Source organism: Cynocephalus volans, chromosome 3, assembly GCF_027409185.1.
Source record: "Cynocephalus volans isolate mCynVol1 chromosome 3, mCynVol1.pri, whole genome shotgun sequence".
Taxonomy (NCBI): domain Eukaryota; kingdom Metazoa; phylum Chordata; class Mammalia; order Dermoptera; family Cynocephalidae; genus Cynocephalus; species Cynocephalus volans.
In genome coordinates, this window is record NC_084462.1 from 123,861,717 (window position 1) to 124,005,895 (window position 144,179).

Sequence of the window (144,179 nt, forward strand, 5' to 3'; positions counted from 1 at the left end):
GTTGCTGGATGAATTTGTATATTTCCTTAGAGATTTTGATTCGGATGGCTTGAAGTGGAGGTACATGAATTTGCATTTTAAAAAGCAATTTTTTAAAATTCTTCCACAGAACGTGTTTCAAAGAACACTAGCATATTGTAATATCTCCAGGCTGTAGTTTCTTTATTTGTAAAATTAGGATGACAGTTACCTTAAATTTTGTAAAATTAGGACAATAAGATAATTACCATAAAATGTAGTTGTGATTATTAAATGAAACTACTTCAGTGAATCTCTTAGCCCAGAACCTAGCACATTGTAAATACTCAATATATGCTATTTTAATAAAATTATACTAAAAGTGAGGCAATCCTTAAGCAGTAACTTTAAATAAAAAAGTTATAAAACTGGACATAAAGCACAATCAATTACATAAATGTAATAATTACGTATATTCTACAATAATGACATATATTCTACATTCTTTGTACTATGGTCCTTATCTCTCTACGTATAATTTTTATGATCTTAAGTAGCTCTGAATAAGGTTGATTACTGCAGTGGATTGGATTGTGTGCCCCCAAAGTTTTATGTATTGGAAACTTAATCCCCACTGTGCCAGTGTTAAGAGGATGGAAAATCCAGAGTAATTAAATGGTAGGGACTTGAAGAGGTGATTGGATTGTAAGGACTGTACCCTTGGGAATGGATTGATTTACTCTTGGCATAATGGGAGTGGTTCTGGTGGCTTTAAAAGGAGAGTGACTGGGGCCAGCCCCGTGGCTCACTCTGGAGAGTGCAGCGCTGGTAGTGCCGAGGCTGCGGGTTCAGATCCTATATAGGGATGGCTGGTGCACTCACTGGCTGAGTGTGGTGCAGACAACACTAAGCTGAGGGTTGCAATCCCCTTAGAGGTCAGAAAAAAAAAAAAAAAAAAAAAGGACAGTGAATGAGGGGGTTAATCTTTCTGTCTGCTCCTGTCTTTCTTGCAATGTGATACCCTGTGTCACTGAAGTCTCCACCAAAGAAGATCTTTACCAGATGTGTTCCCTGGACTTTGGACTTCCCAGTCCCTGAAACTGTAAGCAATAAATATTGTTTCTTTGCAAATTACCCAGTTCCAGGTATTTTGTTATAAGTAACAGAAACTGACTCATACAATTACGATATTACTAACTGTCAAAGAACATTTCTGAGTCTTGAAAATGTTGAATATTTTATTTTTAACTATAAACCCTAATGTAAGGAGAGCCAGATTCAGAGTAGTGAGCACTTTGAAGACAATGAAATCTGTAAATTTTTATATATTTTATTTTTATTCCTTTTGAAAAATGAAAAAAGTCCCACCCTTTAGAAAAGATTAATTTGAGAGAACCTTTACACAAAAGGAGCCCATTTCCTATAGAAGAAATGTGTGCTGTTTGCCTGAAGGCTTGTATCACACTCTGGTTTCTCTTCAGATCGTATAAATCTTTCGCCTTTTACTGAAGGCTTGTATCACTTGCTACCATGAGAGATGCAAGTAGTTGGAAGAGTGCGAGCAGTAAATTATCCAAGACTTTGAAAGTAATAAAAAAAAAACTATGGTGTGAGGAAAAAAAAAGATGTTCTAGACATGATTCACAGATTTATTGTAATCATTTTGGAAGCACTGAAATGGACCAAATGTGTGGAGAAATTATTTCTGATTGCATACTGAAATTTTAAAGGCACTCAGATGGCTGAGGTTTGTGTTCCATGTAGAAATTCACTTTGAATATTAGGTTAGGGAATTGGATAGAAAAAGAAGATTTACATTTTGAACAAGATTGAGAGGCAGAAAGGTGGGAGAAACTTAAAAGAAGAAGGGGAAAACCTAAAGAGCTTAAAGAGAGAATTGGCGTGGATAGCACCATGAAATAGAGAAGGAATGAAAAAGGTCTTTCTGGGAATAGAAAGGGCTCAAAGAACATTCATCGCAATGTAGGTAAATTCTAAGTGATTATTTTCTAAAACTAAAAGAATATTATGGCTTAGTGTATTGAAGTAGGAGGCAGTCATAGAGATTTAGTAGGATACTAAAGATCTTAGTTCTATTTCCTATACTAATTTGTTCACTAGGAACTTTGGGAGTCACATATTTGCTGAGTTTTCTGTAAAATGTGGACAATAATACCTTACCTATATATCACATAGTGTTGTTCTGTATGGATATATGAGTAAAGCCTTTTAGATTGGTTTCCATAATTCATGTCTTGCTTGTTTCAGAGAACAAGGTAGTTTTCTAAACTTGATGACAGCAGTGGTGGTAGGTGATAAATAAATAATAAATAATAAATAATAAATAAATGAATGCACTGCAGTTCCAAATACTGTACCCCACTTCCCAATAGAACCCCATGAAAAGAAGAGTTGAAATAGAGTTTAGAAGTTATCTTCCCGTTCACTGAAATCTCTCAATACATTTCCAAAAGATGGCCCTCTGACCCCAGTTTGAATTAAGATATACTGTGTTTATGTCATCAACCCTGATTTTACCATTTTATAAGTTCTGTCAAAAATGAATGAAAGGTTAATTGAGTATAAGATAATCTTAGAGAATTTTAATAGTCTTCTAGAATTTTGGGGGGAGGATTAGTATTGTACTTGCAGATTGTAATTTGTAAATTCTATTTTTTTCCATTAAAAGTTAGGGATCTTTTCATAGCTCCCAATTCTCTGTTATTTGGCAAAGACAGCCAGTAGAAACTCTGCCATTCGGGTCTTTTCTTCTCTACAGTTGCAACTCTAGGCTTGTTCCCCTCTGACCCCTGTCACATTGCTGCCAGAATAATTTTTCCAAAAACAAAACTGTTCATAAACGTCTCTTGCTAAGGACTCTTCATTAGCTTCAATACAGAAATTCAAACTCTGTAGCATGGCATATAATATAATCCATAACCTGGATATTTTTGTATTAGTTATATATTGATGCATGAATGCTGCAACACAACCCCCAAACCCAGTGGCTTAAACCACAAGAATTTTTTTCCTTTGTTCATCTACAGGTCAGCTGAGGAGTTTTGCTGACTTCATCTTGGCCCTCTGGTGTATCTGTGATAGCTGGCAGGTGTCTGGGGCTGGCTTCTGGCTGTGGTGATAGAGTGACTAGGTTACAAGTCTCCTCATCCAGCAGCCCAGCTGAGGCTTGATCGAGGTTCCAGGAGAAGGAGTGGAGGTTTACAGGCCTCTTGAGACCTAGGCTTGGTCCCATCACACTACTACTTCTGCTGGAGTCCACTGGAAGTTAGCCCACGTACAAAGTGCAGGGAAACAGACTTTTGAAGGGAGGAAATACAAAGCCACAGAGCGAAAGGGCATGGATATAGGGAAGGGTGAAAACTCAGAGTTTTTGCTGCCAGTCTACTACACCTGTCCACTTGCCTACCTCTTCATCTTCAATTCTTGCTAAGCCCCAACTTATTTGTTATGCTTAGAAATAGTGAACTCTGTGTAGTTCCCTCAAAATTGTATGTCATTGCTTCCTTTTATTTTTGCACCTGCTACTCATTTTGCTTGGAATTACTTTCTATACTTGACTAACTTCTATACTCCTTCAAGAAAAATGTAATAATAACCACAATAAAGGTAGCTAAAGTATTAAGTGCTTACTATATAACAGGAACCACTCTAAGCTCTTCACATATAGGAACCCATTCAATTCCCATTTTGAGATAAGTACTATTATTTCTTGAATTTTCCAGATGAGAAAACTGAGGCACAGTGAGGTTTTGTAACTTGTTCAAAGGCACAGCTGGTTTGTGTGGAAGTCAGAACTTGAACCCAGAAGGTCTGAGTCCATCAGTCATTCCCACCATCCTTGCCACTGGCTAATGCTGGCTGGGTGTGCCCTCCTGTTGGAAGCCTCCCTTCGACTTCCTGGCAAGCTTTGGCATTGCTTCTCCTGTTTTACATCTCTGATCAGCCCTAGCCTGGTTCTTACCATCTTGTACCATCCTTTGTGGTTTGCTTCATTGCACTTGCTTGTGGATGGTAATTCTGCAGGACAGAGAGGACAGAATGTTTCTTTCATTTCTGGGTTCCCAGGACCTAGCAGACTCTAGTGGCACAGAATCTGGGCTTTGGCTCATATTTCTTGAATGAATGAATCAAGGATTTTTAGCCATGGCACTGTTGACAGTTTTGTCCTGATAATTCTTTGTGCTGGTGGCTGTCCTGTGCATTTAGAATGTTTACCAGCATTTCTGGCCTCTACCCAATAGATGCCAGCATTATTTCCCTAGTTATGACAACCAAAGATGTCTCCAGCCATTGCCAGATGTCCCCTGGGGGCAAAATCACCCCCAGTTCAGAATGACTGAAATAAATGAAGAACCTAGAGCAATTGTTGTTAAAGTTGTCTGAATAGTAAAATAACCCAGGGAAGTTTAAAAATTCCCAGACCTCTAAGCCAATTAATCAGGATTTCTGGGCCTGGGCCCAGGCCTCAGTATTTTGGGTAGCTCTGCAAATGATTCCAACGTACAGCCGTATTTGAGAACCTCTGGCCCAAAGGCTTAAATTCTTGAAGAGTTTTACTAGTTCCTTACTTGTGAAGCCTTCCCTCAGAGGCTCAGTTGTATGTAAAACCTCTTTCCTATTATTAACCTTTTTGAAGTCAGGGACTATATTTGCTATTTCTTTGGATTTTTCCTAAGAGGCTATAATAATGTTTTATATAGTTGGATTTTTTTTTTTTACCTTTCAGGTGAGATTGAATTTGTATTAGATTTAAAAAGAAATCAAAATTAAGCCATTTCCAAAGCCAGGGAAAGAGAGGGTAAAGCGGGCTGTTTCAAGGGCATTTTTATCTTTGGCGGTTGTTTGGCTAATAGTCCCTACTCAAATTCCTGAGTTTATATTCACTGAACTAATGGAGAGCTCTGTGCAGAGTGCCTCTGTCCCCACGTGCTGTTTGCATGGTATATTGTGTAGGAATATTGCTATTGCCTGCATTTACATTGCTCAGTGCTCTAAATATTTCTCTTAGGTTAAAGGCGTCCATGTTGCAGATGGCACTTTGAAGGCAGTGTGAAAATTTTCTGCATCTCAAATGGACCCAGACATAGAAGTCTGTACACAGGCCATTTTATACTTCTTTGGGCCTTAGCATAATTTAAGCCCTTTTCACTATGCTAAAAATTCTTTTATTTTCAAGCAGCTTTCTAAATACATTTATCATTGTTTTATAAACTGCATAATTACATCCTGAGAAGTGGGGCTCTGTACTTGATTCTTTATACCATGGGATATTGGTTAGTACCAAACTATAAAACAGCTTTCAAGGTAAACCACTGTATACAGTATAAGAAATACAATTCCTGCAGGAAATTTATCATCATCTGATTTTATTATGATGACTCAATGACTACCACTCTTAAAAGGAACATAAAATAAGTAAAATGTAATAAATTGAAATAAGTCTTTTTTTATTGCGTACAAAGAAAAAGAAAGCAGTACAGTTGCAAGTGCTGACCATCCATAACATTATATGAAGGCAACAGATTAAACAAACCACTGAAATATGCTTAGTACTACTTCAGTCTCACATACTGCTTTAGGTTTGGTTTAATTAAAAATTTCTATTCTTTATTGGATAATATCTAAAAACACTAAAATATTATGCTACTGCCTGCATATAATAAAACATGTTTTAATATTGATAATTATGTCTCAAAATGAAGGGTTTGACATGCCGTGACATTCTGTATTACTTATGTTAAGGCATCTTGAACTTTTCTACCTTGACAAATTGTGTTTCTGACTTTATGTAACTCAATGATAAGAATACCCTCCCTATATGTCTTGGTCCATTTGAGCTGCTATAACAAAATACCATAGACTAGGTAGCTTATAAACATCAAACATTTATTTCTCACAGTTCTGGAAGTCCATGATCAAGGCACCCACAGATCTGGAGTCTGGTGAGGGCCCTTTCCTCATAAATAGTGACTTCTCGTTGTGTCCTCACATGATGAAAGGAGCCAGCTAGTGCTGTGGGGCCTCTTTTGTTAGGGCACTAATCCCATTCATGAGGGCTCTCTTCCTGTGATTTTGATCACCTTCCAAAAGGCCCCAATTCTTAATATCATCGTCTTGCGGGTTAGGATTTCAACATATGAATTTGGGGGAAGCAAAAACATTCAGACCATAGTACTGTAGAAATTTAAAATTTATGTTTCTGGCAGGAAGATATACCTGTGATCATAGTGAGCCTTTAAGTCACTAGTGAGACTTCTTTTATTGCTGTAAGTGATTATGCTATGATTAGGCTACATAACTGCAGATTTCTATTGAATGTTAACTGTTCTACTTTCCTCAGTTATGTTTGATAACTATTTTGGCCTGTGGTTTTATTGGGAACTGTATTACTCTATATGCTCAATTTTCATTGAAACCTATTATAAGAAAATTATTTACCTGGAAAATGTAGGCCCCCTTTTATATTAATAAAGATAGATATATTCCAGTAAATCAGATCTTATTTTTGTCATGCTAGTGTGAAATTTATTGGCAGTGTGGCTCCTCAGCCTGATGAAGACTTTTTAATCTGAAGCTAATGAAAAGATTAATGAGATGATCAGAAATATAGCATTGCTTGCTCAGGGGACAATTAGAGTACATGCAACTACATAAAATCTGATACAGCTCTGGAGAATGGTTAGAAGTTGCTTGCTGTCCATAAATCAACCTACGGCAGAAAGGTGACTTGATTGATGCATAGATGGTTAGTTCTCAAAGTTTTGAAGCCCACTGGGCAGTCACTTCTGGAATCCTTTTAGCACTGTGGTAGATATCTATCAACTTCAAAAGAAAAGCTTGTCTTGTATTTTAACAAGATGTTCTCCTTCCTTAGAAATAGTACATAGTATTTGTTCAGTTACGTAGGAGCAACTCAAGCTCTGAAACAATCACTATCTAGCAAAAACATATAAATAGAAAGAAATGCCCAACTCTTAAATGGTCAACAATACTTTTGTCATGTCATTTTGACTCTTCTTTCCCAATAACAACCTTTATCTGGACAGCACAAATTGGGCCAGAGTGTACCATACAGAACATGCCATCACCACATCCCTAGCACTTTAGCAAATATTTAAAAATGTCTTATAGGGAATTAATTATTTACATGGGCAATAATTATATTTTTATAAACAGATGGAAACTTTTTAGAGCAATTTTGTTTATAAATGCGTCCAGTAAGACTTCAGAATAAATAATCCTTTAAATCTCATAAACAGGAAAACCACAGTAGATGAACTATCCCCAAATGTCGGGCTTTAAAAACTAATGCCACCTTAAGTGACATTACAAGTGGATTAACGTGGCAGCTTAAGACGGCGCAGGGAGGAAGTAGGGTGGGAGTGTCTGCGGGAACCTTGCCTTAGCCCTTATTGGCCAAATACACGCTTCCGCGCTCGTGAACACTGCGTGAGTGCAATAGATAGGCATTGAGACAGGATGCATGCTCTTGTAACCCTTAAGCTGATTGGAGGATGTAAAAAACCTGCCTTCCCCATTTGCCTTTAAAAGGAAGTGCTTGTGTGATAATAAACGGAACTGCTCGACAGAACCCCCACCGCATCTGAGTGTCTTTTAACTGGGCTGGTTGGGGCCGGCGGTGTGCTCACCTCTCTTCACGGCTCTCTTCCCCCGTCTCCTTCCAAAGGGGACAGGAGGGAAAGAGGAATCCCGGGCCATTTGCTCGCCCACCAAAAGGAACAAGGCTAGGGCTGTTTGGGTCGGCCAGCGGTGGACCCGATACCCAAAGTTATCATTACCCATAAACCTTTATTCTTAAGCTTTAAAAAAGATGCAAATATGGCACAGTCCACGCCATAGCAGGATCCTAAAGGAATCAGCATGGGCTGCCCTCTCTGAGTTGGCAAGGCTGCTGGAGGGAGAGCTGCTGGCAAGGCCGCAGCTATGAGCACTTGCTACAACCATAAGGGTTCCTGCCTTGGCTTCATGGCTTTTGCCTTCTCTTTTGATATTTTGGTTAGCGTGGCAGTTCTTTGAATTCCCAAAAGATTATAAAAATAACACAAATAATTATGCGGTCATTGAACTAAACATTCCCACAGAGGATCTGAGTAAATTGGACAATTTAAAATTATCCCCTTATGATAAATTGACCACACCAACATATGTTCCAAAAGCACCGCTCATGACTAAATATGAGCTGCAGCGTAATGGAAGTTGGCAAACATCATTTACTGGAGATTATATTAATGGCAAGAGAATGGTTGGCATTAATGAGAAATTATATGATTGGGACAAGTTAAGTATATGGGAACGAAACTGTAGAACCCCCTTTACTTGCTGGTGTCCAGTTTTAAATAAATCATTAAGAATCAGGTGTTGGGATAAAAATATATGCTGTAAAATTATTAAACCTACAAAATTAGATCTTAGAAAAATAAGAGAGTGTAACTGGTTTTGTGAGGGATGGTGCTGTGCACAAGGACACTTTAACATTTAGGTCAAGATTACAGGGCCACAGCAAATGCATAACCTCAAAATGTGCATAATAATGCTGCTCAAATATCCACTGTTCTTTTTCCATATGAACAGTAGGTTCATTCCATTAGAACATAAAATCATTACACCCCCATTAGAATTTAAATGTTAGCATTGTTCCTTTTAGCAAATTTGTACTTACATTTAGCAATAGACATAGGTCATACAGTACTGTCTATCACTTTGCAACTGCAATAGTCCCACCCTGTTAATAGGGTAGATATTAACCACAGCTTGCCACTGAAAAAGGTCACAGGTTAACTTCAAGACAATGAGAAGATGGTTTCGATCTGATAACCTGATACAAAAAGGAGGAAGCATGAGCTAATCACCTGAGACTTGCTAACAAAGGAAAAAAACTAGCTTCCTCTGTCCTTTTTAAATTATTAATTCAAGCTTGCTGATGTAATAAAAATGATACCCAAAAACCCCCTGCAGAGAAAAATCTAAATAAAAGGCATTGTCTCATGCTCTACTGCACTCCAGCTGCAACATGCTGACAGCCTGCAGAGAGAGAACGTGCATACTGATGCATTGAGGTCTCTGTGTTTTTTATTTTTGCCAGTTTCCTCATCCCTCTTTCAAGGACCCACAACTCGACTGGAGCTGGTCTCCGGCACAAATAATTTATTTTGACTTTTATTAACAAAAGATCAGAAGTAGCTAAAATAGAAATATTCGTAGAAAGATCCAGATCTCTACTATAGTTCTGCTACAGAACAGAGTATTACAAGTGCTCCTGCACCTGTTCAAATTGCCTGATCCTCAGCTTGCCTTTCCATTGTTTAACAATTGCTGAGTATTTGGGCATGCCCAAACTTGCTTTTTCAGTGTAGACTTACCCTCAAATTGATCTTAAATTACTCTGAAAGATCTGGTAAAATTTTGAAGGTGTCACAGTTTGGTATAAAATGAGATATAAGAAGGAATCAAGATGGTGGAATAGATGGTGCCCAGCATCACTCTCTCCCACAATCAACCAATTGATAACTATTAAAAAGCAAAGACTCCCAACCTGGGGCTGCTAGAGCTCAGGGGAAGAGGAGGAGAGACCTATGGAGTTCATGAGGCAGGAAAAGCCATGATGAGAAAAAGAAGGGACCTCTCTGATGGTTTTGAACCCTGACCATTTCAAGGTTGGCCCTGGTGAACACATGGAGCAAGAACTTCCAAAAACCTCAGCTGTGCTCTTTGTGTGAAGGTGCTTGGAGACTGCAGGGGAGAAGAGAGCCTTGGTGGCCTCCAGGCCAGCAAGACCACTGACAGGGTTCCCGTGGACCCACATAGGAGAGAGGAACCACGGACAACTGAAAAAAGGAGCAACTCGAAAGCCGGTGCGTCCTTGCAAGGGACTGGTGCATGGCCTGCCCCAGCGGAAGTGTTTGGAGTGCAGGGGGTGGGGGAGATGGGCCCACTGGGGGAACACTGGGGCACAGCATGGACAGCTGATCTGCCCTCCAATCAGCACAGGCTCACTCAGTGGAGACTGGTCAGGAGTACAGATCTGCAGGGGGTGCAGTTTGCTGAAATGACTCAGGCCCAGAACAGAGTTTCCACACAGCTCAGGTGTATCAGACCTAACAAGATCCAGGAGTGCTTAAAAGTTCAACCATTAAAACCCAAGCTGCACAAAAAGCCTTCCCCAGAGAATCAGCAGCAAAGCAGCAATTTAGCTCAACCACAGGGCTCAAGTGCTGGTCCCCACAGGAAGTTCCCGCGTTTTAGAAGCAACCAAAGGAAAACAAATTAGTTCCAGTGCAGAGTTTAAATGGTGGGAGTAGCTAATAATCCAACACAGAACTGAAAGAAAAACAAAAAACCCACAGATCATAGAAAAAGTTCTGATATTAACCTTTTAACCAGTAAAGGTCTAGCACCATCAAAGAACACCTATAGAACCTAGAAGCCGGAATCCTGTGGACTCCTGAGCTGGGGTGTGGGGAGTCCGAGGGCCTTAGCCACATCCCTCTGACATCCACATCCACCCAGTTATGACCATGCCACTGCCAGAAGCCCCCCAGGTTCCTGAGCTGGGGTGGTGGTGGGGTGCTGAGGGCCTCATCCACGACCCCCTGACATACACATCCAGCCTGATGAAGACCAACCCACCGTCAGAAGCCCCCCAGGCCTCCAAGCTGGGGTTGGGGGGCCAAGGGCCTCAGCCACACCCTTGATGTTTGCATCCAGCCCAATGACAACTGAACTGCTGCCAGAAATCCCCTGGGCTCCTGAGCCAGAGTTGGGGTGGGGGTACTATGGGCCTCAGGGTATCATCAGGACCCCTGATGGAGTTTGCATATGTTGTCCCCTCCAAGACTCATGTGGAAATTTGATCTCCAATGTGGCAGTGTTGAAAACTGATTGAGTCATGGGGGCAGATCCCTCATGAATGGATTAATGCTCTCCCTGGGGGAGGGGAGATTAATGACTGAGTTCTTGCTCTATTAGTTCCCCAGGAGCTCATTGCTTAAAAAGACCCTGGCACCTCCTCTCTCTCTCTAGCTTCCTCTCGCCATGTGATCTGCTTGTACCCTCTGGCTGCCTGCCACTTTCCACCATGAGTAGAAGCAGCCTGAGGCCCGTGCCAGATGCAGCTGTCCCAGAATCGTAAGCCAAATAAAGCTCTTTCCTTTATAAATTACCCAATCTCAGGTATTTCTGTTATAGCAACACAAAACGGACTAATACACCCCGTGCCCTCTGCAACCAGGCTAGTGAAGGAGCCATCCGTGGGCCAGTCCCACCCCACCAATCCCCACCTCCATCACCCTACCCCCACCCCTCCCACTGTTCCACAACATCTTAGAATGTAAAAAAATAATAATTATAATAAATAAATTTAAAAAAATAAAATGAGATAGAAGTTACCTTCAAATTCTTAGTCCAACAGAATCAATGAATAGGGTAATAACAAAACAAATGAGCTATGCAGGAATTCTGAGTTCATCAGCAACCTTGATTAATTGCTAAAAGACTGCATTTTCACAGTGCAACTGGCTGCTGCAAGTAAGAGGGCACCCAGAAACAAGACATTTTTCCAAGCCTTATACTTTCAGGAAATATGCAGATAACCCAGCTGAAATGACATTTAATTTATGATGTAAATCAAAAGCACTCAACAGAATTTTTTCATACCACAGCACTTTTGGTGCCTCCAGATATCAAATAATATCATCCCAAGGAAATCCCCATCTTTTTCAAAAGATTCTTTCTCTATGGGAGAGGTATATAGAAGAGAAATAAAATGGCTTGCAATTGTTTGAATTGTCTAGTATACTTGTTTTAGTATGAAAGAATGTATTTTTCTTCAATTATTTTGAGCTGTACATTTATTTACCAGTTTTCCAACATTTAATTACTTTTACAACATTTAATTGTACTGAATTGTGTCCTTCAAAATTCATATGTTGAAGCCCTAACCACCAACGTGACTGTATTTGGAGGTAGGGCTTTTAGGAGGTAAATAAAGTTAAATGAGTTATTTCCTCATTTCTTCCTTAAGGGTAGGATTCTAATCCACTAGGATTGGTGATTTTATAAGGAGAGAAAGAAAGATCTCTCTTACTGCCGTGCGAGGACATAGTAAGTAGTCAGACGTCTGCAAGCCAGGAAGAGGGCCCTTCTTGGAAACCCACCATGCTGGCACACTGGTCTTGGGTTTTCCAGTCTCCACAGCTTGGAGAAAAAAAATTCTGGTTAAGCCACCCAGTCTGTGGTCTTTTGTTATGGCAGCCTGAGAAAACTAAGACATCCTATTAATGGTTAGAATCTTCTTCTTTTTAAATATCCCCCTCCTGTCTGTTGACTTACTGATTGTAGTCCTTTGTTCCCACATCACAGGAGAATAATGAGGTGGGCCATTTCTCTAATTGTGAGTAGCTTAGCTGTGTCAGGATGAAATAATCCATCCCGCCACTGCTGTTTATTAAATGCTAATCTTCACCAGGCAACGTGCTAGTTAGTATAGATCTGTTGTCTCTAATCTCTACAGAGATCCCTACAAAGTAGTTACTAGTACATTAAAAAAAACAAAAAAACAAAAAAAACATTAAAAGAGAAAACAACCGAACACCAGAAAGTTTATGTAATTTGTCCAATGCCCACAGCTGGTAAGTGGCAAACCCAGGCCGGACTAGTTCTAAAGCCCTCACTTTTCCCAGTATGGTACATTGTGTTTTGAGTATAGTTAGAGTTGTCTGTATCATGGAATTTACTCATTGGAATTAAATTGGACTAGGAGGACAGCATGGCACAGAGGCTTTGAAGTTAAATAACTGGGTTTAAATCTCAGAACCTTATTTGATATTTCTGAGCTTCAATTTCCCAGTCTGTAGAGATGTAACTTCTAACTTTACAGGGTTGTTATAAGAATTAAAGGGGGTAAAATTTGTAGTACTTGACACAGATTTGGCATTCAATAAAGTTTTTGGTCTGATGGGTCTCTTTGGCTACTCTAGCTCCCTCCGCCTTTATCCTTCACAGGTGTTTCACCCCAAAACCTCTTGCACCTCTAATATCAATGTGGCATCTGCTTTTTGGAAGACCCAAACTGGTATAAGGAGCATTTGAATATGGATGGGATGAAAGGGATGAAACACAACAGCAACAGAAATACTGTTTGATGTGACAGAGAGAATTCTGCATGGAAATGTTCTGTAGACAGTGGGATAAAGAAGTTGGAAAATTAAAAATAGAAAAGGCCTTGACATACAGATTCGGGAATCTTCAGCGTGCAGTAGGTAATCAAAATCTTTGAGTGTGGATAGATCACTCAAGAAATAGGAGTTAATGTGAAAAAAGTAGAAATTTTGATATTCACGTACTACGGTCTGAATGTTTGTGTCCCCCTAAAATTTATAAGTTGAAATCCTAACCCCCCAAGGTGCTGGTATTAGGAAGTGGGACCTTTGGGGATGAGATTCATACCCTTATGAAGGAGAGCCCAAGAGGGATCCTCATCTCTTCTGCCAAGTGAGGACACAGAGCGTCTGCAACCTGGAAGACGGCCCTCCCCAGAACCTGACCATGCTGGCACCCTGATCGTGGACTTCTAGCTCCCAGAACTGTGAGAAATAAATTCCTATTGTTTATAAGCCACCCCATCTATGGTAACTCGTTATAACAGCCCTTGTGGACTAAGACACATGAAAATTAAGATGCATACACAGACAACCTGTGACGTCCGTTTCCCATCTCCACTCCCGTCATCTTGTCTGTGCCCCCTCTCCTCTTGCTGGTTGTGCTGCCTTGAGCCAATCAGCTCCTATGAATACTTAGCATATTTAATGCTCTTTGATGTCAGGATTAGCACTCATTCCTGTGTTGGTTGTGCCTTATATCTCCATCTTTCCAGAAAAGTGATAATTCTTAGTTGTCCTCCTGAGGTCACTAGTAGCTCTAGGGCTCCAGTTCTAGGCCATTTGTGGTCTGATGCCCTTACCCTCTCAGCCATTTGAAGGCCCAGTTCATTGCCCCAGAGCAGTGGGTGTGTCCTGTGAATTTTTTCGTTTTATTCCTTACTTCTTGGTTTGATTCTGTAGATTTCCAGAATTTCTAGCTTTGTTTATACCTGATGTGTTAAGGATTTCCATTGGTTCACTTCTGGTGATTACTCTAGCTTTAGAATCAGTCTTGGTTTCTGGTGGGGTTAGGCCCTGTATCTTCAGAGCAATAACTCTAGTCTGAGGTTCCTGATGGAGAGCTTATGTGTCACAGACTGTTTGATATGCTCAGTACTTTTCCAGGAAGAAGCCACAGCTCTCTTCTAGTCTTACATGGGGAACCTCTTATAGTTCTTTCAGCCAGAGGACACTGCTTTGTGGCTCTCCATAAGATCAGAATGCTCTGGCATGCCACAGGGTCTTGTCTCTCCCAAGCAGCAGTAAATGTGAAGTGAATCCTGTAGTCCTATTGGTGGTAGTATTATAGGCATTCAGCAAGACACATGTCTGCATCCGTTTGTCTTTTGCCTTCGCCTCATTTTCTTGGCATATTTTACAGCATAACTGAGGTGTGGCTAAGGATTCCCCAGTGGTGGGTGGGGTAAAAACTCATACTGTATCATTCTTTATGAACTTGGGTAACTTGCTTTCAAAATTTCACCATGAATAAGGTGGATTCTGGCAGTCGTTAAAGCAAATAAGCAGGAGGCCATTAGCCTGAGTCTGTCTCTGTACTTTGAGTTCCTATGTCATGAACCACAACCTAATTTAGTGTGTAAATTAATTAAAACCGAACTTAAGAGCATATTCTGTAGCAAACAGCTGATACCAGTTAATCACATGCAGTAGAGCTTCAGTCAGTCACAGGCAGACAACTGATCAGACCATGCCCAAATAAGGCAGACTCCTAGCTGTAGCCAGTCAGGTGATTTCTCTAGTTCGCTTCCATGTTCAGCTTGCTGAATGGAGATCTCTGAACCTCTTCTGGTTCTGAGTGCTGCCCAATTTGTGAATCATCCTTTGCTCAAATAAATTCTGTTAAATTTAATTTGTCTAAAATTTTCTTTTAACACTAGGAATAAATAAACTAGAGATAACATCCCCACTAATATTCTTGATGTGGTGGCTTCCTTCTAAGTGAGTGAAACTTGGAAACAGCATAATAATTATTCATTACCTAATAAAATATTATATATGTGTTTTTGATGCTCAGGGAGAGAAGGAACATGCATACCAATTCCAGAGATTTATTTCTTGCCACTTTCTTCAGATGAACTGATTTAATTTGTAATATATTCAGTTGTACACATCTGGCACCAATCTCAATTTTGCTTACATGTCTGCTTTCATTTTAGGCTGGTAGAATCTGTTTCACAAGTCTTATGTCAAAGTCACAGTATGTGCAATCCCTCCAAATGCAGTGCATCTAAACTTGTGAAATTTTACAAACTCCTCCATATAATCAATTTCATGGAACATTGACACGTTCACTATTTATCATTACAAGCACTTCTGACAATATTTGAAATACAAAGTAAGGACTCATACCACAATGTTGTATTGAGAAGACTAGTTAATATAGAAAGCTATATCATATTATGACATGCTACCTGGGTAATGGGAAGCCAGTGAAGAATTTGAACAAAAGGTGACCAGATTAGTTTAGAGTGAGTAGGATGAACTGGAGAAAGCAAAAACCATAGGATTGTTTTGACTGAAAATCAGCTAAAATAGTTTGAAGAGACTGAAGCTTTAAACAGTGTGATATGAATGCAATTTGGAAACAAGTCACAGGCGAACAACTGACAATCATGAATGGTGTAACACAGGCGGCCTCAGGCACAATACAGTTTCACAAACAATAATATATTTTACAAATGTTGGCAAAAATATGGGGCTCTAGATTTTTAATGTATCTATATGTGTAAGTAATGATTATGATAAATAGTGTTATTTCTGAAGCTAAGTAGAAATTCTAGACCTCTCTAGGCTAAACTTTACTACTATCAAAATTTTGCAAAAATTTAGGGCCGGCCCATGGCTCACTCGGGAGAGCGTGGTGCTGACAACACTAAGCCAAGGGTTGAGATCCCCTTACCGGTCATCTTTAAAAAAAAAAAAAAAAATTTGCAAAGATTTTACCTGTGCTGATAGTTATGTTTTAATCATAATTGTTTATTTATTTAACTGATGACAACTGTTCTTAGGTCTCTGTTAGTATATTAGAATATTATGTCAATATAAAAAATTGTTCTTGATTTTACTTTCCATTTGACTGCTTCTCTTCCCTTTCCTGCTTCCTCTAAACACAATTGCTAGGTTTTTAAATACCCCACTGATGGAATAATATTAACCAATGGGAATAGTTAAGTAGAACTTCAGGTTAAGAAAAGAAATGTTAGCATATGCATAATCTAATAATTTGTTCACTATTGATGGTCGTTATTCAGATTATCAACTTTATATTGTAATTAAGTAACTGTATACTAAGTATACAGTTACTTAATTTTATTTATTTAATTAGTTATCTATCTAGTTATTTATTTAATTATTTAGTTATTTAAAAATTATCTAAATGTTCACTCATTTTCAAATTTTTCTTTGTGAGAATGAGGCTCTATGACTCATAATTAGATCACTTTATTTCTTCCTGGATTAGTTTGATTATCTCTTTGTCACACATCACTTTGTGGTAATTTAAACTAATGGAAAATAACATAGAGAATTGGAAAGAATGTGAATTTAGCCATGAGAGGTAAAAGGATTAGATACACATCTGTTTCTACTGGCCCTTTTAAACATTTTTTGTAATTGTCATAGTAGCTTTGGCTTAAGCGACTGTGAACCTGCGCGAAACTGTTGTGAGAGTATGAAAAATGAGACAGCATTTGAGTTCTGAGACATTTAGCTGTGACCTTGGGCTTAAACCTTTGGGTATCTGTTTCCTCATAAACAAGATGAGTATTAGCATAGGGGTGTGTAGGTATCTCCCTTGCAACTCTGAGCATCTATGGTATTAGGAATGGAGAGTCTTTTGCAGATACTTCGATTTAGTCATTTAAACATATGTGCACATAGAATCTTTACTACTTCATTCTCATCTCTTGCCTCAGGGAAAACAGAGACATCTTTGTTTAAGATTATCTCCTTTATATCCCCAGTTCTGGAAATGTAGATCAAAGACAAGTCCTTTGGTCCAGTGCAGCTATAATTGCTGAGAGGTAACATGGTGGTTTAGCTTGATACTTGCTCTGCTGAAGCAATCTTGTTGATCAGCCTTTATTCTTGTACTTCATGCCTGCAAGTCAGGTATTTCTGACTTAATAAGCAACATATCTTGTTAAGCTCTACAGCCAAGTGTCATCTGTCTGCTCCATGGACAACTAGAATATAAAATAAATCTAGATACTACCATTTTTTATCAATGCCATTCATTGAAAATGATCTAGAAAAGGGATTCTTAACAACCATCCTTAAAATTATATGAAACAATGTAGTATGTATGTATACAAGTAGGTAAAGTTTGTTTTGATGAGACTGTGAGCTAGTTTTAAACTCAAAGCATTTTAAGGGGAAATACAAGAAAGTGACTCCTGAGACACTGAAAAAGCTAAAAAGCTATAAAATTTTGTGATTAGTGTGTTAGATAATATAAGCCAGTAGGTTTATGTTCTATTGAAAACTTTACTAAGTATGTGCTGTTTTCTAAAATACTGTCACAATTTAAATAAATGGATATTACTGCTTAAGAGTTCAAACATTTAGCACTTACTGTTTATCAGGTAGAACACTGTGCACTTTATACACATTAACTGATTAACTTATTTAAAATACTTTTAACAACCCTAAGAGTTAGATACTATTACTGTTGCCAGTTTAGAGATGAGGAGGCTGAGGCACAGAGAGTTCTGGTAACACGGACATTGCCATATACTTAATGGGTAGTATAGCCAGATTTTGAATCCAGGTAGCCTTGCTGCAGAGCTTATACTATTCGGCACTAAGTCCACTGTCTCATAGGTTACCTATTTTGTTTGTACATTAGACATTTTATCTTACATCAATATGGTTATTGTTGTTAAGTACTGTAGTCACATTAAAAAGAGCTTTTCTCTTTTCTTCTGTGAAATAGTTCAAGAAAAAGCTGGTAGGTTAATTTCTTACTTGTATTTGGCTTTCAAGCAACAGGTAAGAGGATTAGGAAATAGCTATGCCATTTAACTGGAAACCCCAAATCCAATTTTGTTGCTCTAAGAGAGTTGACTAGTTTCTGTGCCATAAGTTATTTTGGAAAATAGTTTGAATTATTATTAGTTTATGGATTATTATTTAGGAAAATAGTTTGGCAAGAAGTATATAGTGGCTGAACTTGGAAACTCTAGGACACATTGTTAATGGGGTAGGGAGAAGGAAAATTTTGAGTAGTTCTTGGTCAGAATATGGCATTTAGAAAGGATATACAAGAAACAGTGGAAGTACTCATCCACTCAGCCATACATTTAAGACCTATCAGCCTGGGGATAGAAGCCCTGGATTCAAGTCTCATCACTTAATAGGTATTTTATGTTATTTAAAGGAGAGAGGAGAGAACTTTCCTCATAGAACCTGGTTATGCCATGTATTAATTGTTTTTCTTTTGCTTATAACAGAATACCTGAAACTGGAAAATGGATAAAGAAAAGAAATTTATTTCTTATAGTTTTGGAGGCTGGGAAATCCATGGTCTAGGGGGCACTTCTGATGAGCTCCTTCTTCTTGGTGGGGGCTCTGTACAGAGTCCTGTGGCAATGCAGGGTATCATATGGCAAGAATGGCAAGAGCTGTCTCATGTGCTTTCCTTATAAAGCCACCACTCTGTGCCCATGACAATCCATCAAAACATCAACCCTGTTACTCCATGAATGGATCAATACATTCACAAGGGTGCAGTTTTCACTATCCAATCACTTCTCAAAGGCCCTGTCTTTCAAATACTGTAATCAGATTTCCCTCCCTCTTAACACTGTTAACAATGGGGATCAAGTTTCTAACACATGAACTTTTGGGGGACACACAGAGCACTCTAAGTGTGGTCCAGCAGTATTGGTATCACCAGGGAAATAATTAGAAGTGTAGAATCTCAGGCCCCAGCTAGACTTACAAAATGAGAACCTGCACTTTAACAAGATTCCTGGGTGATTTTTTGCACGTTAGAGTTTGATAAACATTGTATTAGATGACAGGATAAAATTTTCAGGTTTCTGTTTTGGGTTGAAAGACAAGATGACCTCAAGAACCTTTTAGCATAAATATCATGTCTCTTTAAGAACCTTCTGTCAGGATGGCTGATTTCATTTTTATGCAAAAGTTTTCCCCTTTTTTTACCCCAAAAGATAATGATGCTAATGATGATGATGATAGCAATAATAGCTAAGATTTATAGTTCATATATGCCATCCATTGTTATAACTGCTTTATGATTGTTATCTCTTTTAATCTTCACTGTTAACCAGTGACAGCAATATTTTTACTTATCTCTACTTAACAGATGAGGAAACTGAGGCACAGAAGGTTGAATAACTTGCTCACGGTCATACAACTAGCGGAATCTGAACACAAATCTGAGTCGAGACCCAGGTGGTGCCTTTTGCAATCTGCACTGTCTCTCAGTTAGTGAGATCTCCTCTACTTTTCCTGCAGTGATTTAATTTCTTATCTGATCCTCCCATTAAAAAGGAAAATGTAGAGCGATTCTGTAAGACATCTATCCATGATAAACCGGAGGCAGCAGTTAGAGTTCTCCAAAGCTTCTGAATAGTATAAGAATGTTTACAACCAAACTCTTCAAAAGATGTCTCATTGATAAGTAGCATATTTGCTCATCATAGATATAGGCACACATCTGTATTATAGAACATATTTCAGAAGAAGAAAAAGAGTGGAGTTTTACACCTAACACCAAACATTAACTTTTTTTCAGCATTAGAAGGTAATAAACTTTAAAAAATTTCTTTGATGTAATTTGGACCATTTGAATTATGGCAGCACCATCCTGATGTGCTGCTGGAAGCTTCCGGGGGGAGTATGCCAAGAGCTCAACTGGTAACAGAAGAATCACTTTGAATAAAACATATAATACTTCCTGCTAGCAGGTCTCGCCTGTTAATCTCAGAGTATGATTCTGTTGAACCTTTGATGATGGCACCTGATTTATGCCTGGTAGGCTAAGATGGAAAATATTTCCCAGATGGCTTTCTGTATATGCTTTGACCTGAAGCTTCAATTGTGAATGAGTGATTGTTTTCCAAATTGTTGCTTCAGAACATTTCTAATGTTCTTCAAATAGTGGGATTTTTTTTTTTTCTCAAAACGAAAGACAAGGGCCACAATTCTTTAGCAGCTACACTCTTTCTCTTATTTAATTACAGTTTTTCTCTATATTAAGTATTTCATTGTATGTTTTTTACTTATAAGATCCCAACTCGATTAAAGCATAGAAGTGCTTCAGCCTTGTATCCTGAAGACTACCATCAATAAATTTAAGCGGGGTTAACCTTGGACTGACATTTTCATTTCTATGATAATATATAGTCTGTGAATATTTTCATATCATTGGGCACAGTGTGAGCATACTGTCATATGTAAAGACCTTGGAACTTTAAATAAGTTACTTCTTCATCTTTAGCCAGTTGGATTAATTTATTTATAAATGGTTATTTCAGGTTTTTTTCATTTGGCTCAAGCTGTTGATTGATGTTTCATGGGACCATTTTCCCTTTCCAAAAAAAGGAAGACAGCTAAGACATAACTTCTCAATAGCCTTTTAATATGAAAGCCTCTTTTGTGTGTGGCTGTCTGTGATCATTTGTGCATGACTGAGCTTAAATGGTTACCAGACCTTGTTGATGGATTACAGAACACGTAATGAACTGGCAATTCTTTCTAAAGGGATTATATGACTTTGCACTGTAGTGAGTTGTGTATATTGCCCTTCATTTCACTCCTGCTTAAGTGCTGTTTGGAATATATTAATTTTATGGAATACAATGAGAAATCCTCTAGAAGAGCTATACAGGCAGATGGTACCTTCTGGAAAAAATATCATTCTTGTGCAGTAGTGATAGGCATGGGAGAGAAGATGATGGTCTGTTTGTATGTATTTCCAAAAGGAAGTCTGAAGAACTCAGGAAAGGAAGAAGTCATTTCAGGCCTTTTAAGCCTTTAACTATTCCACTTGCAGGTACATGGAATTACATGGAGATCCTCAGGCTGCCATTGATGCCCACCAGCCAAGCTATGGCAAGCCCTCAGCAGCAAGTACCATTTGTCTCACTGATTTGTCCTTTTTACAGTATTTTTTGCTTTGTGCTTGTTGGCTGATCTATTAGGGCAAAAGTACTGTTAGAAATTTGTCTAGCAAAAGAATTGATCATAGTTGATCATAATTTGAGTTAGTTAGTGGAGGACTCCTATGTTTCTCTTGGGCACAGACACAAACCTGCAGCACCAATGAGCCAGCCCAGGGCTGCCTAGCCCAGAGGGATCTTGCATCTCTCTTGGGGGAACATCAGCTCACCCACAGCCTCAGCAACCTCCTGTGGGACAACCTACTCCAGAGTGTTCCAGCAATGCTCTTAGAGTCACAGGGGCCTGGCCATAACTGCAGAAGCCTTGACTAGAGTGGCCACTACAGCTGGACAGCTATAGAGGACCCCAGCATCCCTCTTGGGCGCAAAGGCTCCCACCTAAAACTGCTAATACCTCTTACAGAGTATCCAATTCAACAATGGTGTGCAGACCATCCCAGTCCTTCCTGAGAGTATAGAGCCCCACACACAAATCTAGTGACCCCACTCAATATTGCTCACTTCAACAGCAAATCTACAGAGTAACCCAATTCCTCCCCTGGGGGCTAAAGGGCTCTAACTAGAGACCCAGTGACACCATTGAGTCACCCAGTATAGCTGAGGAGCTGCTGAGCATACCATTATACCTCTCAAAGCCTAAAGTCATAATCCCAGTGGCCAAGAACCCCACCCAGAGTCATCCATTTAAGCTGATGAACTTCAGATCTTCCCAGAGCACTTATGAGGGTCATGAGACACTAGCGGGGGTATCTGAAAGGCCTCTCAGGGTCATCCACCTTGGTCAAAGAGGGACAGGGAATCCAGGTACTTCTTCCAAGGACCCAGGAGTTTGCCCATGGCCTTGATGATCCAACCCAGTGTCCCCCTCTTCAGCAAGGAACTACTTAGTGACCCAGTACCTAGGACATGGAGGCATTCACAGACATCTCCAATGTTGAATATGATTTAACTAACCACACAGAGTCTATACTACTTTTTCTACCTGGAACAAAAACTGAAACACTCTACCCAATGACCAATATAAAACACAACTGCAGGATGGAGTCTCTCTCCTCAAAAGCCACCTCTGAGTATTAGAAGAAACAACTGCTCAACCAGATGCTCAGACATCAATGTAGGAATACTAGAAATATATTTATATATATTTTATATATATAAATACCAGGATACTTATGAAATGACTGCAAAGGAATTTCAAACAACAATCTTAAAACAACTTAAGGAGAGACAAGAAACTTCAGATAGATGACATGATGAAATGAAAAAAAAAAAAATCCTGGGTCTGAAGGAGGAACTTTAAAAAGAGATAAATACCTTGAGAAAGAATATAGCAGAACTCAAGGTACTGAAGGATTTATTCAACAAAATAAAAAATATGACTGAGAGCTTAGGCAACAGACTAGAGCAAGCAGAAGAATTTCTGATCTTAAAGACAGGTTTTAAAAAATAACTCAGGTGGACAAAAAAGAAAAAGAAAAAAGAATTAAAAAACACAAAGAAAACCTATGAGAGCTGTCAGACAACCTTAAGCATATAAGTGTCTGAATTATGCGTGTTCTGGAAGGGGAGGATAAAGAAAAAGGCATTGAATATCTATTCAGCAAAATAATATCAGAAAATTTTCCAGGTATTGGGAGAGATATGGACTTCCAGATCCAAGACAGTAAAAGATCCTCAGTCAGATTCAATCCAAAATGGTCCTCTCTGAGACACATTGTAGTAAAAATGTCAAAAGTCAAAGACAAAGAAAGAATCCTAAAAACAGCAAAAGAAAAGCATCAAGTCACCTACCTATAAGGGTGTACCCATCTAACAGCAGATTTCTCAGCAGAAACCTTACAGCCAGGAGAAAATGGGATGATATATTCGAAGTACTAAAAGAAATAAATACCAGCCAAGAATACTATACCCAGCAAGGCTATTCTTCTGAAATGAAGCAGAAATAATGTATTTCCTAGTTGAACAAAGAGTATGGAAGTTCACCACCGTATGACCAACCCTACAAGAAATCATCAAGGGAGTCCTGCATTTGGAATCCAAAAAATGATAATCACCACCATGAATACATGAGAAAGAACAAAATTTGCAGGTAGAGCAAATATGCAAATGAGAAAGAGAAAGAAACTATATCTTAGCACTTCAAAAAACCAACAAACACTAAAGACAACAAAAAGAAAAAAGAAAAAAAAAAGAAAGGAACAGAAGATATTAAAATAACATTACAAAAATCCATAAAATGCCAGAAATAGTACCTGTTAATAACAACCTTAAAATGTAAATGAATTAAATTACCCATTCAAAAGACATAGACAGACTGAAAGGATTAAAAAACTAGACCCAACTATATGCTGCCTAAAAGAAACTCACCTTACCGGTGAAGACTCACACAGACCGATAGTGAAGAGATGAAAAAATGATATATCATGCAAATGGAAACCCAAAATGAGCAGGAGTAGCTATTCTAATAGAGGATAAAATATACTTTAAATTAAAAAAAATTACAAGACAAAGAAGGTCACTATATAATGATAAAGGGATCTATCCAGTGAGAGGATATAACAATCATAAATATGTATGCACCCACCATCAGAGCACACAGATATATAAAATGAACATTATTAGACCTAAAGATAGAGATAGATCCCAATACTGTTTTAGTTGGGGACCTCAACATCCCCCTCTCAACACTGGACATATCATCTAGGCAACAAATCAACAGAGAAATGAAGAATTTAAACTAAACTTTAGTCTAGTCCGATTGGACTTGGCAGACATCTACAGAACATTTCATCCAACAGCTACAAAATATACGTTCTTCTCACCAGCACATGGAATATTCTCCAGGGAAGACTTCATGTTAGGTCACATATCAAGTATCAACAAATTTTAACAAATTGAAATCATTTCAAGTATCTTTTCAGACCACAATGGATTAAAACTAAAAATCAATAACAGGCAAAACTTTGAAAACTCTACAAATACGTGGAAATTAAACAACATGCTCTTGAACTACCTATAGGTCAAAGAAAAAAATCAAACAGGAACTCAAAAAATTTGTTAAAATTAGTGAAAATAAAGACACATCATAGCAAAACCTATGGGATACTACAAAAGCAGTGTTAAGAGGGAAGTTTATGCAATAAATACTTACATGAAAATAATAGAAAGACTTCAAATAAATAACCTAACCTCAAAGAATTAGGAAAACAAGAACAATCTAACCCCAAAATCAATAGATGGAAAGAAATAATTAAGGTCAGAACAATACTAAAAGAGAAACCTAAAAAGATACAAAAGATCAACAAAACAAAAAGTTAGCTTTTTGTGAAGATAAACAAAATAGATAAATTATTAGCTAGACTAATTTTAAAAAAAGAGGGAAGACCCAAATAAAAAAATCAGAAATGAAAAAAGAGACATTACAACTGGTACCACAGAAATACAAAGAATCATTTGAGACTATTATGAACAACTATACACCAACAAATATGAAAATCTTTAGGAAATGAATAAATTTTTGGTCACATGCAAACTGCCAAGACTGAACCAAGAAGAAACAGAAAACCTGGATAGAGAAATAAAGAACAATAAGATTGAAGCAGTAATCAGCAGTCTCCCATGAAGAAAAGCTGAGGACAAGATGTTTCACTGCTGAATTCTACCAAACCTTTAAAGAAGAAATAATACAAATCCTTTTCAAACCATTCCAAAAAATTAAAAAGACCATTCTCCCAGACTCATTCTATGAGGCCAACATCACCCTGACACCAATATTAGATAAAGATATGACAAAAATGCAAATTATAGGCCAATTTCCTTGATGAACATAGATGTACAAATCCTCAACAGAATATTATCAAACAGCATACAACAGCACATCAAATAGATTATACAACATGGTCAAGTGGGATTCATCTCAGGGATGAAAGAATTGTTCACCATATGCAAATCAATAAAGGTTGTACATCACATCAACAAAATCAAGGACAAAAATCAAATGGTTATCTCAATAGACAGAGAAAGCATTTGACAAAATTGAACATCACTTTGTGATAAAGACTCTCAAAAAAATAGATACAGAGGGAAAGTATCTCAACACAATAAAAGCTATATATGACAAACTAATACCATCCCGAATGGGCAACAACAGTACCATCCTGACTGAGGAAAAGCTGAAAGCTTTTCCTTTAAGAACAGGAACAAGAAAAGTATGCCCACTCTTACCACTGTTATTTAACATAGTATTGGAAGTATTTGCCAGAGCAATCATACAAGAGAAAGAAATAAAGAGCATCCAAATTAGAAAAGACAAAGTCAAATTGTCCCTGTTTGCAGGTGAAATGATCCTATATATAGAAAAATCTAAAGATGTTGCAGAAAAACCTCTTAGAGTTAATAAATAAATTCAGTAAAGTTGCAGCATACAAAATTAATATAGAAAAATCAGTAGCATTTTTACACTCTGACAAAGTATAAAAGTGGAAAAAGGAATTAAGAAAACAAGCCCATTTACAATAGCTACTAAAAAATAAAATAACTAGGTATAAATTTAAGCAAGGAAGTGAAAGATCTATACAATGATGACTACAAATCACTGTTGAAAGAAATTAAAGAGGACACAAGAATATGGAAAGACATGTCATATTCAGGGATTGGAAGAATTAATGTTGTGAACATTTTCATGCTTCCCAGAGTCTAGTATAGATTCAATGCAATCCCTATCAAAATACCAATGACATTCTTCACAGAAATAGGAAAAACAATCCTAACATTCATATAAAACAACAAAATACCCCAAATAGCCAAAGCAATCATGAGCAAAAAATTTAGATGGAGATATAACACTACCCAACTTCAAATTATATTACAAAGCTACAGTCAACAAAACAGCATGGTACTGACATAAAAACAGACATACGGACCAATGGAACAGAATAGAGAACTCAGAAATCAATCCACTTACTTATAGCCAACTGATCTTTGACAAAGGTACCAGGAACATACAATGGGGAAAGGACAGCCTCTTCAGTAAACAGTCCTGGGAAAATTGGATATCCATGTGTAGAAGAATGAAACTAGATACATACTTCTTGCCATATACCAAAATCACCTCAAAATGAATTAAAGAGTTAAATATAAGACCTGAAACTATAAAACTCAAAAAAAACATGGGGGAAACACTTCAAGATGCAGGACTGGGCAAAGACTTTATGAATAAGACCCCAAAAGCACAGGCAACAAAAGAAAAAATTAACAAATGGGATTTCATCAAAATAAAAACTTCTGCACAGCAAAGGAACCAATCAACACAGTGAAAATACAACCTACTGAATGGCAGAAAATATTTGCAAACTATACATCTGATGAGGGATTAGTATCCAGAATATACAAAGAGCTCAAACATATGAACAGTAAAAAAGCAAAGAATCTGATTAAAAATTGGGCAAAGGAGCTGAATGAACATCTCTCAAAAGAAGACATACAAATGGTCAAAAGGTACTTTAAAAAATGCTAAATATCACTAATCATCAAGGAAATGAAAATCAAAATGACATTGAGATATCATCTCACTCCAATTAGGCTGGCTATTATCAAAAAGACAGAGAATAACAAATGCTGGCAAGGGTGCAGAGAAAGGGGAACACTTCAGCACTGTTAGTAGGACTATAAATTAGTGCAGCCATTATGGAAAAAGAGTATGGAGTTTTCTCAAACAGCTGTAGATAGAACTACCATATGGTCCCGGAACGCCACTATTGAGTATATATACAAAAAAATGAAAAATGTGTTGAAAAGATACTTCTAGTTCCATGTTTATTGCACATCTGTTTACATCTTATAGGCAAGTTATGACTAGATGTGGAAAATATAGTATATATACATGGTGGAATACTACTCAGTCATAAAAATGAATGCAATTCTGCCATTCACAGCCACATGGATGAGCTTGGAGAAAATTATGTTGAGTGAAATAAGCCAGGCACAGAAAGAGAAATACCACATGTCCTCACTCATAACTGGGAGACAGAAAAGAGAGAAAGAGAGAAATAGAGAAAGAAACAACAGTCACATTTATACAATGAACTTTCAGAAGGAGAGAACAGAGCTATGGTTACTAGAAGTGGGAAAGGTGGAGGCGGTGGTTAGTGAGAAATTGGTTAATGGACAAAATGATTACATTTTGTAATGATGAACATGCTAATTATCCTGATTTTCTCATCACATATTGTATAACAGTATTGATAGTGGACTGTGTACCCCACAAATATGTATAATCAATTATGTTTTAATAAAAAAATACTAATGTGATACTACTACTCAATTACCAGATTAGCTACGGTAGCTACAACTGAAAAGCCTGACAATACCAAATGCTGGAAAGGAGATGGAGTAATCAGAACTCCTGTATTTTCTTGGAATGGAAATGCCACAACCACTTCGGGAAAATTTCTGACAATTTGCTTTAAAACTAAGCATACATCTCCCCTATGATAGGCAATTCCACTCCTAGGTATTTACCCAAGAGAAATGAAAACTTATGTACACGAAAAGACTTTATGAAAATATTCATGGCAGCTTTATTTATAATGGCCAAAAACTGGAAAAAAATATGGATGTCCATCAATCAAGAGAATACGTAAAAAAACCGAGGTATAGTTATAAGATGGGATACTACTGAACAATAAAAAGGAACCAGCTACTGGTATATGTGGCAACATGGATGAATCTCAAAAACATAGTGAGTGGAAGAAGTCTTATATAAATAGAATGCATACCCTTTGATTACATTATATGTCGGTTTAGGACAAATAAAATTAACCTATGGTGGTGCTTCCCTCCCCAGAACCAGTGACCTGCTTCTTAGGGATGGTAATAAGAAATCTACAAGTGTTTAAGGAAACTTCTGTGGCTCATGTAACTCTCAGACAACTGTGGAGGTCTCTCTTAAATGCAACTACCCTTGGTTATTGTAGAGAGCTTTGTGGAGGAATAATTAACACAATTTATGTCCGCCTGCAGGAAGTTTTCCCTGCAGCTTGAGTTATCCAATTAGAAAAGCTCATACAAAATTTATATCTGACATGAGCTAAAGTGGTCATTGACAACACCTTGGCTCTGTAAGGCATTCAAGCCAGCTTGAACTCACTGGCCTGGTTATTTGGATGACAGAATCACCCTTAATTTCTTTGTAGGCCAAGATTCTGAGCAATCACTAATACATTCTGCTGAAAGTATGAACTAAGGCCTCGAGGCATGCAGAGGGTTAAGGAGAAAGCCACCTGTCTTTCTAGGGTAGACTCTGGTGGTTTATCAGATTTGTTTAGCTGACTGGGTGTGGGACCCTGAGAGAGGCATGACTGAGATAATACTGTTTGAAGTCCTGTTGATAATACCTTTAATTAAATGCTATATTAGACAAATTGAATGGATTTGGTCCAAGCCACTAACTAGTCACTGACAGAATGGTGTACTCATGGGACAATTCTTGAGAATCCAAGATAGTGTAGAAATACAGAGTAGAGATTATTGTGGACAATTCTCCCATGTCTCTTGCGTTTCTGCCTGTATTAAGAGTGAAGCTCTTTGTTACGGATGTTCCTTTGTTCCAGATCATCTTTTCAAAGAGGTAAGCAAGCATGTTTACTGCCCGTTGTCAAAGATTCAGGTTCCCTAAGGAACGGGGATGAATCTCGGTATTAGTTGTTACAGTGGGGCAGAACTGAGGCTGATGGATTGACAAGGAAGTTATCCCACCCAAAGGAGAGTCAGCCGCAACCAGGGCATTGTTCAGGCAGCTGTCTTTAAATCTACTTCCTTGTAGTAGTACTGCAACCATTTCCCTATTCTTTCTCCACTGGAGGACTAATTTGCTATTCATAGACCATACCATTTGATCAACAAGTTTACTACCAATTCTCACAGATTTCCCTCACATTTTGTTAAATGTTGTTAGCCCTCCTCTTCCAGAAATCCATGTGTTTTCCAGCACTCTATCCTCATTTTCAAGACTGTCAAGAATGTAAAGGATCTGAGATGTTATTCTATTTGCAAGCTAACAAGTTAATCTGGTGTAGTTTCATGGCTGCTGGTAGAAGATATGAAATTTCTGAGCCAGAGATAAAGGACTGTTTATTACTCACAGTAATAGCAGCAACCATAGTATTAGCATTTTTCCCAATTCCCATAGTGAAGAGGTCCAGATGGTACCTGAATATGCAATAGGTTGCATTTTAGGATAGAAACCCTGAGCTTAAGGTTTATGAGTCTTTTATAATAGCATGCTTTTCCTTTGCTCCAGGGGAAGATGCTTTCTGGGTCTTTTGAGGCTGTTCATGATAAACATCCTCAAAAAGATAGTCCAGAAAAAAGAGTAGTTAGAGCATGGCTCACATATTTTGTGGAAATGTGAGATACCCATGGAGAATTGTCTCCATCAGCAATCATCTAACATGTGGCTTCACTGTTCCATAACCTGTGTTCACAGCAGTGGCCTTCACTTCTGTTTTGTTTCACCTCCCCTTTCTCATGACTCCCCATTTGGCCTTGCCTTCTCCTAGAAAGAGCTCCTTCTGTAAAAATCTTAAAATTCTGATCCATCAAACTCTGACCTAAATCTTCCACCTCTCTTTCTTTCTTACTGAGACTAAACATTCTCTAAAATTATATCATCATAGGCTTGAACCTCAAACCCCATTGCCCTGGTCTATCTGTCCTTCCTGGTGTCCCTCCCTTCCTTTCTCAGCCCCAGCTACTCTCTCTGTGTCCTCAATGCCTTTCGTATTCCTATTGTTACACTTTTTTAACATTTCACAACTCTGGATTATCTACCACTTGTTTGCTCTCTTTCTGATGCCAGGCTTTCAAACAAATGTAGGGAACATTGAATGACCTTGTTGACGAAAACCATAAAAATAATGATTTCCAATTTTAGCAGCTTCAGGCCATCTCCCTATTTCAGCCTTCTTACTTGTAAAATATTTTGGAAGATGGCAAGCACTATAGCAATGAAAACTGGAATAGGCCTCAGATAATGGTCACAGTAAAATGTTTATTATAATGCTGGCAGTAAATATAAAAGGCACTTTTCTGTCTAACATCTACCCGGGTAATGGACCAAAAGCATTTTAAGTTTTCCATAGTGAAAACAATTAATCCTTTTTGAACATATATTAAAACATAACCCCAAATAATATATTTGATAGATCTATATTGTGGTTATCTTTACTGAATTTCAGTCTGAGCTCAGGGAAGTAACTTTGCAGGGTGACTTGTGAATTTTCCTGTTTTTCATTTTGCTATTTTCCATTAGACAACTAAACACATTGCCGAGTGTCAAAAGCTTTTGCCATTAAGGGAGGTGAAGAAAATATGACAGTGAAAACTCTCATGATGGTTTTAGTGTATGATGCATTTCACCTGTGCCTCTCCGACAGTTAAATCCTTCAGCATTTTTAGTGGGATGAACCATCACACATTTAAGAAACTTAAGCACTCCTTTTTCAAAGAGAAAAAGAGTCAAGTTTAATGACAATTGGTGAAAGCATATAGTGTGATGGATTTTAGGACAAAGCCCTGAAATTGCACAATGTGGAAGCATTTCAACTTCCTTTATGGTGTTCTCTCCCTGACGACAGTTCTCACTCAAAATCAAATTTGCACTGACACCATCTATTAGACTTCCAATATTGACATTCACGATTATAACTGAAAAAATTAAAAGGTAATAAAATAGACATTTTTGAGTGAGGGCAAAAGAGAGAGGAAGTCAGAAGCTAGAATGAACACGAAAACATCTGTATTATTAACACACAAGAATGAAACTAAAAAATGGATGTGTTAGGGAGGTTTTATTTGTTAGTAAGTTTTCCTGAAATTTAGAAAGCATTTTTTTCTATATAAGCAGTGTTAAAAATAGTAGATCTTAGGCTTGAAAACAAAAGCCTGTTTATCTTGCTATGAATCTGAACCACAGAAACTGTAATACTGTCAATATAATGATAGGCCTTAAACTAATTGTGGATGCCCCTTCCATTGAGAGGAGTTTTAGACTTTATTGCTATTCCTGGATCCTCCATTAATTTAGATGAGCTGCTTAATCTCCTTAGATCTTCTTGAAATAAATAGAGTGGATTAGATAGTCTTTAAATTAATTTCCAGTTTAAAAATTCTTCTGTATTCCTATTACCTGTTTTCCTCCCTTTCTAGAAACATGAAGACCCTACAGAATTCTTTGGAAGCAATTCTTTTGTCTTCACCCTGGCATTAGGAAAAAAATTAGAAAGTTTCTCTCTTTCTCAGCAGAATATAGTGTAGGTTCTCATCTGTGGGCTGTTATATATTTAGGTGGTATTCACCTTCTTTATGCTTTTGAAATAAGGGCAACGCCGTGTTTCTGCTCAGTTTCTTTTGATAAACTTAAAAGCAGATTGCAGGATGTTGTGATCATCTCAGTGACAGTCCCTTGGGTGTTTTTTTTTTTTTTTTTTTTTTCAATCAGTGATTTATTTCAGAAAAGCTCAATGATTTAACGTACATTAACTCACCGATGCTCACACCGGCCTGTCTGAGACGTGAGAAGGGCTGGGATTTTACCATTATGTGTTCCTACAGACAGGCACAGAGGAGCTGCTGAAGCGCAGTGGAGTGGATATAATCTGATTAAAAGGCATTTCGGGTTTTAACCCCGTCTGCTATGGAAGGAGAACACCCACCGCACACCCCCACACGGCACTTAGCACATTGCATTGCATTTACTTATTTATGGGCTTTTCTCACCACCAGGCTGTGAGCTTTTTAAGGACACTGACTACACCTAATGAGCCCTGCAATGCTGTTTCCTGAAATGACATGGAACTTACCCAGTGTAACACAGGTTCATTATCGCACCTGGGCTGTATTTGCAGTTTTACTGGATCCTTGGTATTTACCAGGGATGGATCCCTCAGACTCCCTCAAGCCCCTAATTTTTAGAGCATAGGAATATTTGCACAAATAATCGACTTTCCCTAGGATCCCCTTTCTGTATATCTTGTGCTACCTTAATCAGCTTTTCAAATATGATTAACTACAGTTTTTTCTCTTATTTGATGCCAGTTTTCCCCAAAGTCACAAAATTTTATCACATTATGAGAGTGACTACAAGTAGGAAAAAAAGTGTCAGGCTGAGATGTAGATTGTATACATCAGAATTTAAATTCTGTGATGATGATGTTGATGATATTAGATAACATTTGCTGCTTTTTTTGTGCCAAACACTTGTAAGTGTTTTACACATATTTTTACTCATTTACTTCTCAAAATAACCCTGTGAGGTGGGCATCATCCTTATTCTCTATATGAATGAACTGGTAAATAGAGATTTAACATAACTTTGTACAAAATCAACAGCTAGTTAGGGGCAGTTGGCTTCAAACATGCATATTCCTCATTTAGGGTCTGTACTTTTAACTGCCTCTTGGATAAAAATTAATTTCAATATTTTCCACTGTAAACAATTTCATGGAAAGAAAGTAATCAAAGTTTTAACAAAGACATTAGAAGATTCTGGTAATTGCTGAATCCTTTGATGGGACCCCTAATAAGTAAGCCAAAGTTTAATTGTAAATTATCATTCCTAAAGAGTTACCACCATTGACTTATTGTAGATTTTTAGCATTTGAAATTTTAATACATGCAACTTTGATTATTGAGTATACTCATAGGTTATTGGCATGTAATTTCTTGAGACAAGAATTTAAATCCTGTGTGCTTTAATGCAGTATGTGGGAAGGAGTCAATTGCATTGTAAATATTTGCTATTTTGGATGTTAGGCTTGTAATTCTTCTTCCTTTTAGTAAGAACTCTGGGCTTCTGGGGAACCAGGCCTGCCCCACTTTTAGCCCCTGTACTTTCAGTGAAGCATCTCAATATATCCTTGTTCCAGGGGTGGAATATGCAACCTAGGGTTATTCTAATCAGTCATTTCTTTTCTCCTGGCTACAGTTATTGGTTCAGAGATAGGCACTGCAACATTTACCAGGGGATCTTCATAGCTTAACTAGACATTTAAGCCCACTTCCATACATCACCCGTGATACCAGTGTACTCAGAAGGTTATGGGAGGGGAAACACAGCTTGCAAGTTGAGTGGCATTAGACATTCTTTTTCTGCAAGAGTCCTTGCAGCAGTCCAGCATAGCAATACAGCTCAGGTGCAAGAAAACAAGTTCCACATTGCATAGGGGAGGAAGTCATGCCCAATATCTTTTAAAAGAAATCCATAGGCTTAGCTTCAAGGGTTTCTGTGAGAAATGTCAATTATAAGAGTCACTGAACTCAGGGATGCCCAAAGCATGGCAAGCCCCATCAGTTATTTAGTTGATTTATAGTTCCTCCTGGTCCAGGTGCAATTTACTAATTAAGGGTCATTTTTATTGTAAGCAATGTTGTCTAGCCATACAGTTGATCCTTGACTCTTATCAGATGCCTAGGGGAACAGAATCCAAGGTCAGATTCTCCTGCAGAAGGGGAAATGGTTTTGTTAACCCTTTATCCCGGGCACTAAATTCTGAGACTTAAAAAAGTGTTATCGGGGAAGCAGATTCTTTCTTTGCCTCTACACTTTAACCTTGAAAGGATATATCATGAGGAACGGTATAGCCACATTACTACCATGAGAGGAGAGGCTTTCTGAGAATGGACTTAACCTAGAAGAAGCAAAGCTTGGCAAGATGGGAAGAGAAACTGGGTCCTGGTGGTTTCAACAAGCCAGGACTAAAGACCTTTTTACTCAAGAATTTTTCAATCATTTGAGTAAACATTTTCACTTTTGGCTTAAGCCACTGTGTGTTGGGCAAACAGAATTGAGTTCTGACACATTGGTATAAAGTGGGAATTCAATAAATGATTATTAAATGAATAAATCAACATGCCGACCATTTCTGTTTATTTCTTTTTTCAAAAAAAATTATTTATACAGAGGGAGCTCCAAGGAACCACAATTTATTTTATTTTATTTTTAGTGTTTAATACCCTTTATTTACTTTTTTTTTTAATTGGCAAAATGAGGGCCTTTTGAAAAAAAGAAATAAAAGATGACATCTGCAAAAGTATTGATGCTTAATTCGTGGCAAATATAACACCAATTTTATCTAATGAATCAGGATCAGCAGTAAAAAACCAAATAAAATCAAGTTCAATAAAAATCACAAGAGCTAGAAAAACCTCAGCTGAATGGTGACATTAGAGTTTGAAATTTGATTAGATTTATTTGCTCATTGCTTTATTCAACAATTGGTTACTGAATAATTACTGTATACAAAAGGCAAAAAGGCTTTTGGATTTTATAAAATAGAAATGATCAGGTTAAACTAATTTAACAGGACTCTCATCCAAGAAATGGGAGACCCAGTGCTCAGTCTTGCCTTTGTGAGAGGTTAAATAAGAGCGTGGTTGTGTGCTCTTATTTAACCCCTTACAAGTTGTTGACAGATTGTATTAGTCAGGCTTTTCCACAGAAACAACCAATAGGGGATATATTAAGAATAATTGGCTCATATAAGAATGGAGGCTGCAGAGTCTGAGAAGTCTGGCATCTGCAAGCCAGTGGTAGAATTCACTCCGTGTCCTAATGCCTGAGAACCAGGGGACCAATGGTGTATATATATCCCAGTCCAAGAGCAGGAGAAGATGAAGTGAGATGTTCCAGCTCAATCAGTGAGACAGAAAAAAAGGAGCAAATTCCTCCCTCTGCCTTTTGTTCTATTTAGAGCCTCAAGGGGTTGGCTGCTCATATTGGGGAGGGCAATGTTCTGAATTCACTGATTCAGATGCTGACCTCATCTGAAAATATCCTCACAGACACACCCAGAAATAATGTTTAATTTGGGCACCCTGTGCCCCAGTGAGGTTGACATAAAATTACACATCACAGAGATCGTGTGTGTAAAGCTCCTGGCATCAAGGCTGCTGTGCTGCTCAACTCCGGGGGTGGCTTTCATACCCTGTCTCTGTGTATGACCCGTGTTATGTGGTGGTCTGCCTAGCACACCCTGTTCACTCATGAGGCACTAATTGGTGTTAAAACTGTTATTTTGAACGGGCACAAATTGTGGGATGGAATCAGAAAGCATTATTACTTTTGTCTGCTTCTTCCTTTAGAATTAACTCAGAGAGAATATTTCTTTCTCTGCAATTGTCCAAAAAGTCAGCAAGATGCTCCACTTTTCTGGTTATTCATAGGTAATACAAATGGTGTAGGTCCAGAAGTTAAATTGCCTATTTGCATATGACTGTCAAAATTTCAAACCTGATTTAGGGTGAAAACTTCTGTCCCTAAGCTCAATGGGCTGTTTGCATGTAGTTAGAAAGGGAGTATATTGACAGTTCCTTCTCCCTTTGCATACCTTGTGTGTTTATTCTTCTTTCCTTGCCTGCTAAACATGATTTCTGACTCTTCTGGGATTACAGCTCGGTGAAGGGTGTAGTGAAAATGTAAGAGAGGGCAGGAAAGATTTTTCCTCCACTGGGACTGCAAAAACTGCTCTCATCTTGTCTGAGCTTGGTGGATGCTTAAATAGGACTTTCTCTGCTGTGGGTTCTTTAGAGCTTCTCCAGTCTCTGGAGACCTCTTATCTAGAGTGGTCTTGACAAAGGAAGGTGCCCCTTTATTGCACCTGGTTTCACAGAGCTGCTTCTTCATCCCCTGGGAATTTAGCCATTCATATTTAGCTACTTTATGCTGAGACCCCTTCATCTTTCCAGCCCGCCCTCTTGGACAAGACCTGAAATGACTGCACCCTGGTGCTCTCTTGCACATGCCCTCAGAAAACCCTCAAGAATCCTTTGTTCTGATGCATTCTCGGAGGGCAGGATAATCACCAAATTGCTACCTCACCTTTGCTCTGCCATTCAAGAGGCTAGCTAGTTTCTACCTTAGATTTCTCAAGTGTGAGTCAGGTAATTCCATCTCTCTCCCACTCTGAAATAGCAGTTATTAGGTTTTCTATGTAGTCCTGTTGAAGCTTTTTCACTAGATTTTAGGCAAGGAAAGACACACTTTCCCTCCCCTTTTGGGAAGGTTGGGGTCCACAGCATCCAAATAGCTCTATTAGAAATAGTTTTTTTAAAAACCCCAAAACTATCTCCACTCGACTTTTCATATCCTTAATGTAGGTAAGGGACTGACTGGTTTTCTGATATCTCATTTTTTTGTTAAATAAAAAACAACTTTATTGAGGTTTTCTGATATCTCTTTTTAAAAAATCAACATGATAAAATATGCCTATTTTAAGTATACAGTTCAATGAATTTTGACAAATAGATGCACTAATGTAACCTCCATCATAATCAATATATGAAACATTTCATTACCCCAGAAAAGTTCCCTCATGCCTCTGCGAAGTTAATTCACTTCCCCACCCATGGCCCTAAGCAACCAGTGGTGTAATTTCCATCACTATAGATTAGATTAACTTTTTCTGGAAGTTCATATAATTGGAATCATACAGTATATACTCCTTTATCTGGCTTCTTTATCTGATCATAACATTTCTGAGATTCAGTGTTGTTTAGTGTATCAATAGTTCATTCCTTTTTTTTTTTTTTTTTTTTTTTTTGCTGAGTAGCTGTAAAGCTAGGTGATCACACCAGTTGTTGGGCTCTTTTACCTGCTGGTAATCCTGCACTGACTGGGCTGATTGTAAAGCCAGGGCTGGGTCTGGAGCTCCCAGACCCCTCAAGCCTATTCACAGACTGGGCCACAAACCCTTCACATACAAGGCTGGGTCACCAGACCCTTTCATGCAGGTCAATGAGCTAGGTAACTGGCTAAAAGGTCCTTGGAACCATAGGTTGGAAAGCATGGCTGCACGGGGCTGATGCTTGAGGCCAACGCCCGAGGCCAACGCCTGCCCACCTGCTTCACTAAAACTCCTCTCTCTCTCCTTCTCAAGAAGAATACAAGAACAGCAACAAAACTAAAAAGATACATTGGCGCGCATGCACACTAACTACACACATACGCGCGCGCGCGCGCACACACGTTGCTTACAAAGGATCCAGTTTGAACCACACCCAACTGGACCCGAGGGGCGGGCCCTGATCAAACTGTTCTGTTTTCCCAACAGTAGCATTACACTGTATGGTTATACTACAGTTTGTTTATTCACTCATTTATGGCCATGTGCTTGTTTCTAGTTTGTGGCTATTACAAATTAAATTGCTATGGCACAGTCTGGGTGATGTAGAGTTGGTTCTCTCTATGGGACATATTCTGTTTATCTTTAAGCTTTTATTTTGTTTAAAATTTTACAATTTTTATATCATCACAAAAGATAAACTGTAACTTAAAATTCATCATTTATATGGCTTGTTTTGTTTGCTCATCTACTACGCTTTTTCATATCCCATTGCTGTCCAGACAATTATAATATATATTTGTCACCTTTAGGATATTGAGTCATTAGTTGTGAAAGGGACCTTTGGAACCTTGTAGGGAGACCCTGGGATGTGCACCTCTCTGTGTGTATGTACAGCTTTTGAGCTAGTCCTTCACATGCCCATACAACAATTATTTGACAAAGGTGAATCACCAATACACTCATGCATTCCAGATTATCCTCCTGGGTGTCTCCAATCTGCTCCTGTGTCTGCCTGGCCATAGACCTTAAGTTCTGATTCTTATTAAGCCTACCCCTGCCATTCTAGCGTTGTTATTGGTATTGGTTGTCCTGGGCATAGATTCTTCTCCTTCAAAGATTTAGATTATTTCTTCTTCAAAGATTTGGCTCAAAATTGCTTTATATATAGTCACCTCAGGTAGGTTGCTTTCCCTTGGCTCATTCCAAATTGTATATCATACTTGCTCTCTGAATAGGTGAGTATTTAGATCTAGGCACTTGAAATTGTATCATATAAAAAAATGAAAGGAACTGGACATATTTAGCATAATGGAGAGAATACTAAATATAAATTAGATTTCTGTATTCAAATATTTGAAGGCCTCATGGGAAAGAATAAGTAGATTGTTTTTCTTGGGGGGTGGGCTCCAAGGTGTAGTACTAGGAACATTGGGGAGAAGATTTGGGAATTGCATTTTGTCTCATAGTCAAAATCAGCTAAAAATGGAGTGGGCTGCAATTGAGAAGCAGTGAACCAATGTCGTTGCAGGTGGGGATTAGTAGAGTGGTTGAATTAAATAGCCTTTAAAATTCTACTCCTGAGATTTTATGAATCTATAAAACATATTGTTTGAGTGTTTGCATATGGGAAATTGATCAGACATATTTCTGGATAATATAATCTCCTTTATATCTTTCTCAGCTCCTAAGAAAGGAATGATAGAACACTGGCAGAATTTGTTTAATCAATCAAGATAGTAAAGAGTTAGGGTATGAGTTAGGAAAGTTACAAGACAAGCAAATAAACCTTAGGAGTAAAAGTGACTATGAGTAGATGATTTCTCACCTTAAAGTGATGAGATGGGCAGGTCTAAAAGCCAACAACCAAGTAAACAAACAAGCCTTGTAATGAAGTGTGGCCATAATCATATTTCTCGCCTTAGAGCTGTGGGACCTGGGACACTGTTAATGGGATCCACTGGCTTTCACCTAAAAAGATCAGATTGGTGTCTCTTTCTTCTAATTTTAATTTTGTTTTGGTAAACCAAAGTCACCCTTCTCATTAGAATGCAGAGTAGAATTTCTATTATTAGCTGTCCTGTAAAATTTTTATAGCAACAATGAAAAGAAATTCCATGTTTTTACCAAATGAGCTCCAGGCTAATCAGATTCTAGAAAAAACGTGGTACTAACTTTGACTTGGTAATCAAGATGCAGTCACTGAATTGTTTAAGTGGATGAAAAACAGCTCATTTTCTTTGCTTTTCTGTAGTATTCCCAGCTCAGTTTTTTTCTGAAGCTTCATTAACTGATTTTACAGTGTTACAGTTGCTTGACACAGAGTTGATGCACAAATGGTTATTTAACAGCACAGTGCACTTTAGCGATATGCTTTTAAATATCACTTTTCAGAATACATATACTTTATTAGCTTTTAAAAATCAATAACAATATATTTTCATGATTACAAATGACATCTATTTTCTAGTTAAGCAAATTGTTTCTTTTCTAAATGCTTCTTTGTGGATATTTCTTTTTTTTTTCTTTTTCATTCTTTTCTTTTTCCTTCTCTTGTTTTAAAGGATAGTTTCTTCCTAATCAGTTGATGTTGGGAAAATAGAATAGTTTCGTCAGGGCCCTTGCCTCAGGTCCAGTTGGGTGTGGTTTTAGCACATCCTTTGTAAGCAAATTGTGTGTGTGTGTGTGTGTGTGTGTGTGTGTGTGTGTGTGTGTAGTTACTGCACATGTGCGCCAATGTATCTTTTTAGTTTTGTTGCTATTCTTGTGTTCTTCAAAGAGAGAGAGAAAGAGACAGAGAGAGAGGGAGAAAGAGAGAGGAGTTTTAGTGAAGCAGGAAGGTGGGCATCTGCCTTGGGCATCTGCCAGGCACAGCCATGCTTTCCAGCCTATGGCTCCAAGGACCTGTTTGCTGGTTGCCTAGCTCATAGACCTGTTGTAAGGGGTCTGCTGACCCAGCCTGGCATGTGAGGGGTCTGGGGATCCATCCTTGCATGTGAAGTGTTTGTGACCCAGTCTGTGAATGGGCTTGAGGGGTCTGTGAGCTCCAGACCCAGCCCTAGCTCAACCATCAGCACATTCAGTGCAGGGTTACTGGCAGGTAAAAGAGTCTGACATCTGGTGTGGTTGCCTCACTTTATAATTGGTGTCACAAACAGGATTAAGAGCACTACAATTGGCACTGTAAGCAGGATTAAAGACATTAGCAGTGGCTCCACAATTGGCGTAGTCTGCAACAGGATTCTGAGCAGGTACAGGAGCCAAAAGCCCTTGGAAGAAGGAGGAAAGGTGGCTACTTTTGAATATGTTGTGCCCTATGGCCACTTTCCTGATAACTGGGATCTGCTTGCTGCACACTGTACTGGAAGGCAGCATAGACCAGGTACTACAATGCAAAACCCCTTGGGAGGGGGAGGAAATGTGGCTATCCTTGAGCATGTGGTGCCCAGTGGCCACTTTTCTGCTGACCAGAGCCTGGCTATTGCTCACTATGCTGCAAACTGATCGAGATTTGTGGCAGAAAGCAGAGTTGTTGGAAGCATGGATAAATGTCCTGGAGGATGATGTGCAGCGACTGGCCACTCCTGCCTCTCACACCAGGGAAGACGACCAACCCAGTGGTGAGATGGGAAAAACATGCATCTCCAGGCACAACCTGTTGTGCAAGAGAAATTGAGACACTAAAGCAGCAGAAACAGGGAGAGCGCCTGGCGGCTCCAGCTATGAAATCTAGGGGTGGATGGTGTAACATGCTCTAGAGACTATATAATGAACCCATGTTGTGTTTGTCTAAAGGCAAAAGGCTCAGAGGGTGCCACTTAAACCCATGGCTGGCTAGGTGCCGTAAAACCCAATAAAAGAGTGCCACATGCAGATGGGCAGATGACCTGAGGATGGGTGCCCCTGCAGAATTTCAAGTATGTTTTCACCTGGTGAAAAGGTGGAAAAGTTAATCTCCATTACTACGTGCCTGTCTCTGTGGCAGCGGTTACAGAATAGCCACAGGTATGCACAGAGGCAGGGCAGCCACTCCTAGAAGTACTGGGCAAATGCAGCTGTTTGAACTATGGGTGAATGCTGCAAAAAACTGCTTGAGATTGAGTGAATATCTGGTGTAAGCCAAGCTGATTGAAGTAATTCAAAAGCCAGAATTTAAAAGAGAAGCAGAGCATAAAGATCTGGAAAATTTGCAGCCTGGCCATGCTAGAGAAGCAGAGAGCAGGAGAAAAATGCAAGGGTGAAGGAGATAAACTTTTTGCTAAAGACATTATCTTGGCAGTGAGGCAGCCAGACGCTGAGAGCCAAGAGAATGGGGATAAAAGCCCTAAACGCATTTGAGAAGTCTGGATGGGTGCCCCACCCATCACAGGCCCTGAGGGCGTTTGAGAAGTTTGGGAGAGTGCCCCTCCCATCCTAGGAGAACTGGGTTTGTCCTGGAGGACAGATCTGAGGTGTCATCACCCTCAGCAAACTGCTCCCTGCATCCCAGCTGCTCTGGCTGGAGCAATCCTGCCTCAGCACCTCTGAAGAAAAAAAGCCAAAAACCTCGGTGGCGTCCACATTGTGTTAAGTTTGCAGGCCAGAAGTATGTGAGAGCAGTGGAGGCATGGCAGCTTCCACCTAGATTTTGGAAGATGTATGAAAGAGCTGGCGTACTCAGGCAGAGACCTGCTGCAGGGGTGGAGCCACTGCACAGGTCATCTATGGAGCGATGTGGAGCAGAAAAGTGGGGTCAGAGCCCCCAGAGAGAACGTCCACTGAGGAAATGTCTAGTGGAGCCAGGATGGCAGGACTGCCGCCAGGATCCCAGAACCGTGGGGCTGCTGGCAGTGTGCAGTGCCAGCCTGGAAAAGCTGCAGGAACCAGGGCAGCTCAATGGGCTGCACCTGGCAGAGCTGTAGGAGCGAGGCTGTCCAATGCTTTGAGGATCCAGGTGCCCCAGTGTGCTGAATGTTTGCCCTGTTTGGGTTTTGAATTTGTTTGGAGCCTGTTTTCCTTTCTTTTCCTCCCTTCTGGAATGGGAATATGTACCCTATGTCTGTCCCACTGTATCTTGGAGGTAGATAAACTTGTTCTTGACTCTTTACAGGTTCACGGCTGGAAGGACTTTTACTTTTGGTCTCAGAGGAGACTATGGACTTTGGACTTTTGAGTTGGTGCTGTGACAAGCTAAAGGCTTTTGGGACTGGGATGGAATAGGTAGTATGTAAATGTAAGAGTCATTTATTCCCGCTAAGGGAACATCGCAGAAGATTCTGACCCTGAAGGGGTGGATTATTGGGAAAGTGGAATAGTTTGGTCAGGGCCCTCACCTCAGGTCCAGTTGGGTGTGGTTTTAGCACATCCTTTGTAAGCAAATTGTGTGTGTGTGCATGTGTATGTGTGTGTGTGAAGTTAGTGCACATGCATGCCAATGTATCTTTTTAGTTTTGTTGCTATTCTTGTGTTCTTCAGAGAGAGAGAGAGAGAGGGAGGGAGGGAGGGAGGGAGAGAGAGAGAGAGAGGAGTTTTAGTGAAGCAGGCGGGCAGGCATCTGCCTCAGGTGTCTGCCCAGTGCAGCCATGCTTTTCAACCTATGGCTCCAAGGACCTGTTTGGCTGGTTACCTAGCTCATAGACCTGCGTGAAGGGGTCTGGTGACCCAGCCTGGTGTGTTAGGGGTTTGTGACCCAGTCTGTGAATGGACTTGAGGGGTCTGTGGGCTCCAGACCCCGCCCTAGCCTTGGCCGTGCCTCCACAGTTGAGTTTCAAATTTCATAGTTTGTATGTACCTCAGCACAATTTTGCAGGCAAAGTTAATTAATAAAATTAGTAGTTGGGCTTCCTAATTCTGATATTTTACAAAAGTGTGCATTTCCTTAACAGAATATCCTCAAGCATGGTATATAAAGAACTTCGCCAAATGATGCATTGGAAAGTTAAGTAGTAGCGAATAGATCAAACTTTGAACTAGAGCACAATGTTATGATGCCTCTGGACCTCATCAAAAGTAGAAAAACAGTGGGTGGACACATTGGGACAGTGAGGTTTTTTTTCAGTAGAGAAAGTTAGACATTCATTCTTGAGCAGTGCGGACAGGCCAGAAGTCGTGAGGAGAGCTGTTACTGGGACTTTCCCTGAAGTGTTATTGGTGAAAGAGTAGCAGTAGTAGCCCCATGTTTGTTCATCGTAAACCATGAAAAAAACATATTAATTTCAGGTGATCCTAAGTGAAATTTATATATTGTTGGTTTAAAAAATATATTAAGGAATAAAAGCTGGTCAGAGACAGGGACAAAAGCTTTTTCTGGTTTAAAGTTATTTTTGGTGCCAACTTTATGTTCTTCTTCCATAAACCCTATGGTAATTAAGTAATGAATTTCATCAAACAGGTGAAGGTCTCCTCCATGCTATTAAAAGTTCATGTGGATAGGGGCTTTGTCACATGTGCCTTTCCAGTCCTTGCGGGCAGGAGAGAGAGAGGGAAAGGCAGAGAGAAAGAAAGAGAGGGAGCTTGTGTGAGCAGGCTTTAAAATGAATCCCAGGCTGTTGCCTAGAGAGCTACTGCTGTGGTAGACCTAGACAGGGATAGAGTAGAAAGCCCGAGTTCTTGCCAAAGGGGGAGATGCAGTTTTTGTGTGTCTGCTGGAGGTCTAGGCGAAGGATAGATGAAATTGCCCAGTAAAAATAACAGAGACCTAACTAGGCTGTATCCTCATTTATCATCATTTTGGTTATTATTGAATTTTACTAGGGAAAGAATTTTATATTACATATTTTCTTATTCCTGATGTCCAGCACATATCTCTTGAATAGAGCTAGATATAGCCAAGTGTATCTTCTTTGAATTCTGAGATAATACGTCCATCCAGTAGAAAAATGCTTTGATGCATCTTTGTTTTAGACATAAAGGGTTGGGTTGGGCTCATACTATGCTTGTTTCGGGGTGTGTGTGTATTAGTAGTAATAACAGCAGCAGCAACACCCCAAACAAAATAAAAAAGAAAGGAAGGAAAGAGGAAAAGATTTGTTGTGTGCATTACAAAAGCATCTTCTCCCAATTTAAAGATTGATATTTATACAAATATACTCTCTAGTTCAAAAGATAGAATCTGGTGTTTTGTTCATTCTTTAGTTCAAAAGTCCATATTTTAAAGGGAATTAATCTTCCAATTTCTTACTCTCTCATACCTTCTGAAGCACTTATTCTTTGATGAACAAAATGCTTTTTGAATCTTTTCACTGAACATTAATCCTTCTTAAAATTGGAATTTACTCTTTGTTAAGAGTCATCTAACTGGAATCCCTAAGAAGTCATAAATTTGATGGACTTAAAGTACAGCAAAAATATTTCTCTGAGAAACAAATTTCATTTCACATGATAAGACATTATTTCAAAGCTAACTTTATGAATGCTAAATGAGATATTTTTAATTATCCTTTATATGGGATAGGATTTGTGTCTAATTTATCTGAGGGTATCTACAGAATCACTGGAGATAAAAGTCCTTTTCATTTTGACAATTTGTTTAGGGATTCTGTTAATGCAAAGAATGTATTAAGAACATTTCCCTGGATTCTATTTCTTCATGCATAAAGGATTGTGATTTAGTATCAAAAAGCTATAAAAAGAAACTAATATGTACAGTAGCTTTATACAACCCAACAGTAGAACATATATAAAATGTATCTGGCATAAGAAAGATGTGTCCTTTTTTTGGTAAATAAATATGAGGTTAGTTATAGAACTAATTACCTAATATAATATCAAAAACGTTATGGTCTTATCAATTATCAGAAATGCAATGTGTACCGAAAGTAGCTCAGATGGCTGCATACTAAAACCACATTTATGTCTATGGCTGAAGTGTTATTTATTTATTTTTTAAATCAGTTGTGAGGCTATCCTCACTCTTCTTTCTATGCCCTCCTTTCTTTTCAACTTTCTGCCAGATTTAGAACTAATTCTGCATTGTGTCAGATAAAAAAACATGAAACTATAGGGCTCAGAGAATGTTACCAGCAACCTGAGAGATCTTGACCTGTTTTTCTCTAGCAGAGAAAAAGCCATATATAGTGCTTAGAGATATTTCGTTTAAAATAATCCTAACTTCTTCATGGTTTTAAGCGAGAATCACTGAGTATTTTAGCAAACGTGGCTTGGGGCTAACATACAGGAGGAATGGAGTAGGAGAGTGGGCTCAAAGCTTATTCACAGGGAATGGTAGAAAGAATGCCTTTGGCTCTTACAACTAATAGCTTTCGAGGGAGAAGACAGACAAAGTTTTCAAGAGAGACAGCAGTTTTTGTTAGTGACGATGGAGCACGGGAAAGTTCTAATTTACATATTGAATACTGATTACTGAAGGATGGAAGAGATACAGCATGGCACAGTAAGGAAAGATGTGCCATTCTAGCATTAGTCTGATCTTTTAACGAGCTTTCTAACTGTGGGAAAGTGTAAACTCTGAGCCTCAGCTTCCTTGTCTGGTAAATGTGGGCTGGTCTATCAGTGCTTTTAATGTCCTGAGGGCACTTTGGAAATCTGTGGGGATGTTTTCATTCATCAGAATGATTGAATAAACTCAACTCATATTTATATGGTGGAAATCAGAAATGCCTAATGTTTTAAAATGGGTAAAAGAGTCCTCCTGCACAACAAAAAATTTATCCAGCATGACTTTTGAATGTCCCACTGAACATTCAGATAGGCACACACACACACACACAAAAATCTGTTCACAATTTTCTGAGCCTAGAACCTAACCTTTTACATATACAACAAAGTATTTTCTGTATTGTATTAAGAAGTACAGGTACAAAAGTGAACAGATGCTATATTTTACAGAAATCAGTATGTGTATCTTGGGAGAAAATTATTTTAATATGTTTTCTTTGGGACGTTCAAAGAGTTGTTCACTATCCAGGAAATGATGTCCCAACAGCAAGCTCTTCACGGAATTTGAGTTGCTAATACTCTTGTGACAGTCTACATTTGTAGCAGTGGCAGTCATGGTAATTTATGCAGAACTTCAGCGTCTGTATTAGTCCATTTCTGTTGCTTATAATAAAATACTTGAAACTGGGTGACTTATAAAGAAAAATGAAATTTATTGCTTACAGTTTCTGAGGCTGGGAAGTCCAAAGTCCATCTGGTGGTGGCGACAGTGACCCAGGGGTCTCACATTGCAAGATGGTGGAAGCTGAAAGAACACAGAGAGAGACAGACTCTCTTTTCTTTTCTTTTAAAGACCTCAGAACCATGACCCGACCATCATTTTTAACCCATTCACTACAGCGTGGTCCTACAATCTAATGACCTCTTCAAGGCTCCACCTTGCAATTACCATATAGGATTTCCCATCCTCTTAACAGTCACAGTGCAGACCAAGTTTCTAACACATAAAACTTGACGGACACAATTCAAGCTTCAGTGAGTTTTGGGGGTACATAATTCAATCCACTACAGTGTCCAACTACTTTGTTGTATTTCTTAGTATAGTTGTACCCAAGTATCTAGACTTTGGAGTGCATATTATTTTGTTTAAATTTTTTTTTTGTCATGCCCCTTTTTATTACAGTATGGAATTATACCCACACATTTGAAATTATGTGTAGGTTGGTTATATTACCTTTAAATTTCAATTTTTAGGATAATAAAGGGGCCATTACTAAATGTTTGATATAAAAAGAGGCATTGGGTCTGATAGGGTTGAGAACTACTGGATTAGATGATCTTCAAAATTGCTTCTATTGTCATCAGCCTGTGTCCCTAAATAATTTGACTACAGCACCTGCTTCCCAATCAATAGATGTCTAAATTTATTTGTCCTCTTCTAGTGGGAAAAATAACTTCGTGATAAAGACCAAAAGAATGATGAGGAAATGACCTGGAATAGGGTGTGGTTAGAGGACAGGAGAGAAGACTTTAACATCTCCTCTTCTTGTATCTCACAAATATGAAATTACTGTGATATGCCTGCTACTTGTTACTAACTTAGAGTTTAAGATAAAGTAAAATATAGTTATTGAATACAGAGTTAAGAAAAAATAGCTATTTCTCCAAGACTTTTCATTTTTTGAGCATTTATCATGTCAGTCACATACACACATTCATAACAAGTTTGCAATGTTTTAGATATATTACTTTTTTCCCCATTTTAAAATTATGTTAAAATACGTATAACATAACATTTATCATCTTAAGCATTTTTAAGTGTACAGTTCAGTGGTATTAAACATATTCTAATATTGTACAACCGTCACTGCCATCTGTTTCCTAACTCTTCATTTTGTAAAACTGAAGCTCTATACCCATTAAACAATAACTCCCTACTCCACCCTACACCCAGCCCCTGGCAACCACCATTTTACTGTCTGACGACAGTTTTGACTACTCTAAGTACCTCATATAAGTGTAATCATACAGTATCTGTCTTTTTTGTGAGTGGCTTATTTCACTTAGCATAATGTTCTCAAGATTTATCTATGTTGTAGCATATGTCAGAAATTCTTTCTTTTTTAAGGCTGAATAGTATTCCACTGCACGTGTATACATTTTGCTTGACATTTTGATTTATCCATCAATGGACACTTGGACTGCTTCCACATTTTAGCTATTATGAATAATGCTGCTATAAACCAATACCTGTTTGACACCCTGTTTTCTATCTTTTTGGGTGTATACTCGGAAGTGGAATTGCTAGAGCATATGGTAATTCTATTAATTTTTGAGGAAATACCATACGTGTTTCACAGTAGCTGTACCATTTTACATTCCCATCAACAGTGCACAAAGGTTTTACATTCTCCACATCCTCACCAGCAGTTATTTTCTGGGTTTTTTTTTGGATGGTAGCCATCCTAATGGGTGTGAGGTGGTATCTCATTATAGTTTTGATTTGCATTTTTCTAATGATTAGTGATGTTGAGCATCCTTTTATGCACTTATTGGTCTTGTATTAGATGTATTCTACTCTGTTAAATTGTCACTACAAGTCTTGATACAATTAGTAGAATAATTCTCTGAAACAAAATCTTAATATAAAATATTTTTAATATAAATTATTTTTTGGAATTATAAAAGAAATATCACATTATGGATTGTCTGGATTAGAGAAGGTGACACTTTCTCATCCTTCATGGCTCTGTTTAGATGTCATTTTCTGGGGGAGGTCTTCCCTTCACTAACTGTCCTATCAAAATTAGGTCCTTCATGGCACAAGCATTTTTTAAAATCTTTTATTTTGAACTAACTCTAGACTTACCAAAGAGTTGCACATATAAAACAGATTTTCCATTTTTCCTTCACTTGACTTCCCCTAATGTTAACATTTTATATAACCATGGCATACTAATTAAAATTAGAAATTAATATTGATATAATACTATTAACTAAGCTGCAGACTATGAGTTTCACCAATTTTTCCACAAAGGTCCTTGCTCTGTTCCAGTATACAATTCAGGATCCCACATTGCATTTAGTTGTCATGTCTCTCTAGTTGCCTTTGATCTGTGACAGTTCCTCTGTCTTTCCTTATCTCTCATGACCTTGACACTTTAGAAGAGCATTGGTCAGATGCTTTGTAGAATATCCCTCAATTTGTACTTTTCTGATGTTTTCTTATTATTAGATTGAGGTTATGGATTTGGGGGAAGAATGATCCAGAGGTGAGGTGCCCCTCTCAATGCATCAAATCAGGGGATGCATGATATACACGTTTCATTACGGGGAGTTAAACTTGATCACTTAATCAAGGTTGTGTCTGTCAGTTTCCTCTGCTGTAAGTTACTTGTTTCAGTTTTTAATCAGTAAATATTTGGGGTGAGATACTTTGAAGCTATGCAAATATCATGCTTCTTAATATTTCACCAACTAATTTTATCATTCTTCAGTGGATCTTACCTGCAGCAATTTTTACTGTGTATTTGTGAGGTGAGTTTCCATTTTTCTCATTCCATCTACATTTATTAATTAGAATTGCTCTAAAGGAATAGTTTTCCTTGTCCTCCATTTATCTATTTATTCAGTCATTTCTTTATATCAGTATGACTCATGGCTACTTATTTTATTCTTTGGATTAAAATTCAGTGCTACAGTTGTTTATATTTTTGCTCAAATTTTTCTAGCTTTGTCTGTTGTGAGCTCTCAGGTCAGCTCCCATGCCCTTTTGGCATACCCCCACCCTTTTTTTCTCTTTCCTTTAAGTGATCTTATGTTCTGGAATCACAAGATGCTCCAGGCTCATCTTGTGCTTTTCTCTGCCCCAGCTCTGGAGTCAACCTCTCCTTCAAGGAACTATTTTAGAGGGATATTTTTATCTACAGAACTATCATAATTTGATGCCAAGAATGTATTTTGATCAATAGTGACTTATTTTGGATTTGATAATTTTATTTTCTGCAGTAAAAAAATATTTGATTTGGTCTACCCTTACAAGAAATTTCCAGATTGCTAAATGACTGTCTACCTCATTAAACATCTAGTAGTTTATACTCATCTAGTACTCTCCCTCCTTTTGTAATTATTTTTGTTTCTCCACTTTTGAATTATTGTTTGGAATTTTATTCACTCATTCTATGAGAAACGATGTTCTAGGCACTGGAGATAAGAGAGACACATGCTACATACAGAAAGGTCTCTGCTGCCATAGAACTCCCATCAAAGTAAGTGGCTTTCTTTAAAACCAAAGCCAAAATCCTCTTTCTGGAAAGTGCGTACACTTATAATGGTCCTGAAAGTACCAGAATTTGTGTATCATGAAATAGCCCCTAAAATAGACCATTGGAAAGAGTCTGCCCATTAACATCTTAAATAGAGCTGACATAGGAAATGCTATTACATATAAACCTTAAGGTAAACATCACCTGTATTTACCTAGGTCTGAGACATCCTGGTCAGCTCCCAGAGATCCTCCAGATGACCACATGTGGGCCTGTCCTCTCCATGTGTGTCTGTGAGATGCTGGCTGGGGCACCACTGGGTTCATGTGATTTGCCTGGAAACCTGACTGTTCTTTCTAGTAGTTGTATGACTTGAGATCACCGAGTTTTTTTGATTCTCTATTTGTTTACTTCCAAGTGTGGACCTAATGCCTATACTAGGTGTGAGGATTTATGAGATAAAATTCATAAAGGTATTCCTTAGAGGAACAGAAATTCATTAGCAAAATCTCAATAGTTGGTATGTACGTCTCCCAGGAAGTAGACCTAACAGGAAAGTCAGGCATAATAGTTGGCACTTGTGGGAAATAGGTAGGATCTTTTGAAATTACCCAATTCATGGCATGTTGTTGAGTCCATCTATTTTCAAAGCTGATCCTGAAGTACTTTTATAACCTGATCTCTTCAGTTACTTCAGCTTACCTTTGAACGAGGCTTTGTAATATGAGAAGAGGAATGTCATGACTTTTTAAGTCTTCAGATCACAGCTAGATAGGAAAGATAGGTTCTATTGGTGTACAATAGTGCTAGCCATCTATAATTAACGATAATATATTGTGTGTTCTAAGTTAGCTAGAAGAGAGGAGCTCAAATGCTCTTATCATGAAGAAAGAATAAAGAAATGATAAATTTTTGTGATGATGAATATACTATTTACTCTGATTTGATCATCACACATTTGTATACATATATTGAAATATAACTCTGTACCCCATAAATATGTACCATCAATATGTGTCAATTAAATAATAAATAAATTTCATTCTGGAATGTTACATTGTTAAGTTACTGCTGTTTACTAGTTTTACACTGTCTGCTTTTATGTCCTTCTTTGATGACTGAATTAACTGATTTTTCTTGTAAAACTTCCTTGTCTTGTCAATAAAAAGGAAGGTGGATTTTGAATCTGGGCTGCTGCTCCCCTGATGGGCGGCAATCCCTCAAGGCCTTATTCATGTTACCTTGAATGAATTCTTTCTTTCTCTCTCTTTTTTTTTTTTTTTTTGGTCTCAGTTACACAGAGGGAAGTGTAACAAAGGAGAGGCTGTTTAGCCCACACATCCCTGTGCCTTGGGGTCCAGGAGTGATTCAGATGCCTCCAATCCTCCATATCCCTTTTTTCCACTTCCACACTTTTACCATCCCCTACCTTTTATTAAAGCTCCTGCTGTTTTGAGGCTCACATTTTTGACTGTATAAATGCAATGTCCAGCCCTACTCATTGCTGTCAGCGACCCACCTTCTGGAACTTTCTCCTCATTCACTAAAAAGTTCTCATTCAGGTCCTGTCTAGCAATCCTCACTTCCATCCCAATTCTTACATTGTCCTGGGAGACTTTAAGACACAACACCATGACCACTTGGTTTCTTGACCACCTCATCTGTAGTGACCTCTTAGCCACTCATTCCCTTGAGCACACCATGAATCTGGTTATCACCTACAAAATCACAGACTGAAGCATCTCACTCCCCATCCACACGTACCTTTGCACAGTTACCTCTCCTCTTGAAATATATTAACTCTTCCTCCTTCTTCTTGTCATTCTACCTGAAGTAAAGACAAGTTAGAGGGAGAGATACTCACAAGAGGCATCCTAATGTTGAGTGATGCAGCCAATGTCTTTAATATAATTGGCCAAGGGAAAGGACTTCAGTGCTACTTGGTCCCAGGAGACCTGGATACCAGAAAATGTCTGACTTTAGGTCCTCATTCTCACTGGCCATTTGCCTATTTAGTGTTGGCTTTTGGACTTTCCTCTCTGGTAGGTGACCTGAGGGGAGTCCAGAGGTCAATAGTCTCCTAATACACCCTTTTTGCTTTCCTCAATACCAAATTGCTTCAGCTTATCACTTATGAAAAACATTAGTGAAATCCTTAAAAGACAGGTACATTTTAGGCCTGACACTTTGAATATGGTGAACACATACTGCATAATATTATTCAAAACTCATCATTAGTTAAGATTATTTTGGCTCATCTAAAAACAAAAGAAATTTGGGCCGGCCCGTGGCTCACTCGGGAGAGTGCGGTGCTGATAAAAACAAAAGAAATTTAAAGCCAGAAAGAAACTAAGATATCACACTATTCAATGCATCACTTTAAATCTAGATAACAAATGACCAAAGAGTATCTGTTTATTTGGTGTACAACCCATCCGTCCTAATACTCTGTCTTTTCCATTAAACACACTGCTGTCCTTGTCAAGAACAAAAACAAAGTCACCCCTGTCTCAGTTCTCTGAGCATCTTTGTATTATATCACTAGGTTGCACTGAAAGCTGAAAAAGGTATTAAATATAGGCCAGGAGAGAAAATCTCTGACAAAGACACAGTTCCTGACATCAATAGATAACAAGCAGTAGGGCACATTTTACTCACTGTGATATCCACAACCATTAGTCAAAGAGAAGAGTGAAATTCCATGCCTATCACGGGATTCTTTAATTGCTAACATCATTTGCGCTTTGCAGAGCTATTCTCAGGAGACGTGCAGAATGTAGTTTCAGTCTTCTTGGGTGGTTCTTTTAAAATCTTATATATCTTCTATTCAGAAGCTCTAGGGATTAAATACAAGCACACACACACAAGTGACTTTTAAAACCCTTTGCCCCCTAGAATACTTTATTCAAATGAACTATCAAGCAATTCAAGGGCAAGAGCTTTAGATAGAAGTAACAGAGTCCCCATCTAAATGCTGTTCTTCCCCAGCCTTCAGCACATTCTGAACACTCTGATTTACAGAGTCAGACTTTTAGAAAGTACAAACCTTATTTGCTTTCCAGAAAACCTCTCCACATCATGAGCCATAAACACCTTAGAATTTAAAAAACAAGTTCTAATCACCTGGCTTTGTCTATACTATTTAGCTATTTGCTTATTGCTGCCTTTCTAATTTGTTTACTGAATCAATATGAACTAACAGGGGATGGACTTCTTTACTAAGTAAAAAACAAACTACTATTGTGGTATAATAAAAAAGCTGATCATTACTTGATTTCTCAATGTGTAGTATACAATTCGATTGCTTAGAGTAATGAGGAAACACTTAGAAATTGAAGTTTGATGGAAGACTGACTGAAGGGGTGAGAGAGGTGCTGAGGATCTGCTGTGGATTCAGGCATGGACAATCAGATCGCTAGTATCTCGTTTATAGAGTTATGCAATAGTGCAGCCCAGAATGAGTTTAGTTTTGGAAACATTGAGTTTGAGACGCCTGTGGGAAGCAAGTGGAGACATTCGCCAAGCAGTAGGTTATACGTGTCTGGTGGGAGCTCAAGAAGCAATCCTGAGCTAAAGATCCAGCACTGGGGGTCATCATTACATTATAATGGAAACCAGGGGAGCAGATATGATGGCCCAAGATAGCATACAGAGGGGGAGAGAAGAGGACATTGCACCTGCTCATTTGAATGGAAAACCGGCTCTCAGTGAAGACAGTGTTTCCCCTGAAGCATTGTCAAGGGTGTAGTGGGTTAGAAATCTTGATTCTCCTTTGATCTTAGAATAGGATTTTTAGGTATAATGCATGAAGGAGCTAAAAGGCTCTTGAGTAGGTGACGAAAGTCCACAGATAAGTTTGGCAAAAGCCATCTCATCAATTCTAATCACTATTTAGGGATGGGATTGTGTACTTTGACTGTTTTAGGTTGCTGGTTTGATTCTGGCTTGAAGGACTATTGACTATTTAACCTACTGATTGTTCTTAAGATATGTTAAGGAAACTGCATGAATGCTGTTTAAATATATGCTAAGGAAATCGCTGTAGGAAGTATGTGGAAAAGAAAATGTTTCAAGCTGGTGTTACTACCCTGGTTCAAACTCGGTGGCTTCCCATTGTCTTTAAGATAAAGTCTCAACTGGTGCTGTCTAATAGAAATATAATGAGAGCCACATATGTAATTTTAATTTTTCTAGTAGCCACATTAAAAAAGATAGAAGAAATAGGGAAATTAATTTTAATAATGTATTTTATTTAACCATATATATATATATATTACCATTTTGGTATTAATCAATATTAAAAATTGACATACATTACATTTTTTGTACTAAGTCTTTAAAATCCATGTGTATTTTATACTTAGAACTCATGTCAGTTTGGACTAGCCACACTTCAAGTGCCCAGTAGCTACAGGTGGCTAAAGGCTACCATATTGGATAGTGCATGTCTAGACTCTTTGAACCAACATACCAGCTCTTCTCTTACCTGGCTTTTCAATGGTTATTTATTCACCATTTTTATTCTCATATTTATTTATTCATCATTTTTATTCTCTTTGTCCAGCCATATTAAATCACAGGCTCTCAGAATTCTGGGTTATATGCTTGTGTTTTCTTCTGTCTAGAATATAATTCCTGTACTTTATCAGAGTATATTAGCTTAAGTTTTCCAGAAAGTGAGTCTGAGGCAAAGGCTCATGGGCTACTGCTTTACTAGGGAGCTGTATTAGTCCATTTCTGTTGTTTATAACAGAATAGCCCAAACTGGAAAATGTATAAGAAATAAAATTTATTTCTTATAATTTTGAAGGCTGAGAAGTCCACAGTCCAGGGGGTGCATCTGGTGAGGGAACTCTCTACAGGGTCCCATAGTGCTGTAGGGTATCACACATGGCAAGAGAATGGCATGAGCAAGAGAGCTAACCTCACTTGCTCTCCTTATAAAGCTATCAGAATCACTCCTTGATAACCTGTTAAACCAATAACCCATTACTCCATGAGTGGATCAGTCATTCACAAGGGCACAGTCCTCACCACCCAATCAACTCTTAAATGCCTTACCTTTCAAGTACTGTAATAGGATTTCCCACCCTCTCAACACTGTTACAATGGGGATCAAGTTTCCAACACATGAAATTTTGGGGGATATTCAACCCCTAGCAGGATCCCAACCTCAGGGAGCAGGAGAGAGGCCCAAGGAGAATGAAGGAGGGAAGGAGGGAGAAACATGTGAAATGAGTCTCTGTTCAGGGACACTGATTGCTCAATCAATTCTGCTGGACAGTTCTTTGAGAAGTTAACTCCTCTCAGGACAGTCCATCGGGGTGGAGGAGGAGGAAGACTTTATCCACAACCCCTCCTCTCTCTCTGGTCAAAGATTCACTCTGTTCTACTAAATCCCCATGCTTCAGGTTGCATGTATGTGGCCCCTGAGTTCTGAGGGGTCAGCAGGGAAGCCCTGGTGTGGGAGTCAAGAGACATGCCAGGCTGAGGTGAGGCACTTTGAAGTTGTGACTGCATCACGTTGGTCAGAGCCCACCACGAGCTGCAACTGGAACAAGAGGTGGATGATGTTGGGAGCATCTGAAATGGTGCATAAGTGGGTCTGACACATTGGGTAACCTCTAATTATCTCTGCAGGGATCAGCTCACATGTCATTTCCTCTGGTAAGTCATCCCTAATCCTAAAACAAAATTAGATCCCTCTAGTGTGCTCTCATTGTCTCCTCCTCTTTCCTGTGATAAAACTCCTTGTTTTATTGTTGTAACTTGTATACTGATGATTTGTCTTCTCCATGAAATTGAATGTTCTGTGAGGGCAGGCTTGTGATTATCTTTCACCATGAGGTTCTGCCACCTCCTGCCCTGTAGTGCTTCACACGGCTCTGCCTGATATAATGTAGGTGCTTAGTAAATACATGTAGCTGAAATGGATGAAAGTTTGAGTTAGTAAAACATGAAGTTGTGTAGCTTTTTTTTTGGAGCAAGCCTCTTTAGCAGAGGGACTTTCAGAATATAGATTGATTACTAAAGGTTAGTTTGCCTTGTTAAGCTTTCATGGGCTGTCAGGCTGGAACCTGGAATAATGACACGGTGTAATGCGCATTCTGACCAATGAGGCTCAGTGTTCCCTTAGGTTCACTTGTTTTGCAAATTAGATTTGTCATGTTAGAAGTTCAAATGAATGCTCTTTTTCACCACTGCTCTTTGGCACATTCTAATGAGAGCCATAGCTCCTGAGTTGTTGCTTCAGCATTCACATTTCATATGAAAGAAAGTGAAAGTTAAAAGGAAACCTCGGGCTCCAGAACAGCAGGTACTGTTCAGTCCTGTGCTGTTCTTAAGCTGTGTTTTCAATGAGAAAAGGCTCTTACTACTGCAGTGTGCCCAGTGAGGAAAGCTGGGTAAAAGAGATGTCACAAAAGGAAGCAGCGTCAATTTTCATTCTAAACTCTTTCTGTGCCATCTTCAGTCAACTTATGTCATGGGGAAGTCATGCTGCCTGCTAATGATATTCCCGCCTGGGGATCCCACTGTTGAGTGATGTCCTTGGTGCCAACTCACACATTCCAGCTAATTCCAGCCCTATTAAATATTTAGTAGCATTTTTGCCAATTAAGCTAATGAGACAAAGTAGAATTCTCTTTACCAGAGAGTCATTTAACCAGAATTTTTATGACAAAGAAATGATTGGAAACTGAGTATAATATGAAGAATCTTAAAATGCATATAGAAGTAATTCAAATCTGAAACCACATGAAGTGATTCACCTTATTCTGGAGAGGATGTATGAAAACGTCATTTGTTTAGATTGATAGTCTTCATTTGCCCAACAAGGTTATTGAATTTTATTATTTTTTAGATATTTTGAAACCTAACACAACAAAAAGAAATTAAAAAAACTAAAAGTTATAATAATGAAGAAAAGTTACTGAACTCTGATGCTGCAGAAACCTGGAAGATCGTAAAGTGGGAGTTGCTTACTACTTTATGGATGAAAAGAGAAAAGAAACAAGAGTCATCATAAAAAGGAAGTGTAGACTACTGGACTTGATATAAAGCAAGTTTTATTAACACATGCTAAGTTATTCAGTGGGAAAAGCTTTTTACTGGAGCACCAGGACTGTAGAGTATCACTACAAAATACTGAACAGATATGCCCTCCCACACATCCATTTAACAGATGCTCAATAAATATTATTGACCAACTTATTGGCCTGATGATCTGGTTTGTAAAAAATAGCCTGAAAAGGAAATTTCCAGATAATGAATTTCAGTTGCTGACAAGTCTTTTATCTGGAATAGTCTTTGTGAGATCTTAATCAAGACAGCATTGATAGTGAACTTCCTGTTTAGGATGTTTTCATGGACTATAAATAAGAGTGTTATAAGATAATAAATCCACATTTTAAAATTGGTTGTCACACTAAAAAATCTCACCATTGAGATTTTTTTTTTTAAGAGAAAAGTACTATTTGTTTCTTCACAAGGAAAATGTACTTTATTTTTAAAACATAGGATATTTATTACCTGGTAAAGTTTTGGAACACAAACACATCTTTGGAATTCAGAGGTAAGTTGTTGGCTTAGAGCCTTCTACATAGGTAAAAAAGGACACCTCTGGCATTCTCTACCTATGAAGACTTGGGGAGTGTACTTCATCATACTGGGCTGCAGTTTTCTTCTCTGTGCAATATATATAATGCTGACTTTATTGTAAATATATTAGCACATATAAAGTGCCTGTTCTGGACTCTGTTTAGCACATGGTTAAATGGCTAATAATTATAAGGTTTAACTGTTAATGATTGTATTATTCTGTTTCTGTTGTTTATAACAAAAATATTTGGAAGAAAATGAAATTTATTGCTTACAGTTTTGGAAGCTGGGAAGTACAAAGTCCGGGGGACATATCTGGTGAGGGTCTTCTTTGGTGGTGGCTTTATAGCAATGAAGAGGTCTCACATAACAGGAAATGGCGGAGCAGAGAGAGAAAGAGACAGCTCTTCATGCACTCTTCTTTAAAGCCCTCAGAACCACACCCCTAACCACCATTACTAATCCATTCACTACAGTATGGTCCTACAATCTAATCTGCTCTTCAAGGCCCCACCTTTCAATTACCATGATAGGATTTCCCACCCTTACATTACAGTGGGAATTAAGCTTCTAATATACAGACTTTGGGGGACACAATTCAATCAATCCACAGAAATGATTGTGATTAGTGATTATTCTTTCTTGGTGGGGGAAAAACGTACCAAAATGTCCTGTCATCTGTCATTAACTTCCAAGGCATTTGGTAATATAATGCTCCCATTTTCTTTGCACTAAGCAGATGGCAGACAAGGTGCTGGGTGCTTAGTGCACATGATCTCATGCAAGTCTCATAGCACCTAGTGAGTATGCTATTCTGTACATGCTTTGTGGATGACAGAGCTCAGGCTGAGGGATGTCATGAGACTTGCCTAAGGCCACAGGGCAAGTGAACAGTAGAAAAGAGTCTGACTCGGAGAATTATCTGCATAGGATTTTATTGCTAGTTCCTTTTTTGTTGTTTGTTTTGAAACTTAAGTGTGTGTAAGAATTACCTGGGAAACTTGTTTCAAATGTAGATTACTGAGCTTTTTCCCTGGAGATCCTGTTTTGTTAGGTTTAGGTCTGCGGTCTAATGCATATTTAACAAGTTCCCTTAGTAGTTTCTGAAATGCAGGTCATGTAAAGCAGCTTAGGTTGAGTATGAAAATACTTATGCCAAATTATTTACTCCTTTCTTTATTAATTAGTGAAATATTATGGAAGTTCTATTAAGCAGTAAGCATATGGGGTGCCAAACTTAGAATGCCTTTGGTGTTTAAATGATCATCTCTTAGTGTTTTTTGGGGCCTGTAATCTCCACAGTGAGAAAAGTTATTTTAAGCCAGCAATATTCTGTTAGGACCCGGAGTATTATAGTAACATCAGTTGTAGCCACCTGATTCATGTCTTTTTATACTATATCTGGAGGATTTTTTTTTTTAAATGAAGGCAACTAAAAGCTCTTTGAGAATAACTTTGCAAATAAAGTGCTGATGACTCACATCCTATTTTTCCTTCTCAAGGCTCTGTTTAGAGAATAATCTATTGCATTCAGAATAATCTGAATCACACAACTTATTCAGGTCTGGTTCAGAGAACAGTCTGGTGGATTCGGAACTGGATTTCTCTCCTCACACTCTTCAAATGCTGCTAATTTCACGTCTTGTTTTACACCTGCCTGTGCAGGGATATCCTGGAGTTAGTATCTCATTTTTTTTGTTTTCTTGTGTTAACTGAGAATTATCTTTAAATAACAATGATCATGTAATTATCCCTTGTGTTCTCAGGATCTTGCTACCAAATGTGGACCGAGGAGTGGCTTTTTTGGGGCTTCCTGCCTCTGCTCTTGAGCGAATGCCTGATGAATTCTAATTTTACCTTCTGTGCTCTACCCTCCAGAGATGATAGGGTCAGGTCTACCCTATTCTAAGATTTCCTGGACATCGTGCTACTCTCTAGGTTATCTAGTAAACACCCTTATGACTGAAGAGGGAGATTAAAGCCCAACAGGTATGGAATATATGACTACAGTAAAATCTAACATCTTTTAAAACATGTTTTTCCATTAGCAAGAAAAATGTAAGTGCAAATATATAGATTTAAACTAACATGTCATTTCAGGAAAACTTTGTGTCTGTTCCAAGAGGGGCATTCAATTTTTCCCTAAATTTACTTCTTATTTTCCTATCCAGAGAGCTGTCATTAAGATTCATTGGTTCTTGAATCAATTTATACATTTATTTATTTTATGTTTCCCCACTGCATCTTCTAGAGTGGTCTGCACATTAGAGACACAAGTTTTATTGACCCACTGACTGACTTGAGAACATGACATAGGCTGACAGATGTTTTACCAGCCAACTAGGGATGGCTTACCGCTGGTAGAAATGATTAACTTGCAGAAATCAATGGCTGGAGTGTACCATACGCATTTAACTTTCAAGCACAGGTTTTATAGAAAAGAATTTCATGAATTTACTTCAGATGTAGGAACAATTTATTTTTCATTATTTTACAAATGTGAACTTCATAGTTTTTTTTATCACCATCTTTTTATCACTTCAAAACACACTTTATGCAATGCTGACAAAATTAGGTACACTCCCAGTCACCCAGTGCTCTAAAGCACAGCAAAGTTGAGACAGACTGGTCAGGTCTTCTGATCTCTTCTTTGAATTCTTCATTGTGAAGAATGGGAGTAGTATTGGAAGAATGAAGACAGGTAAATGCTCTTCAGTTTTTCTTAAGAGAGAAGTTTTCCATAAAGTATAGTCTGAGAAAATAAATTACTTTAGATAAGGTTTTTGAATTAATGATTAAAGAAATGGTTGGGGAGCAGATACAATGGAAACAGTGATTCCTAGAGGCTAGTGTATGTTCACTCAGAAGAAACATTACCGAAGTAATCCAGTTGCCTTCTTTGATGCTGTTATTAGATTGGTAGGTCAGAGGAATGCACAAAATAATGTAATTTGGGCAAAAGCAAGGCACTGGTCAAGTCTTTCAAGACACCTTTGGGTTAAGATGGTAGATGATTAGTGGGGTGATAGTGAGATTTGGTGAATGATTGAAAGACTGTCCAGAGATTATTAGTTAGTGCATCAGTGTCATCAGGCAATTTTCATAAAGGCTTATTTTAGGATTCTATCCTTGACAACAGATTATTCATTTTTTAATGACTAACAGAGGCAACGTGGTATCATATATGAGGATACGTCAATAAGTTCATGGAAAAATAGAATTAAAAGATAATATGGGGCCGACCCCCTGGCTCACTCCCACCGCAGGTTTGGATCCTATATAGGGATGGTCGGTGCACTCACTGGCTGAGCGCAGTGCAGACGACACCAAGCCAAGGGTTGCGATCCCCTTACTAGTCACAAAAAAAAAAAAGAAAAAAAAAAGATAATATGAATCTTCCCATGAACTTTTCGAAGTATCCCACGGTTGTTGCAGTAATTAGGGTGCTGGTCTCAGACTATCTGGACTCACCTCCTGCTTCCACCATTTATGGGAGTGTGACCTTTGTCGGGCCTTAAAAACTAACGCCACCTTAAGTGACATTGCAAGTGGAGCCATTATAGGCCCACAAGGGCATATTAATGTGGCAGCCTAAGACGGCGCCAGGAGGAAGTAGGGTGGGGGTGTCTGCGGGAACCTTGCCTTAGCCCTTATTGGCCAAATACGTGCTTCTGCACTTGTGAACACTGCGTGGTTGCAATAGCTAGGCATTGAGACAGGATGCATGCCCTTGACCTTTAAGCTGATTGGATTATGTTAAAACCTCCCCTCCCTATCTGCCTATAAAAGCAAGTGCTTGTGTGGTAATAAACAGAACTGCTCGACAGAACCCCCGCTGCGTCTGAGTGTCCTTTAACTGGGCTGTTTTTGGGGGGCTGGCAGTTGTGCTCACCTCTCATCACGGCTCTCTTCCCCCGTCTCCTTCCAAAGGGGAAGGAGGGAAAGAGGAATCCCGGGCCCTTCTCTCGCCCACCAAAAGGAATGAGGCTAGGGCTGTTCGGGTCGGCTGGCAGCGGACCCGACAGACCTTGAGCAAGTTACTATATCTCTGAAAGCCTCAGTTTCCTCATCTTTAAAATGGTTATAGTAATAGTTATCTGCCTAATAGGATTAGTGGGATAAATCATGTAAAACAGTTAACAAAGCACCAACATGTGGTAAATGCTTAAGAATGTTAGCTATTATTGTTAACTACTTGGATATTGATATAGAATTCCAGGTTATCAAACTTGTAAATAGAATAAGCTAGAAGAAAGGAATAGATTACATGACTCTCTTGAATAGTGGAACATGGCCACACTTAGGCTCTTGCCTCCTCTCCTTAAACCCCAGTGTACACGTTATTCTAAGATAGGACCATATCTGATGTCTTATCAGAAATACATTTAAGGCCCTGAATACATATCCCAACACTCACATGACCAATTACTGTATATAGATCTATTTTTTAAAAAGTGAGAAGGATTTAGGAGTTTTAATTCCCAGAAGGCTTAATGAATTAGGAATGTGATGCAGTTACTAACAGGCACTGACACAGCCCTCATCTGCAGCAACAAGACTGTTGCTACCTAAGATAGAAAATCCAAAGGTTTACTAGTTATATCATTCTTGAAGTGTTTTGTTTCATGCAGGCACCACAGTTTAAGTGATGGAGATTATTTGGAGTCTGTTAAAGTGACTTAAAACTCAAAACCACACCATAATAGGAGTATTTGAAATTGTAGGATGTTTAAGTTGGAGACAAGGAGACATGGGGAAACAGATTAACTAGAGTGCTCAGATTGGCTTTTTTAAAAATGTTAATTTATTGATTCAGTGAAAGTTTTTTTTTTCTTTCTTAATCTCTAATACATGCAGTTCAGGGTTAAGTATCACATTTGTAACACACTGTCAAGTCTTTACACAGAAATATATATCACCTGTATGATTCTATTGTGGCATCAATTTTCCCAGCCTCTACAATACCTGGTTGAGGTTTTCACTCACATCCATAGAGCTTAAAAGTGTATGTTATTGGTTTTCTTGGCCAGCTGTTTCCCTATCCTGCCCCACCACTGTCAGTTCCCACATATTGGACTCACGTTTTATGTAGAAGTTTCAGGTGAGACAGTCCATCTCAAATTAAGGAGAGCATAGAGTGGCTCTTGTTGAGGTAATGAGTTCCTTGTTACTGTGTTCAAATTCAGACTAAACAAGCACTTTGACACTGCGGAGGAGATTCCAAGTTCAAAATTAACTTGGGTTGGTGGATCAGATCACCTGTCTCCTCCAATCATTTCATTCTAAAATATGAACTAACCATAGAGTGTATTCTTTTCCCTACTTTAACCCTGTGATATTTCAGACTTCATGCTGGGAGTGGGTTGAAGACATCGAGGGAAGAAACACACATTTTGGGTTAAGTGTTGTTCTAATTTCAAATGAGCATTACATATGGGAATCTGTTTAAAAATTCCTTTTTATTTTACCTAATTTCTAAAGTATATGTAGATATGTTCACCAGTAATTAAAAGAGTGAGATTATTCTGTGTTGAATATGGCCAAATTTTCAAGTTCTTATAGCCAATTTTGCAAGTCTTTCATGAATTTTCTTTCTTGGCCAAGAGGCCTAATAATAATTGTGTTAATAATGTAATACTTTACATTAATTTGACACATTAACTTTTATACATATATTTTCACATGCATTGTCTTATTTAAAAATTCTCCCAGCTGACTTCTTAGGCAGATAATAGAACTGAGACTCAGCGAGTTTAAATGATTGCTTGAAGTTTCATGGCTAGCAACAGGCAGAGTAAGGACTAAGACCGCGTTCTTCTCACCCTGACTTTAATTCTTTTTCTTTCTTTACGTTAATGGTTTTAGATGTCAGCAATTTTATTAGTGAGAAGGTACTTTTCCCTTTGGTTGGAGAAAATTGCCTTTCCCTTTTGCAGTGTCCTTTTGCTTTATTGTGAAGTATATTTGTAGAATAATGCTAGCTTTGAAATGTCATGTATTTCAGATTCAGAAATTGTGCCCTACTTGAAGTGACATGGTGATGTTTGCCAGAGGCAGTGGATGTCACAGCTTGGGCTCTGGAGGCTGCGAATTGAGCCAGACCAGGTAGGCTGCATAGGGAGGCTGGTCAGACATGTGAGGGATGCCAGGCTCTCTTGGGGATATCCTGTATCTAAGAAACTTTTGAGAAAGGCCCAGCATGAGTGAGTTCAGAAGGGTCATCTGTAGGCATGGGGACTGGTATGAAGCATTGTATCTGGGACATCTGAGATTTCATCACAGGGACTATGATTTAGAGGCATATCCTGGGCTATTGTTAGGCACACTACCAGTGGGACTTAGACAACGCAGGTGGGGCGGGAATTGAGAGAAAAGGTCAGAAAGTGACCAGTGTTGAAACTTACCAAAGTTGAGCCCCTCAACTCGGAAACGAATCCCCAAGAATATGAAGACATTTGGTGACAACTACATGACATCAGCAGTAGAGTGGATAGAATGCAGGATCAGGGCATTAGATGAACCAACAGAGATGAGATATAACACATTAATTGATAAATATGGATTTTTAGATTTTATATAAATTGTTGCTAGGTTTTACATGTGTTTTAAAAATATTAGTCCTTATTAATATTAAATAATGAAATATTTGACCTTTTTTACAAAAATCTAAGTTGAAATTTAAATAGAAAAATATCAGCCAAACAGGCAACACATTGAAGCATATTCCTTTTTATAAAATCATTTCTTTAAATTGTGAAAGTAATGCATGAATGTGGTAAAATATTAAAAAAGGGGCTTTTCTTGCTTCAAATCAGATAACAAAAGTAGTACAAAGAGCTTCTAAATTTATGGCCTAGAAATGCCGAAGAAAACACTCTAAATTTAAAAAAAATTCATAGCTGAGCATGCAAGGAAGAAAGAGAAATTCCCGGATGCCAGAAATGAAGAAGAAACTGACAACCAGACTGATTGCCAGGAGCCAGGACTCCATCTGCTCTGGTGGGGTCCGTGGGGGATTCCACGTGGGGACAGGACACAGGGCCTTGACCCTGAAGGAGACAGTGTGGAACTGAGGTCTCCGCAGCAAAATGCACTTAGAAAATTAACTAGAAATCTTATCTCTGTGTGTACGTGGATGAAAAAAATTTTCCCCTGAGAAAATCTAAACCTTGGGCCTATGTTTTAAACTCTGGAAGAACAATGTCATAACCCAGCATATTTGGAATTTTAAAATAAAGCAAAACAACAATAAAACAATTTCTACTAAAGGTAAAATTATAATAAAAATTTTGAAATCCATTGTGGACTCCTCCTTTGTGATCATAAATAATTTCCAAAGATTTTTTTTTTTAATCACAAAAGGCTGTCTTGATTAGCTTTAAGCTGATTTTTACATAGATGCATCAAGAGTATTAATTAACTGTAAAGGTTTGCTAACATTTGCTTTGCCAATTTAGAGCCATGAAGTATTGAGCAACTGGTAAAGCTAGAATTAACTTCTCTGTGGAAGTTTTTATCAGGAATTTTGGGTTGAATTTTTAAAAGCCTGTATTATTTGCTCTTCTGTACTGAGGAGAGGGGACCAAGCCCAAGAAACATTCTCCACTAAATTCCGCCTGCAGAATGTATAAATTAAGGTGAATTGTCTCTTTTCAAGGTCCCTGAATTTGCTAACGTCCTTGGCCTGACAGGAGGGGGCACTCCTACCACGTGTGAGACTAGGAAGTCAGATACTAGTTCAGTTTTCCTGGGACAGTGCTGCTGGCATTGGCTCCATATGCAAGACTAACTCTTGTTTCTTAATAGTGGACTTGTCATACATGTGATTAAAAGAGGCTTATTCTCAAAGATGGCACTCCAGAAATGGTCTTGGCAGCACAATGGATTTATCCAATCACATCCTTTTAAAAAGAAGGGCAAATTATTATTGAATCTATACAAATAACTGTATTAATGACAAATTAAGGAGAGTCGGTAAGAGTATTTCTTTCTAAAATCTGAGAGGTCAGATACCATTAAAATGTTTTATTTCAGTTTAAAATAATATAGTTGAAGGTTAGAAATAGATTAAGAAGAAAGAGAAAGGTCATGTATTTATACAAATGGAGAGTTAAAAATAATGCCAGCAATACAACAATATTCAAACTAAAATCATGATTGAATTCCCCTCATCAGTTGATTTTGTCCTATGTGATTAGTTTTGTTTTATTGGATCTTAGGTCAGCTGTCTGCTCTCAGATAGTCACCTGCTTCCAGACTAAACAGGTCCTGGAAATCCAGACTGTGTTTACCAGTGTGGTCTGAAAGTTGTTCAAGCGATGTCAGCTTGGTAGTCATCTGTTTTTTGTATTATCAATAATTAGAGAACCTGGCAGAGTATTTGCCATGAAGTTCTGTGAATGCCCTTTTCGTTGAAGACACACATTCTAGCTTGTAGCAGAGCCTTCAGGTAAGGATTCGACAAAAAGGAAATTATTTATAGATGACAAAGACTGAATGAGTGTGGGTAATTTATTATAATACTCAATAATAATAGAACGGAGGAAAGTAAAATTCTCTATCAGCTTATAGTAAATAACTATGTCATAAAGTTTTTGTCAATGTTTCCCTGAGGATAAGAACAAATTATGGATAGGGAGGACATTGATAAATATACCCATAAAATATACATTATTTGAAATATTTATGCTAATAACATTTTTCCTGTATAAACTTAACATAGGGAAGGCTGAGCACTTCTGATTTGATAATGTTTTCATTGTAGCTCTTACAATAAAGTTGAGCTAATTAGCAATATGGAGTAGACCAAAAAACCCTAATTGATTCTAACATTTTATAAGGTAAAAGATCAACTATTTGTGCTTCTCCAGGGACCTTCTGAGAAATCTCAGATTGTTTTATGTGTAAAGGATGTCCTGGTTTATTTGTTTATTTATTCTCAATTTCAGATCTTATCTTTGGAGGGCAAAATCAAAAGGGTTTTTAATAGATACTTGGTTATTTAATTAAGATAGGATAATGGATGCCTGAGAAATAATACTTAGTTACCTAATTAGTTAAAGCGACTGTGAAATATTTCAAAATAAACCTAGAAGAATGTAAAAGAATTTTAACGAAACTTGGGTCATTCACAGATAATGAAACTTAGTCCTTTCAATAACAATTAAGTTTATCATAAAGTCAACATAACACACAGATTATCCTAGTAAAATACAGAATTTGTGCTATCTAGGCAGGTTACAAAGAAGGTTTAAAAAAAATCTCTTTACTATCCCCTGTTAAGAACTCTAACACCAATTTATCATTTTAACAGAGAGAAAGCCAAATTCTTGTTTTGCTTTTATATAATACTTGGCAATAAATTTTCGAGTCACTCCTACTTTTTATTCATTATCTTTTGAGTAAGCTCATCAAAACTGAGTGAGTTTGTCAAAATTTTGACATATTTTAAGGTTTCCTCAGATTCAGGTGTTATAAGCCAAGATAAATAAAATTCACTTGTTTTAAAACTCTATGCAACTTTCCATACTTCCTCCTGCTTTGTCTTTCACTATGGTCTTTCATATTCTGCAACAAAGTGAGACTCTAGGAAGGAACTAGTCTCTTTGAAAAGCAAAAGCACAATACATTTCTATGTCACTATTCGCCCCTATTATTGTCTCAACAACCTATATTAATGATAACTTTTCACCAATTTAACTAACTTCTATTTCAAAGAGAAAGCTGGAGTAGGGGTGGAGGTCGCGCTTAGTTGAAACTATCATATGCAAGCATTTTTAGCAAATCAGCAAAGCTCATTGTGAAGGTTAATTCTAGATGTCAGCTTGGTTAGATGAAGGAATGCTGAAAAACCTGGTAAAGCAATCTTTTCAGGTGTGTCCATGAGGTTGTTTCCAGCAGAGATTAGTATGAGAGTCTGAGTGGCCTGGATGGGAAAGACCCACCTTCAGTGTGTGTGGGAACCTTTCAGTCCGCTGGGGGTTCAGAGAGAACAAAAGACAGAGGAAAGAGGTGAAGCTCTCTCTCGATCCGCTGGAGCTGGGATACACTCTTCTCTCCTGTCTGTGGACATCAGAGCTTGAGACACTTCAGCTTTTGGGTTCCAGAACTTACACCAAAGACACCATCAGCTTCCCTGGTTCTGAGGCCTTTGGACTTGGACCGAGCCACGCTACCAGCATCCAGTTTATAGACGGCCTATCATGGGACTTTCTTCATAGCCACGTGAGCTAATTCCTCTAATAAATCTCTCTTATATAATTATAACATATCCTATTGATTCTGTCTCTCTGGAGATCCCTGACTAATACACTCATGAATACACATAAAATAATTTTCTACAGCCACATACATCCCTTTCTCACCTTCTTAAATTGGTGAAAAATGGACATATTCACTAATGAGACTCAAAGATTTATCCACTCTATAGTATATAAAAATAAGAAGTATCTTCACTTAAATTAGTTATCAATGTTTTAGGATTTTATCTTATTTAGAAATTATGTAGATATCCAAGAATTATTTATTAGCTCAATATTAGTTATGTTTTTAGTTACCTAGGGATCATGAAAGTTATGTTAAACTGTCATACTACAACGTGTAATTACTGTTGATATAAAAAGTTTGTCATCAATATGATTCAATTCATTAAACACAAATTTATGTTTTTTATACTCTTGAACATTATGAAGGAGCAATATGAGTTTATTTGATCAGTAAACCTGAATAAGAATTTAACCTAAACGTTATGAAACCAAAACGCATTTTATTTTACCATGTATAATCATAAGTCAGAGAAAAGACATTTTTTTTTCTTACACCAAAGTTAGTAAATCAGTCTGATTTGTCCAACGATTTACTTAATTTTATGAACATGGACTTTGAAATAGAAAAACTGAGCTGGCACAACATATTTTTTTGTTTGTTTTTTTTATAAAAATAAGGAACTCTATAATCTAATTTATTAACGCCCCAGAAGTAAAAGCTTATATCATTTATGGATACATAGACAAAGGCATATGGCTTCTGATCTACAATGCCAACTATAGGTCGTTAGCCTATATTGCAGAATTGTTCTTCTTGCCAGTGAGCACTGAATATTTTATTAATTGATTTGAACTCATAAATAGACCAATAGATAGATAAACAAAAACTGCAAACCATATTCTCTGTCATCTTTCTCTTGACAGCTTAGAATTTCTATTATAAATTTGACACAGGTCACTGAATGGTCAGATTCTCAATCTATGCTACCACCAATGCAGAATAATTATCATCTTTGTGCAAATCAGAAACTAATAAAAATAAAAAAGCCACAAAATATACAAAATGAGAAGAAAAATTGGAGAGTCAGCAAATTTAATATTCTGCTGGTTCTTGGGATTCTCTTTAAGAGCCAGGGAAAGACATGCCTGGTTTAGAAAATCCAATTTTCATTAGGGCAATTCAGTTTAATGACTGCATTAGGCATCTTGGCATCTCAGTGGGTCTTCTAAAACTGCTAGAGAATGATTTCCCAAAAAGTAAAATTATGACTCTCGTGCAAATATAAAATGAACACATGTAAAGATTTTAATCAGTCCATTAATGAGGGAACCAAAAAGATGTTAAAACTGAATATTCAGCCCTAAACTTGACTTCTTTTTATTCACTTATTTCTCTCTACTCATTTGGTCATTTGTTCTGAGCTTAGTTAACGAGTCATATTGTATGTAGCCATCCCTGAAAAAATACATTCAAATTTTCCTATGGATGCCTAGAAATATAACACTTTTCCAAACTTTTTGAGAAATGGGCAATTCTCTGCTTCCTTCTTCAAGATGGCGTATCAGGGAGGTCTCTGTCCTTTAGGTGTTATGGATATAGCATGTGTTGGGAGGTCCCTAGTTGCTGGTTGTGAAGTTGACCATTATTCAGACAGTATGACTATTATAGGTTATTTAACGTCTTAAAATTTTAAAATTTTCTCTTATTATAATTTTCTTTTTGTAAACTAATACTACAAACCTCACAAGGACACCAGAAAGATAAATTTAATAAAGTACAAAACTACCTGATTCTTTGGCATACATTTTCTATGGAAATATCAATATGTAAGTAATGTAAAAATTAACAAAATAATTTTCCTTGGCTAGCTTCAGTGTTTAAAGGGAACATTTGTAGCTCTATTAGAGGCATAATTATTAATCTAGACTCAGGGCTTCTTGATAACAGGGTGTGTGTGTGTGTGTGTGTGTGTGTGTGTGTGTGTGTGTGTGTGTTTAGAGGGTAGTGTTTGAGCTATTTTTATACTTCAAAAAATGGTTGTATACTTAAAATGGTTTATTCACCACAGATTAAGTTGCATGGGCTATCAAATAATTTTTTTTGATAGGATAAAATATATCAAAACATTGGTTTTATGGGACAATATTTGTTCAAAGTTAACCTTGAGAGTCAAAAGCTTTTAAAACATGACATAGTTGACATTAAGAATTTTTAAAAGCAAACACAAGGCAAATCCCATTTTCTGTCATGAAAGTTAATAACACACATAGTGTCTGTACAGTATAAAGGAAGCTACTGGTTGATCTTTAGTTTGAAGAAGTGAAAATATATAGAACCTGTATACAGTGAGTAGTAAGTTGGTGATAGAATTATACCATCCTCCCTGGAAGCTCTAGCATTTGTACTATTCCCACACTGAAAGGTCCACCAATGACCTGTCAATCAATGGTTGAGTTCATACACCTCCTGGGACAGTCACCAGACAATGAAATCTGACTAGTGTCAGGCATGCTCAAGCCTCCCTTACCTAGCTTATCCTCTGCTCCTTTTTGACAGCTCCAGAATGGAGTTTATTTCCTACATTTAATAGATTTGTCATAAACCTTAATTGAATCTTCCAGATAAAAGAAATTTAGGACAACTTCAATAGTCTAGCTTGTAGTCTTGCTAGATTCCTCAAGACCTGAATATCAATGGGGCACTCAGAAGATGGGCTGGGATAATTGCAAATCATCCTTATCAGGCCCAACGTATAAATCCTTTTTTGGTCTTTCTAAAGGTTCAGACTTACGATTTTAGGAAGGAGAAAGTATTTCACGAAAAGAATTTGTGCTTGGAGAATCAAATTCTCTAACCATTTTTTTTTCCCTGAAAGAACATCAGATAACATTTAATAATCAAATTTACTATTAGGACACATACTCTTTCAGCAAAAAGTGTTTGCCAATACAACATAATTGCTTTTTGAAATAGCTACCAATCAATTTATTTACTTTTATTAGAGTGTTTTTCAGGGTTATAATAATCAAACACATCCATGCTCAAGATGGTATTTTCTTAATCATTTAAAAACCTTAAAATTGGGCAGGATAGTTAGGATATTAACAGCTGTTAAAACATGTGTATACCATTTTATTGCTCAGGCTCAAGTGTTTGATCAAATATTTTCACAAGCTGACAGAGAGGATTTTTGATTCATATATTAGGATTTAAAATTGCATATCAAAAAGTGTCTGCATCTGAAAACCAAATACAATGTATTATTTATTTCCCATGGTCAATATTTTTCTTATTGAGTAAGAAGAAAACATCAGAGCTGTAAAATGAGCTATTTCTATAAAGTGCTAGTTTAGTCAGTCTTAGAAACTCGAGGTATAATCAAATCAAAAACTGTCTTTTTGACAGTTGTTTCTGAAGTCATATTATGCAAAAGCAACACCTGTGGGCAATGGGAAAAACATTATAGAACAGTGCTAGTTTTCTAGCAAAACAGAGGTGATTGACGTGGAAAATTGATACCTTACCTAAGGATATATGGATATTTTGCTTTTACTTATGACTTTCTGAACAGGCAATTTCATTAGTATCCCTCTGTTTCAAATAAAATAGTTGTGTAAAAATTCAGTTTTGAGAATAACTTCCCTTGATGTTCAAAAAAATCCATATATGAAAGTTTCAGTACTTTTGTATTGTTTTGAAATTAGACTCTTAACTTTAATATTGAGGGATCTCATTTCTGTCCTTTATTCATCCTGTCCACTTAGCTTTCACTTTTTTTTAAATTTTATTTTTATTTTTCCTATTTCCCTAGGAGCTATCAAAGTTTTTTATAAGTGGAGGTATTTGGAGATTTACTAAAAATATGAATTAATAAGACTCATTTCTCCACTTGCAAACCTGCCTGCCTTGACTGCTGCAAAAATTATCTTATTAGTCTCCATGATAATTTAATCACATGGTATTATAATTGTCTGTTCATATAAATGTTTCTGTTACTAGACTGTGACCTTCTTAAGAGCAGGTAACATGTTTTAAAATCTATATGTCCCAGCAGGAGCGTGGTGTCTGGTCATAGAAATACTTAGTAAGTGTTCGTTGACTCTGTACAAATAATGAGGAAGCAAGATTACTTATTGTTAAGAGGTTCTTGGAGCTACTTGTACTTAGTGTAGCTTTAGGAATTAGGCTGGGCTAGATGAGTGTAGTGGTATAAACTCGGAAAAAAATGGCTTATCTCTAATTTTTAGGCCCTGAATTGTGGGGAAATTTCTAAACAGTATAAATTCTGACACATTTCTAAACTAAATGGTCTGGAAACTCTTGGTAACGATGATGCAATCTTGAGGAATAATATAAAAAAACTGAGGTGACTTTTTAATGTATTACCAAGATTATTTGGTCACACAAATATGAGGTATAATCATTCTTGTCATGTAAAAATGATTTTGGATACCAGTAACAGGTAAATCTGATGCAAATAGGGCTAAACAGTAAGGAAATCTATCACTTCTCATAATTGAAAGTCCAGAGGCATGATGGCTCCCAGACATCTATAATATCATCAGAACCTTGTTTCCTTTAAACTTTCCATTCTGGTATTCTCAACATTAACTTTATCTTAAAGCTGGTTTTTCTTAGGGTCACAGGATGCCTGCTGTAGTTCCACGTATCAATTCAGACACCATAATGTCCACAAGAAGAGGGACTGCATCTTTCCTTGGTTTCTGTTTTCAAGAGCTAGGAAAATTCTCCCAGAATTGCTTCAAAATACTTTCTTTCCTGTTTCATTGGCCAGTATTGGACCTCATACCCATCCCTAAAACAATCATTGGCAATGACTATGGGGTTATCTCGATTGGTTTGGTTCAGTGGTTCTCAACCCTGGGTGCAATTCAGCATTAGGGGGAGACTTAAATAATATCAGTGTTTGGGCCACACTAGAAATTAATTGAATCAGAATCTCTGAGTGTGTCCTAGGCATCAATATTTTTAAAAAGCCCTAAGGTGATTATAATACAGAGTGACAGTTGAGAATTAGGGACTTGAATGTCCATCTGAGGTGGACTGGTGACTATGATAGCCACAGTTACCTTTATACGTGGAAAGAGCCTTTTGACCTTTCTCAGGGGCTGTGAACTGAGATGAGGAAGTTGCCCATCAGCCTTCACTCTCCCCTAGCTTCCCTTGTGAATATCAGTCTGTATGTACAAGACAGCTGACCAGGGTGAGGATGATTGGATTGAGCAATATTTAAATCCAGGTCTTTGCTCTTCTTGGCAAAGAGTACTAAATTTGAATGAATCAGTCAAAGTTGTCCCCAAAAGATTTACTAAAAATTCATGGTCTCTTCTTTATTTGGTACCTTTTAAAGAAGTATGTAAGGCCAACTCTTCAGGTCATCTCATTAGTCCTTTTTCTCAGTCATGCATTGTCTTCCAGCAGGGGTGAATACCTTCCAGGGGCTTCGGTGTCAGAAAAACTTGGGCAACCTGGGGCTAGTTTTATAACTTCTCTAAGCCTCATTTTACTTATAAAACTTGAATAGTAATTTCTATTTCAGAGAGTTATTTCAAAAATTAAATTAGTTTATAAAGGAAAAGCACTTGGGCACAGTAAGAGCTTGGAAAATGAGCTAACGGTAACTATGTGATCTGCATTTGGTAGGTATGATGACTAACTCATTGCTAATATTAACCAGAGGAACATATTTATTTATTCTTTTTGTGATCCTTCCCTGCCAGGACCCTCCCCTGCCTCTATTATGTATGTGTCTATTTTTTTTTTTCTTTTTCTGTGGCACTTTTTTCTATCTATGTGATTTTACTTCATGAAGTTACTTCAAAAAATTAGTGTAAAGATTAGTATTATCTTTTAATTCTGTTTTTCCATGAACTTTTTGAAGTACCCTCGTGTGTGATAGTGTGTGTGTGTGTGTTTATACACACACATATTAAATTCAAATCATATTTAAATTATACAATTCTCCTTCTCCCAATTTAATTTTATTTACAAAATCTACTATTCATAAATTTAATTTGTAGGCTTGTCTTTCCTCACTCTCTGGTTCCCTAATGGGACTTGAGTGGGTGATTTTTTTTTATGACTTCTCTTTGATTAACTGTGTTTATTACCAACATATCCATTTTGCTCTTTTTTCTTTTTCTTGTTCATCTAATGCTTTATTACCTTTTGCCTGGATAAGAATATAGTCTAAGAAGTCCCAATACAAAAGTAAAAATTGACTACATTTTTATCAGTACAGAAATGATAAATGTGACTACAAAAACACAGGAATGCCATTTTCCAAAGGACCCTTCTTGCTGCTTCTCGACAATATCCGTTCCCTGGAGATGCTGAACTCCTTTTACTTCCTTGAGCCTCTGTGCTGTCCCACTTCTGGCCCTTCTCAGGCTGTGCCCTCTTCCTTGACTAATTCCCCCTTCTTCATCTGGCTACTTTCTAACTGTCCTTTCTCACCTCACCTTCTGCCTCCCAGTCTAAACAGCCTTTCCTGACCTCTCAGCTCTGGATGAGGCATCCCTTCTGCAGCTTTTTATAACAACCTGTATCACTGTCACATGATTACACCACACGCAATTGTTTAACTGTCTCCTGACCCGACTCCATACTCAGAAGGGGCACCATTGTGGCCTAGGACATAACATAGTGCCCGATGCATTCCCACATTCAATGAGAAAACTCTATTTCCTGTAATGACTACATGTGTGATGAAGGCAGTAGAATTAAGGGTAGATGATCATGTATCTTGTGCATATTCTGTTTGCTTATATGTTTATTTACCTAAGATCCCTACAACAGCAAGTATTCATCTAATTTTATTAAAATTTTTTTCTATGTCACTAATGAAAAACATATTTCTGTTTTGTTCTTAATACAACTGATGTATTGTCTTTCATTGTTTCAGAAGGCATCTTTTTTCTCCCGGCTGGTAGAGTTGTATTTCTTACTTTTTCAGTACCTTTATTTTATTCCAGCCTGCTTTTGGGGAGATTTATCTTGTTTTTCTCTGCTGAATAATTCCTTTTCAGCTTGTTGCTGTGAGGTGTAGTAACTTGATTTTGAGATTTCAAGTACAGAGCTTCAATTCTATGTACTGGACTTAGTAGTATGACTTTAGAATGCTTTAGCCAGTCTTTAATGCCTTGCCTTTTCTTTGTTCTTTTTTTGCTGAAGGCATATGGATTTTACAAACACATTGGGCCTTTGAACACAATCATCCCAGCAAGAATTCTCTGGGATGTACTTGAGATGTGATCACTTTGGATTAATAAAATAGGATCTTCTTTTCTACTGACTTAAAAAAAATTATTTTCCTGTCACAACTATACTACTCTTTTCTCCAAACTGTATTGCTAACTTATTTCCATTGATTTTTTTCAGTATATATTCTGTCTTAAAGGTTTATTCTATCTGGTTTTTTCTTTGATGGGACATCACCATATTCAAAACAATCTTGTGATTACCGCCTCTTCCAGTGTCAGAAGAGTTGAAAAAATGAAGCTAGCCAGTGTAAATCATCATTTAAACTACATTATTTCAACGACAATATTAAAAGTGTGGTGAATGAAGAAAGTACATTTGAGAGTATTGATTTCTAGCAAAGTACCTGGTATAGGGAAGGTCTCATGAAACTTTATTTACTGAATTAATTAAAGTGACTTGGCTAGCAACATCACAAATTAGACTGAAAATTGGCCCAAGTATCACAAACTAGATAATAATTACATTACATATTGAGGTAGGTAGCTTTGATTGTAGTTAGTAGAAAAGCTCATATTTGTTTTTTTCATAGCTTTTTTATGAATGTAATGGGACTGAAAATACTAGAAAATTTCAGTTTCTATATAATTGAATAACAGAATATATCACTAAAATCTTGAAATTTCACAAAGGTGTTGCAGACAGTCAAAAATATGGTCACAGAACAACAAAGCAAGAGTCAATTTGGAAAAACGGAGCTAAAATGAATAGGAAAAATTTCAGTTACGACCACAAGTATTAATTTAAAGAAACTGAAACTAATACTTGAAATGTTCCAGCTTTCTTCTTTTAGGCTTTATCTTCTTTTTTATGATTCCAACCAAGAACTCATGTCTTGGTCCCTTGACCCTCTCCCCTCACATCTCTCAGGGAAGCCGTCTGCCTGGGGAGCTTCAGAGAACACATCTGGGTTGATGACTTGCTCTCAGATCTGCAACACCAGGCCACAAGTTTGTCCTGTATCTTCATCCATCATCAGGGTATTTTCTCTTTTAGCAGTCTGTTTTCATACCAAACACAGAACTCTAAAAATCCCTGAAAATTGCCTTATTTTTCACACTCAAGATCTTCCCCTCTGCTTCAAACTTGCTTATTTCTGTAAAGTGTCCTACAGGACTGAAATCTTAAGCTTATTTTTGATTTCTTTCTCCATTATTCCTCATGTCCAATTCATTCTCCTAATGGGTCCTGTTGCTTCTTCTGCCATATATTTTTCTCATGGGAGATATCCTCAGTTTCACAGAAAACTGAGATTGCCTTGTGTAAATCTCTGTAAATAGTTTCCTAGCAGTTTCCTCTGCCCCAGGTTATCATTGATCCCTTTAATCTTTCTTGACCTTTTTAATTATACGAGTATTATCGCTGTCCTCCAGAATATGTGGCAGATAAATTTGTTTCAGTGTGGTTATTTGGAACTATTTATTTTTCCTCTAATCCTATCGAAGTGACCAAAAGTCACATGTGCACTTGTGTGTGTATGTGCTAAAATTACTGTCATATTATAACAGAAATGACTGAGGAATTCGTGGAAAGTATATATACACAGTGAAGATATGCTTGGACCAGAGGAAGTACCAGTTCACCAGTGGTTTAAGTGAGGTAAAGAAGGGAACTGGGAAAGTAAGTATCTGGGTTTCCACAAGAGAGTGCAATGAACTACTAAAGTCAGACCAGCAAAGGCTGGGAGCAAGGAGTTGGGAAGCAGGCAGCAAACCAAAGATGTGGGGACTTCACCAGAGCCTAGCTCACGATGGCAGGGGTGGGGTCATGAAGACATTCATTATGAAGCTTCCTTTAGTAGTGAAGGTGGAGATGTAAGGCAGGAGCTATTGTAATGGGCCAATAAGAAGGATGAATAAGGCAGTTAGTGAGAGGAGGTCCTCCCCCAGCTACCTTCAATCTGCCACAACAAACATTGGGTTTTCCTTTCCAGTGCATCAATCATAACTGGGACTATGTGCCTCCACTAAGCTGCAAGAGAAGCTAGAAAACAAATACATTACCTTTCCAGCCTCTGTAGTGGTGGTGAGAAAGGGAATGTGGGTTAAACAACTGACAATGTCTGTCCCTAAGAAATCCAGACTAGAGCAATAACAGTGAAGGACACTGACAGATTTGTCCAAGAACTATCCCCTATGAAAGTGCTCATCGTAATGAGGATTTAAAAGATTAGGGTTCTACCTAGTACACATTTAAAAAAATATAATTCTATTGTTTACCATGGTCTTCCAAAATGTATAGAAATAATGGAGTATCTTCAATTTATTTTATGAAACCTAACAGAAAGCAGAAAATAGAAAACTAAATACTGATATAGTTTATGAAGAGAGAAAAATTTAAAAATAGAATATTAATAAATAGAATTTAAATGTGTATTAAAGAAATACTATAATGAGATCAAATAGGGTTAAATATAGTGGTTTAATGTGATTTAATATTATATTTCTACAAAAATTTCCTAATGACTGCAAGGCAGACTTGAATATATGTGAGAAATATAAAACGCCTAGAATAAAGTTAACCTTTTTCTGACATGGTTTTAGATATTCCATTATGTGGAAATACTTAAGGAAAAGCAAATGTTTGCTGAGCATTTTCTTTGTACTAGAGACTTCACAGGCACAGTATCATTCAATCCTCTTAAAAATCCTCAAGATGGGCATTATCCTGTCTCTTATAGAGGAGGAAAGTGAAGCTTAGAGAGGTTAATTAACCTTACCTTATGTAACTTTTGTCAGGTCTTGGATTTGATGGTGCCCTCTCTAGATGTTCCTAAATTAGCTTATGTTTCATGGGTGCTGGCAGAATATAGGAGACTCCAGGATCAGAGACCAAATACCTTATTACTCACAGCACATGAGCGTCAGTGAATTTGTACTGGTTTTCTTTCTGCTGCAGTCCCAAGGGGGCAATGCTGAAAATAGGTTCAGATGTGTGATCTACACATAGTAGGTTTGTGTTGCAACTGAGGAATACTGAGATTGGGGACTCACCACTTTCATAGCAAGAGTAAGTGATCTTGTTTTTTGTCAGAGATGTGGAGGGGAAGACGTTGTTTCATCTCTCAATGTTATCAGCTTGCATAACAACCCTTTGTATTGGATTGGGTAAAAGAGCGATGAGGACCTTGCAATCTTGGCATTACAAGATGTGCCACAAAGCAAGGATGACTGTCTCTTTTCTAATTTATCTTATTTTTTTAAAAAAACACTACTGTCTCTTCCAACAACCTTCACCACTAAGTTCACTTACCTCAAGTTTTAGCAATCTTAGTCTTTGACTACTATTTCATGCTTGTGATAAAAATAATTTTTGTTTAATACATTAATTTAAAAAAATACAAAAATTAACACACAAAGTCTTACTTTTTCCTAGATTTATAGTCTAATACTTGCATATATGAGGGCTCTTCAAAAAGTTAATGGAAGGATTGTATTATCTTTAAATTCTATTTTTCCACAGACTTTTTGAAGTACTCTCATATTGATTTGTAAAGTCAGGAGATATTTTAAATGTTTAGAAAAAAAGGGGTTTGAAATTTCCTTGATGTTTCTTGAATTTGAATCTAAAAGGAACATTTAGGCTTTATCGATTATGATATTACTCATTTTGAAGAAAACAAAACATTTTGAAGAAAAGTATAAAATGAATTTAAAATGAATGTAAAATTCATTTTATACTTTGTGCAGTGATGTGCAAGCTCCAAATCAATGACTATATCACAGTATTTAAGAATAAGTGGCATGTGACATTGTCTAGATTTAGCTTAATTCACTTTTCAGACAGGAAACATATCCATGCCAGTAAGCAGTACAATCTTGACATCTTTCCTCATTTCATGTCCAAGTGCTCATCAGACACAAAAGAAAGCCAAATCAACTTCTGCAGCTTTTCTAATTTACCTTACTTAAAAAAAAGACCATTCCCTTCCTTTTGAAAGAAAGTGTCAAATTAGCAGAGAGAACTAGTTCAGAAAACTAGCATTGCAAGAAAAAGAATGTAGTTTTTGGAAAACTCTAAAAAATAGAATTTAGAGCTAATATTTACTCAGTGGAAGGGTTCTTATAAACAAGAATGTTTAGAACGGTATTTCTGTTAGAATTGTGTGAGAAGCAGTAACATCTGTCCTGCTGTTGGGCCCAGAACCTGTCATGTGACTTATTTTGCCCTTTCAAAAGAGCCACTTTGCTGAGGCAGAGGTTTACTTATCATTTCTATTCTGCAACTAACATTAATCCTTTACCTAATCTTCACTTTCTAGTTGCTGTCTCTTGATGGCTTGGGTAACCACTCTAATGTAATTTCTGGGTTGCTGTTTGCGTTTAATAGCTATTAAATTAAATGTGCAATTGGTCGACTGGAGATAAAAGTATCATTGAGCTTTTGGCAAAAAAGCTGAAACATATATTACATTCCAATGGGAAAACCATTAGCTTTAATAACTGAATATGAATTGTTGGCATTTATTATCCTTGTCAGTTTGCTAATGCTCATTAGATTTTTTAATGAGAGGATGGCAATAAAAACATGGCATAGTGTTAAAAATGGATATTAATTAGGGTAGTAAAATGTCCTTATTTATGTAGTTGTGAAGAGGAAAGCTGGTAATTGAAGAAACACTTTGATAATAGAAACATTTCCTCACTTCATTCCTTTTCCCTCCTACCTCTATTATTAAAATATTGTACAAATAGACAAACTGAAAAAAAGGTAAAAATATAACCACTTAAGGGTGAATCCTCTATAACAAGTCCCTTATGATAGTCAGGTATATATATGATGCCAGAGAATATAGGTTTTAGGTATGGATAAACAGAACTATAATACAGCACTATATAATTTTATAAATGAGAAAACTGATATAGGTTATTAGTGCTTCTTGAGAGGCTATATAGCATAGGTTTAGGGTAAATAACAATAAATAATAAAGTCGTTGGGCTTAAAATCCTACCTTTGCTACTCACTGGTCATATTATTTAAAACTCTCTGAACTTCAACTTTCTTATTAGTAAAATGAAAATGAAAGTTAAGTGTGATGCTCCACGTAAAGCCTTTAGCATATTTCCTAGCACATAGTAGGGAAGCACAAAGTTATCTAATCAAATAAACTAAAAATAGTGGCGTGTTTAAAAACACAGCTTCAATCTCTATCTTTTAACTACTTTTGGCAAGTCTGTTCACTGTGACATATTTTGCTAAAGCCTCTAGAGCCTGGGTGCCCACGTTTCATGCATGCATGTCTCTTTAGTGTTCCTTTAAATAAATTAAACTCAATGACCTTTATAAAGTGCCATCTCTAGGGCTTGTGCCAGGTATATGGGATACACGGAGGAATGAGAAATAGCTTCTGCCTTCAAGGAGACAATTAGAATAACTATAAGCAAGTTCAGTAATTTTGATTTTGTTTAGCTTTTACTGAAAACTAGGATTTATTTTTTTAAAGGAAAAGAGTCTTTAATTTATCAGAGTCACTACTGCCTAGCTATAAAATAAATATGTAAGTATATGTCAATTATATACTCATGCATTTCATAGAAATGACCCAGTGTCATTTCTTTTTTTATTTATGGCATATTTTAAAAAGGCAAATGTACAGGTACAACTAATATGTTCTTTTATTGGCAATAGAATGATGAATGGGGGAATTTTGTGTGCTTGTATAGCTATACCTTGGTTGACAGCTTTAGACTGAGCTAAATTTTAATTATACAGGTTGATGACACAGAACTTCTAGCTGCTCAGAGGTATCAACTACTCAAGCCCAGATTCCAGAGTCAGACACACCTAGGATTAAATCTGGCCCTTCAACTTATTCGTGGTGGGACATTGAGCAAATTGCCTAACTTGGGGCAGTCTTCAGTTTCTGCATCTATAAAATGTGGATAATGATACTTCACAAAGTGGGTGTGAGAGTTTGATAAAACTATGTATGAAAAGAGCTTTGCACAGTCCCTGGCACATACTAAGTACTGTGAAAATTCATTAACAAAAAAGAAAATCATCCCCTTTTTACTTTTCTTTTTTTAATGTTGTCCAGCGGATTTTCAATGACTAAAGGTTCCTTCTCAGATATAATTTGTTTTTAATTCCTCTCCTTTAAGACCAATCTAGAGGACATCAAAGTAAATGGCATAATAGTATGAGATACAGAAATATTTATTGAAAATGTAATGTTGAATGACTCTTTAGCCCACAATTTGTACTGCATGATTTTTAAATTGCATAGGGATATTAAGAAATCATATTTGAAATCTTGATAGGTAGAAATATGAAATCTCTTTGGAAACATGTGGTGCTGGGTCAAAGAGATGAGAGCATTTCTGTGATTCCTAACACGACTTTGTTTATTAAAGAGAAGGAATGATCATACAAGATTATATAGTTTTCTTTCTAAATGTACCAAGAACTATTGAAAGTGTGAATGTGTTATATCAATGGGATTAATTACTTTAAAGTCTAAATTGATCCTTTCAGCCTCATCTACAGAGCCCTTCCTTGTTACACTTCTCACTGTTAAATGGAAATGAAAAAAACATCACTCAATGCAACATGAATACAATGAGAAGCCCAAAAGGACCGCACCTCAGCAGCTCCTCTGTTAGAACAAGAAAACTGGGTACAGGCCTGATTCAAAGTTAGCATCTGTTTTTTATTGTAAAGACAAGGAAGTTTCACAAGAAAAATCAGTTGATTCAATCATTTCAAAAGGACACAAAGACATGGGCAATGTGACAAAAGTTATCTATAGCTAAGTATAGCTTAAACAATGGAGACTAGTAACATTCCAAAGTAGTTTGTGAAAAGCTAAATTGATAAGACTGTGATCATTTTCTAAGCCAAAATATAACCTCTCCCAAATGATTTCAGCATAAGTTACGTTCTTATGGATAATTGTCTCTAAAGTTCCTACCAACAAACAGCTTGCCCCTTAGCAAACATTTTTTCACATTTTTCCCTACAGCAATTCCTTCAACATATTTTAACAACAATCAGTATGTACTTTGACTAAAGTACATAATCCCATCTCTAAACAGTGATTAGAATTGATTAGATGGGGTTTTGCCATTATATCTGTGGACTTTTGTCCCCTAAATTGAGGGCTACCTAAAAACCCTATTCTAAAAATCAAATGAGAATCAAGATTTCTAACCCTTTACATTTCCTTGTATTCTAGGCATATCAGCTACTTGCCATCAGCTTCTCCACTAATTCTTACTCCATATATCTGTGAAAACCATTCAGTCTTTTCAGATACCTCATGGAAGCCTTAGCTGATATATTCATCTCATTGCTCCTGGTAGAACTCCATGTAAGTGGTCACTTATCTTTGTACATGCTCCTACTTTAGCAATAATAATATTAGTAATAAGTACTAATGTATTACAGGCTTACTGTGTGACAGGCATTGCATTCAGGATTTCATACTCATATACATCTTCTCATTTGATCCCCGCAAGAACCCTTTATGAGCAACTTGAAATCAGGGCCAGAGCGACCCATTCTGGATAGTTAGAATCTTGCAAAGGGCACTGAAGGGTGCAGAAGGAATGCTTCATCCAAACCTAAATAGTTCTTCAGGTGCAGGAAGACCCTTATGGGTATTTAGCTTTTCCAAATAGGAATAAGGTACACTTCCTGGCCAAGAAGAGCTCACATTCTAGGAAGAGACTAGACAAATAACTGTTAGGTTGATACATGAATATTGCCATTTTTGTAGATGAAAACTGGTCAAATATAACTAATTTCATTTGTTTGAGTTCATGCTATACAATGTAATATTTCAGGATGCAAAAACATCTGAATATTTGCTTTAAGAACTTAAAATGAAAATAAGAAATGCTTCTGTAGTTCATAATATAATGGTCTATTTTGCAAGTATATGTGAATCTAGCCCCAGTGAGATTTAGTCAGTATTATGGGAAATATTATTTATTTTAAAGGGAAGAACATCAAGCTCTGAAACAACGATGTTCAGATCATATGAAGATAGAAAATAAATCAACAGAAATGTTGATCTATGTCAAATGTTTCTACTACAAATATGTATAGTTGAAATTGTCACTTGTTTTTCACATTTGTTCCTACTAGGGTACATATTGAATTTTAGCGGATCCCAGAGGAATAGACATTTTCATAGAGTATTATTTCACATATATACTTTTAAAATTTAAGGGGGCAATAATAAGAGTTTCTGATCTACCACGGATGAAGCATTCCAAGTAAAATGTTGTGACTAATGTATTCACGAGAGTATTTTTCACATATCATCAGTTCTTTAGCTTTATTAAAGATACTTCAGATAAGGGTAATATTTAAATAAGAAGACAATGGTAAGAAGTAAAATGAATTGCTCTTTCTAATACAGTTAAAACAAAACTTGACCAGAGCAGTAGCAGAATATCTGTGGAAAATACTGAATGTCAATGAAACTACTGGGGACAAATAGGATGTCCAGAGATTAAAATGTTACAAAATTAGCAATATCCTAAGCCTTTAAAATTGCGTCAGTGCTTGTATCTTATAAAGTAGATGGGACTCTGATTAGAAGACGAAAAACCATCATGTGTGAGTTTGATGTGGCACCCCTGGTGACCAGCACAGACTTATTCACACAATGTGCTCAGCCAGTTACTGTTGTGTGAATACATTAACAGACGAAATATAACAAAGTGAGGACTTTTAAGTCTAATGATTCATCTTATTGAAAGTTAGAAAGTCTTTGCAGGCATGAAGGCATTTGTTATATTTATGGAAACAAGTTAGTGAAGATGGAAATTCATCTTATAGGGAGGAATAAAAAAAGGAACAGGAGTTGAAGATTAAATGCTTAATTTTATTTGTTCAAATGCACACTAATGAATATCATAAGATTCATGTGAAAGACTATACATTTTATTAGATGATTAAAAAGTTGATAAACAGGTCTTTAATCTCTTGTGTTTCATTGAATATGCTAAGTATATAACATTTCAGGCAAAAACAGGCAACTTTTCAGGTTTTAACTATAGCAAACTGTCTCAGTTTGGCTGCCATAACAAAGTACCATAGACTGGGTGGCTTATAAACAGGAATTTATTTCTCACAGTTCTGGAGGCTGGAAGTCTGAGATCAAGGTGCTGACACAGTTGGCTTCTGGTGAGGGCCCTCATCTGGGTTGCAGACCGCCGACTTCTCGCTGTGTCCTCACATGGCAGAAAAGAGAGTAAAGAGCTCTCTGGTGCCCTTGGGCGAGGGCACTAATCTCATTCATAAGTGCTCCATGCTTATGACCTAATTACTTCTCAAGTTCCCCTCTCCTAATACCATCACATTTGGGATTAGGATTTTAATATACAAAGGGCTCTCTATATCTGTGTGTTCTATACAACTGCAAATTGAAAATGTTCGAGAGAACAAGAATAAAAAATAGCAATACAACAACAATAAAAAATAACACAAATAAAAGAACTGATACAGTATAACAGCTATTTACGTAGCATTTACATTGATTTAGGTATTTTAAGTAATTTAGAGATGATTTAAAGTATATGGGAAGATGTGCATAGATTATATACAAATACTGTGCTGTTTATATCAGTGACTTGAGCATCCATGGATTTTGGTATCCAGCAGGAATCCTTGAACCAACCTCCACAGACATGAAGGGACAACTGTGAATTTATGGAGGACATAAACATTTAGTCTATAACACAGACTAAACAGATTTGCAGGGAGAGGCAGAGGTAGAGGCTCAGTGTGAGGAAAATGGAGTAGTTAGAGCCCCTTGCCTCAGGTCTGGCTGGGTGTGGTGCAGCACATCTTTTGTAAACAAGTTGTGTGGGAGTAGAGTTAGTGCGCACGAGCGCCTGTATATCCTTTAGCTTTTTTGCTATTTTTGTATGCTCTTCTGTGTGTGAGGCAGCAGCTCTTGAACTGCTGGTCAGCAGAGCTCATGTCTGAAAATAAAGCCTATTGTTTCTTCCCCTATGGCTCCAAGGACCTTTTCCTGTTACCTAGCTCGTAGACCTGTGTGTGAAGGGATTGTGATCCAGTCTGGACAACAGGCTCGAGGGGTCTGTGAGCTCCAGCCCTAGTTCTACACTCAGTGAAATGAAAGTGGAAAGAACTTGGCTTTACTTTTCTTTCTTTTGATTAACCTGTGATCTTGGGCCAGTGGCTTAAAACCTAAACTCTCTCAACTGCCTAACCTAATCCAAACACCACTTGGACAAAATTAACACATAAATTTATATATTAAATTTGCATAAGAAGAATAATTAATAAATTAGTTGCATGTAAAAGAAATAAAATTCAAAGTTGGTTAAGAAAGTGCCTAAGGGAGGCAGTAGATTTTCAGGTGTACGAAGTACCAAATTTGTATAGTATCCTAGCTCAGAAGGCCTCAGCCATGATGCACTCTGGGAACTCAGCAGCAGACCTGTTGGGAAAAGATAATAAGCAAGGAGGGGAAGAGGTTTGTCCTAACCCATTTCTGGGCTAGCTCTTCCAGGAGTTGCCATCAATTGGAATCACAAAGTTAAGACTGGCAGTTTGTAGAGGAAACTTGGTTTTGAACCAGGCTGTTGTCAATACTATGATTCTAGAGATTTTCAAGCATTTATTAAAGATTTGGAAATCATGGACCTGCTCCTAAAGTAAGGGGAGCTGACAAGATCCAGGTAGGAGGTCAGGAACCCATGTGGGTTGAGCATTTTACCTGCTCCACTGAGGTTGGGTTTGGCTAGACTTGCTTTGGCCAGTGAAATGTTAGCAGACATGACACAAACAGAGGCACTAAGAGTTCTTGACCTATTTTGTATTCATAACGTCCCCAGGCAGTAACTAGATCATCAACCTGCACCTCAGGCTGCACATATGGTATATGAATCTGAGCCCAATCCACAGCCTAAGGCCAAGACTAATAGACCCACAGCCTTAAGCAGAGCTGTCCAGCTAGCCTGGCCGAGCCCAAGTCAGTGGAACCACAGTTGACCATCAGACCTAGGGGTACGGGAGTACATCCCTGTGGTTGTAAACTATTGAGTTTTGGATGGCCTTTTTTGTAGCATATTGTTTCAATAGGTGACTGATAACATTACCAAAGTGTATTTGTGGGTAATTTCCTCTCAAAACCTGTAATGTTATCCTTGAGTATTATTAATACTTATTAATAGGAATTTTTCCAGTAATAATTTTTCATTTTCCCTGTCCAGCCTGTGGCTTTATTCCTAAGGGTTCACGGTCCCAGTTCACCTGGCAGAAACACTGGGTGAAAAGGTAATTACCCTTTAGCTAAGTCCTCTTATTATTTCTAAAAGATTTCGTCAAAGCATAAATACACTTAACCACCCCATAAATTCCAAATGTGATCAGCTAGTGTATTTGCTTTTTAGAGAAAAGGACAAATCAGCCCATATGTTTTAGCAAAAGCACTGAGAAACTTACTGTTTTCTTCAAGAACATCTGCCAAACAATCTTTCTTCCAAATAATTTATACCCAGAGGATATTTTCACATATTTATACTATTATAAAAAGCAATTATGTTCTGTAGGAAAGGGTGGTAATAAAATTCAGCATAATCTGAAAGGCCTATCCAATCTGTGGACCTTGATACATATCTGAACTTCAAAACATTGTTTGATATGCAGATGTGTTTTTGTTTGTTTGTTTGTTTTAGCAGGACTGATTCTGAACTGGAAAGTTTTGTAAAATATGAATAATTTTTCTGTGAGGGTTAAGAAAATGTGGATTGACTTGTAAATTCTGTTTTTGTAAATTAAATGTCTACCCACAGTAGATTGTAAAAAATTTTTAACTTTAAGGTAGTTAACTGTACTAGATTTTTAATATCTTTAATTAATATTAATAAATGACCTTACTTTTGCTGATTCCCAGTGTATATCATGACTAAGGTACACTGTCATTTATGTACTTAATCCTTAAGCAAACTGTATCTGAAGTTTGTATTATTTTTCTAAAAACATTTTCATTTTAGCTAATATATGTAATCAAACCACTCTCTTTTCATTGTGAAGAAAATAGTGCTTAATCATTAAGGCAAAATATTAAATATTCCATAGAAAAAACGATAATAACAAATAATAAAATACTTGCTGAGAGCCTACTATGTATTATATATTCTTATAAGAATTTTACATGTGTTAACTCAATTATCCCTCACAGTATCCTTTGAGATAGGTTCTATTATTATCCCTATTTTATAGATAAGAAAAATAAGGTACAGACTGTTTAATTAGCTTTCTAATGTTGCACAGAGAGTAAGTGATAAAAGGAAAATTCCAACCCAGGCAATCAGGCTTTAGAGCATGGATTCTTAACCATTTACATTGGTCAATTACTAATGTTATAATTCTAAAAATTGAGCTAATTAGGATGCTTATTGGTCATAATTTCCCTTTCAAGCCACTGGATCTACTAAAATTCATCTTCAGTAACTGGCACAGATCATCTTATTGGCATAGTAGAAGGTCAGAATGTCAGCAGGTGATACGATTCTATACTCGGGGACTGGGACCTCAAGTATTAAGATGCCTGAGTTTGAACCTAATTATTTTTTTCAGTGCCCCCTTTGGGTGGGAATGATCAGAAAAATGGCAGATATTCAATTTTGGATGTTTTGGATAAAGTACTATAAAATTGGACAGTTTTCTATGTCTTAATGATTATATATCAAGCTACCAAAATCTTAAATTTGATGAGTAGTAGTTGAAAGAACTGGATGATCAATTTACAACATCAAAATTAGAAAAAAACCTTCTGTGAGCAGTGACCATAAGTTCCGTGTAATTTTGTAACAACATGGAAGTAAATATTGTTTGCATACTTGGCTAATCAAACATTGATTTGACAATGGTATAGTAAAAAGTTTCTAAGTTCCCAGCCTCATGGTGTCAGCTACTGGGAGGCTCTTCAACACAAACCCCTTCATCTCTATGATTGGCTAGAGAAGCTGTGGAAATAGATCCACTTTATGAAATGTGATGGTTCATGATATATTAGAAGTGAGAGCCTTCATTTGTGAAGTCCCTTATTGGAAAGGCAGTTGTTTTGAAACATATCTTGTGTTGTATAAGACCTAAATTTGACATGAAGTAATGATGGAATTTATTAGTTTTGTCTTTAGAGCCCCTAAAGCCTGCAGACCCAAATAATGAAATCAGAGAAGCCTATTTATAATCGGAGTTTGATTTGAAATAAAATTGGACATTTCAAACAATGCAAAATTCCGTCAGGAATTGTAAGCACAAGTACAATTATTCTTTCTTACAATATTAGATGCCTTAAATTAATTTACAGGGAAGAAAATCACAAAACTGGATGCATAACAGTGATCAAGAGCACATTTAGAAAAGATAGGCCAGCAAGTTAATAGAGCATTGAATCTTGACATACATCTCATCATCTCACAGGATGATCAACCATCTCAGTTCTCTGGGGTTAGAAGTGAGGGATTTCCTGGAATGTGAGACTTTTCAGTATATGTTATAATGCATAGCAGCCCAGAAAATGTTGATGAAAAGCCACATAGGTTGTAGTTTCCCCCTTTTTTTTCTCTCTGTTGACTATATGAAATAAAGGGAGAGTGTATTTTTTTTTTTTTTAATGTGACTGTGCAGGGCCCAGTACTTAATAATAAGGATAACTACGTCTCTACCTTCAAGATAGTTATAATAGAGATTAGTGGAAAATTAAAAAACATAGGTCTGAAATAAACCAAATGAAGATACATAGTCCATAAAACTTAGTTAACACTGAATGTAAAATTGCACAATTCTGGCTACTGATGTTTTTTAATAATATAATTCCCCTTGGCATTTTTTTTACTGACTACTGTGGAATACCCAAGTAGATTACAACCATTTTATGTCTTGTCTTTCCACTTAGTTACCTCACAGTCTCAGTGAATTAATTTCATTGACTTGCAGTTTTCCAGATCCAGTTGAAGTTTAATGATTCTCTAGCTGTTTTGTTTTGTTTTAATGGAATTTTATTCTGCAAAAGACATTCTGGCAGGCTTTTTACGAACTAAATTTTAGAGTTTTATCCACCTGAGCATGATAAATGCTATTATGTTCAAGGAAATAGTTATGTTAGATGAGATTACTTATAAAATGTTGAGTTTGAAGGAAAAATGCCGCTGCGTGCCCAGCCTTCAGGGAGGGTCATGTGAAAGGCTTTCAGCTGGACTTGATGGCTCAGGATGACTTTGGAGGCTGAGACAAAACCCACTGAGGCCACTGTTTTTGTTTCCTGCTTGTTCTCCAAGTACCACTGTGCTCTGAGTGCTGCTGGTGTTATTGCTCCTCAGTTTATTTTTCGTGTGGAGATTGTATCATAGAACATAAATCAAAGCTCAGGGAATACTTGTCATCAGTTCACTAATGTGCTTGTCTTTGGGCTTTTTAAGGTGAAGGTAAATTTAATTGTATTTATGACCCCGAGGAAGAGAGACATTTTCCCACACCACGTGTATTCTCTGGTGATAAACACTTTTAGCTCAACTGGAGCATGTTATTTTCCTTACTTTCTTTCACTAATAAAGTTTACAAGGTTTTGAGAAAATATCGTGGAGATTCCTATAGATTCCTCTGACAACATTCACGAAAGTATAAATACTGACCTTAGAGTAAGTCCTCCAGAAGGCGTAATGGGAAGTTTTGAGAGGAAGGGGATCAGTGAGAGGTTGAGCTAAGGGGGTGGGAGAGGGAGCCTAGAGTATTCTGTGGCTGTGGATATTTGAGGGGACTGCTTGTGTGATGAGTCATGGTATCTGGAGTCAGAGCAAGATGTGTTTAGCTGGCCATGAGTTTTCCTAGAGAAGTGTGTAGCAGAAATGAATAGGGAACATTTAAAACTTTCCACGGTTAGCTTCAGCCACATGTGAGCTGCTGGACCTTAAATTCTACAGCAGTGGTCGGAGGCCTGATTTGTAGTGCTGATGCAGGCCGGAGGAGGCCCCGGGGATCACAGTCTGGGCCTCTAGAAGTGGAAGACCTGACTTGAACTTTGTAAATTTCAGGGTGTGCCTCCGGGTAGTGGTATGTCCTTACAAGGATGTATGGCCCTTGTTGTGTGTTGGGATTTGTACAGTCTAGAAATGAAGAATTATCTCCTGAGTTGGATAAACCAAAAGCAAGGTTAAGCAAGGGAATAGGGGTTTGGGGCAAAAAAAGAGAAACAATTTTGATTTCTACCCTAGTGCCAGCAACTTTACATACAGTGTTTATTTTATTCTTAAGACAATGTACTAGTTTAATATTGTTATTTTTATTTTATAGCTAAGAATAAAACTTGGGGCTTGGATACCTTTAAAAAATATACCAAGATTATATAAACAGGAATCGGTAGATCTGGGATTAAAATCCAGCTATAATGACTCCAAAATACTTGGCTTTTTACATAATAGCATGACTTTTTTATTTCCTTGAAGTTTGATTCAGTAGTTTAGAAAATCCTGGATTGTACATTTATAGCCAGCTTTCATTCAGGATTTTCTATTATCATCAGTAATAATTCTGACAGATGATGGGAGGGAACTTAACTGGTGGGATTGAAATGGAAGTTCAGTTACTCTGGGGGAAGATCTTGACTCTTCTTTACTCAGAGATTCTGTTGGGAAACATCGGCTCTCATCTCATGTGCTCTAACTTGGAAAGCGTTCCTCAGTGCTACCCACCCAAACATCAACACAGCCTCTCTGAGCTAAAGACAAGCTCCTTAAATTAGAAGCAATAAACAAGGAGGGAGATTTCAGTCTCAAATATTATCCCATGAGATTGGGAGGACTATGTCTGTAATCACTGCTACACTGCTATGATCATTTCCACGTGGACTTAGCATAGCACTTTACAGCCACATTATAAGTCTGTTTCATCCCTAGTAGAAAATAAGTACCCAAGGCAGGAGTACTGTTTTCGGCCCATGCACTCCTATTATTTTTATTGGTATCTAATAACTCGGAAACGAGCAATCAGAACTCTGAAGGTGGGTAGTATTCCAGGGAGCATAGAAAGGCCTGCTTGTAAAAAAATAAATAAGTAAAAGAAAAAAAGAAAAACAACAACAACAATAACAAAACAAGAAAGGCCTGTTTGAAAGGCTCTTTCATCAGGCAGGTACCTTCTCTAATAAGAGGTAATAAGGTACACATGTTGAAGCATGGGCAGGAAGAGCACTTGGCCAAGAACATTGTCAATTACATTTTAAAGTTCTTTTCTCAACATGGGGTGATGATTTCAAGGTCTAGGTACTTGCTCCACCTCTGTCATTCTCTGAATTTACACAAAGCCCTTGACATAACTGCTCAACTCTGATTACTGCATAAACGAGGGAACATTTGATTATCTATAAGATTATTTATATCTTGAGAATTCTTTGACTTTTATGAAGTACCACATGAACAATGAATATATTTCTTGGAATAAGTGCAGTCTCTCTTAGAAAGGAGTATATGTCTTGAAAACCCAAATCTAAATAACTTAAATTACAATGAACAAATGAATACAATAGGGGTATTGGTAATTCATTTACTTCAATATTAAAGTCTAATAATATTTTTTAAAAATTTCATTTCAGTGGTAGCACCTTGCTTTGAAATTATTAAAAGGCTTCACATCATATAATCACATATGCCTTCTGCATTCTAATAAAAATAAAGGGTGATATTTCTCTTGAGACATTCATCCTTAAAGCAAAGTCCTTAGAAATAAATCCAATCACTCAGGTGCATAATAAGGCAAATATCTTTCTCTGTCCTGACAGACAATGAAGCAGATAGGAAGAAGAATGTAGAGGGAGGAGAAATGAGGATTGAATGGGCTATTCTTCAGTATGATCTTTATTTTTTATCCCTGTCTGTATGAAATAGCCTCCTTCATCCTGGTCCTCAGCTTACATTCTAGATTTAGATCTCCTGGCTTTGCCTCTTATCAGTTGAATAATCTTGAAAGTTATTTACCTCTCTGTGTGTCAGTTCCCTTCGCATAAAAAGGGCATAACAATGGACCTATCTCCTAGGGTTGTGAGGATTCAATTAGAAAGTATGTAAAAGGTGCTTAGAAGAGTGCTCGGCACATATTAGGCATTCGGTAAAAATTGGCTATTATAATCACTGTCATTGTTGTTATCTTGTATTCTGGGCTGGGGTGAGTGTAGTAGAGCCAGAGCAACTTTATTGCATACTCAGATATGTTTTCAGGAATAAAAAGGCTCAGAGTTATTTTGTGCTAAATGGAAACCCCACCGAGTCTTGCCACTTCCACCCCACACTTTTCATCTCCACTGTTAATGTGCTTAGTTCAAACCTGCATCATCACTTGTGCTACAGTATTCGTCCCCTAATTGTAATTGAAAGTTATTTCTGCCATTTATCTTATACGTTGGCATCAGATAGTCCTTTATGAGTTGCAAAACTGAAACCCACTTGAAACCCACTCCAGCACATAGTGAGTGTTTATCAAAAATTGCTGTTCTTCCTATTTCTATTTAACTTCTAGTGATGCTACAGGTTGCTTATGAATGTGCAAGCTCTCCAACATTGGTGGCATTCAGGTAGCTGCTGAATGAAATGTGTCAGGAATTCCATAGCAGGGATTTTACTATTCTTTTGGAGATTGAATGGAACAACTAAGTTGCTTTCCAGCTCTGGGGATTCTGTAATTCCATGGTATAGACATAGATTGAATCTAAAAAGATTATCTATCATTTTGAAAGAGTCACAAGATTTTAGACATGTCCTCCTATTTCTAAAGATCCATATAAATCCTTCTATTAGAGTATGGGATTTGGAAAAATAGATTTTGATGTCTATAGATATTGGCTTATTAGGTTAAGTTTATAGTTTTATACCTGATGGTTTAGGAGAATCTTTATAGTGATTAAAATAGTTTTTATCCCCCTCCATGTTTCTTTTGAACATGCTAAAGAGAAACAGAAATAAAGGACCATTGTTTAATATTGGTATTTTGATGATTTTGATGTTGTAAAGAAGTACCATAACTGAAGCAAACGGTACTTTCAAATTTTAGGTTTTTCATTATTTACGTGTGATAAGAAATATCAGTTGAGTGGTGTTAGGACTGCCCATATTTTGTTCTTGTTTTTGATTGCTGAATATGGATGACGTGGAAGTGGCTTGTAACAAGCAGTAGCAAAACGTAAAGGATTGTTGCTTGCAAGTGCATTAACTTAAAACAGTCTTCTGCACATGCAAGGAAAATTCATATTTATGAGCTGTGCAGTATTCCAAGTTTATTTAATGGTAAGAAATGAATTTATGTGGTTGGAGTCAAATGGTAAGTGGTTAAATAAAGTATGCATTACTCGCTCACCATGTTCAATCGGTATTGATTAATGCGCTGCTCCTGAATATTTTCCTCTTACAGATGTTCACAAAGTATCTTGTTTTCTGTTATCGCTGTCCTTACGTTATCATCTGCAGGTGAGAAATTCTTCTCTTTCTGCAGTGCAATTGTGTAAAGTGCTTCATCTCACTCTGGTAAGACAAATGATGACTTTTTAGAGATGATTGCTGAAAGTGCCACATTACACTTTTTGCTCTTTCCCATGGTTTTGGCATTAAGTGAGATGAATAAACAACTTGTTTTCAATCACCCATTCCTCTTGCAACTAGTCACCTTGCATGCTTCATTTTAATTTACTGAATTTTATTCTATAAATATATTTGTGTTCTAATAATTATTTAATAATGGCCTGGTGATCAGAAGACTTGAAGTTAGCTCCAGTCTGTTCCTAAATATTTGTAATTTTGGGGTCAATAAACTTCCACGAACTCTGCTTTTGTCAATAAAATAAATATCTTAAATAACTTCAAGGTTCACTTTAGTTTGAAAATGATCTGATTTGATATATTCATCATCAATTAAAGATGCTAGGAGGCTAGAGATCACTGTAATTATTTGGGAACTTTTAGTTATCCAAAATTTTTATTTTCTGTTATCATAATTGACATTAATATTTCATTTACATAATCTTATATGCCTTTTATTTGTAATTTGATTTGTATGTCCTAAGTATGACAATACAACATATAATATGTAATATATAATTAGTAATATGTAATAGATTTTATGTGTATTTATATATCATTTTATTTTTGTTTATATTTTATATATAAACATTTTTTACTTTCCCACTATATATACTAATACATAAAATCTGAATGAATAATTTGTTGAATTAGTAAGAGAATAAACTGAAGAGAAGTGGCATCATTAGCTGTAGAATTTTTAAAAACATTTAAACATATTTCCTTTTCAAAATTTACTTTTATTTATTTTTGTTCTAATTTAAACATATTACTTGAAGGGCCCTGAACTGTTTGCCCACAAAGCATTAACTCTTTAACATAAGAGCTTAGGGGGAGGGGAAGTGCCCAAGAAAATTTAACTATGCAGTGTTGGGATTCATCACCCAGTAAAGTCTAACCATATTTAAAGGAGAGGGTGAAGATTTATGGTTCTTTGACTACTTAAAAAATTATTATGTAGAAGAGTAAGTTTAGTCTATGTGGCTCTAGAGGCTAAAATGGGGTCAATTACTGTTTCTTTGCTCTTTTGTTTGGTAAATATTTATTGAGGGCCTTCTCTGTGTAATGAATGTGCTGTGGCTGCAGGACAGCACCGTGCTTTCCAATGTACTCGCCGGACTGGAAAGTTATGGGAAGGTGATTTCTGTTACAATGTGAGGAAGAGGGCAGTGAGCTCCCCATCACCAACACTATTTTGGGGGAGAATGAATGAAAATTTGTTAAGGACATGGTAGGAGGGAATCCTTGCCTCATGAAGGAGGAGGGACTAGTTAATTAGTCATCTGATCTGATTTTATGAAGAGTACAGGTGGTTTGATTTGATTGCTTTGCAATTCAAAGAATGCCTTTCCAGTGAATACTTCAGGTAAGCATTTGCTAGATTAAGGCGAGGTGACCTAACATACCTTTCTTTTTTCTACGAAGTAACACTTAAAATAAATTACAATTGGCCTGTGGAAAAAAAGGTAATGATATTCGCCCCCTTGGCTTATTCATCCTGTCATAAGCGGTTCTCCAATTGCACTGTCAATTAAGAGGATGAAAATAATGAGGCCCCAAAACAAACAAAACTCACCAACTCAGGTTTTTTTAGTTTAAATGTTTTTTAAGCTTTAATAAAATGTCCAAATGGCCATGTTTGTTATACATTACTCCTTTGAAATGTTGGATAGAAAGCATGTTCTGTAGGAAAGGATGCGTGCTTGATGTATTTTTCCGTTAATATAAAATATTTATTTTGTTATTTAGGTATTTAATACTTATATTAATTATAGCTATTTTACAAGTCTGTTCAAATAATAGCACCAATACAAGGGCTTCATTTATCTTTTCTGATCCTCATACTGTCCCCAGTTATGCATACAAACTGTAAATAATAAGACCTACCCCAGAACATTATTACAAGGAGTAAATTATGTAATAAGTTTATGAGTGCACACTTCTAAACCAAAGTGACTTTTAACTTTTAGGAGTTATTTTAAAAATTATTCTGCAAATAGCATTTTAATATTATATCAACCTAAAGAGCCAATTTAAGCCTGTTTATTAAAAATGCATTGAAATGTTTATGTGGATATATGAAGCTTAATTATGCCTGTTTGATTGTAGCCTCCCACCAGAATATTTCATCTTCTAGACACAAATCCACAGATAACATTCATGGTACTTCATATAGGTGAGTGACTAATGTATGTTCTATGTGAACAATGGAGAAATCTTTCATTTTGTGAATAACTGATCAATGGAGTCTGAAGTAGGAGGGGTTGGTGGTGAAGAGTTTAGATTCTGAAATAAAGCAGACAAAGGTTCGAATCCATGCTCTGCCATTTATAAATTATGATGGGTATGTTAGTTTCTTGAGTCTGTTGCCTCATTTGTAAATCTCCTACCTGGATTTTCATTCCTTGTTCACTGGATCACATCAATTTTCAAAAGGGAGTTACCAGCTTAAAATGATGGGAAGCCTTGATCATACACTTTCCAATCCACCCAGGTTACCATCACTCTGTTTACTTTGACCCTTTGGGTCAATCACTATCTTTGAACTTCCATGTAGCTCTTTGGGCACAGGCCACTGAATGTGTCAGTGGTTCCATCTGCCTATGAATCACACAGCCATTTCTTCTCTTAGGTCTGGCCTTCAGGTACTTCTTGGCTGTCTCAGCAGAAGTTTCCTTTTGTGAACTCATAGCCTTCTCTGTCCTTATCTTTTCTCTCATGAGTGCTAGGGATGTTCCTTCTTTAAGACGGGTGGGGTTGGGAATGTCTCTCTCTCTGGTGTTTGTTTTGTGCAAAATTTATTTCTGCATTCCCAATATATGTGCATCCCAAATTCTTGAAACATCTAAATTTCACTAAGGGCTTAAGGTTTGGGGAAAACAAATTCTAGAAAAACTTTCTAACAGTTTTTCAGTTCTCCATATTCTTCTTGAAGTCAAGAGTGAGGGAGTAAGGGAAAAAATATACTGGAGAAAAATAGATTTGATTGATTTTTAACGTTATGCTTGCCAGCTTGATATTTATTGTCATTAATATGGGTCTCATTCACAATTCTGTTCTGATACATAGTCAGTAAATTCTGGGTCTTTTATTTACTTAAGATGCTGCTGATTATTGTGAGGAGAGTTGTAAAAGACGGATGGTTCTCCTACGGAAGAATTTAAAGTCTATGTGGAGATAAAATGCATACATAGGAAAAAATTTGACATGGAGAAATGTGAATTAAAAATTAATTGAACAAGAGGTGCTGTCCCAGGGATTTTCTAATGGAAGGAGAGAGTGGTCTATATAGTTTGATGTGTTTTCTGGAAATTCTGTTTGACATCTCCTGCCTTCTTTCTTCATTTTAGAATTACTACATTAAAGGCTAAATTGGATTTTACCAAGTACTAGTGAAATGATGGACAGTTAGTTAATAAGGACTATTTGGAGATATCACTTTGAACTCTAAGCAAAATGATAAAAAGTAGTAATTTTGCTAGAATCACGTGGCACTAGGGCCCATAGAGGATCTAATGGAAGAGAAAATCACTGGGCTTAGGTAGGAACAAATTGCAGATAATTGTACAAGTGGGAGGTGATAAAGGATGGACTTGGGGGGTGGGTGGGTAGTGGTGACCATGACTAGGAAGAAAACTAGGGGCTAATCATCAGAGCCAATGTTTTCATAGATTTTATCGGGTGGTAGATGCTGTTCTGAGTACTTCTCTCACTGAATCCTCACAACTCTGAGGTAAATACTCTTGTCCTTGTTTTATAGATGGGAAAACTGAGATACACGGTCAGTCACCCAAGTCACACAGGAAAAAGCAGTGGAGATAGGATTTGAACCTAGGTAGTTTGCTCCACAGCTTATGCTCTCGTCAACTACTTCTCAAGCAATTCCAGGGTAAATAAAAGGAACCTAGAACAGATTAGATCTAGGTGGTAAAGAAGCAGAAGTCAAGTCTAGCTCCCTTTAATCTTGGATGACTAAAAGAACTGCTGCAGTAATGATGCAAAAAAGTGAAATAGAAGAAAGGCTGTTAAATTATTAGATCATAAAATAGATTATACAAAGGTGTATACAGTTTAGTTGTTCTGTGTAATTTAATTTGCATGTAGATTTGGAAAAGTCCCAGTTGTTTAGTGATTTCTTTTTCTGGTAACATCCCCTCTCAACCTCCTGAAATATACAGTCGCTAGTGTGTTCATAAGTTTTCCTGTAATCCAGGGAGTAGCTTAGACTATGAAGCATTAGTTTCTTGTCCTAGTGTCTTTGCGTTTATTGGTAGCATTTAATTTTTTCACTCTCACCAATTATTTTTTGTCTCTTCCCCTAATCATTTTGTTGATGGGGTGTTAACTTGCAAATGAGTTATATTTGGTAAGGTTTGCAAGAATTAATTGGCAGGGAGTATTCTACCCATGTGTCTCTAGATTGTTTTAAAGTGAATGTGTTTTGGCTTTGTCCTTTGATTCTATTTTGTTACTACCATTTTGCTGGACTTCAGATGACTGACAGCAGTATTTGGAGTTACCTATAATGGCACTCTCATAATAGCAGAGTTTCAAATTACTTTAATGAAAAAGATTCATTGAGTACCTGAAATTGGTTATTTTGATATGTGGGATAATAGGTACATGTTCAGTGAGATCCACTTACAGGAGAATTTCCTTTGTTAAAATGACTCATTTTTTGCTACTCTTCTGAAATCGATACCACTTTGAAATGTCATTTAGGTGGGCACAGACCATTTTAAAAAAAGTGCATTATACAGTGGGGTCTTTAACTGCCTAATAGTGATGGAAAAAAATACACAGTGGCTCATTAGTATTGACAAAGGAACTGGTATGCACTTCTCCAGGAGGCTGAAGATCACAATTAGAGGGGCTTTAATATATATGAACGTTTGAACTGAGTGCAAGGTGCTTTCGATACCTTAATCTTTCACAAAACTGGGTTTTGTAGCTTTAAGAAATCTTTTTTAAAAAAAAATTAATTTAATCAAAGCTGTAAGTCAGTAAGTTTGGCAGAAAGACTGTGAGACTAAGCACAGTGAAGGCAGAGACAATGTCCGTCCTTTGTATTTCTGTTTCTAGAGCAGTTACTGTTACTAGCAGAGTGGAGAGTTCAATAAATATTGAATGTATCATATTGCAAATGAATTTAGAGAAGACTTGTGAATTAAATAGGGAGTCATAAATGAGCCACTGACAGACAAGAAGTTCTTATAAATAGCAGAATCTCACTCATTAAATCTGGCCTTTCAATTGTAAATTTTCTTAATGTGTAGCCTTTAGTTTATTCTACACAAAATGTCAGGGTTTAAGAAATTACTCCTTTTTGCCACATGGTGGCATTATTGTAGTTATGATGGTGCTTTTAGCTAATTGCAAGCTGAAGGAATGAATTTGTTTTTGACATATACTATTAAATGCTTATCTTTTGATGAAGTGTACATGAGGCATTATGCAATTTGGCCTATGAAGGTATGACAAAACGTTAAATCTGCATTTTTTTCCTGTGAAAATTTAAGAGTAATTCTAAATTTAAAAATAACTCCTCTATTCATGATTACTCCTTTCTCTGTACCGTAAAGAAGCTTCTCCAATCAAGTGCAAACAATTAGTTAATAAAACTGAGTTAATAGCAATGATTCAAGTAAACTGAAAAAGACAAGTTGATGTAATATTATTAAGTTTTAAAACATTTTATTTCTCATAACCATTAGAGGTTTGTGGTTTTAAGCTGCTTCCTCTGAGCTACTTTGGAATTCTTATAATTGAGATGAAATTAGGTACTTTCTTTTTATAATGGCATTTTTGGTATGTTTTATTTATCTTTACTTTTGTTCATTGTCTTTATGGTGTTTAGATCGAAACTTGTCATTGATGAAACTACTTAGCCTCATCCTAACAGAGGCTGAAAATTCAGAGTACCTCTGAGGTTCAGGCTGTTGAATCACACTTTCACGTGGCAGTATACTCACAGATGAGGCTCAGGTGAGGTGGAAATAGCGATTTGGGCACCACTGGATTGCTCAAATTTCTAATACTTCCCTAAAGGATCTTGGACAAACAATGGCATTATCTGTCATGTTAGACCCTTGCTTGAATTTGAAAGACAAGAAGCTGGTTATTTTCATCCGATATCCCTTCTCTCATATTTTCCTACCTTGGGCTCAAAGTTAATTAGAGCATTGCCTTCCTGTTTAATACAGGAAAAATTATTTAAAAATGTAAATTAAATGGGTATTCTTAGGAAAGCATAAAATGTCTTTTTTTGGCAAGATATGTCTTCTCCTGATAAGGGATTATTCAGTCTGGTTCCTTCCTTGGTTGATATATTTATATTTTAAAAATTTCTCTCAATGAAGAAGTAGAGAATTAAAAAAAAAAAAAGCTCTAATGAGATTAAGTCGCAGATATTGGGCTGCCTAGTCATGTTGTCTGGGACAAAACATATCAGTCTTCAGTATTCCCCATCTTCCATGCCTTGCTCGTAAAATACATTTGTAATTCTCTAGTTTACCTTCCAGTAATTTATTTAGCCTTTTAAATGTTGAATATTCTTTCAGAGATTTTTGCATAATGGAAATGTAATTAATCTTCCATTTTCCTCTATCTACATTTATAACATATTAGAAAACATTAGTTAAATACTTAGAATTCAGTAACTCTTGATGTTGTATATTACAGATTTGCAGTTCAATTGTAAGGCATTTGTATTTTATCCAGAAAGTAAGTAAAAGAGGTAAACAAATTAATTAAGAAGGCATAAAGTTCTTAGGCTGTGGTTTTGAGAGAATTAAATGGATTATGGTACTATTGCTTTTCCAGGGGTAGCTCTGAAACATCTTTTAGGCTTTGTAGAAACAGTGTGTGACTTTGTAGGAGGCCATAGTAGATACTGTTCTGAGCAGATACAGAAGAAATCTGGGAATAGAATATGAATCCTGCTGTAGGGGAAAAATAAAACTCTTAGCTGTCTACCTCAGCAATTTTCTAGAGGCTAAATATGTTAGATATTATCTTTATCCCTGCAAAGTTTACAAAAACTAATTGGTCAGACTTTGTAATTAAAATCAGTTGATTTTCAAAGTACAAATCCATGGCCTAGAGTCCAAGGTTCCATTCCTTGATTCTCTTTGCTCACAGATTAAACACAGATGGTCCTATGTGTAAATATGAGTTGAAAAGATATGCTCTTCTTTTGAGACACTGAAATCTAACTTGGAGTTTGAGCAATATTACATTTTGTGTAAGACTGTTGGAAACGTGAGTTAGCTATCACATTAGAGTCTCATCACCAAGAATTATCAATATGTGGCCATGTTCTTTGGATAGGTCAAGGAAATTGCTCTAGTTACTGGAGTCACAATTGTTCTTCTTTGAATAGCTGTAAAAAATACATTCTCTGGTACCTGTCCACAGGACAGTCACAGTCTTTAATGCTGTACCAATTTTAATCCAATATATCATAGGAAGGAAGTATAATAGGGAGCTAAGCTAAGCATTAGGTGTCCTTAGTATTTTGTTCTGTCGTCAAGTAATGACGATCCTATGCATTTCTTCGATTCTCTCCATTTCAAAAGTTCCCTGAATTTCATCTAAAAGCAACCCTAAACTTCACAATAATCTAACAGAATTCTTAAAATATTTAAGAACAAGGAAGATAAAAGGATAGGAACACAGGACTCTCTTCTTTTCCTACTAAGTTAAGTCCTTTAACTTTTCAGTATCTATTCACTCAAATGAAGCTGTTTTATTTTGGAAGACAATGATATATCTCTAATGTATCGATTTTAATGAACATTCTACTTGAATAAATATATTTGGAGAAACTGGGTAGTTCATTGTAATTTTTTGTTTGTTTGTTTAATAAAGTAGCACTTTTTGAAAACACCTGAACTGTGTTTTTGGATATTTGGGGTGGTGTACAGAGGGAATAGCACCAGAAGGAACATGGGCTGACAGGAGCAGACAAGCTGACAGCAGAACACACTGAAAGCCTACTCTGCTATAGATTGATAGAAAATTTAGTTCTAATAGCTATTACTAAAGAAGGATATTGTAAAATGGATTTTTAAGTGTTATTAACACCTCATCATTGTTTATGTATTTATTATTAGTCTTTCATTGATGATAGCTTTGTGCTCTATATTATTTTTACTTGAGTAGCCTTACAAACCAGCAGTGTGAAGAAATTAATGTAAAGGATTTATTAAAGTGATCTGCTATTTCAGTGGCTAGTGGCATGGAACAATAGCTGAAAATAAGGGAGGTAGCTCTGAAATACCAGTTCAGCAATAGGCAAGCAATGCTGGCAGATATTTCAAATAATCAAACAGATTTAAACTGATAGCCAATATATGGCAATCGAAAGGCATATGTGTTGGCTCAGTTTTTTTTTTTTCTTCTTTTTTCATATAAGACTCTATTGAAGGTGTCTGATTCTGTACTCAGAGGCTTTTTGGAATCTGATTCTACTTCTATAATGACATCTACCTTAACCTTGTGTTGCACAGATGATCCTTGAAAACTGACGAATCTTGTTAAATTTTCAGCTGATAAAATACCCACTGGGAAACCCAGTCACTTTCCTCAGGAGCTGTGGGACTGCCTGTATAAAGAGAAAGTGTCCTGCCTGTTTTGTGCTAAGCCAGCGGAAACATCAGAAATTAGTTAGCCAAGGTCACTTAATGTGATTGGGGTGATTCAGAAGGACTGGAAGCTTCAGTTCTTTTTATCTTCTTTCTGTGTGCATTGAAAAAAATTATAGATGGTGAAAAGAAGGATTAAAGAAAATATTCCTCTTCGGTCAGTTCAATCAAGGACGGTCCTAAAACAGAGCTAAAATAGAGAGGTGGCTCTCCCACCTAGGCATTGGACTCTGGACAGCTGTTTGCAGTTAGCTTATGCAACTTTGGCGCTGTGCTGTCCTTGTAATTGAAGTTCATCTTTATGAGATTTCAGCAGAGCCTGGTCAAAGAGGTTGGTCATTAAAGGCAGGAAGCACAGCAATGTTAGTAAATATAGTAGAAAGAAATGCAATTTTCTTTAGCAAGGTGTTAAGAAGAGAGCTTTTGAAATTTATCTTAATTTAGCCTTTGAAAGATGTGACCTTGCTCCTACATCTTGCTTTAGAGTTGCCTTTCTTGATGTACTTGCTTTACATACTAAGGGAGACGACTGTGTTACCTTAATTGAGTTTGTGTTCTATTGCTTTCTCAGTAAATTCTATTTTAGTAGCTTTATAAATTGACCATAAAAACCCACGCTAGACTGAAATTCCAAGGATGTAGGAGAAAACTATTTCTTTTATTTAAAATACATTTATTTATAAGATTCAAGGTCATTTAAGCATTAATTTTCTTATTAACTTAGTTTATTGTTTTTCCTCTTTAAAAAATAATACTCTCCAGCTTTCAGTAAAGAGCACAGATCATTAGTTAGATATGTATGGAATATAACAATCACAAAAATCTGATTTTAGAAACCCTAGAGAGCAGTAAGTGCCTTGAGAAGCCTAGTAGTCGAGCAGTCTGCCAGGAGGGAGGGGCTTTCATGGGGCAAAGAGTATGTGGTGGGCACAACTCTATTTGAGACAGCTTTTAAGAGGAAATTCTGAAAGTTGCTCAGCTAGGACTGAAGATGGTACAATGAAAAGAGGAGAGCATGTCAACCCAGGTAGGTTCCATTTCTTCAACTCTTTAGAAATCTCCTGTAAACATTTTTTATTTGTTTTTGTCCTAGGACATGAGGCCAGGAGGAATTCTGCTTTGTTATGCACATTTCTCAAGTTCGGGGTCTCTCCTCAGTTCAGTCTCCTTCTTCATGGTCCTCTTTTCTTGTCTTTTCCTGATGTCCACATATGGGACATACATATAGGCTGAAGTGCACTGCTGGATACGGCAGTGATCTGTGGGGCCAGTGCTGACAATGAGGACGAGATTATGTCGAGTAAAGGACAAGTGCTCTTTCCTAGTGCTCGGGGTCCGGGTAGCTGATCACTGGCCAGTCTTAGCTGGGTGTTTGCTGTTCTTATTTCCCTTTCATTCACAAATTCTCCCCTTTTTATTTCTAAGGCCCGACCCTTAGAGTTGGGGTTTTTATAGGTATACTCCAATTAGTACACCTATAAATATATAAATGAAAGTGTACTTATAATGGACACACAGGAAGACTTGACAGAAGAGGAGGAGGAGGAGCCATGGGAAGATGGTTGCAGAAACTGCAGCAGCCACCAGCCAAGGAAGCCAGGGATTGCCTGTAGCTACCAGAAGTTGAAAGAGGCAAGGGGGGATTCTCCTTTAGAGTTTCCAGATGGAGTGTGCTTTTGCCTGTACCTTTATTTTGAAGTTTTGGCTTCTAGAACTGTGAGAAATAAAATCCTGTTGCTTGAAGATAACCAATTTGTGATAATTTGTTGTGGCAGCCACAGGAAATGAGTATAGATTTTGGTACAGGGAAGTGCGATGCTGCTGTAACAAATGCCTGGGTGTAACATGGTTTTAGAATTGTGTAACTGGTAGAGTCTGGGAGGATTTTGAGGCCCATGATAGAAAAAACCTAGATTCTGGTGAGTGCTTAGAAGGAAGGGAAAAGCATGATAGAGAAAGCTTCTGTCATCTTAGAGAATACATATGATGCCATGAAAAAAAGTCTTCCTGGTAAGGGCTCAGAAGGAAAAGAGGAGCATGTTATTGTAAACTGGAAGAAAGGTGATCCTTGTTATATGGGTGGAAGAAACTGGCCAAGTTGTGTTCTACAGGTATATGGAAAATAGAACTTATAAGTGATGGATATTTAGCTTAGGAAATAAGTGAAGTATTAAAGGTGTGGTCTTTTTTTTTTTTAAATTATGGTAAAATGAAAGAAGAAAGATAAACTGAGGAAAGAACTGTTAAAGCAGCAGAAAGCAGCACTCGATGATTTGAGAAATTTGCAACCTATCTAGATTGCAAAAGATGCTAATGTTAGGTTCACTGTTAGGAAAGCATGCTCTGGAGAGAAGCCAGGGACATGGCTGGACCACCTCTTACTGAAGAGATTAGAAGTATGATTTATGGAATCACTCAACTATCTCAGAAGCCAGGAATAAAGACGAGGTTATCCAGGAAAGATGTGTGGAGGGCCTTTTTGTCTAATGACACAAGTCCTCTTGGCATACACAGGAGACCCACAAGGTTTGCAAGAATGTTATGTCAGCACTGCTAGGCTGGACTGAAAGAGACAGAGAGAGGTAGGATGAAATGAAGGAAGGCTGCTGGACTTGTGGGAGTCTACAGGCAGGAAATGGGTTGAACAAACTACTTGCCCACAAATATGTGCTACCCTTCAAGAAAAAGGGGCATGACTCCAAGAGCGGAGGTGTAATCCCAGAGGCTGGTGCCATAGGCCTAGAGGTAGATGCGTAAGCTGCAGGCCCAGAGGCCTACTGAGGCACCACAGACACAGAGGCCTAGCAAACTATCGCAGAAGCCTGCTGAGCAGATGTAGCCCCAGAAGGTCGAGCTGCAGGCCCAATGAGTGGAGCCTTCAGTCACAGAGGGTTATTCTCAGGACTTGAAACCTACTGGAATTTTCCCTGCTGCACTTCAAAATTTCTTGGGATGAGTGACGCCTTTCTTCCTTCCAGTCTCTCTCTTTTGGAAAGGGAGTGTCTATAACTGTAATTTTTTGCCTTTCTCACCACTGTCTCTTGAGAGGAGATAATTTGTTTTTTAGTTTCACAGGAATTTTGCCCCAGGATAAATCATACCTAGAGTTTCACTTGTGCCTGATTTAGATGATGACATTTGGGACTTTAGAGCTCATGACATTTAGATGGAATTTTCTACTTAGAGTTGATGCTGTAGTGGGCTGACACGTTGGGGGATGTTGGGGTGGGCCGAATGTGTTTCGTACATGGGACAGATGTGAATCTTTGGAGGCTGGAGGGTGAACTGTATTGGTTTGAATTCTGGACCCCCAAAAGATATGTCCACATGCAAATCCCCGGAATCAGGGAATATTACCTCATTGGGAAAATGGGTTTTTGCAGATGTAATTCAGTAAAGGATCTTGAGATATTATTCTGGATTACCCAGGTGGGCCCTAAATCCAATCATGAGGGGTCCTTATAAGAGACAAAAGAGAAGACACACATAGAGGAGAAGGTGATGTGAAGACAGAGGCAGAGACTGGATGATATGGCCACAAGCCAGGGAAACCAAGGCATGCCGGTATCCACCAGAAGCCAAGGAGGTAAGGAAGGATTCTCCCCTAGAGCCTCCAGAGACAGGGTGGCCCTGATGAAACCTGAACTTTGGACTTTGGTCTCCAGAACTGTGAGAAAATAAATTTCTGTTGTTTTAAGCTATGACGTTTGTGGTAATTTGTTATAACAGCTCTAAAAAATCAATACAGAGTACTACCTTCAACATGCTCTCTTTCTCTGAGGAATTGAACTTAGTCATGGTTCCAGTTTAGCCCTTTGGATTATAGTGACAGCCGGGCTGACTTCTTGGCCTGTCCTTCGAGTCATCCTCCATCTCCTGGTATTCCCAGAAGAGCTAATTCCCTGTAGAAGGACTTCTGTCTGCCTCTCTAGCCCCTGCCAATTTCTCTTCTTCCCAGGCCGTTGGAGCACATCCTTGGTAACTTCTACTTCTTTCACTCTTTTTCTTCTCAAAAAACACACCAACCAAGTACAGCACCCACCCTCGCTCTTCCTCCTCGATCCTGTCATCATCTGGCCACAAGGACCCCACTGTTCCTCTCCCTGCACTTTACAGCTCATTCCTCTTTGTAATGCACCCCTGCACAAATTTAAAAATACATTTGCATTTTAATAAAATATAACTGATTTCCACTGAACATTTAAATAATTAAGAACTAACATTTACATTTTAATTCAGATACTTTATAGCCCAAATCACCCAACTTTTGGGAGAAGAGATCTTTTCTGACAGGTTAATTGGAGCTGTGAGGGTCTGAGCAACTACTGTGTGCCAAGCAGGGTGATTGTCACTTTGTAGATATCACAGCATGAACCTGCACAGTAGCCTTCATTTAATCCCCAGTTTATAGACTAGGAAAAGAGACATAGAGATAGTAGGTGACCTGCAAATTCACATGGCTTAGAGAACCACTGTAGATTGAGGGATTCTTTTCTCTGTTGTCTACTTATGTTTTAGGTTTTATGTTCTCTACTTTTGTTATTTGTCACATACAAATTTTTAAACCTGTTTTCTCCTGTTTTGGACCTTTACTGCCTCAATGGCAGAAATAATAGTAGATCATGGTTGATTTTATTGAGCACTTAGTACTTTCCAGAGTGCTAGACTTCTCACATTCATTATCATGTTTGATTTTTGCAATAGCATGATTAGGTATCTATCAGTTTCCTGATTACAGATGAAGAAACTAAATCTTAGGTTAAATATCTTACCCAAAATCACACAGCTAGAATCTGTATTTGAACACAGATACTTGTAAATCTAGGGATTAAGCTTTTAACTACTTAAGAGAACAATAATTCAAGAAATTCAAAGACAAATACTGTGTCTTTTTATACGTAAGGTCCCCAATTATAATAGAGTACCATAACTTTGCAGTAAATGAACTATATTTTGTGGATGCTTTTTTGTCACATATCATGTTAATCATTACTAATCAAAATAGATGTCAGAATGTTATTTATTATTATAACCTTCTGAAAATCATTTGTAGCAACTTTCAATGAAAAGGTTAAAAAGAATTCAACTTAAACTCCTGTAACATGAATAATAAGAAAAGAGCCAAAAATTTTGAAGCAGAAATGGAAGGGGAGAATGTGACAGTAATGAAGAAGCTTGATTGCATAGTCAACACTTAGATATTGTTGGGGTGCAGAAAGCTGTGACCCCAAAATATGGAGCTTTGACATCCTGGAATAAAGAAGCAGCCTCAAGGTCCCTCTGACCTCCCCCTACCTCCTGTCTCTGAATTCTCTGTCACGCTCTGAAGCACAGGATGAAGCTGGTCCCTTATCTGCCTGAAGTCCAGACCTGCCAAAGAAGACGATCACCTCTGGTCCTTTCTCTGAGTTTTCATTAACTTAACTCATGTCACAGGAAGCAAGACTGGAGCCTGTCAACTCACCTGGACAAACTTTTGTCCCAGACCATTGTCTTCTATTTTGATCCCATTGTATTTTGAAGAGAATCATTTACCAGTCACTGTCTGTTCTGCAGGCCAAGTAGACTTTGTCCCAGGCCATTGTATGTTTTCCAGCCCACAAGTCCCCCTAAGAATCGTTTACTCATATGCCTGCATCTCTCCTCCTATGAAGGCAGGTAGGTAAGCTCTGTACCCCAGTGGAAAATTGTGATTTTCTTGTGATTTCCTCCTGCTTTGCCCCATTTTCCAGCAAGTTAAACAATAAACTTTGTTATGCCTTTTCTTCATATGGATCTGAATTTGTCAGTGATTTTTATTAATGAGGCTTTAGGGGTAAGAAGTTTGCCCCTATAATGTGCACAAATGTGAAGTGTTCTTATTTTAAACTCTTTTTTTTTTTTTTTTGTCGTTTTTTCGTGACCGGCACTCAGCCAGTGAGTGCACCCGTCAGTCCTATATAGGATCCGAACCTGCGGCGGGGGCGTCGCCGCGCTGCCAGCGCAGCACTCTACCAAGTGCGCCACGGGCTCGGCCCTTATTTTAAACTCTTGAAGAACTGTTCTTGACCCTTAATCACCTAATCTTCCTTCAGAAGACAGCTTGTGTTTTGCTTCATTCCAGTTTAAATATCAGCCCAATTCCCTAATTTTTTCTTTCTAGCCAAATCTCAGCTACTTCAGCATAGATTAGATGGATTTAAGGAGGCTTTTCTAGGAGGTGGAGATCTGCAGGGTTCAAGCTTGCTCTTCCTCCTGGGCCTGCTTTTTTCTATCTGCCCTGGACCGATGCTATGACCTGAGCTGTGTGTGTTGGAGCCGGTGACTGTGGTTATCTACATTACAGGTGGACATGAGTTGGTGGAAGGTGAGTTTGCTACTCACTCCCTGTTCTGACTCTCAGCTGCACTGTAGTTATTGATCCTCTGAGGGCTCTGCTCAGCTTTTCTGGGCATAGTTCCACAGTTAGTTATGTTACTATCAAAGGTGAGACCTCGTGCTTCTAGAGTCTCCACAAACTGTTAAGCACCCACACAGCATCCTCTTGATTGAAGAGACTCTCATAAATCTTAGCCATACCTGCTCCCAGATTGGCTTACTTTCACCTGTGTGGTCTCCCCTCCTGGCAGCTTTAGTGACTCAGCAAATGACTTAGTAAATCATGAAAAATGCCACCACTTCCTACACAGTTGTAGAAAAATGCAAGTGCCTCTCCTCTGCCTCTTACTAAAGGGGTGGGTTGAAAGTCCCCTTTTCCTCCATGGTAAGACTAGGACAAGGGGCAGTTGATGCTCTGCACTCTGCTCCACCAAAGGCAGCTTCCCTTAGGCTGTCTAGCCCCCTTATGTAAAGGGATGGTGGTGTGTAGACTGATATTTAGAATTTTCTGGAATACTCTGTTTTAGCAATCCTGAGACAAGATGGTTAACAACATGGTGGGCGTCTGACAGTTTTGTTCTCAGCTGAAACTATTGCTACAGCAATCCCAGCACTTTCTATTTAACTCTTGATCTGAGAGAGCTGTGTTAGTAGTCCTAGGCCCTGGCTGAATACTAGACTCATCTGGAAGCATTTAAAAATTATAACTCATGGAATCCACCCAAAATTAATAAATCAGGATCTCAGGGAGTATAATCCCAGCAACAGTGCTTTTTAACCAGTGGGCTAGAAGGGAAGCCTTGTGAGGATAAATGAACATCCTCTTAGTTCATTGCAGTCTCACAATCTGTAGGAGGAAAATACACTGAGAAACCTAAACTGTGGAAGCTGACACAATTGAGAGAGGGATCTTAGTTCTTAGCTTTCAGACATCTGAGGGAAACAGAGAAACAGGTTCTGCAGTGTAATTAAAGGATACAATAGTTTTTAGAGTTAAAACTTTTTCCCCAGACAGAAGAAATTGATTGCATGAGTCTTTAAGGGACAATTAAAGACATAAAGTTTCAGGTCTTAATAATAATTTAAAACATAAGAATGCTTTCATATATTGCTATTGCTTTTGCTTATCTTCTACAAAAGCTGGAAAATATTACATCATGGTGGAAGGGTCGACAGTGATGTGATGCCGTTAACTTACTCTGATTTTTCTGTGAATACATTGTCTTATTAATGCTAATGGTACTGTAAGATCACTGTTTGGGTCATGTGAATGACCGTGTTGGGAAATGCTACCCATCACCCAGACTGGCTTGAACAATCCTGAGATCTGCATTCTCTCCAAACTGGGTTACTTTGAAAAATCAGCATGATACGTGCATTAGTTAATGAGTTCGGAACTGGAAAATTTAAGTCAATACCTGCTCCATAATTTACTAGTTGTGTGATCTTAGAAAAGTTGCTTAATTTTTTTGAGACTTCATTTTTCATTTTCAAAACAGTAGTAATAATCTCTCTTTAAAAAGGTATTATAAGGATCAGGTGTCCATGTAGAGATCTTAGATAGTACCTAGTACACAGCACTATAATAAAGTACTCTATAAATGTTGATGGGAATTATTGTTACTATATAGCTGACTCATTATGAAATTGTTTCCTTTGAGAACTTGAATGTGTATGAGGTGCCGAATATTATTTTTTATAGATTCTGACACCAACCCTTTCCAATGAAGGAAATATCAGAATAAAGGATAATGACCTTAAAAGTTAAATGCATTGTAATCTTATTTTTTTTTCTTTGCTCTTCGTTTCATTTTTCTTAGACACATAAGGAGCTTCACTTCCAGTAACAAGAGTGAAACTTGAACCTTTCATGTGAAGCAAAGGCAAGCTAAAAACATGTCAAAGATATTTGTTTAATTTATAATAGGGATAGTCATTAGAGTATTAAGAATTTTGATGTATTATATCACAGTCTCTTTCAGTATATGGATTTCTTTGTAAAAAGGAAACATTATTATCTGTTCATGGGCTTTCACTACCTTTTCAATCTACCATCCCTACCACAAACATCACAACATTCAAACTTCAAAAATATTGTTCCCTTGCAGCACAATTCATGCTTCTGCAGATTGTGCAGACTGCATCCTTTATGGATTATACTGCTGAGATAGCACATATGTGGTTACATTTTCCATGGCTCCCCAACATTAATATAAATTCAGCTCATGTCTTGGCTAGGCATTGTGTTCAAGGGATTTGAAAGTGTGTTGTTGTTTTCCCTTTTTCTTTTTCTTTTTTTTTTCAAGAATAGATGTAAGTACAGCAATGCAATTGTCAGTATTTATTTTTATAAAAATATCTATGTAAGCCTAGCTCAGCCAGGCCCACAGCTGTCAGTCAGCACTGCAGGAATCAATCTTATTCTCTTTCTCTCTCTGCCATTAAAGGCACACATTTTTATCTGTGTAAGTTTCTATTGGTAAAAGTAGAAAAATCAGCCCTCCTTTTTATTCTTTTTGAGTATTAGTAAGAAATTTAGAGGAAGGAATTATATGCCTGGTGAAACTTGATATTAAACACAAAAAATATTAACAAGAAATGTGAAGATGAAAACTATCTGAAAATCTGTACATTGAAATAACTTGTAGGAAAGGCTTGTAACCTAGCACCCATATTGTTAGACCATCTCTATTGTGTATTCCCCACCAACATATGATAACTGACTATGGGTGTAAATCTGATTTTCTAGGAAAAAATAAACTTCCAAAGCAAATATTAATTTCATGTCTTGCTTTCCAAAACTTCACTGTATATAAAGTCGTTTGTAATTGTCACTGGTGAAGTCATCATAATTTGTTTTCCTAGTAGCTGTGGGCTTGCTAAACCCTTTTTGCTTTGGATTTTATATTCACCTTTTCCTGTTTCTTTTGGAGAGTGAGCAAAAGGAACTTGTAAAGGACATAATATGAGTCATTCCTCAACAAAAGGTTTCTCCTGAGATGATATTTCCGAGTGTAAATTGCTTTTTTTCTCTTCTGCTCAAAACAAGGACTTAGGGTTGTTTATTCTCTCTACTGGTTTGGCTATTGTACCTATAATCTCTCTCTCTCTCTCTGTTGGTTTAGTGGATGGCAATTATGTATTGTTTCTCTAGGTGCCAATTGTAACTATCATCTTGTTGTCATAGTTGTGGGAGGCAATTTTATATCCTCTTTCCATTGAGAAGGGTATATACAATAAGTAATTCTATCTATTACAATGGCAAGTGGGTGGTATCCAGAACAGACTCTCATTTTTCTGAATAAAATGATATATATGTTGGATGTCCAGCTGTTAAGTGAACTAGGAACTTAAAAAATGATACATTACTTATTTAAAATTTTTTTTTGTTTTTATTGACCATAAAAAAAACATATGTAGAATTTATGGAGAGACTGTGTAAAAAGATAGATGCATATTTAAAGTATGGTGAAAAAAATTACAAAGACATTTATCTTTGTATAAACAAGTCTAGTATGTATATATTGATTTAAAAAAGGATATTTAAAATGGAAAATTGATCTTGCCACTTTTTACATATGGCTTGACAAACATGACATAATTAAAATTTTCCTATTTTTTTAAAGAAGATGTGTCAACTTAGCTCATGTGTCTTTAATTTTTTATCCACTTTTTTTCCATCTAATCAATATTATTAGCATGTACATTATTACAAATTGTACTAATTCTTTATGCCCCTTATCAAATCTCTCCCTGTTCCCCTCTCCTTCCCTTCTCCCACCACAGATCACCCTAGATTTCTTCTCTCCTTCTGAAAGAGTAATGCTTACCCTGTTGATTTGTTGCCCCGATGATCTGTCCAATGCTGAGAGGTGTGTTCAGGTCCTCCCATATCATTGTAGTGTAGATCCTTCTTCTATCACTCTGGACTGGGCTTTGTGGAGAGAAACATCCTTTTCTTTTCTTTGGTCTCCACTGGTGACTCTCCTTGTGTCGTTGCACTGGAATGGCTGGTGGGCCATCTGCATGGTGGTTGGGGCATCTAGCCACTTTTGTGGTAGCTGTGGCTATTGTGGTGGATGTGGTGGGCCACCCACATGGAGGTGATGTTTTGGGCCTACTCCTTGCTTGGTTGTCGGAGGAGGGGTCAGTCTCCAGCTCCATCTGTTTTTACATTCTAAGATGTTGTTGTGGAGCATTTGGGTGGGAGGGGGAGAGGGAAAGGGGAAAGCAAGTAGGGTGGGAGAAAGAGGAAGGATGGGGGGAATGGTTGAGGCCCGTGGCACTCCCCTCATTCCTTCTGGGGAGATGAGGGGGCTTCCAGTGATGGCTTGGTCATTGCTAGGCTGAATGCAGATGTCAGGGGGATGTGGCCGAAGTCCTCAGCCCCCCACTGCCCAGCTCGGGAGCTTGGGGTGTTTCTTGTGGTAGCTCAGTGGTCATCACTGGACTGGCTGCGGGTGGGGGGGCATGGCTGAGGTCCCCCAACCCTCCCCCATCCCTGGCTTGGGGGCTCAGGAGGCTTCTGGTACTTCTATGCTACTAGTTAATATCAAACTTTGTCTCTGTTCTGTGGGTATTTTGTTTTTTCTTTCAATTATGTGTTGGATTATTTGCTGTTCCCACCACTTAAATTCTGCACTGAAACTAATTTTTTGTCCTTTGCGTGCTTCTCAAATGGAGGAACTTCCTGTGGGACCAGTACTTGAGCTGTGTGGTTGAGCTAAATTGCTGTTTTGCTGCTGATTCCCCAGGGAAGGCTTTTTGTACAGCTCTCAGGTTTAAATGATTGACCTTATAGATACTTCCAGGTCTCATGAGATCTGGTGCACCTGGGTTGTATAGAAACTCTGGTCTGGGCCTGAGTGTTTTCATCAAACTGCGCCCCCTTCAGTTCTATATTCCTGACCAGTCTCCTCTGAGTGGTCCTGTGCTGATTGTGGTGCAGATCAGCTGGCCTTGCTGTTCCCCAGTGTTCCCCCAGTGGGCCCGTCTCCCCCACCACTTGTGCTCCAAACACTTCCCATAGGATGGGCCATGTTCTGGTCCCTCATGATGACTCACCAGCCTCTGACTGGCTTCTTTTTTCAGTTGTTGTGGTTCCTCACTCCTATGTGGGTCCATGAGAACCCTACTAGTGGTCTGCTGGCCTGAGGGCAGCCAAAGACCTCTTTTCCCTTGCCACCCCCAAGCAACTTTATCCAAAGGACACAACTATGGCTTTTGCCAGCTCCTGCTCTGTGCTCTCAGCAGCTCCAGCCTGGAAGTGGCTGGGGTTCCAAATGGCCAGAGAGGTCCCTTCTTTCTCTCATCATGGCTTCTCCTGCCTCATGAACTCCGTAGGTCTCTCCTCCTCTTCCCTTGAGCTCTAGCAGCCCCAGCTTGGCTGCCATTGCTTTTTAATAGTTGTAAATTGGTTGATTTGTGGGAGAGAGTGACACTGGGGACCGTCTATTCCATCTTGACTGGAAGCCGCATGTATCTTTAATTTTGAGAGCTAAGTACCACTCTGGGGTTGCATGGTACTATTTTTCAGACTTATTCTATATGTAGATATTTATTAGAGATTAGAAATATGCAATCTAGAATAGGAACTTATAAATATTCCAGCTGGTGTGCTGGGAAAATCACTTAACCTCTCTGAGTTTTCTAAATTTTAGGGTGGGGAAAAGAATATTCACCTCAGAGGGCTATTAGGATGATTAAATAAGACCTTGCACATAAAGCACTTAGCCCAGTTCTCATGATGTAATCAACACATGTCATCTATCCTGTGTCTGTGGTGATGATAATAGTGTTGAGATGCGGAGCTGAAAGAACTGCAAAGATCATCTGTCCCAATTCCTTTATTTTTACAGAAAGATCAGAAATTTAAGGGGATGTGCCCAAGGTCATACAGTTGGATGGCCAAATTAGATCACTACTCATGCTTTTTTGCCATCTTACTCTGCAGGATTTTCTGCAAGAAACTCAGAATTCCTCATTTTGTCATCATAGACAGTACTGGTATTTCAGGATTATCTTATGAATAGCAGTAGCCATGATGACAGCATTTTAGGTCATAAGCAGGGAGGAGAACAAGTAAGAATTTCAAAGAACAGTCATCACTGCTGCTCAATTTCTTCCAGGGAATCCCTAGAATAATACTTTGAGTGAGGCTCCCAGCCTGTTGTAATTAACAGCAACTTGAGGGATTGGGGAATGGGTTCATTATCATTGACATTGGGGAGCCTCTCCTTAAAGAATTATAAATTAATACCAATTAAAATAGATACAATAATGATAACTTACAATACTGAGCACTTTATGTGGCAGGGTATTACACACAATATTTACAGTTACCTTTATATGAATCCTATGAGGTATTTAGTAAAATAATCCTGATGTTATAGATTAAGAAACTTAGACACAGAAAAGCTAAACAATTTGCAGGTTTAATCAAGATATGCCTGATTCCTTAGCCTGACAAATAAAGTACATTGCCTCTGATATAAAGCTATTAAAACATGTTTTACTCTTTATAAGTCACCGGTAAATTTTTATGCACAATATCAGTAGAGGAATATTTGTCTCCATTTAGAAAAGTGAAATAATTTTATTGACTCTTGAATTCACTAATTTACTACAACTCTTCATCATTATTTTGTCTCTGTGTTTACTAAAGTTGAAACATTTTAAAGACAAGTTTACACCTCTGATGGTTTTAGTTTGTCTGGATTGCTTAGTGATGGCTAATTTAGGTATAGAGGTCTCATCACCCTGTAGCACTGAGTTCCCTTCATTAAATACTGAACAGTTCGATGCATAACTGGCTCTATCCAAATTGTGTTCTACAAGAGTTCATGATGCAGAAATTTGTATTTAGAGTGTATTATTTGATTTAAATGTTTTCTGCTATATGTAACAGAAAATCTTCAATCCCAAAAGGTTTAAACACAGGGTTGCTCCAACATTGGTTAATTAGGGGATACAGTGAAGTTATCAAGGACACATGTTCTTTCTATTTTGTCTGTCTGTCATTTTCATTATGGTGGCTTCTTTCTGTCACAATTACAAGATGGTTGTTATGTCTCAATGTCACATGTAAATACAATGATATCCAGCAGAAGAAGTGGGACCATATATCTTCCTTGCCTCTTTTTATGACCATAGAAGCATCTTCCAGGAGTCTCTGGTAGACTTGCTCTTCTGACTCATTAGCTAAAATCATGTCACATGTTCACACCAAGTGGGAATGGAGCTACTGTGACTGGCTGGATTAATCGGGCTCCACTTCTGCGGATAGGGCTGGGACCAGTGTTCATAAGGAAAGAAGAAAGGGGCAACAAATGTTGGATAGATAACCAGGAGTGTCTGATACACAGAAGGAACTTGACAATTAGTGATGGTAAAATTAGGCAGAATAGGAAAATAAGGAAAAATTCTGAAAGCAATAAATAACATTAATGCTCATCTTTTAAGTTTATCTAGAAGAAAAGGAGAAGGAATATAACTTAATTGTGTCATCTAAATGGTTTCTTCTTCTGGTAAATTGTCCTGCTCTTGATAAAGACAATTATTCCATTTGTGTATGAGAGTCCCGCTAGCTTAATAGATCCCTAATGAAATTAGCAGGGAGCTTGTGTTTCATTATGCAACTTTTTAGACAAAAATAAATTGTCCTTATTAGAGACACCTACACATATTTTCATGCCATGCGTACTTACATGTTTTATGTTATTTTGTTGTTATTAAAAACCATTTGACTATGGTCTTTTATAGGAATCCATTAATTTAAAGAGTTGCAAAATAAATTGTTGCCTGTGGGATTTTTCTAACAATAATTTTGCATTAGTTTCTAGAATTTTTGTTTCTTCCTTTTGGTGGAATCATCACAATAGTAGTGAGAATATGAAGTCAGATCATTACTGCTTTCAAAGCATAATAATTTGGAATGTTGCTTATTATCAGCAGTGAAACACAAAGTTCTGTCCTCTCTATGAAGCCTCAGACATTAGAGGAGAAGCATAGGCACAGGAGAGTAAAATATAAGCACCCTGGTGAATCCTGGAAGCAGAGGAGTAGAGAGAGATGAGGTGGTTAGAGGGTGAACTAGCTGGTGCTTACATAGGAGTTTCGGAGGGTGTGGTCAGTGCAGTGGTGGCCAGGACATGGGAGAAACCAGGTTGGAGCAGAGACTGGTAAAAAGCCAAGAAAGAGGTGACAGCATTTAATCCTGATAAAATGTGGTCCCATATATGTCTTGTGTCATTAGAATAGAACAAAAGAAAAAGTATCTAGATGATTATTATCTTCTTTATTTCTACATGTTCAATGTTTCCTCCCCAGACTTTCTCCTCACTACCTACTCATATTAGAAGACTTTTCTTAGATATCACTTGAAAGCTTTCCTCAATCTCATTGTACCCTATAAACATTTGTTGGCTTGTCTATATCCTCACTTGGATGTCGGGCAGGAGTGATATCTACTTATTCTCTCTCCAGTGTCTAGCACAGCACCACACAGGTAGTCTGCACTCAAAAAGGAATGAATTCCTACACTGACCCATAGGTTCTAACTTGAAGAAAATAAACCCCAAATACCATATCTTCTTGTTCTTGTCGGGTTCTCAATTCTTTCTTGCAAAAAGATTTTTAATCTAGAATGCACCTTTCATCTTTTGAGGTAGATTGGTAGCATTGAGAGCCCCAATTAATGTCTTCCTTTCAATCTTGTCCTATGCAATGTAACTTTGCAAACTCCTCATATCAAGAGGTGGAATCTATTTAACTATTTTTGCATTTAGGCTGCCTTAGTAACTTTCTTTAGTCAATAAAATGGGTTTGTGCCCATTTAATAAGAGAGGTGTTGTGCCAGTTGGATCTTAGGTCTTAAAGAACCTGGCACCCTTCTGTTTTTTTCCTGGAATCTTGTATCTGCTTGGGAACAAGCCTGGGCTAGTATGATGGAGGATAAAATCACATGATGAAGAACTCAGTTGTTTCATCTGAGGCCATTCTGGACCAGCCTTAGCCAGCCAAGTCCAAAACAGAGAATAGTTCATGGTATATTTATAATCTTGCTAAATGTTAGATATTTTTATTTTGTTCTTGTAGATCTTCACACCTAGAATTTCTCTTCTTCTTTGACAAAATTCACCTTTAAGACCACTTTTTGTTAGTGTGTATACTTTAATTCTCTGTCTATTTCCACCTCCTCTGTGTGAAGATTTATAGGATTTGGATGTCAGCCATCTATTTTAGTCTATGTATTAGTCCATTTATGTTGCTTATAACAAAATACACCGAACTGGGTATTTTATAAAGAAAATGGAATTTATTGCTTAAAGTTTCTGAGGCTGAGAAGTCCAAAGTCCATCAGGTGGTGGCAACAGAGACCCAGGGGTCTCACGTTGCAAGATGGTGGAAGCAGAGAGAGCAGAGAGAGAAAGACAGACTCTCCTCTTCTTTTAAAGTCCTCAGAACCACGCCCCTGACCACCATTTTTAATCCATTGACTACTGCGTGGTCCTACAATCTAATCACCTCTTCAAGGCTCCACCTTTCAATTACCATAATAGGATTTCCAACCCTCAACAGTCACAGTGGGGGCTAAGTTTCTAATACATAAAACTTGGGAGACACAATTCAAGCTTCAGTGAGTTTTGGGGGGACATAATTCAATTCACTACAGTCTGTGTATACATTTTTTTTTTTTTTTTGGTCAGAAAAATGTTCTTACCTTCATGATTTCAATTATGTACAAATTCAGATAACTCCATAATTTATACATATATAGCCAATTTCCCTTTATCTACATATGCAATGTGTACTCAGTGACTTTCAATCTTGGATATCCTCTTAGTAAATCAAATTCACATGGATAATGTTTCCTATTCTGTTCCCTTTTCAGGTAATACTTTTCTTGGAGCTAATAATCCTGTAGTTATTTTTGGCTCTATCTTCTTTTCCATTGAAACTGAACCATTAGTTTAAGTTTTGTCCTCTTATTTATTTAAAAAAAAACTCAGTAAAAAGATTTTATGTATTCACATTGTCATCTGTCTATTTGAGGGCAATTTTTACCTCTGTGTCCTTGTTTTCATTTCTCACAATTCTGATATATTCTGTGTATCACTGCAGTAATTTTACTAAATATCAGAGAGAGGAGAGGAAAATAAAGGGATTAACATTGTGTGAGATTCCTTCACTGGAGGAGACACTGGGCTACATGTTTCATTCACTCATTCATACAGAAATATTTTTTAATAACTACCAAGGGTAGGTATTATTCTAGGTACTGATAACTTAAGAATGTGTTGTACAAAATATACATAATTTCTGCCTTTATAGAGCTAATAATTTAGTAGATGAGAGACAATAAACAAACAAAATCCACATTATGTAAGGCCAATTAAAAGATATTGGTATACGTACATGTTCGAAACTCTTCTTAAACCAAGAGAATGATAGTAAAAATAGTCTTAGAAAGTTAACTAATACATAGCCACTCTTCCAAATGAGAAATAGAATTCTTGGGCTGAAGACTGTGAAGCAGCCCATGTGGAGTAAAGCAGTTTGGAGGCTTCAACAGTAATCTAAGGCACAACCTCAGAAATCTGCTGTGTGAAGAACCAACACAGCCAAGCCGTGTGGTGAGATGACAAAGCTTAGGACATATTCAGGAAAAGTCTATTGTGGAAAATGAGTTCACAAGCAGAAATCATCAAGCAGATAATGAAGATCAATGCCAAAAAAGTGCATTACAGAGTCTAGAAATAGAATATATTGTGCCTAAGGAAAATGTATTAAAATATTAAAATTCTTTATTCCTAAGTGCAGTTGACCCTTGAATAGTATGGGTTTGAACTGCATGGGCCCACTTATACTCAGATTTTTTTCCAACCAACGGTGGATGGAAAATACTGCATTTGTGGGATGTGGAACCAAGTACAGGAAATATAGGAACCAAGTAGAGGATGCGGAACCAAGTGCAAGAAGGGTTGACTTTTCATGTGTGTGATTTCCACAGGATGTGACTGTCTGTAGATTTTGGTATAGGCGAGAGGGGGAGGGGGGTTCTGGAGCCAATCCCTGTGTACACTGAGGGATAACTGTAGTCTTATTTTATGAGGTGATTGCCACCTTGATTCTAAAATCATAAAAATAGCACAAGAAAAGAAAAATATAAGCCTATTTCCTAAATAAAATAAGTTAACTCCTAAATAAGATAATACCTAACCAAATTCAACAGATCATTACAAATAATGTATTAAGATCAAGGGCAATTCTTCCTAAGTCATGAAGAATGTATCAAGATAATTTATCACTTTATGGAATAAAATTAAAAATACGACTATCTCAGTAGGTACAGATGAAGAATTTGATAAAGTTCAGCACCTATTTATGAAATCCAGTGGTAAAAAGGACAAGAATTAGGAATAGGAATGAAATTCCATGTAGCTCATATAGGAAGAGATGCTCAAACTTATGGAATTGGAAAAAATGCAAATTAAAAAAAATGGGATATCATGTTATACTGATCTAATCAATAAAAATTGGAAAATAAGATAAATGCCAAATACCATTCAGGACATGAGCCTTTAGGAACCCTCATGGGAATGTAAGTTGGAGCAGGCATTCTAGAGGGCAATTCTAGAGAACTGAGTCAAATTAAGTACTGACATTTTCTATAACCCATGGACTCCTAAAATTTTTTTTTCCAGAGAAGCATTTCTATAAAGATTGTGTGCAAAGATAGTTGCTGCAGGCTTTTTAGTGGTAGTGGGGAGCTTGAGGCAACAAATAGATCAAATATGGCAGAATAGCATGTGGCACTTAGAAAATGGCTAGATGGATGCAGAACAACATAGATTTTTAAAACTAGTAGCTGAGAAAACAGCAAGAAGTAGAATGAGGTCTACAAGCCAATAATATTTATGTAATTATGCATACATGCTTAGGAAGAACCACTACATGTTAAAAAGGATACGTGCAATTAAAGGGATACATATCTAAAACATTTGCATGACTGGGGATGGGACAGGGAATGAAGATAAACTTGGAGAGAAAAAGCAGTTAAAAAATAAAGCAAAAGAAGCCTCACACAAACCAAAAAATAAAATACAATATTAAATGGTGAGGATCATTTCACGGAAAAAAGGAAATAATGACTTCCAAGAAATAAGAACAAGTGATTAGAAAAATGAACCAATTAGAGATTCTTAATGTGAAGATGCCATTTGAAAGTGCAAACTAAAATGAAGGAAACAAATCATATGCTGTCAGAGAAAATAGCAGCGGCAACGTGGGGACAGGACTCTATTCAGATATAGTGGTCTGAAAGGGCTCATTGAGCTGATGAAGTTTAAGCCAAGACCCGTAGGATGAGAAGCAGCCAGCCATGTGAGTACCCTTTAGAAGAACCTTGCAGACATGGAGCTTGGCCTATTCTAGGAACTGAAAGAAGGCCAGTGCAGCTGGTGTGTGGTGAAGTGGGGAGAGAGGTCCAAGAGGAAACATCATCAGAGGCTAAGGCATGAAAAGCCTTTGGATTTCATTCCAATTATAATGGGAAACCCTGCAGGGTATTAAGCAGATGTTAACAAGATCTGGTTTACATTTTTAATTTTTAAAAGTTTACTCTGCTGCTCTAAGTCAAATTAGCAGCAGGCAACAGAAGGAGCAGGAAAGTGGTTAAGAGGCATTCCAGGAGAAGGACGATGCTGTCTTCGACCATAGAAGTGGCTGGGGAGATGGAGAGCAATACACAGAGGCAAGATGTAATTTGAAGGTAGAGTTAACAGGAATTGCTGATGGACTGGTTTGGGAGGTGAGGGAGAAGAATAAAGGCTTTCTCTCAGGTTCTTAGCTTACTATTCATTGAGAGAAGGGTAGGTGAGAAACATATTTTAAACAAGATCAAGAATTCAGTATCAGGCTAAGTTTAGCCTCTTGTGAGACTTGTCAAAAAGATATTAGATAAAAAAGACTAGAAATCAAAAGATAGGACTAAACTAGAGATGTAAATTGGGGAGCCAGCTTCATGTGGACCATGTTTAAGCCATGGGAAAGATGAGGACAGCAAGTCAGTAGGTGTAGAGGGAGGAACGAAGGTCTGTGCAGGATCTTGGAGAACGCTGTCATTTCAATGTCTCGTTTGGGCAGAGGAGTAAGTGAGGAAAACTTACTAGAGGTGGCCAAAGTGGCCTGAAGAAAACCAGTGTGTTTTTCCTTATGTTGAGGGTACGGTGTTTCACAAGGTGAGGAGCTGCCAATTCTGTCAAATGCTGCTTAGAAATAAAACAAGATGAGGACAGATGTGTTGGTCCACTGATTTGGTAACATGGAAGCCATTGCTGATCTTAATAGGAATCATTCCTTGTTGTGTGAGGGTCAAAGCCAGAGTGGAATGGATTGAGGAGATGAAGACAAGAAGATGAAATCAAGATGTGTAGGCAACAGTTCGGAAAAGTCTGTCCCTAAATAAATGGGACAATAGGGATAGGTAAGGAATGCAGGTTTAAAGATATTAATCTGTTATTTAAGGACCTTTACAAATGGGTTCCAAACTCTTAGTACTTTCTCCATTCTGGCCGTATTTGTTCACTCAGTTTTCTAGGCCAGGCTGAATGGAAGCATTTAGTTTTTCTCAGATAGGCTGATTACCAAGCCTCCCAGGGCAGATTAATAATTAACATACCATAAAACCAATATTCTTGAAGTATTTGTTCAGTATTTTGGGGGGTAGAGTCTGCAGCAAAAAAGATTTTTGTTTATTTTAATTTTCACTGTAGCCAGGTATTTTCTTCTTTAGTGGGAGTACGACCGATCTATATGCTATCGGATACTTAAGAAGTTGAGAGTGGAGACATGAGTTCTTGACATCATATTTATGATTTATTCTGTTGATAATTTAGTGCCTTTTGTGCATTGACACCAGGACAGTTTCCTAGCTGGTCTGTCACTTTTTTTTTTTTTTTTTTTTTTTTGTCTTTTTCGTGACCAGCACTCAGCCAGATTTCTAATCCTAGTTCCTTTGTTTAATGGTAATAATATTCTCATCTGTAAATTCTCAACTTCCACACTCCCCTTTCCACTTATACAATTTCCACTTATTTCCTTCAGGTCTAAGTTTTCTTAGAACCAGGCTATGTTGATGTCTCTTCCTTTTGACTTCTGACTGACTTTTTGTCTGTAACATCTATTTAGCAATTAATTATGTTTGATCTTTCTTGCAATTAAACTTTTATGTTTATTTTATGTTTATTTACCTAAATGAATAAATACTCTTATATATGGTACCCAATAATGTTTTGATTGGCTTCAGAGGAATTTGTAGGGTTGGTGTATGTTTTGGCTCTCTCTGTGATGCCTATCTATTTTCTCAGGAAGTATACATGGTATGTGACATCATCAGTCATTAAACAGGAAAGGAAATTTTGTATAACGTCTTCTTTCTCTTTGTCCCGTTTTGCATTAAAAATTCAAAGTCAGTTTATGTATTTTCCTCTCATATCCAAAATGTGTTCCACTAACCTCTTAGTAAAAACAAATACGAAATTTTAATTTAATTAGTTTTGAAAATCTGGAGTCATGTAGACCTTCTTTAGAACTCTGCTCATGTCATTTCTAAGCATTATAGTTGAAGCCGTGTTACTTAATCTCTCTGATCCCTGTTTCCTTCTGTCAAGTGGAAATAAAAACCTATTTCTTTGTGATATTTTAAGGAGATAATTGTGAAAAGTACTTAAATAAGAGTGATCACTATGAGTTATTAATTACTATAAAAATAGTAATAAAACCAAGCCAAAAATTTTGGTTGCCCAAGTTGAAATTAGGCCCCCTGGTCTCTCCAGGAACAGCTTTGATACTGGGTAATTGATATCAAAGAACTTATTTGACCTATTTTTCAACTTTGGTAGGAATTTTCTCTCATTTACAAACCCAGTGCTTTTCACCACTTGAAGAAATTCAACGTTTCTGCTGAACTGAATTTCAAGTGATCTCTTAGCCTTCAAATGTGTATGTGTCACCCTGATTTAAGCATCCTTCCTTTCTGCTCTAGCTCTTTCAAAGATCACTTCTCTCTGGGATATTCAGGGGAAAAACCTGTTTGTATCATGTGCAGTTTTAAGTTGGTTCTGTGCCACAATTGCCTTTCCACACTGATCTTTGGTCTGACCTGCCCTAAAAACATGGATTCATGCTGGAAACTTCTCAGAATTCTTTTACTACCATCTTTCCTCTCATGACACTGTTACCACATTTGGATCTTAAAGAAATGAATGTGGGAAAGCCCCTGTTCTATTTTTTCTTTCCTGATTCTAATTTATCATTTACCAAGTCTATACAGCTACAACTGGGGAGACAATATATTTAATAGAGGTTACTATATTACTATGTAGGAGACAAAAATATTTAATCAAACCTTGAAATATCATGGTATTCATAAGCCATGGCAAGAGAATAGAAATGTTAAGTTTATTTCAGATCTCATGGACGTACCTCAGACTCTTACTATTCTGCTTTGGGGCCCACCTCCTCTGCTTTGGTTTTCAAAACTCCTGTGTGTAAATTTCCATCCTTCTTTAGCAAATCCCACCCCTTTCATGTGGCTTAGTGTTGCCATAGGATACATTCTTTGCTCCCATTATGTGACTCAGAAATCTCCCAACAGACTGCGAGGCTGTTCCGTTGGAGGATTACCTCCAGTGAGGTGCGTCTATCCCTTTCCATTTTTTTTTTGGTGACTAAAGGGTTACTTACACATGCATAAACACAAATGGTAAAAGCAAAATCCATGTTTAAGTAGAAACATTCTCTACACTATGGTTGTAATCCTGCAGAATCACCCTTCAATAAATGGAGAAAATGTCTCTTAATGTCATTACGCTGAGCAGTGTTAGAGTTTCTTGTTTTTTCTTACTGTTTAGACTGTGCCTCAGTCTTTCCAGTACATAAAAACCAAGAGTTATTGCAACATTGCACACTGCAGCACTTCTCAATGGACAATGCCTCTTAACTACACAAAAGGTCCACAGTAACTTTGTACATTTAAGGATTTTTTTCTTTACTTTTATGTCAGGTCAAATCTTGGGTTACTGTAAACTAAAGAAGACTGTGTGAAGAATTGTTATTTTTTTATCCAAGCAACCTCCAGGAAACAGGAAGGATATTTTAAAAGGAAATAATCAACTTAAAATTTTATTGAGTCTAGCCAATAAAGATATTAAGGAAAAAGATCAAAACTCACATGGGTATGTTCCTATGAAGAAGAAAAATGTTATCGTGATAAAAATACCATTCATTGTAGAAAATTCAAAAGTTCTGTTTTTAGATACACGAAGAAAATAAAAATAAATCAATTTCACAGTTAAGACATAAAAACAACTATCAACATTTAATGACCATTTAGGTCTACCAACCTACGTTTTCTGTTTACTTAACAGAATTTTGATCAAGTTGTATGAATTGTTTTATTTTATTTTTATTTATTTATTTATTTATTTATTTATTTATTTTTTTAAATTTTATTTTGTCGATATACATTGTGGCTGATTATTGCTCCCCATCACCAAAACCTCCCTCCCTTCTCCCTCCCCCCATCCCCCCCAACAATGTCCTTTCTGTTTGCTTGTCATATCAACTTCAAATAATTGTGGTTGTTATATCTTCTTCCCCCCCCCCCGGTTTGTGTGCGTGTGTGTGTGTGTGTGTGTGTGTGTGTGTGTGTGTGTGTGTGTGTGTGAATTTATATATTAATTTTTAGCTCCCACCAATAAGTGAGAACATGTGGTATTTCTCTTTCTGTGCCTGACTTGTTTCACTTAATATAATTCTCTCAAGGTCCATCCATGTTGTTGCAAATGGCAGTATTTCATTCGTTTTTATAGCTGAGTAGTATTCCATTGTGTAGATGTACCACATTTTCCGTATCCACTCATCCGATGATGGGCATTTGGGCTGGTTCCAACTCTTGGCTATTGTAAAGAGTGCTGCGATGAACATTGGGAAACAGGTATACCTTCGACTTGATGATTTCCATTCTTCTGGGTATATTCCCAATAGTGGGATAGCTGGGTCGTATGGTAGATCTATCTGCAATTGTTTGAGGAACCTCCATACCATTTTCCATAGAGGCTGCACCATTTTGCAGTCCCACCAACAATGTATGAGAGTTCCTTTTTCTCCGCAGCCTCGCCAGCATTTATCGTTCATAGTCTTTTGGATTTTAGCCATCCTAACTGGGGTTAGATGGTATCTCAATGTGGTTTTGATTTGCATTTCCCGGATGCTGAGTAATGTTGAGCATTTTTTCATATGTCTGTTGGCCATTTGTATATCTTCCTTAGAGAAATGCCTACTTAGCTCTTTTGCCCATTTTTTAATTGGGTTGCTTGTTTTCTTCTTGTACAGTTGTTTGAGTTCCTTATATATTCTGGATATTAATCCTTTGTCAGATGTATATTTAGCAAATATTTTCTCCCACTCTGTTGGTTGTCTTTTAACTCTTTTAATTGTTTCTTTTGCTGTGCAGAAGCTTTTTAGTTTGATATAATCCCATTTGTTTATTTTTCCTTTGGTTGCCCGTGCTTTTGGGGTCGTATTCATGAAGTCTGTGCCCAGTCCTATTTCCTGAAGTGTTTCTCCTATGTTTTCTTTAAGAAGTTTTATTGTTTCAGGGTGTATATTTAAATTCTTAATCCATTTTGAGTTGATTTTAGTATACGGCGAGAGGTATGGATCAAGTTTCATTCTCCTGCATATGGATATCCAGTTGTCCCAGCACCATTTGCTGAAGAGGCAGTCCCTTCGCCACTGAATAGGCTTGATGCCTTTGTCAAAGATCAGCTGACAGTAAGTGTGTGGGTTGATTTCTGGATTCTCTATTCTATTCCATTGGTCAGTGTGTCTGTTTTTATGCCAGTACCATACTGTTTTGGTTATTATAGCTTTGTAGTATAGCTTAAAGTCAGGTAGTGTTATGCCTCCAGCTTTATTTTTTTTGCTCAGCATTGCTTTGGCTATGTGTGGTCTTTTATTGTTCCATATAAATGTCTGGATAGTTTTTTCCATTTCTGAGAAAAATGTCTTTGGGATTTTGATGGGGATTGCATTGAATTTGTATATCACTTTGGGTAGTATGGACATTTTCACTATGTTGATTCTTCCAATCCAAGAGCATGGGATATCTTTCCATCTTCTTGTATCCTCTCTAATTTCTCTCAGCAGTGGTTTGTAGTTCTCATTATAGAGATTTTTCACCTCCTTGGTTAACTCAATTCCTAAGTATTTTATTTTTTTGGTGGCTATTGTAAATGGGCAGGCTTTCTTGATTTCTCTTTCTGCATGTTCACTATTGGAGAAAAGAAATGCTACTGATTTTTGTGTGTTGATTTTGTATCCTGCTACTGTGCTGAAATCATTTATCAATTCTAGCAGTTTTTTTGTAGAGGTTTTAGGCTGTTCGATATATAGGATCATGTCATCTGCAAACAGGGACAGTTTGACTTCATCTTTTCCAATCTGGATGCCCTTTATTTCCTTCTCTTCTCTGATTGCTCTGGCTAGTACTTCCAACACTATGTTGAATAGGAGTGGTGAGAGTGGGCATCCTTGTCTAGTTCCTGTTCTTAAAGGAAAAGCTTTCAGCTTTTCCCCATTCAGGATGATATTGGTTGTGGGTTTGGCATATATGGCTTTAATTATGTTGAGATACTTTCCCTCTATACCTAACTTATAGAGGGTCTTTGTCATGAATGAGTGCTGAACTTTATCAAATGCTTTTTCAGCATCTATAGAGATGATCATATGGTCCTTGTGTTTGAGTTTATTAATATGGTGTATCACATTTATTGATTTGCGTATGTTGAACCAACCTTGCATCCCTGGGATGAATCCCACTTGATCGTGATGAATAATTTTTCGTATGTGTTGCTGTATTCTGTTTGCTAGTAATTTAGTGAGGATTTTTGCATCTATATTCATCAGGGATATTGGCCTGTAGTTTTCTTTTTTGGTTATATCTTTACCTGGTTTTGGTATCAGGATGATGTTTGCTTCATAGAATGAGTTTGGGAGATTTGCGTCCGTTTCAATCTTTTGGAATAGTTTGTAAAGAATCGGTGTCAATTCCTCTTTGAATGTTTGGTAAAATTCTGCTGTGAATCCATCTGGTCCTGGGCTTTTCTTTGTTGGGAGCCTTCTGATAACAGCTTCAATCTCCTTTATTGTTATTGGTCTGTTCAAATTTTCTACGTCTTCACGGTTCAGTTTTGGGAGCTTGTGTGTGTCCAGAAATTTATCCATTTCCTCCAGATTTTCAAATTTGTTGGCGTATAGTTGTTTATAGTAGTCTCGAATGATTCCTTGTATTTCAGATGAATCAGTTGTAATATCACCTTTTTCATTTCTAATTTTTGTTATTTGAGTCTTCTCTCTTCTTTTTTTTGTTAGCCATGCTAATGGTTTGTCAATTTTATTTATCTTTTCAAAAAACCAACTTTTTGATTCGTTGATCTTTTGAATTGTTTTTTGGTTTTCAATTTCATTCAGTTCTGCTCTGATCTTAATGATTTCTTTCCGTCTGCTAACTTTAGGTTTGGATTGTTCTTGTTTTTCTAGTTCTTTAAGGTGAAGTGTTAGGTTGTTCACTTGCCATCTTTCTATTCTTCTGAAGTGAGCGTTTAATGCAATAAATTTTCCCCTCAATACTGCTTTTGCAGTATCCCACAGGTTTTGGTATGATGTATCATTATTTTCATTAGTTTCAATAAATTTTTTGATTTCCTGCTTGATTTCTTCTTGGACCCATATGTCATTAAGTAGAATGCTGTTTAATTTCCATGTGTTTGTATAGTTTCCAGAGGTTCGTTTGTTATTAATTTCTAGTTTTAATCCATTGTGGTCTGAGAAGATACATGGGATAATTCCAATTTTTTTGAATTTATTGAGACTTGATTTGTGACCTAATATGTGATCTATCCTGGAGAATGATCCATGTGCTGATGAGAAGAATGAATATTCTGAGGTTGTTGGGTGGAATGTTCTGTAGATATCTGCCAATTCCAATTGGTCTAGAGTCTTGTTTAGATCTTGTGTTTCTCTACTGATTCTTTGCCTAGATGATCTGTCTAATATTGACAGTGGAGTGTTCAGGTCCCCTGCTATTATGGTATTAGTGTCTATTTCCTTCTTTAGGTCTAATAGAGTTTGTTTTATAAATCTGGCTGCTCCAACATTGGGTGCATACATATTTATGATTGTTATGTCTTCTTGATGGATCAGTCCTTTTATCATTAAGTAGTGTCCCTCATTGTCTCTTTTTATGGTTTTTAGTTTAAAGTCTATTTTGTCAGATATAAGAACAGCTACTCCAGCTCGTTTTTCTTTTCTGTTTGCATGGTAGATCTTTTTCCATCCTTTCACTCTTAGTCTGTGTGAATCTTTATGGGTGAGGTGGGTCTCTTGTAGACAGCATATAGTTGGGTCCTGCTTTTTGATCCAGTCAGCCAGTCTGTGTCTTTTAATTGGGGAATTTAAGCCTTTTACAATAAGAGTTGTAATTGAAAGGTGTTGATTTATTCCTAGCATTTTATTGGTTGTTTGGTTGTCTTAAGTGTCTTTTGTTCCTTGCTTTCTGATTTACTGTTTGTTTTCTGTGTTTGTTGGTTCCTTAGGTTGTAGATAGTGTTTTTGTTAGCTTGTTTTCTCTTCATGAATGCCATTTTTATTATACTAGCGGGTTTAGATTTTTCTTGGGTTTTTATGGCAGTGGTAGTTATTTTTCAGGAACCAAACCCAGTACTCCCTTGAGGATTTCTTGTAAGGGTGGTCTTGTGGTAGTGAACTCCCGCAGTTTTTGTTTGTCTGAGAAATATACTATTTGCCCCTCATTTCGGAAGGATAGCCTTGCAGGGTAGAGTATTCTTGGCTGGCAATCTTTGTCTTTTAGTATTTTGAAAATATCATCCCATTCCTTTCTAGCTTTTAGGGTTTGTGATGAAAAGTCTGATGTTAACCTGATTGGGGCTCCCTTATAGGTGATTTGACGCTTCTCTCTTGCAGCTTTTAAGATTCTCTCTTTGTCTCTGAGTTTTGCCAATTTGACTATGACATGTCTTGGAGAAGGCCTTTTTGGGTTGAATACGTTTGGAGATCGTTGAGCTTCCTGGATCTGAAGATCTGTGATTTTTCCTATACCTGGGAAGTTTTCTGCCACTATTTTGTTGAATATGTTTTCAATGGAATCTCCATTTTCCTCCCCTTCTGGAATACCCATGACTCGGATATTTGATCGCTTATGGTTGTCTGATATCTCTCTCAGATTTTCTTCCATGTCCTTGATTCTTTTTTCTTTCTTTTTGTCTGCTTGTGTTATTTCAAACAGCCCATCTTCAAGTTCAGAGGTTCTCTCTTCAACTTCGACAAGCCTGCTGGTGAAACTCTCCGTTGTGTTTTTTATTTCGTTGAATAACTTCTTCAGTTCAGCAAGTTCTGCTACATTTTTTTTCAGGACATTGATTTCCTTGTACATTTCCTCTTTCAGATCCTGTATACTTTTCCTCATTTCATCATGATGTCTAGCTGAGTTTTCTTGTATCTCATTCAGTTTCTTTAGAATTATCACTCGAAATTCCTTGTCAGTCATTTCAAGGGCTTCTTGTTCTATAGGATCTAGAGTTTGAGATTTATTAACTTTTGGTGGTGTACTTTCTTGATTTTTTGTATTTCTGGTATCTTTTTTTTGGTGTTTATTCATTGTGGCCGGGGGTTTCACAGTCCACCGGTTTGAGACTAATGACTAACTAGGATGTTGCTGTGGTTGCCAATTTCGTATGGCTCCCTCCGTGACTGCTCAGTTGGCCTCTAGTGCCTTGTGTGTGTGGTTGCCTCGGGTCTTGGGCTTCTCCGGGGAGCCACCTTTCTGGTCAGCTTGGACTCTGCTGGGCTGGTGGGTCACGTACCACAGGGTGTGTGATCTCTGTTGAGCTTTCACTTCCTGTGCAGGACTTCTCCCTGTTCCGTGTGCTCTGGCCCAGGCTGTTAGATCGTGCAGTAGCGACCCCACCGGGTGTGTGGTTTTTGTCGAGTCTCGCACGTCTCCCCACTCTGTGCGCACTGTGCTGGGCTGGGGCGTGTCTTCTGCACTCCTCGTCTAACAGCTGGGCCTTCAAGACCCTGCTCGGTACCGCCTCGCCCAGGAAGTCTACCAGGTTTCTGCTGGGCACAGATGACCGGTCTCTCTGGGTGCCTTTGTGGCACTATGTAGATCTTTCTCGGGTCTTGTTCACCTTTGTATCCCCCCAGTATAAACCGAGTCTAGCGCCCACCTGCAGCCTGGTCTCTGGCAGGTTCAAGCGGACCTGGGAACTCTCCTACCACACTATTCCCAACCAGAGATTCGTTAGGCTTTTTTCCAAACTGGTGGCCGCACAGATGGTATCTGCCTCCCAGTAACAGGGAGTTTACCTGGGGCCGGAGTCCAGGGTATGGTGGAGTGACAGTCGGCCCGCCCGTACTTCCTTGCCCTCCCGAAACTGGCCCGGGACGCCCTCCGCCACCAGCCCCGCCAGAGAACCGCGGAGGGAGTGGGAGCCAAGGCCGGTCCGCAGGCTCCGGAAAGCCCCGCGCCAGGCCAAGCAAGTGGGAGGGCTCAGTGATGGCCGAGCAGGGCGGAGCTGCCTGCACCTGGGAAAATGGAGGCAGCACCGGTGGTGAGTGGGCTGGTGGTGCAGGCGGGGGCCGCTTGGGCATCCACCCCCCGAACAGAGCTGTGCCAGGGATCACTCACAGTGCTGTGCCAGGTCGGGTGCTCGCTCTCTGTCTCTGGTTTGCCGCCTTTCCCAGTTCTCGGCCGCTGCCGCCTCGGGCTGTTCAGTCGCGGCGCGGCTCGGGCGCTCCCAGGAATCTTCTTTAATGCCGGCCTGAAACCTCGAATCCTGAGTAGGGCAGCTGGCCGCCTTCAGCGCGGCCCCAGCCTCCGGGATCCTGGCTGCATCCACAGCAGCCCTGGCGCCGTGTTCCCTGTTTCGAGACTCACTTTTGCAGCTAAGAAACAGTTCTTTTCCTGCTCCACACTTTAAAGCTGTTGTCTGTAAATGAGGCAGCCTCTCCTGCCGGGGGCAAAGTGGCGGTCACCCCCCACAACCGGTCAGCAGCAGCAATCCTCCCTTAAGAGATGGCGAGAGGAAGGACCACAAGTTTTCCGGCTGCCTGAGTCCCAGTGGCCGCCTTTTCCACCTCAGCTACTCCGCGCCAGCCGCCGCAGCCGCCGCCATCTTGAAAAGCCTGAATTGTTTTATAATTCAGTTATTTAATCTACATATATAATAAATCATGATGATTCTCTCATATTATTACATATATTTGAAGACTTGATTTTTACTAACTATATGGTATTCCATAATAAGCATGTGCTATAATTTAATTCATTTAATCAGTCATGTATTTTTACTCAATTAGAACATTTTCAAAGACATTTTATTTTATAAAAGTGCATTTTTTATTTACTTCCAACAATAATAGTTGACTTTTTACCTATGGGTCATTTCTTGAGAAATGGGAAATTGGGATCTAATAGTTTTTAAATTTCTTTTGTTAGTAACTAGGCCACACATGATTAAAAAATATATGCTTATAACTAAATTTACTGATCTATAACAAACATTTGAAAGCAAATCTTGGTTCCCAGGAAAATTAATTATTAATAGAACAACTTTAACTCATGATAGCTTGTTTATAGTAGTAATTTACTCTTTCAAGATACTAAAAAAAGGACTTATTATAATCATAAACCATTTTAAGAACATTGATGAGTGCGTGTGTGTGTGCGCACGCGCGTGTGTGTGTGTGTGTGTGTGTGTGTGTGTGTGTGTGTGGACTGAAGCACCTTTAAGTATAAATATATTGAGGAAAATGTTAGTTGCTTTGATTTCAGGAATAATAGGGCCTCAAATTTAATGCCTCTTTGTTAATGTGTTCCATTTACTCTGTTGGGCAGCATGTTGGCATTTCCAGCAAATGGCATTATTACACCAAGACATTAAGCACTGTGGCACAGGCATTCTTTAAGAAAATGCACATTTTAGAAAGGAAGGGAAGAGGGAAAGGAAATATTTATTGAAGTCTATGAGGTGCTGGTTCTTTTAAATTTGTAATTACACTTAACGCTCATAGTGACCCTTATAAGTAGGTGTTATTTTGAGAGTTAAAAAAACTGAGGCTGAAAAAATTTAAGAAACAGTGTTCACAAAACAAGTAAGTGGTAGATCCAGGATCATAGTTTAGATCTGGCTGGTTCAAAAAACCTGTGTAGCTGCCATGTTTAGAATCTGTGGCATTACCATGAAAGTGTTTGTTTATATAAACAATTTTCAATAAATGAGCTTGACAACATCACTCAGCATCTGGGAAATGCAAATCAAAACCACACTGAGATACCATCTAACCCCAGTTAGGATGGCTAAAATCCAAAAGACTCTGAATGATAAATGCTGGCGAGGTTGCGGAGAAAAAGGAACTCTCATACATTGTTGGTGGGACTGCAAAATGGTGCAGCCTCTATGGAAAATGGTATGGAGGTTCCTTAAACAATTGCAAATAGATCTACCATACGACCCAGCCATCCCACTGTTGGGAATATACCCAGAGGAATGGAAATCATCAAGTCGAAGGTATACCTGTTCCCCAATGTTCATCGCAGCACTCTTTACAATAGCCAAGAGTTGGAACCAGCCCAAATGTCCATCATCAGATGAGTGGATACGGAAAATGTGGTACATCTACACAATGGAATACTACTCAGCTGTAAAAACGAATGAAATACTGCCATTTGCAACAACATGGATGGACCTTGAGAGAATTATATTAAGTGAAACAAGTCAGGCACAGAAAGAGAAATACCACATGTTCTCACTTATTGGTGGGAGCTAAAAATTAATATATAAATTCACACACACACACAAACAGGGTGGGGGTGGAGGAAGAAGATATAACAACCACAATTACTTGAAGTTGATACGACAAGCAAACAGAGGGGACATTGGTGGGGGGGGAGGGGGGGAGGGAGGAGGGAGGGAGGTTTTGGTGATGGGCAACAATAATCAGCCACAATGTATATCGACCAAATAAAATTTAAAAATAAATAAATAAATAAATAAATAAATGAGCTTGATACCTTCAAGAATTTTTTTGAGGGGGAAAAATAAAATTTAGAGGGTTTTGGAAAAGGCAAAAAATTCTCAAATTAAAAAAAGTGCAGGGAAGCATGAACCTCTGATATCTGCTCTATAAAAGCAATAAGAACATAGGCAAAAATTGCGAAAATTGATTTTTTTCAGAACTGTGGGAACTAACTAAAGATTGAAACAATCTGGGGAGTGTTTATACAGGAAAAATGACTAAATGTTGATATCAACAGCAAGGTCTATAGCATTGTAACTTGTTCTATTTATTCCCATTCCCTCTCTCAGCAATGTAGTAGGTTTGAAAACAAGCAGCCTCATAGCCACAGTAGCTGTGAAAACCAGGAGCTCAGAGATCAGTAGAGGAGGGAAGAATGGGTTTGAATATCTCCATAAAGCCCCACCCCAGCAGAGTTGTTAATATTTGACCTGTTTTGTAGATCCTAGAAAAGCCTTTCATGGGGTTAATTCATCATGACTCAGAGCTCACTCAGTGAGAAAGCTCTTCCACCTGGGATTTGTCAAAAAAATCCTCAGCATTGATTTTGCATCACAGCTGCCTGGGAAAATGATACCGGCTGGGGCAAGCAAGAAGCTGGCCAAGAAAACTTAAATGGAAAATTGTGGAATATACTATAAAGCAAATGTACCTCTCAGGGCCTGGTTTTCCAAAGTTTTGCAGTTTCAAATATTGACCTTGTGGAGGACTGGAAATTTTTCTCAGGGTATAAGTCTCTGGTGTAAGATAAAGATTTGTGGCACAGCAAGGTTGCTGGCTCAATGACAGAATAGTTACTGATTGTTATGTAAAGATATGAAAAATTGCTGTAAGAAGGAATGTTTGCTAAGATTAAGCTTTTGTTAATTGCCTTACTGGAATGTCATCTGGCTTGTTTCACTGAAAGTTACCAGCTTATATTGTTAAACTATTACCCCACCTATGTTCTCTTCCTGTAACTGCCTGGTCTGGAAAATAAATGCAGGAAGAGAATCCCAATTCAGGATTAATTTCCTGAGGAAGGTATACCTCTTACTGGAGGGTCCCAGGGAAGTTAACCACTTCAGGGCTTCTCACTGCTCAGAAGAGATGGGCTTTGAGTAATACTTTTCATCTCCGTCACCTAGAGGAAGTGGGGTGACGAATCTGTGGGGGGGCGAAGCAACACAAAGCAACAGAAAATCAGATAGATGGTGTGTTAACGGGGGGCTTTGAGAAGCTTGAACGTGTTACTGGGGATCTTAAGGCCACATGCATGTGCATTTTTTCTGTGAGAAAGCCTTAGTTTCCCACTTGAACTTAAAGCTTTGCACAAGCTGTAAGCAAATTCTAAGGCAGAATTGTAAACTTCTGATGCATTGAAGTTTTGCCCCAATACACACAGAGAGACCCTCATCAAAGAGTAGGATGATTATTGGTTCATGGTATTTAAGGACAAAGAGAAAAATAGGAAAGCATGATCCATAGAAAATGAAAAAAAAAATCAATTAGGGAAAAACGTTTCCGAGGAAGCCCAGATGTTGAACTTACTGGATGAAGAATTTAAATAAGCTATTATAGATTTGGTTAAAAATGAAAGGAAACTGTGTCTAAATAAATTGAAGTGTGACAATGATGTTTTGTCAAATAGAGACTATTGATAATGCAATAGAAAGTCTAAAAATATCCAAATAGAAATTTTAGTGTCAAAAAGTACAATAAATGAAATGAAAATTCGCTAGGGGTAACCAACAACAGATTTGAACCGGCAGAAGAAAACATCAGTGAACTTGAAAATAGGTCAATTGAATTATCCAGTCTAGGGAAAGAACAACAACAAAAAGAATGAAGAAAATAAAGACTCAAAGACTCACAGGACACCATTAAAAACACCAACCTGTTCCAGATTGGGAGTTCCAGAAGAAAAGGAGAGAAAGGAAGAGGCAGAAAGAATATTTGAAGATATATTTTCAAAAAACTTTTCAAATTTGATGGAAAATGTGAATCTACACATTGAATCTCAAGCAACATCAAGCAGGATAAATTCAAAGATATCTACAACTAGGTACATTATAGTCAAATTGTAGAAAGACTAATAAAAATTATAAAAGTGGGAAGAGGAAAAACGATTCATCACCAACAAGGCATACTCCATGTGATTAACAGCTAGCAACAAGATGAAAGACTTGAACAACACAATAAACCAGCTAGACTGAAAAAGGTTATCTATAGAACACTCCACTAGACCACACATGCACAGAAGACACAATCTTGTCAAGTGCACATGGAATATCGCCAGGACATAAAAAGAGCCCCAATAAATTTCAAAGGATTGAAATCATACAAAGTGTGTTTTTAACTATAATAAAATTAAATTAGAAGTTAATAACAAAAACATATTTAAGAAATTCACAAATATGTGGAAAGTAAAAAACACATTCCTAAATAATCAATGGGTCAACAAAATCAAAAGGAATATTAGAAAATACTTTGAAATAAATGAAAATTAAAATTCACATGCTAAAATTTGTGGGATTCAGCTAAAGCTGTGATGATGGAAATTTACAGCTATGAATCCCTATATTAAAAAGAAGAAAATGTCAAATTGTTAATATAACTTTCCACCTTAAGAAACTAGAAAAAGAATAAACTAAGCTCAGTAAATACAAGGAAGGCAATAATACAATTTAGGTCAGAAGTAAATAAAATGGAAATTGAAAAACAGGAGAGAGAATCTAGAAAATCAAAATTTGTTTCTTGAAAGTATCTCCACAATTGATAAACTGTTGGCTAGAATAAACAAGAAAAATCAAAGAGCTAGACTCATTGCTAAAATCAGGAATTAATGAGAGTATATCACTACTGATCTTACAAATCTAAAAAGAGTTGTAAGGAAGTACTGTGAACAACTGTATGCTGACAAAGTGCATAATTTAGTGCAACAATATAAAGTACCCAAATGGACTCAGGAAGAAATAGGAAATCTAAATAGACCTATATAAAGAGACTGAATTAATAATTAAAAAATTTCGTAGACATATTTATGCACCCCTGAAAGGTGTCCACATTCTAATACCTGGAACCAATGATTATGTTACCTTACATAAACAAACAAACAAAAAACCAAAAAAAAACCTTTTCAGCTGCATTTATGTTAAGGACATTGAGGTGCTGAGATTAATCTAGATTATCAGTGCACCCAATCTATTCACACAGGACCTTGAAAGCAGAGAACCTTTCCTGGCTGGAATCAGAGTAAGATGTGAAGAGACACACGAACACAAGAAAAGAGGAGAAAAGAGAAAGAGAAGATCAGACAGATACTATTTTGCTGGTTTGGAAGAGAGAGGGGGTGGCCACAAGCTAAGGACTGTAGGTAGTTTCAAGAATCTGGAAAAGGCAAGGAAATGGATTTTGCCCCAGAGCCTCCAGAAAGGAATGAAGAACTACCAATAATTTGGTTTTATTCCAGTGAGCCCTGTGTTTTCCAGTGTGCCCTGTGTTGGACTTCTAACCTATATAACTGTAAAATAGTAAATTTGTGTTAAGCCACTAAATTTGTGGTAATTTTTTACTGTAGCACTAAAAAATGAATGCAAAAGCTTTCCACAATGAAAGTCCCCAGCCTAGATGACTTCATTAGTGAATCTACCAGATGTATAAAGAAGAATTAATATAAGTTCTACACTAAGTCTTCAAAAATAAAAGAGGGGGTAAAACTTCCTGGTTAATCTTGTGAAGAGAGTGCTATCCTGATACCAAACTAGACAAAGACATCACAAGAAAACTACCAAACAATATCTCTCATGAATATAGACACAAAAATCCTCAATGAGATAACAACAAACCAAATCCAGCAACATTTGAAAAGTGTTACACACCATAACCTAATGGGAATATTCTCAGGAATGCAAGATTAGTTTAATATTTGATTATTATTCAATGTAATGCACATATTAATAGAATACAAGGCAAAAACCAGGCGGTCATCTCAAAAGAAGCGGAAAAAAGCATTTAACAAAGCTGACTCCCTTTCACTGCAAAAACACTCAAAAAAACTAGGCATAGAGGGAACATTCTCAACCTGATCACTGGCACATATGAAAAAACTTTTAGACAGCATTGCAAGTGATGGTGAAAGACTAGGTGCTTTCCCATAAGATCAGGAACAAGACAAGGATGTTTTTTTCTCTCACCACTCTATCCAACATTTTACTGGAGGTTCTAGCCAAGTCAATTAAAGAAAAAAAATTAAAGTCATTCAGATTGCTAAGGAAGAGGTAAAACTCTATTCACAGAAGACATGATGTTATATTTGGAAAAAGTTGAGGAATAAAAAAAAAAAAAACAACTCAGAATTGATAAATGAATTTACCAAGGTTGCAGGACACAAGATTCATATAGAAAAATAAAATTGTATTTCTATGCACTGGAAAAGAAAAAATTAAAAATACAATTAAGAAAACAATTTCACTTATAGTAGCATAAAAAGAATGCAAATACAAAGGAGGTGCAAGACTTACAGACTATAACAACAAAATATTGTGGAAAGAAATTATAGACCTAAGTAAATAAAAAGACATTCCATGTTTGTAGATCAGAAAATATATTGTTATTGTCAAGATAGCAATACTCTCAAAATTATCTACAGATTCAGTACAATCACTATCAAAATCTTTTTGAAGACTGCTTCTAGAATTCATATGGCAATGTAAGGAAGCCAGAATCAAAACCACCTTGAAAAAGAATTCCCACTTCTGATTTCAAAACTTTCTACAAAGCTTCAATAATCAAAAATGTCTTGTATAAGAGTTTCCTTTTTTCCCCATCCTTGCCAGCATTTGTTATTCAGTCTTTTTGATAGTAGTCAGTCTAGCTGGGGTGAGGCAATATCTCAGTGTGGTTTTGATTTGTATTTTCCTGATGCTTAATGATGTTGAGCATTTTTTCATATACCTGTTGATCATTTATATGTCTGCCTTTGGAAAATGTCGATCCAGCTCTTTTGCCCATTTTTTAATTGGATTGTTTGTTCTTTTACTATTAAGTTTTTTGAGTTCCTTGTATATTCTGGATATTAATCTATTGCAGATGTATAGTTTCAATTATTTTATTTATGATTATTATTTATTAATTAACATCATAGAAATGCAGAATATATTAATTTTGTTTATTTATATATTTATTTGTGTGTGTGTGTGTGTGTGTGTGTGTTTATTGTAACATAGACGACTGTACATATCTATGGGGTACAGAGTTGAATATCAATACCTGTGTGCAATATGTGATGCTCAAATCTGGATAATTAGTATGTTCAACAATATACAGTGTAATAGTTTTTCATGGCCCTTTACCAATTCCTCACTCGCCCCCCTCCCCACTTCCCACCTATGGTAACCTCAATTCTGTTCTCTTCTTTTGAAAGTTCAATGTATTATGTGGTTGTTGTATCTTTATTGTTTAATTTTTTTTTTTAGCTCCCATTTATAAATGAGTATATGTGATATTTCTCTTTCTGTGCCTGGCTAATTTCACTTAACATAATTTTCTTTAAGTTCATGCATGTTGCTGCAAATGGCAGTATTTCATTCATTTTTATTGCTGACTAATATTCCATTGTGTAAATATACCACATTTTCCTTATCCAGTCATCTCATTGTGTTGAGGATATTCAATTTCTTTTCCTCTAGTCATGAGATAGCATGCAGTAAATGTTAATAATAGGTGCCTAGCTTGACTGTATATAAATAAAGTTTATTTTTTCTAACAAGTTGCTTTGCATCCATTAACCCCTTTCATGGTATCTCCTCCCCCTTTCTGCCTTTCCTGGCTCTAGAAACCAAAGTTTCTTTTCTTCCCTTCTGAAAATTCAACATATTATTATGACTTTCTTTCTCCCTCCCTCCTTGTCTCCCTCCTTTCCTCCCTTCCTTTCTTTCCTTTCTCCTTTCTTTCTTTCATTCTTAGCTCCCATTTATGAGTGAAGACGTGGTATTTCTCTTTCTCTGACTGGTTTATCTCACTTAACTTAGTATCTGTGAATGACAAAATTTCATTCTTTTTTATGCCTGAGTAGTATTTCATTTTGTATATATACCACATTTTTCTTATGCAGTCATCTGTCAATGGACATTTAGGTTGGTTAAATGTCTTGGCTGTTGTAAATAGAGGTGCAATAAACATGGAAGTGCAGGTATCCTTTTGACATGATGATTTTCATTACTTTGTGTATACACCCAATAATAGAATTTCTGGATCATAAGGTAGTTCTATCTGTAGTTGTTTGAACAACCTCCATACCATTTTCCATAATGGCTGTCCCACCAGCAGTGTAGGAGGGCTCCCCTTTTTCCACATCCTTGCCAGCATTTGTTATTCTCTGTCTTTTTGATAATAGTCAGTCTAATTGGGGTGAGGTGATATCTCAGTGTGGTTTTGATTTGCATTTCCCTGATGCTGAGTGATGTTGAGCAATTCCTCAGGCATCTGTTGGCCATTTTTATATCTTCACTTGAGAAATGCCTATTCAGCTCCTTTGCCCATTTTTTAATTGGGTTATTTTTTTTTTACTAAGTTGTTTGAGTTCTTGCATATTCTGTATATTAATTCCTTGCAGATGCATAGTTTGCAAAAATTTTTTTCCATTCTATAGATTTTCTTTTCACCATGCTAATATTTTCTTTGCTGTACAGAAGCTTTTTAGTTTGATATAATCCCATTTATTTTTTCTTTTGTGGCCTGTGCTTTTGGGGTCTTATTCATAAAGTCTTTGCCAAGTTCAACATCCTGATGTGTTTCCCATATTTTTTTTAGGAGTTTTATACTTTTAGGCCCTATATTTAAGGCTTTAATCCATTTCGAGTTGATTTTGGTGTATGGCCAGAGGTACGAGTCTAGTTTCATTCTTCTACATATGGATGTCAAGTTTTCCCAGCACCATTTATTGAAGAGGCTGAACTTCCCCCAACATATGTTCTTTGTGATTTTCTCAAAGATCAGTTGGCTCCAGCTTTATTTTATTTTATTTTTTTTCTCAGAATTGCTTTGGCTATTTGGGGTCTTTTTATTCTATACGAATGTTAGCATTGTTTTTTTCTATTCTGTGAAGAATGTCATTGGTATTTTCATGTGCATTGCATTAAATCTGTAGATTGAATTGGGTGGTATGGATATTTTCATATTGTTAATTCTTCCAATCCAAGAGCATGGAATGTCTTTCCATCTTTTTGTGTCTTCTTTAATTTTTTTGAACAGTGATTTGTAGCTCTTGTTGTAGAGATCTTTCACTTTCTTGGTTAAACTGATTCCTAGGTATATTACTTTTTTAGTGACTGTTGTAAAATAGGCTAGCTTTCTTGATTTCTTTTTTTGCTAGTTTATTGTTGGAATACAGAAATGCTACTGATTTGTGGTTATTGATTTTGTATCCTACAACTTTACTGAAATTGTTTATCAACTCTAAGATTTTTTGTAGTCTTCAGGCTTTTCTAAACATATGATCATATCATCTGCAAACTGGGACAGTTTGACTTTGTCTTTTCCAATTTGGATGTCCTTTATTTCTTTCTCTTTCCTGATTGCTCTGGCTAGTACTTCCAATACTATGTTAAATGGGAGTGGTGATAGTGGGCATCCTCATCTTGTTTCCGTTCTACCCACTCAGGATGATATTGGCAGTGGGTTGTTGTACATGATTTTTATTATGTTGAGATACTTTTCTTCTATAGCTAATTTGCTGAGTCTTTGTCATTAATGCATGTTGAATTTTATCAAATGCTTTTCTGCATCTCTTCAGACAATCACATGGTTTTTGTCCTTGATTTTGTTGATGCGGTGTATCACATTTATGACCTGTTTGTGTTGAACCATCCTTGCATCCCTGGAATGAATCTCACATGATGATAGTGTACAATTTTTTTGGTGTATTGCTGTTTTCTACTTGGTAATATTTTATTGAAGATTTTTGTGTCTATGTTCATCAGAGATATTGGCCTATAGTTTTCTTTTTTTGTTGTATCTTTGTCTGGTTTTGGTATCAGGGTGATGCTGGCCTCATAGGATGAATTTGGGAGAACAGTGTCTGTTTCAATTTTTTTGGAAAAGTTTGAAGAGAACTGGTATTAATTCCTTCTTAAATGTTTGGTGGAATTCAACGGTAAAGTCATCTGATCCTGGGATTTTCTTTGCTGGGAGACTGCTGATTACTGCTTCAATTTCATTGCTTGTTATTGATCTGTTCATATTTTCTATTTCTTCTTGGTTCAGTCTTGGTAGTTTGTAAGTATACAGAATTTTATCCATTTCCTCCAGGTTTTCAAATTCATTGGTGTATAGAGTACTTTCTAATACTCTCTAATGATTCTTTGTATTTCTGTGGTATCAGTTGTAATGTCTCCTTTTCCTTTCTGATTGTTGTTATCTGGGTCTTCTCTCTTCTTTTTTAGTTATCCTAGCTAATGGTTTGTTTATTTGTTTATTTTCTCAAAAAAACAACTTTTTGTTTCTTTGATCTTTTGTATTATTTTTTGGGTTTCTATTTCATTTAGTTCTGCTCTGATCTTAATTATTTCTTTCCATCTACTCATTTTGGGATTGAATTATTCTTGTTTTTCTATTTCTTTGAGGTGTAGTATTAGGCCGTTTATTTGGAATCTTTCTATTCTTTTGATATAAGTGTTTGTTGCAATGAATTTCCCTCTTAGTACTCCTCTTGTGGTATTCCACAGATTTTGGTACAGTGTGTCTTTATTTTCATTTTTGAGAAATTTTTTTACTTTCCTGCTTAATTTCTTCTTGGACCCATATGTCATTCAGGAGCATGTTGTTAAATTTCCATGTGTTTGTATAGTTTCCAGAGTTTTGCCTCTTTTTGATTTCTAGTTTTAATCCATTGTGCTCTGAGAATACACTTGAAATTATTTCAGTTTTTAAAAATTTGTTAAGGCTTGATTAGTTCCCTAACAGGTGGTCTATCCTGGAGAATGTTCCATGTGCTGATGAGAAGAATGTATATTTTGTGGTTGTTGGGGATCTTATTCATAAAGTCTTTGCTCAATCCTACATCTTGAAGTACTTCTCCTATATGTTCTTCTAGGAGTTTTATAGTTTCAGATTATATTTAAGTCTTATTAATTTTGAATCAATTTTGGTGTATGGTGAGAGGTAGGGGTCTAGTTTCATTCTTCTACACATAGATACCAAGTTTTCCTAGCATCATTTATGGAAGAGGCTGTCCTTGCCACAATGTATATTCTTGGTGCCTTTGTTACTGATCAGTTAGCTGTAAGTTCAGTCATTAAGGATAACAGTATAGAATTTTCTCAAACAACTAGAGATGGAACTACCATATAATCCCACAATCCCACTACTGGGTCTATATCCAAAGGAATGGAAATCATCACGTCAAAGGGATACCTGCATTTTCTTGTTCCTCATAGCTCTATTTGCAATAGCCAAGATGTGGAACAACCTAAATGTCCATGACCAGATGAATGAATAAGGAAAATGTGATATGTGTACACAATGGAATACTACTCTGCTTTAAAAAAAGAATGAAATTCTGCCATGCACAGCAACTTGGATGAGCTTGGAGAAAATTACGTTAAGTGAAATTAACCAGGCACAGATAGACAAATACCACACGTCCTCACTCATAAGTGGGAGCTAAGAAAGACAGACAGACAGAAAGAAGACAGACCATAATAAAATGCTGAACTTCCAGAAGAGAACAGATCTATAGTTACTAGAGGTGAGAAAGGGGGAGAGGGAGGAGAATTAAGGAATAATTGGGTGAGGAGAATAATTATGATTTGTAATGATGAACATGCTAATAGTATTGATTTGATCATCACATACTGTACACAAATACTGATAGTCAACTCTGTACTCCATAAGTATGTATAATCAATTATGTTTCAATTGAAGAAAATAAATGAAAAAAATCATAGGTGACATCCGCTCATCCTTTTTCTGATTCACAGCCCTCTAATTAAAGTTATTCCAGTTTTTAACCTCTATATCTTACTAGTGCTTATCTTCCAAGAAGTATTTGACTGCATTTAGGAATCCTTGGCTCTAATCACATAAATAATGCTTCTAAGTGGGACTGTGTGTTTATATATATAAATAAAAGATCTTGACCAAAAAAAAAAAATCAAAACTGTCTTACTGGCATAAAGATATATAAATGGAATAGACAAGGGTGCCAAAAGAATTCAATGTGGAAATGATAATCTTTTCTTATAAATGAGGCCAGGAAATATGGATATATGGATAACTAGATATATGTAAAAGAATAAAGTTGTACACCATGTCACACCATGTAAACAACTCAAAATGGATCAAAGTCATACATTTGACAAGAAAAACTATAAAATTCTTAAAAGAAACAGGAGTAAATCTTTATGATCTTAGGTTAGGCAATAGTTTCTTAGATATGATATTAAAAGCACAAGGGCCAAAAGAAAAAAATAAATAAATTGGACTTCGTGAAAATTAAAAAAAACCCCTTTATGTTTCAGAGGACACCATCTAGAATGTGAGCAGACAATGTACAGAATGGTAGAGAATATTTGCAAATCATATATCTGATGAAAACTTGTGTCCGGGAGATGTAAAAAACTCTGACAACTCAAAAATGAAAAGATAATTTAGGTTGGTTCCATATCTTGGTATATCCATAATCAATTATGTTTCAATTCCAAAAATAAATTAAAAATATAAAAAATAAATGCAAAGACAACCTAATTGAAACTGGCCAAATGTTTTGACTAGACATT